This window comes from Lygodium microphyllum, chromosome 8, assembly GCF_053477565.2.
Source record: "Lygodium microphyllum isolate KBCC chromosome 8, Lygodium_microphyllum_v1.1.10, whole genome shotgun sequence".
In the NCBI taxonomy this organism is placed as follows: Eukaryota; Viridiplantae; Streptophyta; class Polypodiopsida; order Schizaeales; family Lygodiaceae; genus Lygodium; species Lygodium microphyllum.
This window is the reverse complement of record NC_141142.1, coordinates 8,570,477-8,714,655: the sequence shown is the minus strand read 5'-3', so window position 1 is coordinate 8,714,655 and position 144,179 is coordinate 8,570,477. Positions and strand designations below refer to the sequence as shown.

At 42.9% G+C, this 144,179-nt stretch overlaps 1 protein-coding gene and 1 pseudogene across 3 annotated transcripts; one reads left to right on the top strand and one right to left on the bottom strand.

Moving 5' to 3' along the window:
• Window positions 1–27,298: 27,298 nt before the first annotated feature.
• LOC148031949 (Glycine cleavage T-protein family) lies at window positions 27,299–118,339 on the bottom strand. Of its 3 annotated transcripts, XM_087682541.1 has the most exons (6): window positions 117,796–118,339; window positions 38,540–38,790; window positions 38,346–38,444; window positions 36,817–36,975; window positions 28,779–28,861; window positions 28,634–28,689 (listed from the first exon to the last, which is right to left on the bottom strand). In XM_087682541.1, the coding sequence occupies exons 1-5, from the start codon at window positions 118,287–118,289 to the stop codon at window positions 28,812–28,814; spliced, it is 1,053 nt and encodes a 350-aa protein (XP_087538667.1). In that variant the 5' UTR covers window positions 118,290–118,339; the 3' UTR covers window positions 28,634–28,689; window positions 28,779–28,811. The 3 variants fall into 3 exon arrangements, with proteins under 3 accessions (XP_087538665.1, XP_087538666.1, XP_087538667.1); XM_087682539.1 differs by lacking the exons at window positions 28,634–28,689; window positions 28,779–28,861 and adding an exon at window positions 27,299–28,478; XM_087682540.1 differs by lacking the exons at window positions 28,634–28,689; window positions 28,779–28,861 and adding an exon at window positions 27,299–28,478 and having other exon boundaries at window positions 38,621–38,790.
• Window positions 73,631–74,722, top strand: LOC148031950 (uncharacterized; annotated as a pseudogene).
• Window positions 118,340–144,179: the final 25,840 nt, after the last annotated feature.

The following is a 144,179-nucleotide window of genomic DNA, read 5'->3' as shown; positions in this document are numbered from 1 at the left end:
TCCAAATTCTTACGATTAACCCCTTCCTGCAGAAGAGCACTCTCAACATCAGATAATTTCAAGGTAGCAGTAGAGGCACATAATGCAGTGCAGAATACATCCCATGACTCATTAAGAGTACCAAGTAAGAAAAGAGGAGTGACATCCTCTGTAAAAGTGATGTCCTGCGAAGTCAAGTTCTTGAGTATAGCATGGAACTGGCTCAAGTGAGCAGACTGGAGCCCCAAGAGGAACACCAAGGAAAAGGGAATTCTCTTGCAAGAAAATCTATCTTGTAACATCAACAAGCTTGTTTATCATGTTTCATATGATCACAATGAAGAAAAGAACACCAGGCACAACAAATCTTCATACAACATCATGTAGATCTCCCACTGTTTTTAATAGAATCAACCATATTCTTCAATATCTTCATAAAATCCATCAATAGAACAAAGAAAGCAAAGGAATACACCATCTTTGAATGGAAATACATCACATAGTATTCATCTTCAATATCTTCATAGTCTTCTCTCTCAATCTCTCATATACAATCACTCTGTTTGAGTAGAATTGGCTATCTCTGACTTTCTCTCTCTCTCTCCATCAATAATACATCATATTCTCACTACAATCTCTCAAAAATCACTCTTAATAATCACTCTTAGGTCGTGGATACCCCTCCCAAGAGGTATGTCTGATATGAAGAGTCACCAGAGCCACTACAGTGTCTTTTCATAGCTCACTACTGTCACTTCACTCTAATCTTCACTTGAGTCTTCAGCAGCTACTTCTTCCACTTCCTTCAGCTCTTTTGCACTTGTATTCACCTCTTTCCAAGGCTAGAAAACTTTCCCAAAGTCACACATACATTCCACAGAACACTTACAGAAGCATACAGAACAGTCTATAGAACAGTACCAGAACAGCTACAGTACAGAACAGAACAGAACCCACCTCGCCACTGTCGTTGGTGGAAACTAGAAGATAAGAGATCAAGGCTGGAAGGGGGTTTTGAGGGGACAGAGGGTTGCGTCCACCTCATCAGAAGTGGTTGAAGAACGGCTATCAGAAGTAGCATCATAAGAAGTACAGTGCCGTGCCAATGAGGGAAAAGATCAAGTGACCATAATTGTCAAGATCCCCAAGGAGGGAAGTACTTCTTCAGGCGATATCCATTGATCAGAAAGGGATCATCAGAGGCATCAACGGTCTGTACTTGGACAGAGCCATTAGGGTTGACTGCAAGTACCTTATAGGGGCCCATCCACTGCTGTTGGAGCTTGCCAAGAAACTTGCCAAAGCGTGAATCATAGGCTAGAACCAAATCACCTTCTTTGAACTCCTTATGCTTGATGAAACTGTCATGGTAAGCCTTATGTCGAGCTTGCGTGGCTTCCATGCACTGTAGAGCCATCCTGCGAATTTCGTCCAAATATTCCAAGTGCAGGAGACGGCGTTGCAGTGAATCATCATCCCCCAAACGCTCTTTGATGGCCACTCTCAAAGAGGGTAATTCCAGTTCAACAGGAAAAACAGCTTCAGTACCATACACCAGCTGGAAGGGTGTCTGTCCTGTTGCTGCTTTATGGGAGGTTCTGTATGCCCAGAGGGCTTCTGTAAGTCGATCATCCCAATCACGACGATGTGCGGCAATTGTTCTTGTCAGAATCGAGCAGAGGATGCGATTGGTGACTTCGACTTGGCCGTTGGCTCTGGGGTAATAAGGAGTGGACTTGCGATGGCGGATCTTATACAACTCTGTTAACTCTTCCATGACTTTGTTGAGGAAATGAGTGCCTCTGTCACTTACCAGCTCTAAGGGACTACCAAAACGGGTAATGATATTCTCGTACATGAACAGGGCCACGCTGTTACCATCGTCCCGCTTGAGGGCTTTAGCTTCACACCACTTTGTAACATAATCCGTACATACGAGGATGTATCTGTTCTGTTTCCTTCTGGTAGAAGGATCGATTGGACCGACGAAGTCAATGCCCCACTTCTCAAACGGCTTTAAGGGAAGGATAGGTTGCAGTGGCATGGCACTTGTCTTGGTGGGTTTCCCCATTCTTTGACAAGCATCATATCTTTTACAGTAATCATAGGCATCCTTATGAATGGTAGGCCACCAATATCCTGCTAGCAGAGCCTTCCTGGCCGTAGCTTCTCCTGCAAAGTGACCTCCACATGGCTCGTCGTGGCAAGCCTTCAGAACAATCCCAATCTCTTCTCCTGCAACACATCTTCTAATCACTTCATCTTTGCCTTTCTTGTACAGTGCACCGCCTAACAGGGTGTAGGGGGCTGATTCTAGCATAAGCTTCTTCCTTTCCCGACTAGAAATGCCAGGAGGATACTGTTGGGTTGCCAGCAGATTGGCAATGTCTGCATACCAGGGAGTGACAGTTTCTACCAAGAACAGGGAAGCATCAGGGAGGTCTCGATCATCCTGCTCCTCATCTGCAGTTTGTGGGATACGTGACAGATGATCAGCCAGAACATGGGAACGACCAGGCTTAGTAATCACCTCAAAGTCGAACTCCTGAAATAGAAGGAGCCATCTCATCATTCGTCCTTTCACATCTGCTTTGTTCATCAAGAAGGACAGGGCCTCATGATCCACATAAAATTTAAAGTGGGTAGATAGGAGGTAATTACGAAACTTCTCTAGGGCAAACACCATTGCCAAGCACTCCAGCTCGGTCACTGTATAGTTCCATTCCCTATCAGTGACTTTTCGGCTTGCATAATAGATCGGTTGATCCAACTTCGAGGAGCCCTTTTGGCAGAGGATAGCACCTAAGCCTTCAATGGATGCATCCGTGTGTACATGGAACTCTTTCGTCCAATCAAGAGGTTGCAGAATGGGTGCCTCTATCAGACACTGCTTCAGAGTGTGGAAGGCTTTGTCACATTCTTCCGTCCAAGTAAACTCTGCATCTTTCCTCAGGAGCTTGTGCAAGGAGGTTGCCTTTGTTGCAAAGTGGGCTATGAACCTTCTGTAGTAACCCACATGGCCTAAGAATCCCCTCAACTGTTTGAGGTTGGTGGGTGCTGTCAGAGCTGCGATCTTTTCGATCTTTGCAGGGTCTGTTGATATCCCTTATGCAGAGACAATGTGGCCTAACAGAACTCCAGAAGAGACCCCAAAGATGCATTTGTCGGGGTTGAGGGAAATCCCATACTCCCGGCATCGGTCAAAGCATTGTTCCAGGTGTTCCCAGTGTTCACGGATCAAACTATAGACACAGAAGTCATCCAAATATACCTCAATAAAGTCGTGCAGATGATTCTGAAATGCAGCCATCATGACTCGTTGGAAAGTAGTAGGGGCATTGCAGAGTCCAAACGGCATCACTCGGTAAGCGTAGGTCCCCCATTCTGTGGTGAAGGTTGTTTTGGACTGGTCTTCTTCTGCGATTTGGACTTGATTGTATCCACTGAATCCATCCAAAAGAGAATAAAGCTCATGTCCTGCCACTGTGTCCAATAGTTGGTCTGTGAAAGGGATAGGAAAATGATCCTTCTTCGTCTTGGAATTAAGCTTTCGGAAATCCACACATATTCGTAATTTGCCATTCTTCTTGGGTACAACCATGATGGGTGAAACCCATTCACTATTTGCCACTGTATAGATGAACTCGGCTTCCAGAAGCTTCAACAGCTCTGCTTTCACCAATGTGGAATAATTCGGGTTCATTCGCCTCTGTCGTTGCCGTACTGGCTTGGCATCAGGCTCCAAGTCAATATGATGTTGACATATTGTGGGATCAATCCCCTTTAGGTCTTTGTAGGACCACGCAAACACGTCCAAATTTTCTTTCAACAAGTTATACAAGGTTGACAACTCCTCTTCTAGGAGGCTGCTACCCACCTTCAAGTGGCGTTCAGTGCCTTTAGCATTCACAAAGATTAACTGCCTTTCACCTTCTACTTCACGGATGAAGGTCCCGCGGATTGCTTCTGGGTAGAGATCCGACTCCTTCAAGGGAGTGGTGTCCTCTTCTGATGTCCCACTAGAACTAATTTCTTCTTTTGCTGGAGACTTAGGTTGCTCTTTGAGATGTTGGAATGGGATTAAAGCTGTTTCAGGTTTGGTTTCAAGAGTAATTACCTCTTGGCTTGAAGACTCATCTTCTGATGATACATCCAGGAACGTCACATAACAGGGACCCTCTGATGCCTGTTGGATTGGTGGGATTGGTGCTTGTTGGCATGGTGCATCATCATCATCTTTCTTTGGCAAGGATGGGGTAGGACGGCAGGAGCCACTCTTGAAAGACGGCTTGTTCTTCTTAATCCATCCCTTATAAAGGTTTTGCATATGAGAAGATCCATTTACTAGACTAAATGGTACCATCACCATTCTGTCCCGTAGCATGAGCTCATCGGCTTCTGATGCTTCTGGAACTTCTTCCTCAAATGTATCCTCTTCAGGTGGAATAGATTCTTCTGGATCACTTTCATCACCTTCTTCGTCCATATCAAACCCAACCTCTTCTGTGTCTGTCTCTGCTTCTGCTTCTGTTTCTGCTTCTGTTACTGCTTCTGCTTCTGTAGGAGCTCTGTAACAGAAGAATAGATTCTCTGTTTCCTCTCCTGTCTCTGTCTCTGTTTCTGCTATGGCCATGTAACAGGGAGAGCAGTACATCCATGCTTCTATCTCACTGTCAGAAGTGATTTCAGAAGTCATTCCTGGTTCAGGCAGGAAGTATTCACCCATTGATAATGGCTTTGCATCTTTTGGAAGTCGACTTACAGTATCCACTGTTAAGGAATGTGCCACTGTTTTCTTGGGAAGGATCTGTTTGACAGCATCTTCGTCTGTTGATGTTCCATCCGTAACCTCATTAGGGGAGTTAGAAGATAATTCCAAGGAGGTGGATCCATGTCCTTTTTGAGAACCATACAGTTTCAGCACCACTTTATTGGGTCCTCTGCCCAAGGTCAAGGTTCCTTTGAGCCAATCCGTCCTTGCTCTGGCTTCAAAAAGCCATGGTCTGCCCAGTAACAGAGGATAGGATGTACCATAAGAGTTTGGCTTCACCACCAGATATGTTAGCCAATAATCTTTTCCAGCCACTGTAGTCTTCACATATGGAAGAATGCCCAAAGGCTTGATTCTACTTTGATCCGCCAGTCTGATGAGCCATTGGGTTGGTTGCACACCTTGTAGGCCTAGATCCTTCATTGTCACATCCGTCATAATGTTCACTGACGAACCACCATCAATCAGTGCGTTTGAAATGAAGCAACCTTCTATCCATACGCCAGTCTCTGGAGTACCCGGATCTAGGAAAGCGTTAGCCACATCCACTTCTTTGACAGGCTCTGAAGCCTTGTTGGACTTTGTTGCTATTGAGGGAGCAATCCTTAAACCACGTCTTTTTGTCAGTATACTTTTGAATCTTTTCCGGCAACTGGGAGACAACATCAATAATTGTCGGAATGTAAGGTTTGGTTTAAAGGTATCTAGATCTCTGACCAGATCGTATTCCTTAATAGGCTCCACTGGCTTCTCTAACCGATTAGGGAATGGGGCAACACCCATTTTCATTTTCCCTCTTTCTTCCATCAGAGGAATCATGGGAACTTCTTCTGCCACCTGTGGCACTTCCTCCTCTTCTATATCCTGGACCTCTGGTCCTGCGTCTGTAACTGTCTCTGTAACTGTTTGTGGCACTGTAGGGCTCTGTATGGCACTGTTAGGCTCTGTTCTGTTCCGTTCTTCTGGTGGAAGACTGAACTTCACTGTTCTGGCAGGAGGGTTATTTTCTTTCTGGACAGGTGGTTCCTTTTTCTTTGCACGCGTGATGGCAGCAACTTCCAATTCCACTAAATTGGAGGTAGGTTCTTGGGCCTTGGCTGGACTATCAGTAGCACTGTTTTTCACTAGGGCTGGGCTTGGACAGTCTTTTGCAGTGTGGCCTTCTCCTTTGCATCGACTGCATAAGGGCTTGTAATCCACTGACCTTCGAGGATTTGGACAATTTGGTGAGATGTGTCCCTTTTCTCCGCATCTGTAACATTCCACTTCTGATCTCTGACCACCGCCAGACTGTCTTCCTCTGTAACTTTGGGAAGGAAATCTTCTGGGTCCGAAATTAGGACCAAACTCTCTAGGCTTGGGTCCAATATCCTGTGTTGTCATTTTGGATTCCAGCAGGTTGAATCTTGCGTCTTCTTCCTTCCTTCTCCTATCATGCATCTCCTTCAGAGAGCAAATGTCCTCTGTATGATTCTTCCGCAAACAGTAGGAACAGAAGGCTCCAGGGATGGTTGGTTTTCGTGTACATTCAATGGCTAAATGGCCTGCTTGATGACACTTACCACACCAAGTATTTGACCGCATCACATCTCTTCCTGCTCCTGCAACATTGGATATGCTAGCGGTATTCACCTTCAGCGTCTGTAGTTGCTCTGTGATCACATCCATCAACTCCTTTTTAATGTTTGCAACTGAGTTGGATAAATAATCCTTCAAGCTTTCTCCTCCGGACGTACTGGCAGGAGGGTTTTGAGGAGTCTCTGTAATCACTGCATAAACGGGTTGGGCTGGTACAGAGGGGTCTCTGTTCTGGTTCTGATTCAGGGCTCCTGTTTGAACTGTTGGCTGTTGGCTCCAGTTGGTAGGATTCCACTGTTGCTGCTGATTTGGCATTGAGGAAATTGGTTGGGACCATTGTTGTTGTGGTTGAGCCATCATTTGAGGCATGGATTGTGGCCACTGTGGATTTGGTGCACTGTACTGTGATATCGGGGGCATCTGTTGGTAGGGATAGGGAACAGTCCCTGGAACTGCATTTGGTGGGTACATCATTCCTGGCATCAGAGGAGGTAGGACTCCTCTTCCTGAATTCATCGCTAATCGAGCTTCCACTTCATCGTACAGTCTTGCACCTTCTGTTGCAGCTTGCAGGGTGGCTGGTCTTTGTAGCTCCACAAACTTACGAACTTCTGGTTGTAATCCTCTGAGAAACACCCCCTTCTGAATGCCATCATCTAGATTATGATTAGTCCATCTCTTTAGGATGGATTCCATTCGTGAGACATAGGCTTCTACTCTTTCTCCAGAGGACTGACTTAGGTTCATAAATTCCTCTCTCATCCGCTCTTCAAAACCTTCACGCCTGAATTTAGTGAGGAAGGCCAACTTCAGGTCGTCCCATGTGCCAAAAGTTCCTGCTGCTTGTCTCTCATACCACTGAAACGCCGCGCCCTTGAAAGTGGCGGGGAATATCGCTAACCAATGCTCAAGGGTTCTGGCATTGTTAGCCACACATGCTACCATAAATTCTGCTACATGAAGATCGGGGTCTTCATTGTACTCTCCCTTAAAAACCGGCAATGGGACTACATTCGCTGGCCTGTCATCAATATTTCCAGGACGGATCTGGCTTGGAAGTGGACCTCCAGCAGGAGGAGGAAGGGCTTGATGTACCATTGGGACTTCTGTAAAGAGTTCCGCAAGGGCGTCAAAGGCGGCTTTTGCTGCGAGCTCGTTCTCGGCTCTGATTTTTGCTTTCTCTCTTCTCACGTATCTCTGGACTCGTTCTAACGCTTGCCTCTTTATTGCGTCATTCATCAGGGGGTTGGCTCCACTAGGTTGTTAGTGCTCCACAGAGGGTTAACAGAAGGCTTCAGTCTCTGGAGGACTCTCTTGCCAACATTTCTTCTACTTCTTTCTTTTCAACGTCCCTGAATTCTGCTTTCATGCCACTGCACAGAGGAAGGTATTCGGTTCTGAAGGTGCCAAAATGCATACATCTGAGCATTGTGGTGGTGCCATCATCATAGTAATGCCAACTTCTGATGGTTTCAATAGTGTATGTTGTGAAAAACACTCTGTCTACCAACTTCCAGTGGGTTGCTAATTGAACAAACAGAAGATTATCAGTACACCAAGCATCCCATGTATCTTGCTGTTGAGCGTCCACGAACAAATTCCAACTCTTTTCCTTCTTGTCTTTGTGAATCTCTACAGACCAAGACTCCTGAAGCTTCTTCACAATCTCCCACTTGATGTTGTCTGGAAACTTCTCAATGAATGCCAAATCTTCCATGGATGTTCATTCTCTCTGTTTCTGCTCTTCAGTTTGTTCCCAAACAATTTGCTACCAAGATGCAAGTTTCTGCTGCTTCAATAGAAAGAGGAAACTGTCCACCACATAAAGCATGCATCATGATGGTGATGTGTTTCCGCCATTGTGGGATGAACTTCTTGTGGAAAGTGGCTTTGATTATGAGGAATTCCAAATCTTCAGTGGAAGAAGGAACTTTACAAACATCCATTGAATTCTTCTCTTCTTGGCAATGCCATTTCCTTCATTTTCAGCCTCTTCTAGTGCTTGTTGATGGTAAGTTTCCCCGGCTGCGCACCAAAAACATGGAGCCCCAAGAGGAACACCAAGGAAAAGGGAATTCTCTTGCAAGAAAATCTATCTTGTAACATCAACAAGCTTGTTTATCATGTTTCATATGATCACAATGAAGAAAAGAACACCAGGCACAACAAATCTTCATACAACATCATGTAGATCTCCCACGGTTTTTAATAGAATCAACCATATTCTTTAATATCTTCATAATATCCATCAATAGAACAAAGAAAGCAAAGGAATACACCATCTTTGAATGGAAATACATCACATAGTATTCATCTTCAATATCTTCATAGTCTTCTCTCTCAATCTCTCATATACAATCACTCTGTTTGAGTAGAATTGGCTATCTCTGACTTTCTCTCTCTCTCTCCATCAATAATACATCATATTCTCACTACAATCTCTCAAAAATCACTCTTAATAATCACTCTTAGGTCGTGGATACCCCTCCCAAGAGGTATGTCTGATATGAAGAGTCACCAGAGCCACTACAGTGTCTTTTCATAGCTCACTACTGTCACTTCACTCTAATCTTCACTTGAGTCTTCAGCAGCTACTTCTTCCACTTCCTTCAGCTCTTTTGCACTTGTATTCACCTCTTTCCAAGGCTAGAAAACTTTCCCAAAGTCACACATACATTCCACAGAACACTTACAGAAGCATACAGAACAGTACCAGAACAGCTACAGTACAAAACAGAACAGAAGCAGAAGCTCTACAGAAGACCTACAGAAGGTTACAGAAGGTTATCAAAACTACATAACTCATTCTCAAATCATTCCAAACTCTCACAAACCATTCAATAAGCTTTCACAATATCTCATTCTTCATCAATCAATACTCCATCCCTCTTCACAGAAGACAATCAGAACAAAACAGACCAAAACAGAAGGTATACAGAACCAATCAGAATCTATCAGAACATCACAAAACCACCAACAAACATCATGATCTTCCAAAACACAATCAATATCATCCAAAACACTTTCAAACCACTTCCAAATCAATCAATCATCTCATAAAATCAACCATTCAGCTCTCAAAAACAACAAAAATCAGCCAAAAAACAAGTCTTTTCAACACTCAACACAGACATAGTCACATTTTCCTTCATGAGCAGATCCATAAGCTGCTTCAGCCAATACATCTAACTCGTTGGACGTTTCTTGTCATAGAGATTCTTGATTTTATCCTACAACTACCATGCACTCTGTTCTTCCTCAAATACATTGTAATGAACCTATTCTGTGAGAGATAATACAATAGTGGACTTGCATAACTCATCAAGCTCAAGCCATTCCTCATCTGGCATAGTTGCAGGTGGATGCCCGCTCAACCTCAATGGTTTGATCTACAATTTCTGCACCAACACCTGCCAAATCTGGCTCTTTCAATAAGAGTAATTCGTACCATCAAGCTTAGTGATGTTGAAAATAGCATGATTAGTGGACGAACTCGCCATAATGCAGGTTGGAAGATTGTAGACAGTTCAAAACTACTTGTTGTTTACTGTAGAAAATGACTAAAAAATCACCAAAATCGAGAGAAAATGGCAAGAAAAGTATAATCAAAGCTGCTGCCCACCAAGTACTAGTGAAAGTACATCATTTTAGAATATTTCAGCATGAAAAATCCATGTCAGTTCGGAGTTATATGCTTGTTGTAATAAATGATAGCAGGGTACTGTGAGAGGCAATTGCTGACCAAAACACTGCACCAAGTCAAGAAATGACAGCCAAGACATGACCAGCCATAAATGGACATAAATCAACACCAAAAAGTCATCAAGACCTTGAGCAAACACCCAAACATGTCACCAAAGCATCCGTCATCAGTGAGTAGGCATACCCCCTGGACAATAGGGCAAAGTATACATGACATTGACAAGACCTGACACCAGTAGGTGTATGCTCACAAGAGTGCAAAGCCCAAGCTCAGGTCAAAAGAAACTCCAAGATATCAGTGCATGAACCATGCAACATTTAAGTGTAAGAGATCCCAAAGTCTCAAGTATCTGCAAAATGCTCAAAATAGCATAAGCCTCCTGCTCAATGTCGGTCAAGTATACAAGATGCTCCCACTGGCTCAAAAGGTAGATAAACGAGCTCAACAGCTCAAGCAAACCAAGTCAAAGTACCAAAGACAGGTAACCAAGACAATGTCTCAATAGCATCCAAGGTCGTAATGGAAAAAACCAAGCCGTAACAGAAAAATCCAAGTCAATGTCCAACTGCTCAAGGGAATACTCAAATGAATGTGAAGACGAGCTCAAACAACTGTCATCCACAGCCAAAGCAATCACCAAGACATCATAACCCGTACTGGGTAGCCTAGGCATAAACCATATCATAGATGAAATGCCAGCTGCAAAGAAGTGACGGTCAAACCCAAATCGAGCTCTAATCTCAGCTCAAAAGCATTCCAGAGCATAAAAAAGACATGTGGCATAGTCCAAATACATCATGACATCATACCAAGTAGCCGGGAGCACCCTGTGACCAAGAGGCATAACCCAACTGTAGCATAAATAGCTTCAGCCCTGAAGTTTCCAGCAGCGTATAACCTTTGTAAACTGAGCAAATCAATGCTCAATCTAAACTCAAATCCATAGGCATACATTCCCGTATGTATAGGCACCAACAGGGCATAATCGGGCATCAAATGCCAAGACCTGTAAGCATAAAATTGAAGTAACAGGTGGCTGCCCTATTTTGGACAGATTTGGGATTGTTCAAAACAGTCAATGGCTGAGCTAAATCAGCTCTAAATGCGTCTCACATAAGAGGCATAACATCCACAAGTGATCCGATATCAATAGACATAAGTAGAAGCATCCCATAAGCCATAAGCATACAAATACATGGTGTCTCAGACCTGAAATTTGTTGCAGAATATTTTGTCATGAGAATTTGGTAAATCCAACATCACTATCGCGTCCGGACCCCAACTTAGACTCTTACCTTGCCTGAATCAGGTTTCGAATGCCCGAGATATGACAAAAAGAGTGATTTTTGGGCCAGATTTTGAAACAGGCGCAAAAAAAAAGTGAGCTGGCTAGGGGGGTCTGTTGTCCCACGTGTCAAAAATGGGGCCCAAAGTGGGCACAAATGGGGGCCAAAGAAGGCCTACACCAAGCCTCAGCAAGCCTTGATAGGTTGAAAGCAAGATCCAGGTGAAGGAAGCTCCAAGAGGTGTGAGCTATGGCTGCCCACAACTTGTGAAAACCCTGTTTACGTAGACCTGTGGATTGAGATAAATCTCTAAAATAATGAAGCAATACCTCGATGTCAATGCCCTGATGGTGCCTCAATAGGCTGGGAAGAAGCTCGGGAAGCCGAAGAGTGATGGGAGCTCAAGAGAATGAGCTATGGCTACCGGGAGGGAGACCCAATGCGAGTGGGGAGTCGATGGGAAGCTGAGAATGCCACGAGCCAAGCTCAAGAGTCGGGAAGCCGTGCTCTGATACCAGTTGAAAGGTGAGAGGGATTGAAGCTTGCACTCGAGAGCTATGGCAGGAGAGCAAGAGCAAGAAAGAGAGAGACAAGAAATGGGAACTCCAACAGTCACAATGTGTGATTGGGCCTTCCTTTATTCAAACTGTCACTAAAAGAATAAAGAATAAAGTGATGGTGACGGGCGCCCGCCACCTGTAGTGTGCAGTGGTGGTGATTGTCAGTGTAGTAATACACGGGCGGCTAGGCGGAGGCGCCTTTACCCCCAACATGTAAAAAGAACACATTCAAATCCACAATCAAAGCATGTCTAGTTTCAAATCGAGGATTCCTAGGGTCCTCCCATGATCTATGCCATACATCTTGGATGCTCACAACAACAACAAGAGAGTCTAGAGGGTTCACAACATCATCTTCTAGAAATCCTTCTCACCGTATCATCTCCTTGTTTCATGTGTTTGTTGGCTCCCCCTACTTCCAACACAACATGCTCAATAGCCACATTCTAAGACTCTGTTAGAACTTTCTAGGAATCTAGCAAAAAATCTAGCATACCTAACTTTGGAACATGGTTGCCTGTATCTTGCACTATGCATAAGCCATTGCTACTACCACATTCATTGTCTCCAACGTGCAATCTTCTAATGTTGGGCTAAATGCTAATGGCCAATAGTTAGGTGGGCACCCCCTATATAAGTACATGTTGTACAATCATGTATAAGGGAAGATAACTAAGGATAGGGATACCATTCACTATACCCACACAAAACTCTCTTTTCTCCTCTCTCTCTCTCTCTCTCTCTCTCTCTCTCTCTCTCTCTCCCCCCTTTACAAGAGCCACTTCACCAGTTTCTTACCACTACTCCTATATCGAAGTTAGGGGCTCTCATCACTTGCATGTTATGCTTTCGGGAGAACCACGCTGCATAGATCGTTCTTTCACCGTAGCTACTCTTTCCTATCATGGGGAAGGATAATCATTGTATATGTGGAAAGGTCCCATGGGCCATAATTTGGCCTTCCGTGGACGATAATAAACTACTCTACTCTACTCTACTCTACCCTACTCTCTCCTCTTGCACTCCATATATTCTATCTTACATCCCACAATTGCTTTTCTCTTATCAAAGTAGTGTTCGTAGGAGCTTATGCTTGGAGCAAGGAGAGCGATGAGTAAATATTTGTCATAAAGATTGAGTATTCGGGTTTTTCTTGTGATATTCATGCTTGATGTCTACATCTTGAAAGAGGTACTTCTCTTATTCTACATCTAAGTCAAACATGTATTTTTCCTTGAGGGGAGATTGAGGCTCGATTTAGGGCTTTCATTGCTCATTTGTTCGCATTAAGATAGCCATTAATGGCTAGTTTTCAAGTCAAACAACTTAATTTTGGATGCTCAAAGAGATTGAAAGCATTGAAGCTTTCCAAGAGAAGAGGAATCGACATTCTCTTCTACTTTTCTTCACTCAAATATATGTACAAGAAAGAAGAAAGTGAGAACACCTTTGCAAGCCATTGTATCCATTTTGACTGAATAAAAAGTATCATGTAGAAGTCATGGATAGTTATGGTAGTTTGAAAGTACTTCAATATTTTGGCCATAACTTTTGCATTAAATATTGGATTGAGGCAACTTATAGCTGAAAACAAAGAGCATGATGAGAGCTAAAGATATATTCAGTTCTCTATTTTATGTAGAACAAAAGTGTTTTGGTTAGGATAACAATTTTAGATAGCAACTTGAAATTTGCTTGTTTGCAAATGGACCTAACCATTTGAGGTGATTAAGGTCGTGTTTGAAGCTAATTCAATAGGGAATAAGTAGATAAGGTGGTATTCTATCTTTATTATTATATTTAAGAAATTTATGGATGTATAAACAAACGATTTGCAGGATATATACAACATGTATGGAATGCATGCTCTTAGCTCTTATAGAGCAAATAAATTATAAATGGTGATGCTTTGGTAATTATGCTGTACGTACAATAGTAAAACAAGTGAGATTTTACATACTTGTTGGTTGCTTGATGTGCATTTGTCTTAGTCTTGGTCTATTGATGCTATTTTAGCCATTATTTTGGATGCTCAAAGAGATTGAAAGCATTGAAGCTTTCCAAGAGAAGAGGAATCGACATTCTCTTCTACTTTTCTTCACTCAAATATATGTACAAGAAAGAAGAAAGTGAGAACACCTTTGCAAGCCATTGTATCCATTTTGACTGAATAAAAAGTATCATGTAGAAGTCATGGATAGTTATGGTAGTTTGAAAGTACTTCAATATTTTGGCCATAACTTTTGCATTAAATATTGGATTGAGGCAACTTATAGCTGAAAACAAAGAGCATGATGAGAGCTAAAGATATATTCAGTTCTCTATTTTATGTAGAACAAAAGTGTTTTGGTTAGGATAACAATTTTAGATAGCAACTTGAAATTTGCTTGTTTGCAAATGGACCTAACCATTTGAGGTGATTAAGGTCGTGTTTGAAGCTAATTCAATAGGGAATAAGTAGATAAGGTGGTATTCTATCTTTATTATTATATTTAAGAAATTTATGGATGTATAAACAAACGATTTGTAGGATATATACAACATGTATGGAATGCATGCTCTTAGCTCTTATAGAGCAAATAAATTATAAATGGTGATGCTTTGGTAATTATGCTGTACGTACAATAGTAAAACAAGTGAGATTTTACATACTTGTTGGTTGCTTGATGTGCATTTGTCTTAGTCTTGGTCTATTGATGCTATTTTAGCCATTATTTGGCTTTGTGGGGTACTCAAATTTCAATAAGTTGTTTTGGTCTCTTTTGACTTAAGATGGAGCATGCTTTGGGTACTTTGGTGTGCATGATATATTTTAGCAACTATGGATTTTTCATCCACTTTTAAAAATTTAATATTAAATATTAAAAATTTGGATGGCACCAAATATCCTTACTAAAAGGAATAAAATTATAATTTATTGGTTCAAAAGAAGCAAGTAAAGGCAATTAAATGCAAGGGTGTTACATGTGAGGGCATGGATGTAGATGTATAGGAAGAAATGGATGAGTTGTGACATTCCACTATCATGCTAGTACTCTCAGAGTTCATGTATTTCAATATAAAAGACACGAAAGGACCCCTCTTCATGTTGTGCTAGTCTTGGATTCCCATAACTATTGAGGGGCATTCAAGACTCATGGGGGACCCTACTCACATTGTGGGGGTCCAAGACGTGCACAATGTGAGTAGGAGGGGGCCTTTTTGTGCAGCTCTAGGGCTACACAAGGTCCGCCCACAACATGAGAGAGCTCTTAATGAAAAAAAAGGGGCGATTGGGCCAACACACGAGAGGAGGGTGTTCAATGAGTTTGAATACTCTCCTCTTGCATTTTGCTGATATCAATCTGCACCATGTCATTAGCCACGATCCGCCATACATGTGCGAGAATTCATTGCACACATGTTTGTCATGTGTGCATGCATTGAGTATATAAAATTGTTTCTATCATCACAATGATCTTCCATTTTCACACACATGTGCGTGTGCACACACACACACACACACACACACACACACACACACACACACACACACACACACACACTCTCTCTCTCTCTCTCTCTCTCTCTCTCTCTCTCTCTCTCTCTCTCTCTCTCTCTCTCTTCCTTGATCTCCTCACTATCATGTTATGTGTCCGCAAATGCTCAATCTCCTCACTGTACCACTATTGTTCGCGCAATGTGTGCATCAAGGTATGAGATACCATAGTTGGCTTCTCCCCCCTCCCATGGCTAGCATTGTGCTAATCCTAGGCTAGCACAACATGCCTAGGGGGTGAGATCGTGTCAGCCTAAGGCTAGCACAACGCGGTGGGGTAGGGGGCTCGAGATTGTTTGGCCCACCCCTCATTGTGCTAATGCAAGGGGGCCTCATGGAGACTTTCGATAACCCTCCCTCATATTGTGCTAGCCCTAGTCTAAGGAACCTAGCTATATTGTGGTGTTCCTTTCCACTAGACTCATCCTAGACCAATATTGCACCATCAGGGGTCATATGACCACCCTAACCTTCTCATCAATGGTGTGTTGATGTGAATCCTAAATAGTTGTGCATGTTTATTTGCAGATGGATTCTATGGTGTAGGGAATGTAGGCTCAATAGCCTAGGGGTAATGAAGGTACTCATGATGACAATGTTATTAGATTTCCTTTCTCAAGTGAGACAATACCATCTCCATTGATAGGTATCTAATTGTTTTGTGACACAACCTCTATGGAGGAATGGATTATGGCTTTATGAAACTATGTTTAGAAGCATGAGACTACATTCTAGGGGTGCACGTCTATTGGAGAAGTGCATATAGAGGATGCTTGATACGTCCATATCAATGATATCTTCACTAAAAATTCCATAAGGAGGAAGCTCAATGAGGATGTGTTTCAAGTTCCAACCGACATGAAGAAAGCTGATGAAGTCTGAGAGATCTCCCAATCATTAGATTTAGCCTATGAGAGGGAGCAAAGTGCTCAAATAGATATTGATACTTTGACAAGGGAGAATATAGAGTGGGTTCGAATGATCAGCAATTAGTAGAGGAGAAAGATGTTGATGTTCCAAAGGCTGTGCACCACACCTTTCCAATTGGCAAAAGACAATATGTTCTTTTAACGAATATTCAAGCCCTTTATAAACATCAAGGAGACTATTGCCCAAACATCATTTCATAGAATCTTGAAGATGAAAGAAGAGAAGGATCGAAGCTTACACTCGAGAGCTATGGCGGGAGAGAAAGAGCAAGAAAGAGAGAGATAAGAAATGGGAACTCCAACAGTCACAATGTGGGCACTAGAAGAAGCTACAAGGATATAATCATCATCAACATCCTCAGGCTGCATAACATCGCTGAACCTCAATGGTTTGATCTGCGATTTCTACACCAATACCTGTCAAATCTGGCTCTTCCAATAAGAGTAATTCGTACCATCAAGCTTAGTGATGTTGAAAATAGAATGATCAGTGGACGAAATCGCCATAATGCAGGTTGGAAGACTATAGACAGTTCAAAACTGCTTGCTGTTTACTGTAGAAAATGACAAAAAAATCACCAAAATCGAGAGAAAATGGCGAGAAAAGTGTAACCAAAGCTGCTGCCCACCAAGTACTAGTGAAAGTACATCATTTCAGAATTATTTAGCATGAAAAATCCATGTCAGTCCGGAGTTATATGCTTGCTGTAATAAATGACAGCAGGGTACTGTGAGAGGCAATTGCTACCCAAATCACTGCACCAAGTCAAGAAATGACTGCCAAGACATGACCAGCCATAAAAGGGCATAAATCAACACCAAACAGTCATCAAGACCCTAAGGAAACACCCAAACATGTCATCAAAGCATCCGTCAGTGAGTAGGCATACCCCCTGGACAGTAGGGCAAAGTATACATAACACTGGCAAGACCTGACACCAGTAGGTGTATGCTCACTAGAGTGCAAAGCCCAAGCTCAGGTCAAAAGCAATTCCAAGATATCAGTGCATGAACCATGCAACATGTAAGTGTAAGAGATCCCAAAGTCTCAAGTATCTGCAGAATGCTCAAATAACATAAACCTCTTGCTCAATGTCGGTCAAGCATACAAGATGCTCCCACTGGCTCAAAAGGTAGATAAATGAGCTCAATAGCTCAAGCAAACCAAGTCAAAGTACCAAAGAAAGGTAACCAAGACAATGTCTCAATAGCATCCAAGGTCGTAATGGAAAAAGCCAAGTCGTAATGGAAAAATCTAGGTCAAAGTCCAACTACTCAAGGGAATACTCAAATGAATGTCGAGACGAGCTCAAACAACTGCCATCCACAACCAAAGCATAAAGCATTCACCAAGACATCATAACCCGTATTGGGTAGCCTAGGCATAAACCATGTCATAAATGAAATGCCAGCTGTAAAGAAGTGACAGTCAAACCCAAATCGAGCTCTAATATCAGCTCAAAAGCATTCTGGAGCATAAACAAGACATGTGGCATAGTCCAAATACATCATGATATCATATCGAGTAGCCGGGAGCACCCCCCAACTGTATCATAAATAACCTTAGCCTTGAAGTTTCCAGTAGCATATAACCTCTGTAAACTGAGCAAATCAGTGTTCAATCCAAGCTCAAATCCATAGGCAAACCATAGGCATACATTCCCATATGTATAAGCACCAACTGGGCATAATTGGGCATCAAATGCCAAGACCTGTAAGCATAAAATTGAAGTAACAGGTGACTGCCCTGTTTTGGACAGATCTAGGATTGTTCAAAAAAGTCAATGGCTGAGCTAAATCAGCTCCAAATGCGTCTCACATAAGAGGCATAACATCCACAAGTGATCCGGTATCAATAGACATCAGTAGAAGCATCACATAAGCCATAGGCATTCAAATACATGCTGTCTCAGACCTGAAATCTGTTGCAGAATATTTTGCCATCAGAATTTGGCAAATCCAACATCACCATCACGTTCGGAGCGTGCCAAAACCCCAACTTAGACTCTTGCCTTGTTTGAATCGGGTTCCGAATGCCCGAGATATGACAAAAAAGAGTGATTTTTGGGCCAGATTTTGAAACACGCGCAAAAAAAACGCGAGCTGGCTGGGGGGGCCTACTATCCCACGTGTCAACAATGGGGTCCAAAGGGGGCACAAATGGGGGCCAAAGAGGGCTTACACCAAGCCTCAGCAAGCCTTGATAGGTTGGAAGCAAGATCCAGGAGAAGGAAGCTCCAAGAGGTGTGAGCTATGGTTGCCCACAACCTGTGAAAACCCTGTTTACCTAGACCTATGGATTGAGATAAATCTCTGAAATAATGAAGCAATACCTTAATGTCAATGCCCTGATGGTGCCTCAATAGGCCGGGAAGAAGCTCGGGAAGCCGGGGAGTGATGGGAGCTCAAGAGAATGAACTATGGCTGCTGGGAAGGAGACCCAATGTGAGTGGGGAGTCGATGGGAAGTTGAGAATGTCACAAGCCAAGCTCAAGAGTCAGGAAGCCGTGCTCTGATACCAGTTGAAAGGAGAGAAGGATCGAAGCTTGCACTCGAGAGCTATGGTGGGAGAGCAAGAGAAAGAAAGAGAGAGACAAGAAATGGGAACTCCAACAGTCACAATGTGTGACCGGGCCTTCCTTTATTCAAACTATCACTAAAAGAATAAAGAATAAAGTGACGATGACGGGCGCCCACCACCTACAGTGTGCAGTGGCGGCGATAGTTAGTATAGTAATACACGGGCGGGATTTACGATGGACTCTGAAAAAACACAACTAGTTTGTGGATCCTTAGTAATTTCTCCCAAGCGGAGGTGCCTTTATCCCCAACAGAAGAAGATTCTAATTTTATTGTATTTAACTAAGATAATTATCTATTGGTGGATTCCAATATGGAAAAACTTGAACTCTATCGTATTGCATAAACATTGACTATGATTTACAAGTCAACTCTTTCCATGGAGGAACAATTTCAAGCAACATAGAAAAAATTAAATGCATCACTTGGAAAAATCACAAAAAAATTTGACTTTGAAATCTTTAGAGATTGGCCAATCGAGCATCAAATATGGAGTGAAGAGTTTCTTGTTTCCAATAAAAGTAAGAAGGTTTGTTTTAAGCCATGTTCATTTGGATAACATATGAAATTCATCATTTGCTATAATTAACTATGCTACTATTTTTAAGCTTTTTGAACATGACAATGGCTTTATTGCTTGTGCATCTTGCAAACACAAGGAGGTTTGGGCAAAGATTCTACCTTGGGAAAGTATATTAAAGACCTCACTTTTCCAAATTTTGTTATATATTATTACAAGTTCTTAAGACACATTGCATGGTTTACTCTTTTTGCACTGAAGACTCTATCAAGACATCTTGGAGGGTATACTATTAGATGGAAAACATAGAATTTGATATTCATGGAAAAGCAAGAAGCTCTACAAGCTTTTGATCAAGGCCTTGGTTGCCACACACTATGCAATCACTACCATATTGTGTATGTATCAAATGGGTTAATGTGTAGGATGAAGGATCCAAATTTGCTTTGAGAAAATGGAAAAGGATACCTACTTAGTTTTAGATCAATTCTAGTATTAGAGCAAAAATTATTACAAGTAGAGAATGAAGCTAGGCTATCTTCAAAGAGGTCATGATTAGAGGAGTAGAATACTATTATATTGTCAACTACTCAAAAATAATATTTTTCAAAATATAAAAAGTAATTTTGATATAAGGATCTCTACAAAAATTGACAATTTTTAGTGCTGCTTTCCTATTGGCTCTATGGACAAGCTTTTTGTAGATCCATTGGTTAATTCCTCCAAACTATTAACCCTCTCTTTCCTTCACCATGTGTTGTATGGATGCAATAATCTACATGATTTTGATAATAGGTTTCCTCTATTCCTTGAGTTGACTAGATTGACAAACTATAATATTCCTTGGCAAAGCAAGGAGTGTGATTATATATAATGTACTATCAAAGCATTTAAAAATGTGGTTTAGCAAAGCACTTATAATTAAATGATTGAACTTTATCAAACTATAAGAAGACAAAGCACCATCTAGTGGTTGGCTAATATGTTGATCTATCCATGCTCTAAGCATTACCTTTTTAAACTTGTCTAATACTATTTCAAAGGCTTGATAGTCATGCCTATTCCATACTTGCATGTCACATAACTTACAAGATTATATCTCAAGATTTCCAAACATGGTCATGCATGATCGTGCTTCACCATTATCTGCATGGTCTACATTTGCATTATGGATGCACTTTTGCTTGTTGTATTGATTCCTTTGAGTGAATTGTACTCCTTGTTGGAGATAAGGATTATTGTTTGATCTTGGGACTAGATAACAATCTTCATGCTTTCACATCTCCATGGAGAGCTTCTTGGCCATGTCTTGACCATTCTTTGATCTTTTCTCATCCTTTTCAATCTTCAATGCCTTCTCAAGTCCTATGATTGCATTGACTTGCAAGACTTAGTTTGTAGAGTCCAAGCAAAACATATCTACAAGGAAAGTAGTTTCTTAAAGATTCTGCACAAACAATGCATTATGTAGGGATGGACTCTTGACAATGGAATATCTAAACTTGCTCTAAAATTTGGATATTTTAGATGCATATTTGTTGCATTTTTTCAAATCTTCTTATCAAGTTCCTTTGCACATTGCATCAAAGCATTTTGGGTGTTTGACTCGTATGTTAGACATGGGGTTTGGGTTTGGATTTGTGGAAAGCAACTGGGAGGCAATGTTGCTCAGGCAAAAACTTAGGGATGTAGGTGCATGAGGATGAACAAAAAAAAGTCATTGGGCTATGAAGCTCACTATTCTCATATGGTGTGAAGAGATTTCATTTGATTATATAGAGTGAGACGTTGAACCTATATGATGGGTTCTTCTTTGGTACAACAATAAAAGGAAAATTGGGGGAGGTGTGGCCCTTGAGACCAACTATGCATGTATCTCAAGTATCAAAGATTCATGCATCAAGATTGCCAAGTGTAATCAATTATGGAAGTGTCATGGCAATTACAAGGTAGCAAGTATTAGCATCGTGCAAAAATTACTACCAGCCATACTCTACAGAGACTCAACACAAGGTGAAATAATATTGTGCAAACTTCATCAGGCTACATAGTGAGAGACAATGAACAATTTTATTGTAACTCAACTAGATACATTATTATAAAAATAAGAAAATAGAAGATACAACAAAGGAGAGGAGATCACTATTCATATACTTTATATGACTTGCTATTATGGAAGTCTTTAGGTAATAATGACTCAAATACAAATATGAAAACAACCATAAACCATCACACATAGGCATAACCCTCAAACTAGAAACATGTTAAAATTTGATCAAATTCTCTCCTTAATCTTATTCACAATGGATTATACAGCCAAGGAAAGGTGGGTTCGATTATGCTATTTGTGCTACAATATTACTACTAATATCCTCACTATATAAAACTTTCTCATTCCTTGATAGTTGGTGATTAGCAATCATCTTACTAATTAATGCTTTGTTTCACTTTGGTGACCTAGAAAAGGTCCAAAGTGAACATATAACATTAAAGCTAAAAGTGGTTTCTTCTAAATGGTAAAAGGTGAAGATCTCCCATTAAACAAGATCATAACATTAGGCACATAAACATGATGTCATGAAAGTCTATAAATGTCTATACTAATGAGGTGAACAAGCAACCATCATACATTGTTGGAGGTTGATGAAATTCCCATATGTAGGTTATGCGCTAATGCTCTAAATGTCCAAGGTTGTAAGGTCCCCAAATGAGGTTGGACTACCCACATGCGTTTATGACTAGTTAACCTCCAATACTATGATTAGATAGGTAGTGCAACCCTCCAACATATCACTACAATTTAACAATCATGCCTTCTAATTATCCTCCATCTAGTGTCACTCTATAAAACTTCAAATCTCATAGGAGTGCATAGTTAGACAACCACTAACCCATTAATATAGCTAGCTTAGAAGAACCGAATCACTATCTCTTGTACTTTTCATTGTTATTGTTGATCATATCATGCTTCTTTCTCGGTATTCATGTGGTAATCACTCCAACTAACAATGTTAGTGCAAATATAATCGGTTATTTTAGTAGTAAGGATTAAGAGTGATACTAGTCGACATGCCAAGGTAGTGGAGGAAGTAATGTGATTGCACCATTTCACACTGTAGATTTGTCCACCCACTTCATGAAAGGAAATACTGATGATACCAGTTATACATCGTGAAAGTCTAGAATCAAAGCTATTCTAAACTCATATGAGATATGTGTACAATTTCAGAGATTGATGGAGGAGAAGTAGGCCATCCATTGCACAACTAACCCCTTTTCTAAGGTTTCTTCACACCTCCAAACTTCAAGGTACATAGTTCTCTACATGCCAATAGGCTACCATTCATTGATCATCTCATTGATAGGACAATCATATTGTTGAGGAATTGTTTTATTTGTGTGGTTACTTATTCCTTTGTATCTTTTGCACATATGATCTACATATAGCTTGTGTGCACATGCACGAGAGAGAGAGAGAGAGAGAGAGAGAGAGGCAAGCTAGGTTGATTCTTCTTCATCAAAGAGCCTCCAAAATTGGATAATGGCTTGAGCAAGTTCATAGAGCTACACCACAATATGTGATTTGGAGGGACCTCCTCTTCAAAATACCATTTTATACATGGTATGCCTATGGGGATGAGCACATAAAAAATACATGAACAGACCTTATGCAAGCTAGGGTAAGGGTCAGTACCTTACTAGCCTCCAAAAGGTTTACAATTTCGGAAGACTAGCATTAGACTAGGAACATTGAAGGATGCCTCACACAATAATTAGAATACATGGATATGGCAAGCTAGCAAACATCTTAATGCTGTAAATGTTCTAATCAATGTGTGTTGAATGGGGAAGGAGGGGGGTTGTTTTGTTTCATAACCTCCCTTCTTTTGTCCTATTAAAAAGGCAAGATATAGACATCACATGCCCCAAATTAAACCAAAGTCGTGACTCAGGAGTAGCAACCTTGTCTAGCTACATGGAGCAACCTTGTCTAGCTACATGGCATTGTGTGTTTTGCTTAAAATTGAGTAAACCCTTTGGACCCTTTAAAAGCTACAAGGACTTCTTGTCTACGATTGGGAACTACATTCATTAATTTAATTGATTTCTAGACATCTTGACATTTCCATGCTTCCACATGAACCAAATTAGGATTGCCACAATCAAATTCAACATTCTAAGGGAATCCTCATCCAATAGGTCAAAATCCCTAATAAAGAAAATTTTATGTTCACTTTGTCAATAAATCATATCTCCTTTTTTAATAATTTTCCAAAGACATTTAATTTGAAGGCCTTCCCACATAAGACAAACAAGTGATTTCTATGCCTTCTTACACTAAGGGCATACAAAAGATATTTGCACCTTTCTAGCTAGCCTATCCTTAGTTGTGAACTTGTTCATAAGAACCTTCCAAAGGACTACATTAAGTTAATTAGATTGGGTGGCCTTCTACACATGAGTGATCCTAATTTTCCAAATCCTTAACCTTGAGGGTAGTTTCTTTCTAAAGGAGTCATGTTCTATCCAAAGAAAATCTTTAGAGCTAGGACTTTTGTGTATAATTGGCTTCCACAATGATTAGCTTGATAGTACCTGACCAATTTCTACACACGCACACACACACGCACACGCACACACGAAGTGACAAAGATCGATCTTACTAGATTTCAAATTCTAATGCAATCCTCATCTAATGGGCCAACACCCCAAATAAAGCAAGTGTGATATTCACTTTATCAATAAATCTAAATGCTTCATCCACTTTTTGGCCATTTCAAAAGAGGGTTTACCTTAGGGCATTCCCACAAGAGGTGAAGTGATTCTCTACCTATTTACACCAAGGGCATAAAGGAGAGATTTGAAATACTCTATTCACCGTATACTTGCAAAAGTATTTTATAAGTATATTCCAAAGTACTATTAATTTGATAAGATTTGGTGGTTGTCGACGTACACTTGACCCTAAATTTCCAAGTCTTCAATCTTGAATGAGGGTATCTACTTTTGCAAAAGGGCTATGTTCTATCAAACATTATGGTGGAGCCTTGTGAAAGTCATTCTTCTTCTTGGATCTCCATTGATTCTTCCTTGTTGGGGTGGTAAGGGTAAGGGGCCGATGTTTTGGCACCGAGACCAACACACAAGGAGTTGGTTAACCAAATACCACTTATATTGCACGACTATATTAAAGTAAAGAAAAGATTGACATCACCATGTAGGTAAGTGTGGCAGGAGATGCATTACTTCAAGGATTTCAAAAGCTTACTACCAAAACCTAGAAACTCATTGTTATTGGCAAGTTTCCTAAGCATGGTAGATGCATTAGCAAAAGCACTACTGCTGCTTCTGTTAGCTGAAAGACCTCCCTTCGAACAACCACCCAGATCTTCTTAGATACTTCGTTAGCAGACCCTACATACAGGCTACTTCTAGTCGACCATGGAATTGGGATGCGGGTTACCTTTTTCCAAAGAGCTTGAATTACTCGATCGATCTCGGCTTCACAGCTTCTGAGCCACGCCGCTTCTCCGCAGCAGCGGGTTCAATCCGCTCTGACGAAAGGATCTCCTCCTCCCCTCCAATCTTCCTTCTTCCGTGCCCTCCGCTGGCTTTGGAGGCCCCCGTCTCTGCTGTGCGGGAGCCCCAACTCCCTTCTCTTCTTCGTTGTTGAAGAAGCCATCACAATTTGATCTCCATGACGTCGGCAATCCTCAAATTGACTCAATCTATCTCGGGTTGGCAGCTTATGAGCCGCACTTCTCCACAGCAACAAGCTAAATCTGATGACAATCATCATTCTCCCCCTCGAATCTTCCTTCTTCCATGCCTTCGCTGGTTTTAGAAGCCATGATCTGCTGTTCGGGAGCCGTCTTTCTTCTTCGTTGCCAGTATTTGAAGAAACCATCATAATCTGATCTCCATGACGTTGGCAATCCTTCTTTGATTTTGAAGAGGAGCATTGGCAAGCCACTCTTCTTCCTCCTCATCGAACCCCCACCGCATTGCAATCTGATCAGTGGATAGGAGAGTACTTCACTCCGCATCATGGATACAATGACTGGTTCTCATTCCTTTCTCATGGATACGACTGGCGCATGCATTCTAGAATACAAGAATGAAATCAATGCCTGGTAGATTTTGCTACTGAAGGCTAGCTTCAAGCTATAACTTGATTAAGAGCAAGTCCCTTGAGACCATGCTAGCTAGCACAAAAGTGATGCTTGCATAAAGGGAGGGGCCAACAAATGTAAAAGCTCACTTTTGGAGGAGGGCTTCTTATTCTGACAATTTGGTTCTAAACCCATAAGCAACTAAGAAAAAAGACCATTCAGAATCCATAAAAAAGGACCCTTGGGGCTCAATGTACTAAGTTCTTTCGAAGCAACTTTGATCACAATCCATAGAAAAGTACCCTTGGGGCTCATCGATACAAGCCCACAAGACAATAGCTACTCCAACCAAAGAGACATTAGAAAACGGAAAGCCAATGGCCTTTGGTGTTGGATGGAAGAGCAAACAAAGGGTAAAGTATAGACGTTATAGGGGATAGCAAACATACAAGGAAACTTCAAATTTTCTTGGAAATTATCAAGCTTACAAGCATCATAAGCCATCACTAATGAACCATTGCTTAATAGTGGTAAAAATTTAGTTTCAAGTAGATGCTTTATTTTGTTACTAGCCTCTTGTCAACCCTTAGAAATTTCAAGAGTCTATCAAGTGATTCGTTGGACTAGAAGATTTGAGAATGATTGTCGAGAACCATTGCTAGAGTCCATGATAATAGGAAACATTAGAAGAACCAAAATGATGGATTATTTGAAGAGCAAGGATAAATGGCATGTTTTTGTATTATAAGTGCCCTATAACTACGATGGGTTTTTTTATTGAATCCTTTGAAGAGCAAGGGCAAATGCTATAGGTGCCATGTAATAACGTAAGATATCTTGCATCAACATGAAAAGCAAGAACATTGCATGGACGTAGAAGTTTTGCAAGCGCTCTACAATATTGGAAGAAGGCTACACTCAAGGTTCCACTTGCATGCCACTAGATTGTCAACACACAATCCATGATGATATGCATGTACATAACAATCATGTAGCATGAGACACATCAACCAACTTCATCATGAGTTTGCGTATGGGAGAGAAGATTGAGCACATTGCAAGTGACTATCCTTGTACGTATCGACCATCTTACTAGGGGTTTGCATGTGGGAGAGCAAACACTTAAATAGAAGTGGCAACTCTGCATATGGGAATTGTCTTACTAATACTGCTAGTATGGTCTTCACCCCCTCTCTTTTGTTCTTCACAATGTATTGCTCCTATTGTTTTGTTATTTTTAGGTAGCTTGTGACGCAAATATCCCATGTTCTCTTGGCCATTACTTGGTAAGTTGTGTGAACAAATTCTCTCGTTTTTTCCTTTGCTTTTCCAAGGTCTATAACATGCTAGTCCCTTTGCCATCCCCAAAAAAAAGGCAACAAAATGTGAAGACACTGTAAAATTAATGCAATTTGACTTGTATTAAATAAAGAAAGATAATTACATCAAATGCCTCAAGCTAGCACCTAACCTAAGCTTTAGGTAGCTTCTCATATAGTACTTCAAACACAAGGGCCTTGTTCGTAATCCTTGAGGATAAGGAGAGTAGATTCTACAAACTCAAAACCTTTCCTGCCTTGGAAAATAGTAGAGTTCCTATAATGTCAAATATATTTGATAGTCAAGGCCCTCATGTAATGCACCACTTTCATGGTAATGCCCCTTGCAACTTGAAATTGGAAGTTTTTATCTTTGGCACACCTAGATAAGTACACAGAAAAAGCAATTCAAAAAGGAAATGTGGCTTTAAAATTGATCTTTTATTGCAGGGTAAAATGGACTATGACAACATTATCAAGGAGAAAAACAGCTGACCGAAGGATTAGCAAACAAAGACAACCAGTCGCTTGAGGTTCTCAGTCAGAACTAAGTTGGAAATCGAATGTTATAGACATCCTCCTGATCCAATCCAGGATATGCAAACAAGTACGCCACACAGTCAGCTCATAGACGGGCTGGGAACTAACACTTCTTCTGAGTACAAAATGGACGCACTACCCTTTTTGGGTGTAATAAAATGATGCTCTGTTACTAGAATTTTTGGCATCTAGACACTACGTTTATACTCTGGAAGTGGGGCAGGCTTTCTTCTATCTAATATATTATCTCACTGTTTCCACTGGGCCGGCCAGCGGGGGGGGGGGGGAGGAGAAAAGCAGATGCGATATCTGATTTGACCTACTTCATATCAACATATCTTCTTTAGGTCCTGTTAATTGCAGTAACAATCCAATGTGTGCTGACATTTTTGAGAGAGAGAGAGCAAGATTAAGCACTTAACAGATAAAGATTGAGAGTGCTTAATAGTGCCTCACAACTTGCCACTCTGGAAAGTGCTTAATAGCCCCTGAAAAATGGCCACCAACCAAAAACATACAACATACTAGCTTCGGATGTGCATTTTGTATTTTGTAAATTTTTCTTGGTGTAGCACACCGTATGCTGTTGCGCATCCATGAAATGTTGCTGCAGCAGGAGACTGAATAATACGTGGTGCAGATTTATTCTCTCAAAGCTTTAGGTGGTACATGAGTAAAGCCAAAGTCTCTCGTCACAGATGATCAAACACATCTGACACCTGCGTGATCTTCAACAGTGTGCAGCATTTCATGCAGTAGTACCGATATTGCTAACAACTTTAGAATGGCTTCTCATTAAAAAAATCTGGAGATCATATTAGCCACTTCCTACACGTTGAATCTCTTCTGGACACCAGTCTGCTGGCCACCACTTAGGTCTATACAATTTCACATGAACCTCATTTGCATCCTGAATAATCAGATTTGAAAAATCCTGTTGTGCTGCCTCTAGACGAATCAAACCAAGACCACGGGATCCAAGAACTGTTGTCACATCACCTATCTTCCTTTCTAGAGTTGTGTCCATGATTTCAGCACCTGGAGAGAGAGTCTGTTGTACCTCTGCAGACAAAAGCAAATTGTTCAGAAACTTAACAAACTCGACATCACAAATAAAGAGAATTGTCAAAACACTAAAATACATTGTATGATATATCACCTATGAAGCACTAAACAGAAAACCTGGATGACACAGAATATCCTAAGAAAGGTTTAGATGGCATAAGCAGGCTAAGAACATCTCAACTTTTCCATGCCAGATGATAGAGAAAGCCTGGACCACAACAATACCCTAAAAAGGTTTAGATCAGTGGCTTTAAACTTCCATGCCAGATGATAGTGTCCTTACAGCTAGATACTTACATATCTCTTGCAGATATAGTAACGCTTTTAAAGTCATTTCCCAATGTGATTGAGAGCATCCCAAGTTATGCCAAATAACATCCCTGCAGGATCTCTTGGAAACTATATGTTAATGTGGAGCAGCTAGAAGTAACAATGATTCTAACATAAAAGGAAGGTGTATAACTCTCACCTCCTCACAAGCAGGTTTTAACTAAGACAACAGATTTGTTTCTTCTGTTACATCTAGGCCGCCAAGCACAATACCTTCTATCAAATTTTAATTCTCTTGCAGAATATTCTCGTGCACAATTACCTTTTCATTTGATTTTGTCAAGGTAATCATCATTAAAGAGTAGTCACTTACATGCCAAGCCTACATCCAATCTGAAGTAGCTCATCAGCTTTCAAAAGTGGGACTCCTACCCCCTCTCACAGGCCATCAGAGGCTCGTTACAAGATATCCACACCCCCCCACACCCACCCACAACCCCCCACCCTCCCCCTTTTTCCCTTTGTGCTCCCCTCAAATTACACACGAAGCCTGCACCTTATCTAAAGTAGCTCAAATACTGGTACAAACTTCCCAAAGTGGGACTTCTACCCCCTTTGACAAGCCATCGAAGGCTCAAATCTGTGTTGAGCTAGAAATGCATTCTAAACTTAATTAGCTCTTAATAATGGCCCCAACATTCAAATTTACCAAACTTTTATTAAAAAGAAATGCGATCCTAGAGAGTGCTTGTGTCCCATAAGCCAAACCCTAATTTGGGAGGACCCATCCATCTATACATAGATAGGTTGCCCACCGCTCAGCCCTAATCCTATTTTGAAGATTGCTGGCGCCTGTCTCTGCTGCCCACACCCTGTTCGCGGAGGATGTCTCACTTCGAGCTGCTGTTCCTTGCTGATCTTTACCTAGCCCCTGCTGCCCAACCTCTTCCATCTCCTCACGATTGATTTCGCCATCTGCCTGCTTGGCTGCATTTACTACTGTTCTTGCCTTTCCAGCCTGCTTTTGGACCTGCACAGCTGCTGTCAGCTACTGCTAGCGTCACCATCCCAACCTGCATTTAGCTGTTCTGCCCTGCCGCCATGTTATCATCCACTGCTGTGTTTTGGTGCTACAGCTGTCACCAGCACTTCTCCTGACAGAACCCCATTGTTTGTTGCTCACCTTTCATTGATCCAGCTCCCTACTACTACGTTTGCTGCTGCCATACATTCGCAGAGGCTGTCTATTGCATTTTGAGATCCGTAAGAGTACAACACACTCTCTAACTCATACTCTCCGACTTGGCCCTTGAAACACGGGAATTCGGAGGTCAGTATTTCACCTTTGTATAGTGTGTTTGTTGCTTTGAGCATCATGTATATTCAGCATTCATTGACTTCTTCAATGTTCATTTTACTCTAAGTTACCCTGACCCTAACTGTGTTATTTATCTTTCTCTCAAACCCGAGTGGCAAACTGTACCTAAGAAAAAATGGTGGTCAACATTGTCAAAAGGCTAGATGACAAGTGTTGATCAAAGGCAAGGATACAAGGCACAAAAGCAAAACCCAAGAATCAGAACCCCACCCCTTAGTCGAGTAACCCCCAATAGGGGGGAGGCAAGGTAGTGGCAACCAAAATCAGGGGCAGCGGAGGACTCAGACCCACATTGCCACCAATCAACCACCACAGTTAGTTTCATTCTCAACTCCAGAGGGCATGTTTGATGAGTCTGTTAGACCATAGGTCCACGTCCTCTCTATAGAGACATCAAAGGATGTGAGCTTAGTTCATATTCACAAGTTACCTCCTCATGAGGCAACCGTTGAGGCCCACTCTACTTGAGGGAGTGCATCTTCACCTATTTGGATTGTGGATAGTGGAGCCACCCACCATATGACCTGCATCCAAGACATTTTCGTCTCCCAAGCGCTTGCAACTGGGAATGTCTAGTGTGAGAACTCCTCCTTGGTCAAGATCCATGGTTTAAGTTGCGTCAAGTTTGATACTGACGAGGTTCGGGATCTCACTTCACTGGAGGTTGTGTACTATGTCCCCTAGCTTGGGGTGAACCTTTTATCTATTTAATAGCTTTGCCAATTGGGGTGAACAATTATCTTTACTATGACCACAGTAGAGGTTGCAAAGACTCAGATTGCCTTAGTGATTCCTTGCAACGGCGAGGCACAGCCTAGTGGCCTCTATATGATGCCTCAATTCCTCTCCCAGAGTCAGTTGCCGAAATCTCTTAGTTCCACAATTTCCAAACTTTATACATCACACGTCTTTACTACGACCACAGTCGAGGTTGTAGAGACTCAGATTGCCTTAGTGATTCCTTGCAGCGGCAAGGCACAACCTAGTGGCCTCTATATGATGCCTCAATTCCTCTCCCAGAGTCAATTGCCGAGAACTCTTAGTTCCACAATTTCCAGACTTTATACATCACACGAGAGCATACGTATAATGAGCGTATGGTGTGAGGGTCTTCCACATCTTAAAATTGTTCAAGGATGTTTGTAGAGCCTGTCAACTTGGGAATCTCTTAGCAAACCACATATAGAATTGAGGATCCCCTTAGATTGATTCACATTGATCTTTGTGGGCCAACATCCACTACTGTCCTTAATGGCATGTAGTACCTTTTTATTGTGGATGACTGTTCGAGATATGTGTGGGTATATTTCTTAAAGCATAAATCCAATGCCTTCACATACTTCTCTACACGAGCATGCCTTATGTAAATTAGGTAGGTCATCATATCAAAACCATAAGGAGTGATAGGGGTAGAGAGTTTAACTCCCACAAGTTTTCACAGTTCTTGTATGAGTACAACTCTTACCAGCTCACCTCTACCAACTTCCCCTCTCATAATGGAGTTAAAGAGCTTAGGAACCGGGATGTGACAAATATGGGGCACACTATGCTATTCACAGTAGAGCTCCCCAAGTGCCTTTGGACTAAGGCTGCTAATAAATCAATGTACATCCTTAACTGGTGCTCATCTGTGGCAATCCCTCGAAAGACCTCCTTGGAGGCATTCTTTGGCACTCAGCCTCTTATCTCCCACTTCAGAGTCTTTGAGTCTGCTGTCTAAAAGCACACGCTTGATAATAAGATAGGAGAGCTCGATCCCCAAGCTTATCTCCAAATCTTTGCAGGATACTCCTTCCAAGCAAAAGCCTATCGTTTGTTCGATCCTCAGACAAACAAGGCGATTACCTAGAGAGACGTAGTTTTGGGCGAGAGGAATATTCTATAGCCTATTGCATCAACCATCAAGCCAATTTCTTAACCTACTTTATTAGAGAGAGTGCCATTTGAGCCACATCTATCACATGCTCCTTACCCACCTATAGTCTTCCACACTGAAGCCTCCTCCCATGGACCCATTACCTCGCTGGTATTGGCAAACTATGCAAGATTTAGGGATTCTTCCTTTGGATTCCATCTTAGAGGGTTTGAAAAGATTTGCTAGTTTGCACCCATTGCCACATTTGTATTTGTCTTTACGACAAATTACGTAGCCCAACTTGAGCCAAAGAGTTGGCAAGAAGCTCTAAAGCATCTCCAATGGCATGTGGCCATGAAAAACGAGCTCAGAGCATTGATCGAAATGAAACCTGGACCTTGATGGATCATCAAAGTCACAAGAAGGTAATTGGGACTAAGTGGATCTTTAGGACCAAAATGAAAGCTAATGGGACTTTGGATAAATAGAAGGCTTGCCTTGTAGTGTAAGGTTTCCGACAAACACATGGCATAGGTAATGAGAAGACCTTTGCATCCATAGCATGGTTGACATCATTCCGCCTATTAGACGCACTAGCCCCTTACCATGGTTAGCCGATTTATCAAATGGATGTCAAAAGCACCTTTCTAAACTATTACCTAGATAAGAAAGTTTGTGTGAAGCAACCTCTTGGACTCCCTCTTGTAGATCATCAAGATAAGATCTTTTGTTTACAAAAAGCTCTTTATGGGTTGAAGCAAGCACCGTAATCATGGTTCCATAGAATGGACAAGTTCCTTCGAACTCATAGTTTCCATTCTATCCCTTATGACCCGAATCTATATATCAAATCTACTTCAAAGGGGATCAACTATATCTTACTATAGGTTGATGATTTACTTATCATAGGCTCAAATTCTCCTATCATTACAAATATTAAGGCCACCTTAGTTCTACAATTGAGATTATTGATCTTGGTCAGATGTCCTATTTTTTGGAGAATGAGAATAGTTAGACCTAGGGATTCCATTTTTGTTTCTCAACAAAAGTATACACTTCATTTAGTTGAACAATTTTGCACTAATCAAACACAACATGTGCCCATGCCTCTAGATCCCACTGTTAAAGTAGCTAAGTATTCCCATGGTCAGCCCTTCAATGAGCACACATATAAATATATTGCAAGGAAATTACTCTAATTAATTCACACTAGGCTAGATTTAGCTTACTCAATGTCTTTGCTTAGTCAATAATTTAATGCACCTAAAATGTCACATTGGATTGCTTGTTTGTATGTGTTGAGATACGTTCAATGTACCTATTCTTATAGGCTCACTTATGGTCATGGTTTGGATTTGTAGAGTTATACCAATTCCAACTACGCAAGAGCTCCTCACACTTAGCGTTCCATAGCAGCTACATCTACTCTTTGGGCACAACTCCCATTTCATGGTAAGTTGGAACTAGGAGATGGTGGCTACTTCCACCACTAAGACAAAGTATCGGACACTCGCACCACAGAGGTTGTGTACTAGCTTATTGACGGCACTTCCTTTTCCATGTGTGTCACCAATCGCCATTTTTTGTGATAACCAAAACGCCATCGCACTAGCTACTAACCCCATCATCAGTCCGCGGAAACATTGGAGTACATTATAATTTCACCACAGAGTAGATTAAGTTAGGCACCATCCAGCTGGGGTTTGTGCCATCGTCAGATAATTTTACACACATCTTGACCAAGCTGGGTCAAGAAATTGATTCTATGGTATCTTCTACTATGGATCGACACGGGTACTCCCTTTCCTTCTACTTCACATTGATGGGGAGAGGAGTTTTCCTCTGCTTTTTCCTTCCACTTTTTGAGAGGGGTTGGCCTTATTCTCTTGGTGGTAACAGGATTTTGATCACAAATTGCTTCATTAACATTATTATTTTGTATTACTGTATCATCATCCGCATCAAGATGACCATGATTATGAAAGGGCACTTGGGCAAGTGAATAATTCCTCAAAGAGGGCATTGTCCAAGTACCACTGTTGTAGCATTTTGCATGAGTATGACGATTTACATGAATCTTTGTATTATCCCATGCATTGGCATCCTATTCTTGTAAACATGCATTTGTGCACATTTATCCCTTTTCAATCAAAGATTGGTCGGCTTTGGATTCATAATATTTGCGGTAACTCCCATGGTAGTCTCCTTGCTTCCCTTCATTTACCACATACTCCCCCATAGTAGTCTTCTTCATTAGCATACAAGTGGTTGCAATAGCTTTATCCATTTTGTGATCTGCTAGGTCTAATTATCCCTTTTATTCTTTCCTAGGGGCACAGATTACTCAATAGGACGATAACTATAATTAAACACACTCCTCTCTGAGAGAGAGAGAGAGAGAGAGAGAGAGAGAGAGAGAGAGAGAGAGAGAGAGAGTCCATTGTGGTTCCATCCGTTTGTGCAGGCCTTGCAGGCTCCTAGTGTTATATCCTTGGACATCCAGATGGATGCTAGTAGTATTGGTCACACTGATCATGAAGTGACTTAGTGCAAATGCACTAAGGCACTTCGGGATTAGGGAAATCAAGTCATATTTATGGGACTCAAGTCCCTATTGTACACATTCATTATGTGATCACCACTCTTGGACTTTTAGCCTATCGATTGACATATCCATACATCAAGATGGTGTGGTTTTGTGGTATGGGACGTTGACCCTTGAGATCTAGTCGTGACCTGGAGCGCTACTAGCTCTCAAGCTTGGAGGTAACCCCATTTGGCTCTACAACTACGAGATGAGTCTAATATCTAGTTCCTTTGTTCGTGAATGTAGCTTGCATTGTATCTCGTGTGCAAGTTAGATCCTAGGGAACCTTTCATTGGTATCAAAGCATCAACTTGCAATTTGAGGCGAGATCCAATGACATGTACAAAACCACTTTCACTCATGAACCATGGTGATTCATGCCTAACAGGTACGCTTTTACATCATTTAGGGTGGTATGGAACACTAGTAGCAAAAGGGCATGCATGGGGGACAAGTATTATGGGTGGAGGGTACAACAAGGCATGTTTCTTATTTGGTACTCATGCTTAGGTTTTTGTATTGGGATGATACATGTGCATAGGGGTTTTTAGTAGTACTCATGATTGGAGCTCAAGGAGTTGCCAATCCCACAAACCGTCATCAATGGCTAAAACCTTGACTTGCATGGGCATCAAAGTTTCTATCTTGACAATTGATTAAACATTTGATGTTATTGTTAATGTTTATGTTAACATTGTTATTAATGGTCATTTAATGCCAAGTCTGAATAGAAGAAACATTCTAATGTCAAGTGGTGGGGGGGGGGAGAGAGAGAGAGAGAGAGAGAGAGAGAGAGAGAGAGAGAGAGAGATTAACATCTTCTGAGGCCAAAATCGGGCTATGAGACAAAATCATGTACAATGTTGATCATCACTGGACATCAAAACATGACGCGCTAGAAGTGATATATTCTAAAAGAAGCCAAGGTGGTGTACAATACCAAATACTGCTCGTATAGGGATACAATGGGAGGATGAGATAGTGCATGTCTAACCGTGTTGGCTAAATGATACTTGTATATCTAGTTTCACCCAATCAGGATCTATGGGTAGAGTATGTCATACATCCCAAATGAAATAGTATGAAAAGGGGGGGGGGGGGGGGTGTGCAAAAGGAGAATTATTGTGTTAGGGAGAGAGACGACAATGCGTGTGGAGTGAGAGAGAAAGAGGATATTGATGCCTGCAGGGCAAGCCCATGTCTTAACCAAGGCGGGCAGCCTATCCTTCAGTCTGAGTGGCTACGGTGAGACGGTGCATTCATAATCAGCTGGATGCTGGGATAGTTGGGGTGCAGGGGGCGGGGGGTGGGGCCATGTTTACTACATGCAACACTAGCAAATTGACATCACTAACCCTCTGACGGGCTGTGTGGCAGAAAATACCTATGTGCAGTCGAGTAGCTTTATTCTTTTTTTTTTTGAGATGCATGTAGTCCACATGAATAAGGGAAGAGTTGACAGTTTAGGACGATTCCCTCTTATATATAATCTTTTTATTCTCCATTTCAAGGTTTCAGTTTAAACCTTTGATTTTAGGCAAAAGCAAGCCCCCTAAGCTGTCCCCCTGCTTAAAAACCACACCCAAAAGAAAAAGAACAGATTTGCATTAAATGCACTTTGTTTACAGTCCTGTCCTTACCAGCATCAAGTCTCTCTCTCAACTCTAATCTGCTCATACTCATGCATTGAATCTTTTTCTCTTAATCTTTTGTTCTCTTCGTCTATTCCTTCTCTCTCACCACCATGCTGCCATTCCCCAACACCAAAGAAAGAAAGAGAAGGTGACCTGATTGCTGAAGCATCCCCCTCAAGAGCTTGCCATACCTTGATTTCACACTACGGGATGGTACACACTAGCGGTGCTACACACTCATACCTTGGCTGCTTTCCCCCATCCCCCCAAACCACCTGGAGAGGTCTTGTTCAGATGTAGCACTACCAATGCTGTTGAGCCCATGTACTCTGTTTATTTTGAGTTACAATCAGCCACACTCTACTTTCTAAAGAAAATGGAAGCTCCCATGATAATGTTTAAATGGATGGATGGATGGGCACACGCATATATTCAAGTAGGCAGGCAGTTCCATAGATAAACAGACACCATTGAACAAACGACGTACAAAAATTCAGCACATTTGCCTACACATGCAAAAGAAAACTATATGACACCTACAGAACATAGATCAGTCAATATTAAATAAATATAATGATCTGTTGAAATCTTGGAGTACAGGTTTTATTCACCTTCACCAGCTTTGTTGACAAAGTTGATTGGCATAATCCGCTTTCGAATCACACCACGATACTGAGTTCGAGCAACAAGTTCTTGTCCCACATAACAACCCTTCTCAAAGCTAATTGCATTCAACCATGCTAAATTGTACTCCAAAGTTATTGCTTTTTCTACATACAACAAGTCCCCGAAACCCACATAAGACAACAAATAAACAAAGACAACCATGCTGTGAGATAAGGCAAAACCAGTGCCACAAAAGAGTTGAAGACACTTTGACATAAACACATCTAAATCAACAATATTATGATATTTGCCTACACAATGAATGTGAAAAACAAAACATAATACGAAACAGTTACAGAGCAACAGGGTTACATGAAACATCCAAACAGCAATTCAGCACTGAACCTGAATGTCTTAACCACTTTCGAGGTGAAAAATAATGGTGAAATAAAGGCAATGAAAAACTCAGCATTTGCACCCATGGTGCAACACACACGTGAAATGGATGTCAAAGAATTCACGCATTGAGTGGAGAGGACCATACACAAACTACTGCATATGAGAGTAAGTGCTGAGAGCCCAGCAGCCAACGAGTTGGTTATAATCATAGGCGCAAACACCAGTAGACAAAACAAACTGTTGCCAAAATATAAACACTATTCTAACTGCACAGTAAACCTTTCCTTGATTACCAGTGTAAGCAGCAAAGCTAACTATGTGAATCAGTACATAGAGAACGGTGATCATGTACATTAACAGCCAGAACTCTAACTCAGCTATAGTTTAGAATGAAAATGAGATTAAGAAAGCAACCAACTTTCAAGAACACTCACATAAGAGAGATTCACCTTTATCCATCTAAAAACACAGTTCACACAAAGATCAATACAATTAGAAGCAACTAGAAAAGGCCTCCTATAGTAGAGTGTAAAAAAGTATGTATACATTTTCACAGAAGAAGGGGTTAATATCCCAGCAAGCTTGATGAGGTGAAAAATGCAAATAATGTCATGACAGGAAGAGGGACTGGTCCGAACTAAGAGAAACAAATCAAATGAAAGATGGCTGACCTCAAAGGCTTCTAAGCCTGGTGTCAACAATGTCACCCTTGTTAATACTTGCACTTTTGCATCATGCCGCCTCCACATAGGTTTATTTTGGTTTATTTTTCTTCAGACATACTACTCAAGAAAAGAGTAGGACAATGACATCCACAGCTGTAGTATTGGTCCAAAATAAGAACCAAACAAAGGCTGTCTGCCCCCAAAAACTTGTTAGCCCATCATCAACAGCTGTGACCCTTGTAACATTTACAGTTTGTGACCCCTCCAGATTGGTTTGCTTTATTTAAACACATTACTGAAGAGCAGAGAGATTATATTTACAATCATGTCATGCCGAAGCATGTCCAGTGATATCAAGGACGGTAAAACTGGTTAGTTCCAGATTATAATACTGCCAAGACATTCCATTTATGAACACTAACACAGACGAGCCTTTCTAAATCATAACTTTCTAAAATTTTAAAGCACACCTTTTGGGATCTCATTGCACCCCTCTGGGACTCCTTGCTCAAGCCTCCACAAAGTATAATAAACTTCCTCAACCTCTTTACCTGCTTCCACCAAAGGAGCTGCACAGAGATACCACCATCTGTCAAGACCCAATCAATCCAAAACACAACTTGTGCATCCATAAGAAAGCTTGAAGTTGGCAAAATATAATTACGGATCATATCAGATGGAAAAATTCCTCGCAGACCAAGTGACTTTAGCCTTGGGTCCCTGAACCAACGGAAATTCATGTTACCCTCAGTGGACTCTTGTGCTGCTGGATCAGAACCAGCACCCCAGCCAAGGTATTGTATCTCAGAATCTTCATTTACTGATTCCCCCCCCCTCAAAGAGCCACCATACTGTTGCCAGACTGACAACTCTTTTGACACATCCTCAAACTCCACTTTTGCTCTGAGTTTATGCCTGCAATCAAAACAAAATATAACGCAAAGGAAACATACAGAACTAGAACCAAAAAAACTCATAAGAAATATGCAAAGTTGCAAAAAACTGCAAATGCAGTTGCGAAAAATCACTCACTCTTGATAGATCATGGATGTCTCGAGCAAGAGTCTCAAAAAGTCAAATCATCCAGGATACTAATGAACAGAACTAGTTTGGATTGAGCAACATTAAGATTTTGGAAACACTTATAGCTCCTCTTTTCAAGAAAAAAGATTTTTCTTTTGGTTAAAATGCCAAGATGGCTGACTGAAAAATGGAATTCAGCTCCATGCTAGCCCCTCTAGTAGGTTGCAACCTTGTGATGCTATGTGCACTCATCATCAATCCTAGGAAACGAACAAATGGCTCCCTGCCCATCGTGACGCGACTGCTGCCCCCGCCCCTGCCTGTACCCTCGTGCCAACCTCCGCCTGGCGCCCGCCCCACGGCTCCTGCCCGTAGCCCGCCTGTACCCTTGTGCCAACCTCTGCTCGGCACCCACCCCGCCTGCTCCTGCCCGTAGTCCACCTGCGCCCACCCTGCCTGCAGCAACTTTCCCCCCTCAAGTACCACTGCAACGTGATTGGTAGTTTTCCCAGAAGGGACGCGCAATGGAAACCTTTGGTCAGACGCCAGCGCACTCAGCGAGTGCCCCTCAGTCAAACACCTTGTGTGTCGTCCTCTCTGAGGAGCAGCTCTTAGCCATCAGAGCTAAGGAGCTGGAGCTAAAGGAAACAGCAATTTATGATCAGGTAGTAGGACATTCCCCAGCCAGGGCCCAGCTTTGGGATTGGCTTCACTCCACGCTGCGCATAGGCACAGCGCATATCGTGGAGGCAGTCCTAATGGCCAAGGGATTTTCATGGTCAGGCTCAGTTCGGCAAACACAGCTCGTGAGTTGCTTGCCAGTTAACCATATGTGTCCACGAAGGGGGTCATACACATCGTCCCTTTGTGCAATGGCTTTACTGTGAAGGCATTTGCACTCCACGACAGGTTTCTTTGGCACCCGATCACCCTTCTTTTCCCCGGCCTGGCGATAGAGTATTGCCAGTTGGTGGAAGACTTTGGACGGCTCTTCGGCACTATCCTTCCCGTGTCCTTCGCAGATGCAGTGACTACTGTAGGAGTCCCACAGGTACGGGTGGCAGTGAAAGAGGTCAAGAATATCCCACAGTTCCTAGAGATTGAGGCGGGCGGGCACTCCTTTAGGCAGCAGATCATTGTGACGGGGCAGCTAGGGCAGTGCCTGCGCTGCCACGACTTTGGGCATCAGGCAGCAGGTTGCACCCCAATTCCAAGGCCACCAAAACCCCCCCACACCCGCCATGTACCTCCGTCCATCCCACCATCCCTCGATCATCCTCCCCCCCACCACCCCTCGTACCGAGCACCCCCCCTGATCTGCACTTGGTTCAGGTGATCCCCCCCCCTAGACCCTCCCCCCCTCCTCCCATAGGAGGTGATGAGCCACACACTCCTCGCACGAGCAGTCCTCCCCCTCCCATACAACCACCAACTCCCCCACCCTTGCCGCCTGTCACACTTTCCCGAGACAGGCACACCTATTGCCACAGGAGTTCTTCCGCAGTGGCCCGTGGTCCTACTTGAGAGTTGCGGAGCGCAAAGAGTTCCCACTACCTCTAGAGGTGGGGATCTTCGTGGTTCATAAGTCAAGGAGGGGCAAGGTTCATCTACTAGCCCACCGGATGCACCAAACTATGCATTTTTTCTTCAATCCTCTCACTCAGGGGAGTGGACAACGACACAGATAGAGGAAGAGTTGAAGAGTCAGGTGGCGGACCACACCTCCCGGTGGATTGGAGAAGAAGGACTAGCATGATTTGCACAGCAATGGCCTGGTTGCATGATGGATATTAACTAGTGGGCTGGTGCCAATGTCCCTCACCTGAACATTATCTTTCGAGCCCCTTCACAATGGAGAGCTCCGAGGGATGTGATCGAGTGGCACCTAGCACAAGCGGCCCATTTCTACCAGTGCACAGAGTCCCAACTCTCAGCATGGCTGATAGATGTATTGATAGTACCACCTGGAACATCTATCACCCCTATGGTTCGGCCGAGGGCCACCATGGGGGATTGGAGTTCACGGTCCACACCAGCGGCAAACCGTACTTGCATGCCTCATAGCTTCTCCTCTTCAACAGCAGTCTCCACACCGAACACATGCCTGTTCGGTCAGTCACAGGTTTCCCCATGAGCTTATACCTTGCATCTTGGAATGTGAATAGCCTCCACTACAGTGGGGAACGTGGTTCCAGGAAATTGATTGTTTGGCAAGAGCTGCAGCCTGCCCTTGCCGGACGGATCAACATCATACTTCCACAGGAGTATAACCTCATCCCCACCCAGCCCCAACGGGTAGCGAAGGTACTCCCAGGCAGCATGCACACTTACTGGGAGCACGCCATAGGTGCCCACTGCAAGAGTGGAGGCATATGCATCTCTATTGGTCCGAGTCTTACCGTTTGTGTATGAAACCACGGGATGATAGTGGCAAGGAGGGTGCTATGGATCAGATTGGATATTGGGGACTCCTGCCTTGGAGTTCTTAATCTCTATGACCCCACGAAGGTTAGGGCACGCAGCAGGTTCTGGGTGGATATCGCGGAAGGACTCCCAGAGGTGGACTCCTGGATTATTGGAGGAGACTTCAACAACCTGGAGGCTTTGGAGGACGAGCAGGGCAGAGGGAGAAACTACCAGGGCATGGCCGGGGAGGAGCAGGAGGCATGGGAGGTCTTTCTACTCGCAATAGGAGCACACGATGCCTAGAGAGACCTTGCCTTCCACAGGAGGGACAGGTCGTTAGACTTCTCCTAGGGATACAGGCGGCTAGGTGGAGTCCTGCTGACGGTTGGATAGGTTTTACGTGGGAGAGTGGGGAGGTTCTCTGGGAGGCCAGCTTGAGCAGTTGGCGGCCACGTTGTCCGATCATTGCCTGGTTCTCCTGACACTAGATCACCCAGCATCTACCCTAAATACATGATCTTGTTAGATCCTTGACTCGATCTACAAGAGGAAGGAGGTGACGAGACAAATAGAGCAGATTTGGACCAAAGAGTGTGGCAAGAGGGACCAGATCGCAGAGAAGGTTGCAAATGTCCTAGCTGAGTCGAGCAGAATCTGCCAAGAGGCAGCCATACAGGCCAGGCAACAGAGCTGGGAGGAGGAGAGAGCACTCCAGCGGGACCTTGCAACCACGCAAAGATTATTACAAAAGACACTAGGGGATCCCACTCTCCATGCACAGGAGGTGCGCACGCGAGTAGCCATTGCTGGCCTAGAGGACAGGCGCTCAGAGTTCTCTTTTTGCACCTCAGCTTTCTGGGCGTGGAAGGGGGACACGATGTGCAAAGAGTTTTTCCAGGTGCACCAGCCTCACACCTCAGGAGAGCAAATACACAGCCTCCAAGATCAGTATGGGAGGACCCGTTCTAGCCCAGACGAGGTGATGGAGATTGCCACCAACTACTATTATCGCCTCTCCAGGAGACAGCTTCGACTAGAGGACATCGATGCAGACAACAGGTCTAGGATAACATCGTGTCCCTTGTCACAGAGGAGATGGGACGCTCCCTCCTAGCCCCCTTCACAGAGAAGGAACTAGAGGAGGCATTCCATACATGGAACGGGCAAAAATGCCCGAGAGAGGATGGCCTCTCTAAGGCTTTCTTCACTACCTTCTGGGAAGTGGTAAAGGACCCCTACTGATGGCCTTTCACGAGATTTTCACTTCAGGACAGATACCAGGGAGTCTTTCGGCAAGCCTTATCAGTCTTCTCCCCAAAGGGGAAGACCAGTTGGAGCTTTCCCAGTGGAGACCGATCACCTTATTGTCTATGGCCTATACGGCAATGGCAAAGATGATTGGTAGGCGACTATGCCCCATGCTTCCAGACATCATCCATGACACACAGACATGCTTCGTCCTGGATAGGAGCATCCTGGACAATGTATTCACCTTCTTTGAGGCGACAGAGTGGGCCTGCACAGTGGGCAGAGACTGGCCGTACTACTCTTGGATTTTGAGAAAGCCTATGATAGGGTGGACTGGGATTTCCTAGAGGGCACCATGGTGAGGTTGGGTTTCCCCCAGGCTTGGATTTGCAGAGTCTCCGCACTTTACAGATCGGCCACTAGCAGGGTTCTCGTAGGAGGTAGGCGAGGGGAGGAGTTTCGACTGGAGAGATCGGTTTGACAGGGCTGCCCCTTGGCCCCGTACCTCTTCGTTCTCTTTGCAGAGGCGATGTCTCACTTCCTTAGGTCACGTGTGAGCGGATTGCGTGGCCTCCGACTTGCAGTAAGAGAGGAGACCGAGTTGTTAGACTCAGAGTATATAGATGATACAACACTCTATACAGAGGACGACGAGTTGATGCTAGAGAGAGTGAGGCTAGCTCTCAAGGTGTTCTGTTCTGCAACACGAGCAAAAATCAACTAGCGAAAGTCGGTTGGTCTCCTCACAAACCTGGACTCTAGCACAGAGTGGGGAGTCCACTTGGGATTTAGATAGGTGAGCAGAGGACAGACCGTCCGGTACCTAGGGTTCCAGGTGGGACTCAACATCACTCCTGCCCAGCAGTTTCTTCCAGTCCTCGATCCTATTCAGAGGAAGCTGACCTACTGGAGCATGGCTCGCCTCTCACTAGCCGGCCAAGCCCTGGTGGTTAATCAGGTCCTCCTAGCGACAGCCTGGTACATCGCCTTGTGTTGGTGCTTCTCCTCTTCCTGCGTAATGCAGCTTCGCCACCTAGTGCGGAATTTCCTTTGGTCCGAGTCAGATGGCTCCAGGGACTCCAGGGCCAAAGTGGCGTGGGCGACCATCATACGACATCGGTCAGAGGAAGGGCTTGGGATCATAGACCTAGAGTATCAGAGTATGGCCCTCTTGGGCAAGCTAGTTGTCTGCGGCCTCGCACCGAAAGGGCAGACCTGGAAGGTCCTATTGTAGGAGGGTCTTCAGGACTGTAGACCGAGGCTTAGCGGTGAGTGGAGGCTGTCCCTAAGATGGATCTTCATGCCAGCCTAGGTCACCCCCTTCCAGATCACCCTTCCAACACAGCTTGCTCCGTGTGGCAGGGCCTCCGTAAGGCCCTAATCTAGAGCCTCCCAGGCTGCCAGGAGAAGATAGACTGTCAGCCGGTGATTTGGAACCCCCAGGTCAGAGACCGGGAAGGGGCACAAATTGGCGAGCGCCCCCATATCCAGTGGGCTGGTTGAGAGGCTGGCCTGGCTCGTACCATCAGGACATGGTGGGAGGTGTACAGGATGGCGAACGAGGAGGTGCTGCAACAAGTATCACGTTGCTAGCGAGGAGTGGAGCTGAGGAGAAGGGGGATAGACGCAGTAATACCTAAGGAGTGGCTTGCTCCCCTGATACGAGAGCCGATAGAGCCCGGGCGGTATGGGCCGCTAGGTTTTCACCAATAGGCATCCCCCTATAGGTGGCAAGAAGAGTGGGTGACGCTCCACCTGGGACCTTTTTCACAGTGCAGGAGGGAATAGCTGTCCTTTCATGGAAGAGGATCCGGGTGATTGGCCTTTAGGGGAAGACATGGCGGTTGGACCCTTTGGTCTTTTGGCAGGAGCTCAAGGAGTGGCGTCTCTGGATCTGGGAAGGACGGCCACTTGATGAGCTCGAGTGGGATTCGCGAGAGTGGCTTTGGCCGGCCATTGTGGTCACCAAGAAGCCACCGAGGTTCCTGGAGTACACCACCAGGATTGGCAGACACCTACTGATGCAGGAGGATATGGATTGGGCGCCATCACGTAGCAGGCGGAGCACAGCATCACGAAGCCATTCCAACGGACCTTGTGGCGCCGCCTATGGGATAGTTGGAGGCCGAGGAGGGTATCGTATTTTTTATGGCCAGTGGCATATGGAGGCTTGGCGATGGGAAGCTAGCTTGCCCAGATGCAGAAGGAGGGAGTTTGTAAGCACTGCACACAGCAGTCTATGGAAACCCCAAAGCACTGCCTTTGGTTGTATGAGGCGGCACAGCTCGTGGGGAGAGGAGTATGCCGCATCTTTCGCTGCATAGCACCCAGCCTTGGATGTATCTCTTGGGGAGCTTTCTGCTAGCAAGTGGTCAGCCAAGGCCGTCACCTTCTGTATGAGGCCGGGATACAGGATACGATATTCATTATCGAGGAACGGTCGTGCGCAGTGGTCGGCTTAGAGGCTCTACACATCCGCCAGGTATTGAGCTCACAGCAAACTACTCTGAGGTATGGAATATCATAGGAAGTCTTACTGGTTGGCATATCTGGAAGGCGCGGTGTCAGATGGCTCTCGGCGGAGAGAGACTTTCAGTACAAATGACCTTAGTAGAGCTCTGGACCTGCATCATCCACTCCCTTCAAGGCCGATGGGATCAGGTGCAGGGCGAGTCCAGGGCCCGTCAAGAGCTCTGATGTCATTTCGTGCGCACTTGGGGCGGCCAGGACCTGTTCTTCATGATGCAGGCAGACAAGCAGTCCCAGATGGCGATACACTCCATGATACTCCATGAAGTGAACATACACATGTTAACAATGCTTTTGGGGTTCCTTTAGGGACACACTCACAGTGAGTCCTCTTCCACTTGCACTTGCCAACTCTCAGAGTCTCATACATATGCAGGTTTTATAACAGAAACCTTGGCACTGTGCACATTGATTTGCTCCTCATCACTCTCTTGTTTGGTGCTTCATATTGGCCCTAGCTGTTGTGAGTGTACTTTGTCTCTTACTTTGGGGTGGCATGTTTAATTTGCTTCGCATAGTCCTCGTTGTTCTTGTTTATGTTTTACTTTGTTGTGTTTCTAACTGAATCCAAGATGTTGCAGTGATGTAAACACACATTGACTAAATTATTGCCATTCACTCTTGTTCTTGCTTCCAACTTATTGTGAGTGTACTTTGCGGCTCATTTTGGAGTAACTCATGTCTGTTACTCTTGTTTATGCCTTGCATAGTCTTGTTACTAATCGAGTGCATAATCCTGAGGTAATGTAAACATATGCACTCCTCTTTGGGAACCCACCACACTTCCAACATCTATTAAAGTCCCTCATATTTTAACCTTAAAGTCAATCGCAAATTATGAGCTAATTTCTTTGGCTTTCATACAACTCCAAGACAAAATCCTAGATAAATTAGTAAAAAGACAAGACTTGAGAATCTTGGTAGGACCACTAGTTCAAGAAGTTCAATAAAAGGGATATATTTAGCCTTAACGTCAATCTCAAATTACGAGCTGATTTCCTTGTCTCTCATACAGGTCCAAGACAAAATCCTAGATAATTTCTTTGATTCTCATACAGATCACCAGCACCCGCTACGACAGCTCGTGGCCCCACAACATTTCGCCCCCCATCGGCAGCCGGCCACGGCAGTTCACCCGCTACAACAGCTCGCACCCCCCACGACAGCCCGCCCCACCTATCCGTCCTTCCCCCCGCACCCAACGGACTCCGCTGCTAGTCTCCGCCCGCAAACCGCCATTCCACCGCTCCAACGGACTCAGCTGTCCAATCTCCGTCCGCAACTCAGCCGCCCAGGCTCAATTCGGCAGACGCAGCTCGCGAGTTGCTTGCCAGTTCACCATATGCGTCCACGAAGAGGGTCATATACATGGTCCCTTGGTATAGTGGCTTTACTGTGGAGGCATTTGCACTCCACAACAGGTTTCTTCAGCACCCGGTCACCCTTCTTTTCCCCGGCCTGGCGATAGAGTATCGCCAGTTGGTGGAAGAATTTGGACGGCTCTTCGGCACTATCCTTCCCGCGTCCTTCACAGATGCAGTGACAGCTGCAGCAGTCCCAAAGGTACGGGTGGCAATGAAAGAGGTCAAGAATATCCCACAGTTCCTAGAGATTGAGATAGGCGGGCACTCCTTTAGGTAGTAGGTCATTGTGACGGGGCAGCCAGGGCAGTGCCTGCGCTGCCACGACTTTGAACATCAAGCAGCAGTTTGCACGTGTTTCGAAGCCAAGGTGGCTCCGCCGCCAGGCCTGCAGGTGGACGTTGACGGCTTCACACGAGTCCAGAGACGACAAAGAGGGAGACGGTAGGGGGGAGCAACGAGCGTCTCAAACCCAGCCTCGACAGCAGGGAGTAGGTGGGCGAGCAACACCCCCTCGGCAGAGCACTCCACAACCCCCCCTCCCCCTTGCCCACCCCACCCGGCAGGACCACAGCCCCCCACATCCACCACCCACGCCAAACACTACCTCTCCTGAGTCCCCACAACCCCCACACCCACCTCCCCCCACATCCCATGTCCCCCGCCCCACTAACCCTGGCCCACAGCCCCCCATTTCCAGGGCCACCAGCCCCCCCCCCAACACCCACCATATACCTCCGTCCATCCGACCATCCCTCGATCATCCTCCCCCCCACCACCCCCTGTACCGAGCAAACCCCCCCTGATCCACACCCGGTTCAGGTGATCCCCTCCAGGACCCCCCCCCACAAGAGGTGATGAGCCACACACACCTACATCCTCCCTGCACCAGCAGTCCTTCACCTCCCATACAACCACCAGCTCATCCACCCTTATCGCCCGTCACACTTTCCCAAGACAGGCACACCTGTTGCCACAAGAGTTCTTCCGCAGTGGCCCATGGTCCTACTTGAGAGTTGCGGAGCGCGGAGAGTTCCCACTACCTCTAGAGGTGAGGATCTTCATGGTTTGAAAGTCAAGGAGGGGCAAGGTCCATCTACTAGCACCACCGGATGGACCAAACAACACCTTTTTTCTTCAGTCCTCTCACTCAGGGGAGTGGACGACGACACAAATAGAGGAACAGTTTAAGAGTCACGTGGCGGACCACACCTCCCAGTGGATGGGAGAAGAAAGACTAGCACTGTTTGCACAACAGTGGCCTGGTTGCATGATAGATATTAATTGATGGGCTGGTGCCGAGGTCCCTCACCTGAAAAATAATCTTTCGAGCCCCTCGACAGTGGAGAGCTTCGAGGGATGTGATCGAGTGGCCCCTAGCACAGGCGGCCCGTTTCTACCAATGCACAGAGTCTTGACTCCCAACATGGCTGATAGATGCATTGATAGTACCACCTGGAACATCTATCACCCCTATGGTCCAGCCGAGGGCCACCATGGGGGATTGGAGTTCGCCGTCTAGACTGGCGGCAAAGCGTACTTGCATGCCTCATAGCTTCTCCTCTTCATCAGCAGCCTCCACACCGAACAGATGCCTGTTCGGTCAATCACAGGTTTCCCCATGAGCTTACACCTTGCATCCTGGAATGTGAATAGCCTCCACTACAATGGGGGATGTGGTTCCAGGAAATTGATTATTCGACAGGAGCTGCAGCCTGCCCTTGCCGGACGGATCGACATCTTACTTCTACAAGAGCACAAGCTCACCCCCACCTACGCCCATCGGGTAGGGAAGGTACTCCCAGGCAGCTTGCACACTTACTAGGAGCACGCCATAGGCACCCACGGCAGGAGTGGAGGCGTATGCATCTCTATTGATCCGAGTCTTACTGCTTGTGTATGAGACCACGGGACGATCAAGGTAGGGAGGGTTCTATGGATCAGATTTGATATTGGGGACTCGTGCCTTGGAGTCCTTAATGTCTATGCCCCTACGGAGGTTAGGGCACACAACAGGTTCTAGGTGGAGATTGTGGATGGACTCGCAAAGGTGGACTCCTGGATTGTTGGAGGAGACTTCAACAACCTGGAGGCTTTGGAGGACGAGCACGACAAAGGGAGAAACTACCAGGGCATGGCCAGGGAGGAGCAAGAGGCATGGGAGGTCTTTCTACTGGCAGTAGGAGCACGTGATGCCTAGAGAGACCCTCCCTTCCACAGGAGGGAGAGGTCGTTGGACTTCTCTTGGGGATACACACGGCTATGTGCAGTCTTGCTGGAGTGGTTGGAGGGATTTGATGTGGGAGAGTGGGGAGGTTCTCAGGAAGGCCAGATTGGGCAGTTGGCGGGCACCACGTTGTCCGATCGTTGCACGGTTCTCCTAACACTAGATCCCCCAACATCTGCCCTAGATACACGATCTTGTCGAATCCCTGACTCGATCTATAGGAGGGAGGAGGTGACGAGACAGATAAGAGCAGATTTGGACCAGAGAGTGGGGTAGGAGGGACCACATCGCAGAGGAGGTTGCAGAGATCCTAGCTGAGTCGAGAAGAATCTGCCAAGAGGCAACCATACAGGCCAGGCACAGAGCTGGGAGGAGAGAGCACTCCGGCGTGACCTTGCAGCCATGCAGAGATTATTACACGAGGCACCAGGGGATCCCACTCTCCACGCACAAGAGGTGTGCGCACGAGCAACCATTGCTGGCCTAGAGAACAGCCGCTCAAAGTTCTCTTTCCGCACCTCAGCATCTTTTTGGACGCGAAAGGGGAACACGATGTGCAGAGAGTTTTTCCAGGTACACCAGCCTCGCAACTTAGGAGAGCAGATACACAGCCTCCGAGATCAATATGAAAGGACCCGTTCTAGCCTAGATGAGATGATGGAGATTACCACCGACTACTACAGTCGCCTCTTCCAGCAGGAGACAGCCTCAACTAGAGGACAGCGATGTAAACAACAAGTCTGAGATAACATCGCATCCCTCGTCACAAAGGAGATGGGACGCTCCCTCCTAGTTCCCTTCACAGAGAAGAAACTAGAGGAGGCTTTCCATACACAGGACGGGCAGAAATGCCCGGGAGAGGATGGCCTCTCTTAAGGCTTTCTTCACTACCTTCTGGGAAGTGGTGAAGGACCCCCTACTGATGGCATTTCAAGAGATTTTCACTTCAGGAGAGATGCCAAGGAGTCTTTCGGCAGGCCTTATCAATCTTCTCGCCAAAGGGGGAGACCGGTTGGAGCTTTCCCAGTGGAGACCAATCACCTTATTGTCAGTGGCCTATAAGGCGCTGGCAAAGATGATTGGTAGGCGCCTGCGCCCCGTGCTTCCAAACATCATCCATGACACACAAACAAGCTTTGTCTAGGATAGGAGCATCCTACACAATGTATTCACCTTCTTTGAGGCGACAGAGTGGGCCCAGCACAGTGAGCAGAGACTGGCCGTACTACTCTTGGATTTCAAGAAAGCTTATGACAGGGTGGACCGGGATTTCCTAGAGGGCACCGTGGTGAGGTTGGGTTTTCCTCGGGCTTGAATTTGCGAGGTCTCCGCACTTTACAGATCGGCCACCAGCAGGGTTCTCATAGGTGGTAGGCGAAGGGAGGAGTTTCGGCTGGAGAGATCGGTCTGACAGGGCTGCCCCCTGGCCCCGTACCTCTTCCTTCTCTTTGCAGAGGCGATGTCTCACTTCCTCAGGTCACATGTGAGCAGATTACATGGCCTCCGACTTCCAGTAAGAGAGCAGACCGAGTTGTTAGACTCAAAGTATGCAGATGATACAACGCTCTACATAGAGGACAACGAGTTGATGCTGGAGAGAGTGAGGCTTGCTCTTGAGGTGCTCTGTTTTGCAACGGGAGCAAAAATCAACTGGCGAAAGTCAGTTGGTTTCCTCACAAACCCAGACTCTAGCACGGAGTGGGGCGTCCACCTAGGATTTAGATGGGTGAGCAGAGGACAGGCCGTTCGGTACCTAGGGTTCCAAGTGGGACTCAACATCACTCCCGCCTAGCAGTTTCTTCCAGTCCTCGATTCTATTCAGAGGAAGCTGACCTACTGGAGCATGGCTTGCCTCTCACTAGCCGGTCGAGCCCTGGTGGTTAACCAAGTCCTCCTAGCGACGGCCTGGTACATCGCCTCATGTTGGTGCTTCTCCTCTTCCTGCGTAATGCAGCTTTGCCACCTAGTGTAGAATTTTTTTTTGTTCGGGTTAGACGGCTCCAGGGATTCCAAAGCCAAGGTGGCGTAGGCGACCATCATACGACATCGGTCAGAGGGAGGGCTTGGGATCATAGACCCAAAGTATCAGAGGATGGCCCTCTTGGGCAAGCAAGTTGTCCGCGGCCTCACACCGGGAGGGCAAACCTGGAAGGTCTTATTGCAGGAGGGTCTTTAGGATTGTAGACCGAGGCTTGGCGGTGAGTGGAGGCCATCCCTGAGATGGATTTTGACGTCAGTCCAAATCACCCTTTCTACCAAGCTTGCTCCGCGTATGGCAAGGCCTCCGTAAGGCCCTAATCTAGAGCCCCCCAGGCTGCCAGGAGGAGATAGACCATTTGCCGGTGATTTGGAACCCTAAGGTCAGGGACCGAGAAGGGGCACAGATTGGCGAGTGCCCCCACATCCAGTGGGCTAGTTGGGAGGCTGGCCCGGCTCATACCATTAAGACATGGCGGGAGGTGTATAGGATGGCGGAGGAGAAGATGCTGCAGCAAGTATCAAACTACCAGCAAGGAGTGGAGCTGAGGAGAAGGGAGATAGACGCAGCAATACCTCAAGAGTGGCTTCCTCCCCTGATATGAGAGCCGATAGAGCTCGGGGAGATATGGACCGCTAGATTTTCACCAGCAGGCATCCCCCTATAGGTGGTAGGAAGAGTGGGTGATGCTCCACCTGGGACCTTTTTCGCAGTGCAGGAGGGGGGGTATCTGGTTGTTGATAGAGGGCAGTAGGATGAGGGGATAGTTGTCCTTTCACGGAAGAGGATCCGAGTGATTGGCCTTCAAGGAAAGACATGGTGGCTAGACCCTTTGGTCTTTTGGCAGGAGCTCAGGGAGTGGTGCCTCTGGATCTAGGAAGGAAGGCCACTTGATGAGCGGGAGTAGGATCCGGGAGAGTGGCTTTGGCCAGCCACTATGGTCGCCAAGAAGCCACCGAGGTTCCTGGTATACACCAACAGGATTGGCAGACACGTACTGATGCAGGAGGATATGGATTCGGCACCATCACGTAGCAGGCACCGGGCGGTGCACAACATCACGGAGCCGTTCCGACGGACCTTCTAGCGCCGCCTATGGGACAGCTGGAGGCCGAGGAGGGTATCGTATTTTTTATGGCTGGTGGCACATGGAGGCTTGGCGGTGGGAAGTTGGCTTGCCCAGATGCCCAGATGCAAAAGGAGTGAGTTTGTAAGCGTTGCACACAGCAGTCTATGGAAACCCCAAAGCATTGCCTCTAGTCGTGTGAGGCAGCATAGCTCGTGTGGAGAGGAGTATGCCGCATCCTTCACCGCATAGCACCCAGCCTTGGATGTATCTCTTGGGGAGCTTTTTGCTGGCATGTAGTCAGCCAGGGCCGCCACCTTCTGAATGAGGCCGGGATGCAGGATACAATATTCATTATCAAGGCACAGTCGTGCGCAGTGGTCAGTTTAGAGGCTCTACCCATCCGCCAAGTACTGGAGCCCACAGCAAACCACTCTGAGGTATGGGAAATCATAGGGACTCTTACTGGTTGGCATATTTGGAAGGTGCAGTGTCAAGTGGCTTTCGGCAGAGAGAGACTTTCAGTACAGGCAACCTTAGCAGAGCTTTGGACCTCCATCATCCACTCCCTTTGAGGCCGATGGGATCAGGAGAAGGGTGAGTCCAGGGCGAGTCAAGAGCTCCGATGTCATTTCATGCGCATTTGTGGCGGCCACGACCTGTTCTTCGTGATGCAGGCAGGCAGCCCTAGATGGCGATACACCCCCCCCCCCCCTTCCTTGGCTTCTTGCCCCCATCCCCCCCCAGACCACCTTGAGAGGCTTGTATATATGATGTATTTGTGACTTTCATCAGCTCCAGCTTGTCTGTTGAGCATGAGTACTCTGTTGTAATCAGTTTTTTTGGGTAATATAATCAGCCACATTTTACTTGCAAAAAAATTTTTCAGCATTTCCCAACCTAGGCTACTTAGTCAAACATTGTCTTGTCCCCTTGACTTTATTCCCACGTCAGCAGTATTTTTCCTGAATTTTTAAATGCTGCTGAGATGCAGTCAACCAGCTGGCAGCTGGTAGGCCAGCATCCAGTTGGCCAGTTTTGGTCCTTTTCTGCTATTTATAGCAGGCTGACTAGCTGGGGCAGATCACTTCTTTTGCAGGCTGCTCCTCCGACTACAAGCACGCTCCTCTGTCTCCAGTGCTGCTGCTGCCATCATCATTTCAGGCCAAATCTGGTTCCCTCACTGACACCTCAGGCTGCATCCAGGAGAACTGATCAGTCCATCTATTTGTATTCAGCATTTATTTCAGTCAATGCAGATTTCTTTCTACCTTCATCTTCCTACTATCTTCTTTCTCTATGTTCGAGTTCTTTCTTCCGCTGCATACGCTCACATGGTATCATCGCCAAACAAGAAATCACTGAGGAGTTTTTTTTTATCATGAAGACCACCCCAAACTGACTGGAAACCTTCACCAAATTTATGTTTGCTACTGCAAACACAGCCTTCCAAACACTAGGCCACTGCTCTCCCCTGCTTCCAGTCTTCTCTGCTGCCCAGGCGACATCATTTGACTGCAAAACAGAAATTTTGCCACCTTTCTGCTGTCTGTTTGCCCTTGGTGACAGTTCCTAACTGTAGACAACAGCTTTTTGGGCACAAACAACACCATCTAGATGCAGGCTCACCATCTAGGTGCAGGCAACAACTGATTTCTCCTGTTTTTCTGTCATCTACTCCTCAAATGCAATTTTTAGGGTGATTTTAGGTTCTTGAGAATGTCTCAACACCAGTTTTTTGGCTTTACTGACTCAGAGGATGAGGTCTCTCATCATTCTTCTGAGGTTTCTTATGTTTCATCGCGAGCACCTACAACATAGTAATTAAATTGTTTAATCATATATAATGGGAATCAATGGAATAATGGCAAATTATTCTAGTGGACTGTAAGTCATGATGAATTAAAAGAGTTTGTGTCAACACAAGGCGAGATTATCGAAGGTCTGAGTCCCCTATGCGAACTCCCCATTCGGAGCACCCCTCTCCTCCCCCCTCCCTCCATGTTTCTCATAAGACAGTCTATCGGCCTGAAGATGCCTTACATGGCACCCGCTGTATAAGTGCCTATGCTTCCTTCTTTGCCCAAAGAAGATAAGTTGGATGGTTCCAATTATTCTCTATGGTCGTGTAAGGTGGAGTATATTCTTGATACCTTCAAACTTTTGGAGTTTCTCTCCCCCTATTCCGCGGCCTGTGGAGGACCCTTCCCCCTTGGGTCATCGATAGATCGTGTAGCCCTTTGGGATTGGCTCAACTCCCAAGCCCAATCCTTCCTCTTTATGAGTTTACAAGATTCTGTCTTGGTTCATGTTTGCAGATCGAAGACTGCAACCAAGGTGTGGAAGAAGCTTGCATCTCTTTATCATCAGAAGACGTTTGCCCACATGATCGTCTTGGAGAAAAAGCTTCGGGTGCTTAGTGTTGATGACTCTCCTTCCATGAAGGATCACATCAACAACCTAGAAGATATGCGGGATGAGCTTGTGTCCCTCAGGGGGAGGATATCTTAGAAGGATATGGCTACGACTATAAAAACTCAGCTACCATCTCCTAAGTATGATGTCTTCTATAACAACCTTCTGACTTGAAGGACCGAGATACTCTTCTTTGGGAGGAGCTTTCACTGCTTGACTTGGAGCATGATGAGCAACTCAGAGAGGTGGGGACTAGTGGATTCGGCTCCATGAAAGCTTTTACTATAGGTATTGTGGGCAAGAAGCAGCAAAGAAAGCCATAGGCTAAGAAACAAGAGGACAAAAGGGATTATTTCAAGGATGAGAAAAAGAAGTAGCCTAAGTGCCCACATCGTGGGAAGGACACTCATCCTTAGGAGAAATGTTAGCAGAAGTACCCCATTTGAATCCTAAAGAGGGGTCCAAGGATTCAAAGGCTACACCCACTACCACTGAGTCTATCTTCGTACTCTTGTTTGAGGTGGAAGATACGGCTCTTGCTTCTTCTTCTTCTTCTTCTTCTAAGGAGAACCCTTAGCTCATGGATACTGGGGTCTCTTCCCACATGACTTACCAACAAGATTGGCTTCACGATATGAGATCCAGAGGGGGATCCATCACCATTGGTGTCAATTCTTCCCTCCCTGTCCATGAAGTGGGGACCATTCCTTTGTTGGCTGATCAGGATTCTTCTTCGGCCAAACTCATCTATACACTAGATTTGGGATTTATCCTTCTATTTGTTTATGGCCTTATACAGCTAGGTACCCGAGTCATCTTTACCCAAGATGCAGTTACGATGGAGGATGCATCTTCTAACGGTGCTCTTTGGATGTACACAGGAAGGTGGACTCTACACGCTATCAACCCTTGTTGCGCGATCTTCACACGAGCTCAGACTACTTTGGCATGCTCAATATGGGCATTTGAATGTTGATGCTATTCGGCGGGCTTCGAGGAGGAAGATGGTTGAGGGATTTCCCAATTTTCTTCCCATTCACATACTATGCCCCAGCTGCTTGAGAGGCGCAAGCAACAGAGGCAACCTCATCTACAGGTTGCTACTCAAAGGGCTTCTACTCCACTCAAGTTGGTTCCCGCCGACCTTTGTGAACCTATGGGCACGGCCTTCCTTGAAAAGGCCAAGTACCTTATGCTGATTATTGATGACTTTAGTCATTATGTGTGGCCCTATTTCTTTGAGTACAACAACAAGGCGTACTCCTATTTCTACAAGTGGAAGATGTTTGCAGAGAAGTAAACCTCCTTCAAAGTTCATAGTGTTTGAGCTAATCACAACAATTGAGTTTCTTCTTACCTATTTTCTCAGTTTTGCAAGGATCAGGGTATTCGGGTGAAATATTCCCATCCAAACACACCATGTGAAAATGGTGTGGTGGAGCATGTCAATCGAACCATGCTTGAGATGGCCCACTTGATGTTGGAGCACATGGGTCTTCCCCATTCTTTGTGGGATGAGGCCGTGGCTATTGCGGTTCATATCCGCAATATGTCACCTACTTTGGCATTGCAGGATACGACTCCCTATCAAGCTTACTTTGGGGAGAAGCCTTATGTTTTCCACTTTCACATCTTTGGATGTGAGGCATATAACCATGCGGACAAGAAGAAAAGGCAGAGCAAACTTGATTCCAAGTCAAAGGCTTATCTTTATTGGCTACAGCATGACCAGGAAGGGCTATTGGCTCTATGACCCCATAACACACAAGATCAAGGTGAGCAAGGATGTGATCTTCGACGAGGCTTTGGCCTCCGAGGATTCTATTGATGGTTCCTCCATTATAAGTGGTTCTTCGTCTTCAACTGACCCCCCTCCCCGAACCATCAGCCCCTTCCCTTCCTTCCAAGTTACCCCTTAGTACACCTTCTTCGTCTACAACGACGACTTCTCCCACCCCTTCCACCCTTGATGGCTCCTTCATCAACTACTTTATTATTGAGTATTCCTACCCCTTCCCCATCTCCTCAAGTTTCCTTTGGGGATGCGCCATCAAAGCGGGAGCTCTCTTCATCAGGTGAGGAGGATCCACCCTCCCTTAGTGAGGGGAGTCCCTTCCACAGACACTTCTTTCATGAAGGCTCCTGCTTAGGATCACTGGAGAGCTGCCTTTTGCACGTTCTGCACTACCTTCAAGGGACTCGATCCTATGGGATCATGCATGGAGAGAGGGCTACTCTTTCAAGATGGAGTGACTCTAATTGAGCAGGTGATGTGGACTCAAGGCAATCCACTACTACTTACACCTCCCTTGGATCAAGAGCTCTATCTCTTGGAGCAGTAAGAAGCAACCTATTGTGGCTCTTTCATCTACAGAGGTTGAATATTGTGCCCTTTGTTCTACAACTATGGAGGTAGTTTTGCACTATCGTTTGTTGGTGGAGATTGGCTTTCCACATATAGAACCTATGGAGCTGCGTGTGGACAACCAAAGTACCCTTGCTCTAGCTAAGAACCCCATGTTTCATGCTCGCACAAAGCACATTGAGGTTCAGTATCACTATGTTTGAGAGCGGATTGTACACTCCGAGTTAGCAATGGCCTACTATCCTACTGTGGACAATGCAGCAGATCTCTTCACGAAGCCTTTGCCCAAGGCTTCTATGCTTCATCACACGAGATTGTTAGGTCTTCAAACATACTCCCGAGATCTAAGAGGGGGTGTTAGCTTGTCACTTCTAGTGTTGTTAGTCTATCATCTCCTAGTTGTGAGCTCCTGTCTGAGTCTAATGGAGACATGGGAGCTCTAGCATTGTAGTGTGCATTTCCCGAGTTCTGTGAGAATTTTCAACATCTCCCAGCCTAGGCCACTCAGTCAAACATTGTCATGTCCCCAACTTTATTGCCATGTCAGCTGTATTTTCCCTGCATTTTTTAATGCTGCAGACTGCATCGGACTGCATCAGGTCGGCCAGTTTTGGTCCTTTTCTGCTACTTATAGCTGGCTGGCTGGCTGGGGCAGACCACTTCTTTTGCACGCTGCTGCTCCAACTGCGAGCACACTCCTCCATCTCTGGTGCTGCTGTTGTCATCATTGCAGGCCTAGATCTGATGCCCTTGCTGATGCCTTGGGCTGCGTGCATGGACTGATCAGTCCATGTGTTTGTATTCAGCATTTATTTCAGTCGGTGCAGATTTCTTTCTTCCTTCATCTTCCTGTTGTCTTCTTTCTCTGTGTTCCAGTTCCTTCTTCCATTGCGCACTCTCACAAAATCATCCCCTGTTATTTTCATCAGCATCCATTGCCCCTGCCATCATTATCAACCCACTGTGTTATGCTGTTCAGCCACATCAGCACCAGCCTTTTCACCTCATCATCATCAAATGTTGCCTGGTGATCTGCTATAGGTACAGATACCATCTCCAGCACAGAGACATCTTTCAGCTTGTTCGCAACAGACCCAGTACTTGTGTTTTTAGCTGTTGCCCTGCCACATAACCTTCTAGCTTCCTGAACAGCCTCCTAACTCCTAGCAGTGGCATTTTGCACACCGCTGGTTGTCTGCACCTTGAGACCGCATTTTTGCTCCCGCCTGCTCCATCATCAGGAAGCTGTTGCACTTTGCTGCTCCCGTGGACTCCTCAACCTAAGAGACATCAATGCGCTCTCAAACTATTGTGCTTGGTAGTTCAACATCAAGCTTGCTGGTGCAACACATTGCCGAACCATAGGGGTAAGACATACTCCTCCAACCTCCCTCACTTCACACTGAAACTAGGCTATGGGAACCTGAAGGGCAATAAACCCTAATTGAGTACATACAAATCACAGGAAAACGGTAAATTCAGCAGCTTTGCAATACTCACAGAGGGAGCTAGAATGCTCCTAATCGGCATGATGACACCTGTTGCCCCCAAGCTTGGCTTGATAGTCACATGGAACGAAAACAGATGGAACAAAACTCCTCAAAATAGGAACAAGAGGAGTAGATATGTTTTGGGAAAGCCAAGTCACAACAATATATTCACAAGATTTGCAGCATAAGATTATACACAAGAAACATCTATTAAAGATACCAAGAAATGTAGCTACTTGCACAAATCCACCAACAAATGTAAAGTCTTATTTTGGAAGCTCTAGAAAAATAACAAACATAGAACAAAAGAGACCAAGAGACCACGCACTGATAACATTGAAGAAAGTAGGATCAGCAATTCATCTAGAGCTGATGAGTTTGATGAGGGAAAAAGTATTCCATATATTCAAGGTTGGCAATTTATCTCATGCAACAAATGTCTCGATACAATCAGTGCTAGAAGCAAGTGGTGTCCAATCTTCTTATGTAGGATAAAGTTTGTGCCAAGCAAGGCTGAGGGAAAGCATTGGAAAGCTCCACTACATTTGGCCCAAAATATATAACTATTTCAATGTAGCATTGCACAAAACTCATACAGTTAAGACACAAGGCGCATCATAGTCAAAGTTATGATGGATATCATTATTACTAGGCATAAACAATTTCCCTTGACCACAAGTAAACTACTCTCAATGGAATACTTATCCACTCCCTCTTCATAGAGAACACACAAGTTTCTAGAGCACCATTGCTTTCTAGGATACTTGTTCCGCCTTTGACTTCTTTCCAAGACAATCAAGATCATCATTAATGAGAAATCATTGACCTAAGAAATGCTACTAATGCAGCTCTTACACTTGAGTTTCCCAAAATTTAACTCTAGATCTTAAGTCCACAAAGATTCAGCGATCTTAATAAACTTCCAAATAAAATGGCTATGTTCCAATTCTAGCACAAATTCAAACCTCTTTCAACATCAATTCTAGTATATCATCAATCAAAATGGTATGACCTAGATTTCATAGCTCCATACAAAAGAGCTCACATAGTAGGAGTGTTGGGTCAACCCAAAAGGTAAAACCATAAAGTAAGAGAGTCCAAATTTGAGAGGTATTTGGGACTCCAAAAAAATCAACCTATATTAGAGAGTATCCATGTACGTTGCTCAACCTCTTGGAGACTGAGATGAAGATGAAGTGGCCCATGTGACATCGATGGGTTAAAATGGAATGCCACAGAATAATGCTCCAAGTGCCACAACTATCACATGTGTTTCCCTTGTGCCAAGGGCATAAAGCTCTAAGAACCCAAGATGACTATCAAGCATGGGACTTATCTTGAAGCCGGATCATGTCCATGGATGGGTGAAACTAGCTTTCCTTTTTACAAAATGGTGGTGGAACCCTAAATTGTTGAGCTAAAAATGCAGTCTAAACTTAATTAACAGCCCCAAAACTCAAAACTACCAAACTTTTATTAAAAAGAAATGTGATCCTAGAGAGTGTCAGTATCCCATAAGCAAAACTCTAATTTGGGAGGACCCATCCATTTATAAATAGACAGGCTGGCCACCACTCAACCTTAATCTCATTTCTATAGATTGCACGTGCCTCATCTTTGCTATCCACACCCCATTCCTAGAGGATATCACAATTCGAGCTGTTGTCCATCATCAGGTGCCTACTATCCAGCCTCTCCCTGCTGTTGATGATTGTTTCCAGCCTGCTGCTCATTGCAGATCTGCTGTGTTTACTCCTATTCATCCATCTTCTCTGCTGCTTTTGACTATCTTCAGCCTGTCGTCAACTGCCGCATGGCAAGTAGCACCTTCATTTTGTTGTTCCCGCTGCAGGCAGAACAGCCTGCCACATCAGCCTGCAGGCTGCATATTGCTGCTGCGGCCTGTTGCCCAGCAGCCATGTCACCTTCTACTGCTGTGTTTTGCAGGTTTCTGCACTGTTACAACCTCTGACACTAATTCAGCCACTCTGTGGACTGCATTTGCTGCTGTCGAACATATCTTCAGGCTGTCTCTTGCAATGCAAGATCCATCAGAGTATGACACTCTCTCCAACTCACACTCTTTGCCTCAATCCTTGAGACAAGTTTGAGGGTTAGTATTTCACCTTTGCATGGTATGTTTGCTGCATTGAGCATCGTATATATTCAGCATTTGTTATTCATTCATTATCTACTTCAGTATTCATTGACTCTAAGTTACCCTGAAACCAGCCTTCCTTCTTGGATAGGGTGGTTTAACCTGATTAAGCACTTAATTACAGCAATTAGCAAAAGAACATAAACTGAAATGCTCACTTTACCTTCATAAACCTGGACAATGGACACCCTGTTGGCCCCAAAACTGGCGCCCCTTTCAGTATTTCTTTAATTTCAATTGCTAATGGATAAATTACAAGCCAAGATTTCACGATCTCCTTGGCTGATTCAAAAGCCCCTTGCTGTTCCAATAATCAGCAAAGCATTTGGGCAAATTGCCCCTTGGTTTTCACCCACGACTTGCTCTAATGGAACCCCAACTGGTCAAATGCTGCCCCAAATTCACAATAGATGGGCTGGCATCTGAAATCCTCACAATTCCACGAATTTCCAGTGCTGATTTCAGTGTACAATGCCTTTGACTGATTACACGGGTCCCAAGGTGGCTGCTAAACCCTAATTACTGCTGTAATTTAGGGTTTACAGCAGTAAACTCTCTGCTGTCCACCAAATTTGGCTGTACTCCGCTACCCATGGCTGAGAATTGTTGAGAATACTTGAGCATAGACTGGAGGAGATGAGAGAATGCTGTAGAAAGAGCTGAAATGTATCTTTTGATTCGTAGCTCTGATGACAAATGTGATGGCACCAACAGCTTCAAAAGGGGAGTAAAACACCAACTCGGCTGGCAAGCCCTCCTCTCCCACCGCCGCCTCAAGAGAGGTGGAAGAGAAAAAACTGCTGCCCCCTGTCCTGTCACGGCGCGCGATCAATCGTCGTCAGCTCTCAGAGCCAAATCTGATCACCTTCTCTCCCTCCACCAAGCTCTGAATGGCTGCCATTCAGCTTCCACCACCCTCCAACAGCCTTCTCCCTAGTTGCATGGGAAAGTTTATTCTGGACCTTCATCGGCTTCTTCTCGGCCTGCATTAGAGCCCCCTTGACATTGCCAAGTGCCTTCGAGGGCTGAAGCAGATCCCCCAGCCCCCAGAAACAGCCATCACAATTTTCGGCACATTTTTAGGGGGCTGGACTGATCTGATCCCCGGCATTTTTCTGCTCCTCCTCAGCTTCCCGGCACTCTTGGCAACCTTCCTAAGCACTGCTTGACTCTCCGGCATTGGTGCTTCACTCCCGGTGCCGCCTTCCTAATGCATTTTCAGCCATTAATTTAATTTTTCAGAATTAATTAATTCTGAAAATTAATTTCAGCCCTTTTGACCCTGCCCAAAATTAAACATGCCCATCTATAATGAAATTGGCTAGGCCATTTGCAATTTGGAGTGGTTCCCAACCTCTGTTGACCCTTAAACTAGCATAACTTAATGGCCAAATAATTGTCATAGGGTCCAACCTGGCACCAACTAACCACCAAAACCTAGTTGGCATAACTTAACACAACTTTTGCCTTTAACACCCACTGCATCCTCGGAGTCCTTGGCCCGTTCCCATGAAATAACTGCCATGTGCATCACATGTGCTAAACAGCCTTGCACATTTGATTAGTAACTTAATCAAATGTTACTAGCAAGATTAAAGCATCTAAAAATGTCACGTCTCCGTGACATACCCTCCCCCTTGAAAACCTTGCAATCGTCCTCTATTGCACTGCATTGGGCCAAATCAAAAGTATATTGCACTGGAATTTCAATTTGGCATGATAGTCACCACAACATTGGCCACTGTTGTCGAACCGTTGCATATGCGCAAAACTTATTGAAATTTTCTAGCCAGCAAAACATAATAGAAAACTGAAAAACAGTCCAAAAACTGTTGTTAGAAACCATTGGATGCATCCATAACTCATGTTTCTCAACCGTTCTGACTTCAAAACCACAGTAAAGAATATTCTCAGCATAAACCATGGCTGAAACTTTCAATGACATTCGTTTACATGCGGCTGTCCATGGAATCAGCTATAAACCATTAAAAACTGAGCATGGCCTGATCATAAACTGATCATGGACTGATATGAGAACTGATCACAAATGGCTGCAAATGTGACTCCAAACTGATCACAAGCTGATGGTAAAAAAACTGATCAGAAATTGATGCAAAAGCTGATGCAAAACTGATCCAAAGTGATCATAAACGGTTCTCAAACTAATCAAAAACTGAGCTGAAACTAATCAGAAACTGATCTCAAAATTGAGGCAAAAACTCATGCCAAACTAGTCCAAAAACTCATGCATAAGTATAGTCTCAGAGCCGCGGTGACAACCATACTCATGTACATGTATCTCATGCTTAACTTCAGATACAACCTCTCTCTTTCTTTCATCTTTTTCAGCCTTGCCTTTTCGAAACGCAGCAATACATAATCGCCCTCTGCAAACTGCAAAGCACGCCTATGGCAATCAGCTGCCCGCTTTTGCTTGTCCTATGATCTCTGAAGTGCATACTTTATCTTTGCATAGGCTGCATCCAAGCTTTCCACAAAGCGATCAGCCTCAAAGATCTTATCCTTAGTGTGCAAAATAGGTGGAACCTTCTTGCCACCTTCAACCACCTCAAATGGAGCCTTGCCAGTGGAACTATACACCGTATTATTGTATGCAAACTCAACCAATGGCAAATACTGCTCCCACTGTGTCTTGTGGTCTGAAACATAGCACCTCAAAAGATCCAACACTGTGGAATTTGCTTCCTCAGACTGACCATCTATCTGCGGATGGAAGGATGATGAGAATTTCAGCATGGTACCCATATTCTTAAACAACCCCTTCCAGAATAGACTGGTCATCTGAGGGTCTCGATCACTGATGATCGACTCAGGCATACCATGATACTTGAAAATGTGTTGCATAAATAATCGTACCATATGATCAGCCTTTATCTTCTTCCTCACCGGAATGAAATGGGCTTATTTGCTAAACCTGCAAATAATAGTCCATATCCCATCATTCCTTGTAGGTGTCCTAGGAAGCTCAAAGATAAAGTCCATAGTAATGCTCTACCAAGGCCTATCTGGAATAGGCAAGGGCTGCAACAAGCCCGACATCTTTTGCCTATCATGCTTTACCTTCTGACATATGATGCATGCCCTAACATACTGCTCTATATCATGCCTCAAAGCTAGACAATAAAAGAAATGCTCCACTGGCCTGACTGTGGCATCAATACCTCTATGTCTTGCATACGGAGGGGCGTGACTTTCAATGATCACTGTAGGCCTCAACTGCTTTGTGACACACAATCGTCCATGCATCAACAGAAATCCATCTCTTAGCATAAAATGCTCATGCCTTTGGCCATTGCAAAGCTGATCATAAACATTAGCAAAGTCCGAATCAGCAGCATATTGCTCTTTCATGGCATTCAACTCAGTGTGATAAACCATAGTGACGGCTGAAATTTATGGCTTACGTGACAGTGCATCAGCCATAACATTCTTTTTACCATCAATGTGTACAATCTGAAAATGAAACATAGAGAGGAAATTTGCCCATCTCATATGCTTCTCTGACAACTTTGTTTGCATCAAAAAGTACCTCAAAGTCTCATGGTCTGTCTGCACTGTAAAATCAGCCCTCAACAAATAATGTTTCCACGTAGACAGTGCATGAATTACAGCCAAGAGCTCTTTCTCATAAACCTATAAATTCCTCTTTGTACCGTGGAGATTTCGGCTCTCATAAGCCACAACTCGGTCATCTTGCATAAGGACAACCCCAATGATACTACCACATGCATCACACTGAACCACAAATGACTTTCTTAGATCAAGCAGCACAAGCACAGGATCTCAAGTCATTTTTTCCTTCAACTTTTCAAATGCTGAAATTTCCCCTGCTGTATATCTAAATGGCACATCTTTCTTTTGCAAAGCATGCAAAAGAGATGCAATTTCAGCAAACCCATGTACATACTTCCTATAGTAAGAACATAAACCCAAGAAGTTGCGGATCTCATGAACATTCTTCAAAGTTGGCCATGAAGGTATTGCTTTAACCTTAGCAGGGTCCATACGAATACCATCAGCCGATACAATATGCCCCAAGAAGTGGATTTCATGCAAAAAGAATTCACTCTTCTTGTCATTGATAACCAGCCTATGCTTACGTAGCTCATTGAAAACAATGTCCAAGTGCTTTCTATGCTCCGTCTCATTCTTTGAATAGACAATTATATCATCAAAGAAAGTACCCACAAATGCTGTATGTGACCGAAAGATGCGATTCATCATCTGATTAAAAGTGACAAAAGCATTCGTAAGTCCAAAAGGCATGACAAGAAATTCATATAACACAAAAGATGTCCTGAAAGCTGTCTTAGGCACATTCTCCGGTCTAATGCGTATCTGATGATACCCACTTTTCAAATCTATACGGCTGAATATTGCTGCCCCCTGCAATCTATCCATAACATCATCGATCCAAGGGATCAAAAAGCGGTTCTTTATCGTGATCTTGTTCAAAGCATGATATCAATGCACATACGCCATGAACCATCCTTTTTCTGCACCAAAAGCACTGGAGAACAGAAAGGAGATGAGCTGGGCTGAATCAGCCCTTTTTCTAACAGCTCATTTACCTGACTCATAATCTCCTCCTGTTGTGCTGCACTGACTCTATAGGGTGGTTTATTAGGAGGGCTACTTCCAGGGATAAGATCTATGCCATGATCTTTGGGTCTTTCAGGTGGTAGTTGCCCTGGAAGTGACTGAGAGAATCAATCAACATACATTTTCAGAAATGACATGCGATTCTTCTCTAATTTAGACATATTTCCAACATTCTTACTATCATCCTTATCCTTAGCAAAAACTAAATATGCTGAAAGATGATTTTTCATTACTTTAGAAATAGCAGCTGCAGATACAATAGGGACAGATTTCCCTTTCAACTTTACATCAAGTGTGAGTGTCTTTCCCTTATGTTGAATAGTGATCTCTTTTACATATGAATCAATCGGCATGCATACGGTGGCACCATCGCATACCAAGCAACACATCACAACCCTCAAGTGGAGAATGAAGAACTCTTCGCTGTCCACATATCCCTGTATGTGCAACCGAAGCTTTCCAATGAGTGGTGTGACAGGTTATGCATGACCCTTACATGCCATTCCAACTTCCCCCATGGCTCCCATCTCATCCTCTTTGATGCCTAGACGGGCTGCTATGTCAGTAGAGATGAAGTTGGCTCGTGCACCATTATCAAAGAAGATCAATGCATGCTGATCCCTAATTTTGCCCCATGCTCTGCACAACTCAGTAGCATCATCATTGGGCTGATCACTAACAACATCGAGCACCAATCCCACTGATGTTTTGGGACTTTTATCCTTAGGATCTCCCTGATTTCCTGATTTTGTAGCTTGCTGCCTATTGGAACAGTTCTTTGCAATATGACCCTCTTGTTTACAAATAAAGCATTTATTTGCAGCCATCGATTCCCTACGTTGTGCAAACATTTTCGAGCCCTTTCTTTGCTGTTTTGGCCTCTTTTCAGGCTGATTTTCAGATATGTCCCTTTTCTCAGCCTTAAACAACTTTTTATTCGACTTCTCCCCGCTCTCTTGGAAGCCCGAATCCTTTCCACACAGCAAAGCATCGGCTGTAGCAGCAGTCTCTATGAGCTAAGACATACTAGACATGGTGGATTTTATGCAAAAATCCCTGATTCCTTTGGGCAGCCCACATATATATTTTTCCACTTCCTCATGAAGGGGTACAGCACGATAAGAAGTGACGGGCAGCAATGCATCCCAAAACTTCTTATTGTATTGCTCTAAATTCTTGCATTCCTTAGCATCAAGCTTGTTCCAAGCTGTCATGATGTCCACCTCAAAGGTACTAGTCAACCAATTCGATGCAAACATTTGCTTGAATTGTACCCATGTTGACGGTGCTCTACCTTGCATCAAGAGCGTGGACCACCACTGCAATGCATTCCCCTTCGAGAAAGTGGCTGCCTTTCGAATCTTAGAGGATTCAGTGAAGTTTCCCCCTGAATAGGCTGCATCAAACTGCTGAATGAAGGTCAAAGCTTTCAGCCTATCTTGTGCACCACTGAAGGACTCAAACTTCACTGCTTTTCCATCCTCATCATAGTCTTTTGCTTCCCCTTTGGGAGTCAAGTTGTCATACACTGGCTGCTGCAAAAAGGGTACATTTGCTGTATTTACATCATGGCCAAGCCCAAACGAAGCATTTGGATGACTAGCAGTCATTCCTTGAGCCCCATAAGCATTCGGGGGTGCTGATGCATTGCCAAACATTCCACTTTGTGACCCAAGCATCGAGCCAATGCTACCATACATAGGGTTTTGCACATTTCCAGCCATACCCGAAAACAATGGGCCTTGCACACTATGCATTGGCTGCTGCATACCATAGGGATTTGTGCCATGCATTCCCGTATGCGGCCCTTGGCCAACCATTGCATGAAAAATCGTGCTACTACCAAAGTATCCTAGTTGCCCCATCATAGCATGCATGCCCGACTGTCCAAAATCCATTGGATTGGCACTTCCATAATGGCCTTGCATTTGCATTCCTTGACCCTTAGGTACCAATTGTTTAGCTTCATTGGCCTCTTTAGGAGCTTCAAGTGAAGGATTTGGCACTACCTTCGGTGCATCTTGCTGTCCCGAAGGTGTAGAAGTTGACTTCTTCTTGCCCTTGCTGTCCTTCTTTGGAGCATTCAAAAATCAGGTGAACTGAGGATCCTTTGCCAATTCAGCAAAGAGATTTGCTACTGTCCTCATCCGATTCTTGAACTGGTCATCAAATTCCTCTTCACTCTGCTGGTCATCTACCTCATGACAGGTTGAAGGCCCCAACAACAATATTTTCAGCTTGTTGTCCATCATGAGAGCCTTGTGCAAGATTAGGCATTGCCTTTCCTTCATTCCCATGAGAATGTCCATACTGAGAGGTATCATCACTGCTTGATTCCATCTCACTATATGAAGACATGTTGCTGTAATTTATCAGCTGAGCACAAAAATCAGCACTAGCACAAAGCTTTGGCTTGCAATCAGGTGCCTCAGGCTCACCCAATCAAGAGATTGAGTGATTATCCCAGCAAAGGAACCATGAAACCAGCCTTCCTTCTCGGATAGGGTGGTTTAGCCTGATTAAGCACTTAATTACAGCAATTAACAAATGAACATAAACTGAAATGCTCACTTTACCTTCATAAACTTGGACAGTGGACACCCTGTTGGCCCCAAAACTGGCGCCCCTTTCGGTATTTCTTTAATTTCAATTGCTGATGGATAAATTACAAGCCAAGATTTCATGATCTCCTTGGCTGATTCAAAAGCCCCTTGCTGTTCCAATAATCAGCAAAGCATTTGGGCAAATTGCCCCTTGATTTTCACCCAGGACTTGCTCTAATGGAACCCCAACTGGTCAAATGCTGCCCCAAATTCACAATAGATGGGCTGGCATCTGAAATCCTCACAATTCCACGGATTTCCAGTGCTGATTTCAGTGTACAATGCCTTTGACTGATTACACGGGTCCCAAGGTGGCTGCTAAACCCTAATTACTGCTGTAATTTAGGGTTTACAGCAGTAACCTCTCTGTTGTCCACCAAATTTGGCTGTACTCTGCTACCCATGGCTGAGAATTGCTAAGAATACTTGAGCATAGACTGAAGGAGATGAGAGAATGTTGTAGAAAGACAGAAAATCAGCTGAAATGTACCTTTTGATTCGTAGCTCTGATGACAAATCTGATGGCACCAACAGCTTCAAAAGAGGGGTAAAACACTAGCTCTGCTAGCGAGCCCTCCTCTCCTACCGCCACCTCAACAGAGGCGGAAGAGAAAAAACTACTGCCCCCTATCCTATCGCGGCGCGCAATCAGTCGTCGTCACCTCTCAGAGCCAAATCTGATCACCTCCTCTCCCTCCTCCAAGCTCTGAATGGCTGCCATTCAGCTTCCACCACCCTCCAACCTCCTTCTTCCTAGTTGCATGGGAAAGTTTAGCCAAGTGGCAGTCTTCCTAATGCATTTTCAGCCATTAATTTAATTTTTCAAAATTAATTAATTCTAAAAAATAATTTCAGCCCTTTTGACTCTGCCCAAAATTAAACATGCCCATCTATAATGAAATTGGCTAGGCCATTTGCAATTTGGAGTGGTTCCCAACCTCTGTTGACCCTTAAACTAGCATTAATTAATGCTAGTCCCTAGTGTCACCACCGACACTTAATGGCCAAACAATTGTCCTAGGGTCCAACCTGGCACCAACTGACCACCAAAACCCAATTGGCATAACTTAACACAACTTTTGCCTTTAACACCCACTGCATCCTAGGGGTCCTTGGCCCGTTCCCATGAAATAACTGCCATGTGCAGCACATGTGCTAAACAACCTTGCACATTTGATTACTAACTTAATCAAATGTTACTAGCAAGATTAAAGCATCTAAAAATGTCACGTCCCCGTGACATACCCTAACCCTAATTGTGCTCTTTATCAGTCTATGCTTTGTCGTACAATAGTGTTTATTATCTTTAGACAAGTATTTCTTTACATGGTATCAAAGCTAGGTACTCTCTGAAGAAACCTAGGCCCTTGATCGGAAAGCATGTAATAAAAAACAAGTTCACAGAGGAAAAGATGAATTCAAACACTTCCACACCACTTCAGCCTCCAATATGTACTACGCCAAGAACCAAGCAAGAGTGAGCTTCACAGCTTTCCCAGCACTAGTGGAGAGACATCTAACTATCATGGTGTCTTTAGACCCTATGAGATCTCACAAGACGAGTCTAATCTTCTCTTCACTCAATTTAAGTCAAAGTCCTAAAGAGGACAAATACTTTTATGTATAAACAAGAAGAGGTCTATAAAAGAAAAACTCAAAATTTTCTTCTTTAAGCTTTGTTTCTCACAGTCAAAATGATGTTGGTGCATCATCATTTCAACCATCATCATCTAGTTTTCAATTTTCTAAAAATTAATTTCCAATCACTTCTATTCCATTTGAACTACAATTTCTAATCCCACCACATTCACATTTGCACTATAGTTTCCCAACTTGGCAAAAGACCAGCTAAAACCATGAGGTGTGGAGTAGGTAGGGTAAGATGGATGTGGGGGATAAGATTGTGAAGTGTAAGATGGTGGAGATGGATGTGTTTGATAAGGAGGAGGAGGGGGAAAAGATGGGTAGGCAGAAGTAGGTTGTGAGTGTTCAATGAGTGCTGATTGAGGTGGAGACACTCGACCATGAATGTTTCCATAAGGTGCCGGTGTATGTGAAGGCACTGGGACATGGAAGCCCTATCCAAAGTGAGGCTGGGGCACAACAGTATGACCAGAAGGTCCACTAGGAAAAGCCATGGAGGCAAACTGTGGAGTCAACTAATCCGCACTCGGCAGAGACTAGGGGGGATACCCAGGCTGCATTGATCCCGAAAGTGTGTGGGAAGTAGGTGGAACACCACCCGGCAGAGGTAAGGATGAGGTCCTAAAGGATGTGCCTATGTTTCCATAACCCCCGGTGTGATGTGCGGTGCGACATAAGGTGTCTGAAATGGAAAAGTGAATGGTGTGAATGAAAGTGGAGAAGCAGCGGATGAATGTGGTGAGATGGATGGGTTTTGAAAATGAGGTGTATGAGGTGCAGATGCATTTTGTTTATTTTTATCATTTAATGATTGGAAATGAAAATGTGAAGATGATGATGCACCATGCAATGAAGGAAAAGGAACACCAAATTCATTATGATTTTGTGAAGTAGACTGAACAGAAGGAAGGTTAGAAAAAGAGGTACCTGGATTTTTCTTATAATCCCCATAATGTGTGTTAACATACAAGAATTAGTCCTCAAGAGGACCTTTTCTGTAGTCAACAGACTGTACTCTTTCTTCCATGTGATCTTTACCAGAATATTGCAAAGCAGAAGAAGTAAAAGAAGAAGGCACAAAAGATGAATCTAACGTACCTTGCATTAGAGTGGATGGAAGTGGATGAAATAAATGAACATACTCCGAGTTTTGTTTTCCAATAGGGGAGAGGAGACCCATCCCTGATGGAGGTCTCGACGGCCCTGCAACATCATCAGACTTATGCGCAAAATCTGAAGAGAGAAATTCATGCATACCTTCATTTAGGAGATTTTCTTGAAGGGAAATCCTTTGATTGAGCTCCTCAATCTTCTTTCGTCTATAATCTATGATCAATTTATATTCTTCAGAGGTTAGCTTGCCTAGCTGTTCTTCCACGTAATCAGAAGTGTCATCCACCATGTCAGAACTTTGTGGAGCAAGCTGATCGGCCCACTCTCTCTCGGTTCTCGGCATAGTTGATTCTGGAGACTGAATCGGTGTTGTGTTCGAAATAATTTGAATCTACTATTGTTCTTACTTCTTGTATAGAGCTTTCAGATCAAAGGCCTAGGTTTCTCAGAGAGTACTAGGCTCTAATACCATGTTAAGAAATACCCTAACATAGAAACATAAACAGAAACCGTACGACAAAGCAGAGACTAATAAAAAAACACAATTAGGGTTTGATGGGCCATCCTGCACCTTTTTGTCATGTGGACCATCCAAAAGTTAATCACCTCCTTTGGGACACAACTTGAGAGTCACCATGCCAAGCACTTCAATGCCTTGTGTAGCACCTAGTTACCCACCTTTCTATCCTATGCCACCCACCTACCCTCCTCCTCAAGCCATCCATCTAGCTCCATCAACCAAGCATGTGTTTACGGATAAGACTCGTTTCAACGGATCTAACTTTACCACTTGGTCGAATTTCATGCAACATGCCTCGAATTCTCAAGGCTTGTGAGAACTTGTTCAGGACCAAGAACTCCAACTTGACCCCCACTAGTTCTCATATGAGAAAAAATATCATAGCCATAGTCCAGTTGTTGATGCAAGGCCTTATGCCCAAATTTCACTCTCAACTCCAATATTTTGACCTTGCATCTGAGCATTGGTTACATCCAGCTAATCCCTATGCAGCTCATGATCATATCGAACGAATCAACATTGATCATGAGCTCCAAGAGTTCAAAATCCCTAAGAGGGATGATTTGACTATCAAGTTGGCTGAGTATTAGCGATTGTTCACTACTAAATTCGCCACCATTAGCTTGCCCAAGTCAACTGATGATCAAGTCACTTTGTTCATGAACAAATTGCCACAAAAATATTTCAATTTCATCCAACAAGTCATATCACAATCCCCATCATCCAACTTCTATGAGTTTCAATGTTAGCTATTGTGTTACGCTCAACTATTCGATCCATTTCATAAGAAACCTCAGTATTCAAATGGGCCTTGACTTCTTAGAAGGTCAAGCAAGGTGGTATAGAGAACAACACCAAGACTAAGTTAAGTAGTAAGGAATAAACCACCTCCCCTCAAGTGAAAATGGGTTGGCAAAATGTCCCCAAAAAGAATAGGTACTATCAACAACAGTGTGGGTCTAGCCTCGCCACTATCCCTAATTTTGGTTTCCACCACCCTACCTCCCTTGCTAGGAGTGACCCGACTAAGGCGCGAGTGTTTGAGTCTTTTGTTTAGGATATGTACCTCTCGCCTTTGAGTGACACTCCTCATCAAAATGGCTAGCCTTCTAACAATATTGACAATACTGTTTTTTCTTTGATACATTCTATCACTCCAGTTCAAGGATGAGTAGGAGTTTTCTTGTATCTCACTAGCTTGGTCTTGGATTTGAGAGTGATTTAAGTTTTTGTTTTAATTTATTCTTGATCGTCTTTGGTTTTGATTTTGATTTTTCTTGCATTAACCCTGATTTTGGTTTCCACTACCCTACCTCCCTTGCTAGGAGTTACCCAACTAAGACACGAGTGTTTGAATCTTTTGTTTGGGATATGTCTCTTGCCTTTGAGCGACAGTCCTCGTCAAAATGGCTAGCCTTCTAACAGTATTGGCAATACCATTTTTTCTTTGGTACATTCTATCACTCGAGTTTCAAGGATGACTAGGAGTTTTGATTTTTCTTGCCTTGTCCCTGATTTTGATTTCCACCACCCTACCTCCCTTGCGAAGAGTCACCTGACTAAGGTGCGAGCGTTTGAGAATCTTGTTTCAAATATGTGCCTCTTGCCTTTAAGCAACACTCCTCGTCGAAATGGCTAGCCTTCTAACAATATTGACAATACCATTTTTTCTTTGGTACATTCTATCACTCAGGTTTCAAGGATTACTGAGAGTTTTCTCGTGTCTCACTAGCTTGACCTTGGTTTTGAGAGTAATTTGAGTTTTTGTTTTAATTTTTTCTTGATCGTCTTTGGTTTTGATTTTGATTTTTCTTGCCTTGTCCTTGCTGCTCCCTCTGAAAGGACACAACAAGAGCCCCCCCTATTGAGGAAGCACCATGAAACTGATCAAACAGCCAAGCATAACACAATAGCAAAAACTCAAATCCATAGAATGTAGGCATGGTGCGCTGTGAGATTACCTACTACACAACATGGAAGCATTTTCTAGGTAGCTTATTGAGAAAGAATGTGACCTGGAAATCAGGGGACTTCGGAGCCCCTCTAGTGGAGAATTTGGTAAGAAGTCACCGACACTTGGTTAACTTGACCTTAAGATCATCCTAATCAGTGATTTTGAAATTTTGAAGCTCATGGTCAAGATTTATACGAAAGGTCTTATCCTAAGCCACATAGCGGTCAGTTAAGTGTTCCCACCACTCTGATGCTAGGTCAAAATGCTATAGCTATGAGCGGAATTCAAGTAAAACCTTGCAATAGCTTGACAATAGTGGAGACATTTTTAACCTTCCATGAGTGGACAACCTTTGATAGAACCATAGCAGCATGGAACGAACGGAACGGGAGCTAGGAACGCCGGAACATCATCCCATGACAGAGGGAAACGGAAAATGTGGTTCAACAACAAGAGACGTTCCTAGGAGTCTGCATCACAACGTTCCTTGAGTTGGAATGTTTCAACCAAGCATTCCATGTCGAGAAAGTTGCATTCCAACAAGCCATGAAATGTCACTTGCATTGTCATATTCCCTTGGATGGAACGTTTCCGCCTGCTCTTCCATGTCAAGAACGTGACATTCCCCTTTGACCCTATGGCCCATTTTTTGGTCACGGTTCCAAGACAATGCAATTGTTCCTTTTTCGTCTTGTCTCCGCTCTCTCCCCTACTTCCATTTTGGTCTTGAACTGTCCGACTCCCCCACCTAGTCATTGATCTACGTGGCACACCCGCATGCTACTCGCCAGTGGACAGGGCCGCAAGCTGAGCAGTGAATCACCATGAGTAGACAATCACACTTGCCCCAAACACAGACTCTCTCTCTTTCTCTCTCTCTCACCTTTTCTATGCGAGAGGCAACAGACACTAGACTGACTCGCAGATGTACATCACTAGATGGTTTGGAGAGGATGTGCTCACAGGTGCAATTCCAAGAACCCCGCACCAAGCTATGGCTCTTCAATACACTGATCACATCCACACTACTTTATGGAGTACAGATATGGGGGCCCAGTCTTGACCACCGTAGCAGATCAGGGCGCACTTATGACAGATGGAGGTCGATGGAGAAACCCCTAGTGTCCATGATATCCAGGATGAGAGCTCCTCACCCGATCGGTCGCATACATACATAGCCTATGGGACTTAGCTAGACATAGATATGCATGGTTGGCCCTTGAGTCCTCCAGGCAGCTTGCTAGAGAGGGTGATACTTCATGTTGGTATACACAAATGTCCACCTGGTTTGAGCTGCATGGCTTTAGCATGGACAAGTTACTCCCCTTCCAGTACTCCCTTGATGCACCATCTCTTGATCTAAGCAGGTTAGAGATCCGCAAGATCATCGGGATGGATCTTACCCAATTGGATATCAAGCGGACATGGTTGATGCCAGGGCAAGAGCTAGGGACAAAGATGGCTTTCTACCGCGAGCATTTCCTTCATACTACAGATGATGGATTTATTGTTTGCCCGAGATACATGGACACCCACCTTTTCCATGGGATCAAATGTACTATTAGCCAATTGCGCACCTCCTCACATCAGCTAGAGATTGAGACTGGCAGATATAGATCCATCCCACCAGAGAAGCGCATATGCCAGATATGCCAATTAGAGCTAGAGACGGAGGAGCATTATATTTGTCGCTGCCCAGCGTATTATGAGGTCGGTGGTCGTTTCCACTATCTCTTTAGAGACGGATTTGGACCACTATCTAGAGTCATGGATTTTACCGATCAGCGATACCTTGGCCTCTTTCTTCTTGAGATACGACGGCTTCGTGACATGCGCCTCAGGAGTACAGCTGCTCCAGGACATCGAGGCCCTTCACAAAGGCAGCTCATTGACTTCTTTGCAAAGGAGACTCAGAAGACTTCAATATAGTTACAGCCACAGTCCACACGCGAGCCTCTCTCACTACCATAGTCCACACATAGACAAGGAGTACTGATTGATCAAGCCGTTCAACTTAGCCGATCTAGACGTCCTAGGCCTCGACACAAACACCGACGACACCTTCATAGGCGGATACAGGGGATTATTGCTCGGGCTAGAGCTAAGTCCTCCATACCCACATGAGATTGTACCATTCGGAGCTCATTGCTACTAGATACAGCTCTTATGTTTTACACATAGCCATAGTTAGTTTCCTTTCTTATTTTGCTTTGTGCTACATACATATTTTGCCCAAACAGTTGTACCATCATACACATGATTGTAACTCATGGTCTCATAGGTCATTTTGGCCTTTTGTAGACGTTAATATATCATTTCATCTCTCTCTCTCTCTCTCATATATATATATATATATATATATATAGATGTATGTATGTACATACATATGTATGTATGTATGTACATACATATATATATCTATATATATGTATATACATACATACATATGTATGTATATATATACATATATATGTATATATATATATATATATATATATATATATATTTGCAAACCTGTACAGCTGTGCCATCAACCCATCTGCCCATTTGACCCAAGTTGTGCCTCAAAAAATGGTTGTTGCTGGAACTTCCTCCCATGTGTGAACTAGGCGTCAAGCTCCTAGAGATTAGTCATGGTGAGATAAAGTGGATGTTGAACGCCCAGCTCGTGGTGGAGAAGCACGTCGATGGAAATGCATGCTATATCCTTATGGGCACACAAGTGGGGTTGATAAGATGCACACTCATTTCTTAGGAGAGGAAGGAAAAGAGATACACTTTTGCATACGAATGACATCTAAGAAGAGGCCACAGCTCGAGAAGCGTGCGACAGATCAGGATGCTTTGGCTTGATCAAGGTGACACGTGGCTATTGATCCTGCCACACGCATTCCACAAGCAACATCAATTGTACCCTCTCTGATATCAACTACAACTATACCCTTATCCTCCCATGCCCAAAGTGTATTTGAGGTTGGGGCATCTACTTTTGATGTATCTGACATACAATGACAAAGTACCCTTGAGGCATCATGGGATCCGTAGGAGGAGAAGGAGACCGATGTTGCTGTCGCTTGCTTTTTCTATGCAGATCACATCGCCTTTCATACTGTGAGGTAAAATTTCAAATTTGTAAAATAATAAATGTTTGTTGTTTATTTGTTAAATATGTAATAAAATTTTACTTTTTAATGACAAATCTTGATTTTAATCTTTGAAATTTGTATCCAATACTATATGTGTGAAATCTGAAATCATAATGTGTATTGTGTTTAATAGTCAATGAGGTCAGAGTTCTTCAAGGGAATGTTAAAGAAGGTTACCGAATACAGCCCCACTTATACGCCACCATCATCAGAGCACTTGCATACTACTCTCTTGGAGAGGGAGAGATACAAGATTAAGCAGGATACGAAGATGCTTTGGGCATGCCATGGTGTGACACTCATTGTAAATGGATGGAGTGATAGCCGTAGTATAGATCCATTCATGGGCTAGTAGCATGTTCTTGTGGTGAGATGTACTTTATTTCATCTCATGATGCTTCAGGCACAGATAAGAGTTTTGATGCACTTGCCCATGAATGGATACATAGCATTGAGATGGCTGTGCCACAAAATATTGTGGCATTCATGGTAGATGGTGAGCCAACAAATAGAGCAGCGCCATAGTTGAGAGCTACTATCCCCACATTACAATTTGTTTTTGCATGGTTCACTATTTAAACAATCTTCTCAAGAATATTGGTAAGCTTTCATGGATTGAGCCGACCATTACTAAAGCTGCTAAGATGGTGACCTTTATGCTCAACCATCAATATATTTGCCATGAATTTTCAAAGAAGTCTAAAAAGATTCTCCTTAAGTACTCACTCGTTTGCTTACTTCTTCTTGATGCTGGGTTGTTTGAGGAAGTGCAGTGGTGCATTGAGACAGGTATTCATCAATGATGAATTTAGGAGCTCCCTTTGGCTTCTACTCCTACAGGCATGTCATGCATAGATACAACTAAGGACATGGGATTTTGGGATGAGGTGAAGAGGATTGATGCCATGGTTCAGCCAATTATACACTTATTGTGCCTCGTAGATGTGATGCAACCATGTATTGGTGAGGTCTACAAGGCTACGGACAGGATGATTGAGCACTTAGAGAAGTTGGTGCTAGATGAGGATCAATATGATGAGATCCCCACCTTATGTGTGACACATTGGAATGCATATGTGTCTCCTTTGCATTCAACAGCATACATGTTGGACCCAAAGTTTTAGGGTCGTGGGCAGGAGAGTGACAAGGAGGTTGTTGATGATTTGAGGCGCATCTTGGAGCGCATGGTTCGTGATATTAAGGCGAGGTGCATACTAAAGAATCAACTTGCACTCTACAGGAATTTGCATGGTTCATATGGTTGTGGTGATGCAAAGGTGGGCATGTTCAATAGAGGCAATCCTCTGTGGTGGGAGGATTATGGATATGATGGCCCTGAGCTTCAGCGCCTAGCAATTTGCATTTTGAGCCAAGTTGTTAGCTCCTCTTGTTTGGAGCAATTGCGGAGGTCTTATAACCACATTGCATCCAAGAAAAGGAGCAGCCTTGGTGTGCAAAAGGCCAACAATCTTATCTTCATCAGTGCAAACTTACGTATGCTTTGCAACAGTGTGACTGCAAAGGCCAATCCCTTTACTAAGTGAGAAATGAAGTAGTAGGATAAAAGAGCAAGGTAGGTCCCAAACTCAAGAGAGATTAAGGAGGCAGCACAGAAAGTAGCAGAGAATGTTGATGATATGGCCGATGAGCCTTGAGGTCCTGGAGACATGTATGATGTATGATCATTGATGATAGATGTATCTTTTTGATAGTTTATTGAGTACTCACTGCTTAGTATTTATAAATTATGGCTCTTGACTCTTGAGTCTTTAACTCTTTGATTCTAAAGTTTAATCATTAGAGTTTTAATTTTTGTTAAATTGTGTGCACACTATACTTTAGTCTTTGTAATATATGTTTAATTCTTATTTGAATTTTTCAAATTTGCAACATCGATTGGTCTTAATAATACATTATACCTTGCACGCAGCTACCAGCACCATTCATGGCAAATGCAATAATCAATATGATGTTAAAGTATTCTTTTAGACTCTAGAGTGTTTTTGAATACTTGCGAAGTTGTCTAATGTAGAATCATTTTTTAACTGCCCATTTTCTCCATTCCCAGAATAAAGCCTCCCCGTTCCAATTGCATTCCTGTTCCCCCCATTCTTGGAATGAGCCTCCCCCATTCCAACTGATTTTCAGTTTCCATTACCATTCCCCATTCCATGTGGCTATGGATAGAACAAGTCACGAGTCTTGTTGAGGTTCCTCACTAGAAAAGATCCCACAAGTTCTGTGAGCCAAGAACATGCCTCGTCAAGTTCGACCAAGTGATATAATTAGAGCCAATTAAACGGGTCTTGTCTATAAAAGTGTGCTTGACAAATGAGGATGAAGAACTCTTAGGTATCAAAGTGCAAGGAAAATTATAAGAATAGAACGGAGAATATGGTGGATAGGGAGGGGGTTATAAGGAATGGAGGGATAGGCAAAAAAATTTCAAGAGGAACTCACAAGTACCTGTGAAGCAGGCATATGGACTCTCAAACTTTGCACAATTGTGGCTCAAACATATACCCGGATGACCCACTAGGAATTGCTATGGAGGCAAACTATGGTATCAACTGGTCGACACTTGGGTGGACAAAGGTAGGGGCCCCATGTTGGGTGTAAACCAAAGGTGTGTAAGGTGGAGGTTGAGCCTTCCCCAAAGGTGCATGAGCACCATCCAAAATAGAAGGTGTAGACATCCTAAAGGTTGCCCCTATGTTTGAAGAGCCCCCCGTATGGTGTTTGCAATTGCATGAGGTGTCTCATAGGGAAAGTTAAATGGTGTAAAAGATAATAGTGATGCAGCCGAAGAAGTAGATGGGATGGGTGGATTCTCGAAGTGTGATGTGAATGATGATGATGATGCATTAAATTGATTTTTATTAATAGATGGAAATTGAAATTATGATGAGAATGGGAAACGCATAAAAAAGGAAACACGACCCTCTAGTTTCATCTTGATCTTTACCAAAAAGTTGCAAAGGCGGTGAAGTACAAGAAGAAGAAGGGATAAAAGTAAGAACTCGTCTACCTTGCACTAAAACAGAAGAGATGGGCTAAAAGTAAGAAACATACTCTGAATCTCTTTCTCCAAGAGGGGGGTCCATCCCTAATGGAGGCTTCGACGGCCCTACAACATCATCAGATTTATGCATAACATTTGACAAGAAAGAATCAATTATATCTTCTTCGAGCAACTTTTGTTTAAAGACTTGTCTTCTAAGCTCTTCAGACTTCTTGGCTCTGTGAGCCATGATCAACTACAATTCCTCATCTATTATAAAATAATGACACATATCTCCAACATAATCAGAAGGAGCTACAACCGTATTGGAACCTTAACTACAATTCCTCATCTATTATAAAATAATGACACATATCTCCAACGTAATCAGAAGGAGCTACAACTGTGTTGGAACCTTGTGGAGTTGGCAACAGCTACCACTCCTGCACAGTTCTCGCCATAGATTCCTTTGGGGATTGAGTAGGTGTTAAAAGTGTTTGATGTCATTTTCCATTCTATAGTTCCCACTTCTAAGATGAGATTTTCGATTAAGGGCCTAGGTTCCTTCAATAAGTGCCTAGCTCTAATACCATGTAAAGAAATACTCTACCACAAAAAAACAACACAATAGTATGGCAAATGCACAGACTGATAAAGAAAAATAGTTAAGGTCAAGGTAACTCAAAGACAATGAACATAGTGAAAGATAATGAATGAATACTGAATAGAATACAATGCCCAATGAAGCAAACATACTATGCAATGAAAAATGCTGATCCCCAAACTCCCATGTCTCAAGGACCAGGGCAGAGAGTATGAGCAAGAGTGTGTCATAATCTGATGGATCTTGAAACACAGCAAGGCAGCCTCCAACTATGTCTGGTAGCAAATGCAGCAATAGGATGCTAGATCAATGACACATGGGCTGAAAACTGCAAACACAACAGGGAGATGATGATGTGGTAGTTGGCGATGATTAAGTTAAAAAAAATGCAACGTCTAGAGGTTGCAAACAAGCTAGGTGGCAGCAGTATGCATAAAACGCAGCACTCCATGTGGTCGCCAGCTGCAAGCAGTGGCGGAAACATAATATCTTGGGAAGCATACAGCAGCAAATGCAGATTTCTGGGATAAACAGCAGTCACCTTGATGACCAGCAATGAAGAGATGGCTGGAAATAGTCCAATTCTGTGATGGATGGATGAAAAACAGGCACCTGATGTGGTAGATGACAATGGTGGACAGCTCCAGCTGAGATACCCTTCGCGAATTAGGTGTGGACAACAAAGTTCTAGTACCTACAAGCTGCAAAAACGAGATTAAGGTTGGATGGAGGGCAGCATGCCTATTTATAGAAAGTTCAAGTCCTCCCAATAGGGTTTGTGCTTATGGGACATAGACACTCTCCAAGAACACATTTCTTTTTTTAAAAACATTGAGTTCATTAATTAATCATGTTTTGGGGCTGTTACAATGAAGCTAATGTACTTTTAGCTCAACACCCTCAAGTTCCCAACTTCCTCTATTGACCAAACCGATTCTCTTACAACATCTGAAATATATTCTTGTTCTCTGTGACCGGCAATCATTTCCCAAGTTCCTCTATTGACCGAGCCAATTCTCTTGCAACATCTGAAATATCTTGTTGTTCTCTGTAATAATCAGCAATCATTTAACCATCAAGGAAGCTCAAATTGAATCCTTTTCGATTGCATGTAAATCAGACCTCCAAAATCTCACCCATTCTACTATCCATCAAATTTACATCAAGAACCTTCCTCAATCATTGAGGCATGCATGTACACACCACAACGCAACCAAGGAAACCCTAAACCTTGCCACTTTCTAAATGAGGTCAACAAATCCCCATTTTAATAACACATTAAATTCAAATCCAACACTCAAATCTCCAATTTCTATCACCACATAGAACATGCATCTGATCAAGATATGTGAGAGAATGAACGAGAGAGAGAAATCTTTCATTTTCAGACCTATAGCAATGACCAGCATCAATTTCAAACCTAAAATAGTGAGCAAAACCATTAATCCTCAATTTGCCCCTTCTAGGAGACCACAACAACAGCCAAGGAGCCGCAAAGCTTCTTGGCCTACACAACTAGGATTAGCAACATGTTCCGATGCAAGAGGATATGGACTAGGTGCCCACATGTAGCAAACATTCAACAAAGTACAACATCACAGATGCTTTTCATTGGACCTTCTTGCAACATCGATGGGATAGCTAAAGGCCGAGGAGAGTATCCTATATTATTTGGCTTCTCACACATGGGGGCTTGGTAGTAGGGAGTTGGTTGGTCCAAATGCAGCACAATGGAATCAACAACCAAGCATTGCCCAAAGTAGTGCTTGGAAACTCCAAAACATTGCCTTTGGTCATCCGAGGCAGCCCAACTAGTGTGGAGAGATGTCTGCCATCTTCTTCGTCGAGTTGCGTCAAGCCTAGAATGTATATCCTAGGGGACCTTCTGCTAGCAGCCAATCAACCAAGCCACCACCTACTATATGAGGATGAGATGCATGATGCAATCTTCATCATAGAGGCAAGCTCTTGCATTGTGGTCAGCCTAAATGCATTGTCCACCCGCTAGGCATTGGAGCTCACATCATTGCTCAAAGGTGTGGGAGATTACAAAGAGCCTCACAAGGTGGCACATTTGGAAGACATGCTATTGGATCATTTTTCATGGCGAGAACCTCTTGGTATATGTGACCTTGGCAACACTCTAGACATCCATTAGCAACTCACTCCATGGCCATTGGGACTATTTGCAAGGGGAGTCTCGTCAAAAGCTTTGACAACAATTCTTGCTCACTTGGGGTGGCCATAGCCTATTTTTCATGTCCATGGCTTCTTTTCCCCCATATGTCAAAAGATGACATACCAACGAGACAGTAGGGTTTGCGGGGAGGAACACGGAGTGAACTCAGCAAACATGAAGAAGAGAAGAGAAGAGAGAAGAAACTCTGATGAATGGAAAGATGAAGTGAAAGATGATTCGGGCCACACAGAGAGAAAACGATGAACAAAATCCTGAGCACGAGTGACTATTCTCCTCCCAACCACGCCTAGATCAGTGCTAGCACCTCTCTCCTCGTTTCCTCTGCTAGCCGTCAACTTTTCTTGAGTCCTACTATTCTTGGACTCTCTTACTCTCTAGGCTCCCCTTAACCCCGTTCGGGCGCCCAAGAGCCCGGACGGTCATTCTCGTGCTTGTTCCCCTAGATTTACCTTAATGTCACATTAAATGTCACTTTAATGTCACATTCCATATTTATGACCTTAACGTGACATTAAATGTCACTTTTAATGTCACATTTCCTTCCCCTTAAGAATCGGTTTCGTCCTCGAAAACGATACTTGGAAGGTCTAACTGTAAATCAGGAAACCTTTTCTTTAAAGTACTTACTCGCTCCCATGTTGAGCTTTCTTCTGAACAATCTTTCCACTTAACCAAACATTCTTGATAAATAGTATTCCTCGTTCGTCTATTACGAACATTTAATATTTTTTCTGGTTCATGTGGATTAGATTGGTCATAGAATAACTCCTCAATATCATCATTTAAGATTAGATTATCCAAATCACCCAGCTTCTTCCTTAATTTACTTACATGAAAAACTAGATGTATTTTACTACCAGCATGTAGTTGGAGCTTGTAAGCCAATTCTCCCACCCTTTTAAGTATTATGAAAGGACCACAATACCTTGGTGAAAGCTTTGGACATTGTCCATTTTTCATAGTTTTAGTTTATTCAAGCACCTTAAGATAGACCAATTCTCCTTCTTCAAAGGAGGTGTCTCTTCGGTGAGAATCTGCATATGCTCTAGCTCGATTTTGAGCTTTTTTAATATTTTCTTGAGCAAATTTTAACATACTATTCATATCCTCCAAAAAATCTTTAGCTGCCTGAACCTTTTCCTTATGCAGTCCTACTGCAAAAGGAGCTCTGGGCTGAAACCCATACATTAACATAAATGGACTATATCCAGTGGAAGAGTGCTTGGCACTGTTATATGCAAACTCTGCTATCGGTAAATACTCTTCCCAATTAGTTTGCCTTTTATTTACATATGCCCTAAGCATATCTTCAAGAATTTGGTTAACCCATTCAGTTTGCCCATCTGTTTGCGGGTGATCCGCCATACTCATGCTAAGTTTAGTATCCAATTTCCTAAATACCGCACGCCAAAAATGGCTATCAAATTTTCTATCCCGATCAGAAACTATATTTGCCGGAAGGCCATACAATCGGTACATGTTCTCTACGAACAATCTAGCCAATTCTGGTGTTTTAACATCAGTTGAAGTTGGAATGAACCTAGCCATTTTGGTTAACCTATCCACAATCACCCACACAAAGTCGTGCCCCCTCTGTGTTCTAGGTAAAGCAACAATAAAGTCCATGGAGATACTCTCCTATTTCCCCGAAGGAATTTCTAATGGATGGAGAAGTCCTCCCATTTTTAATCTTTCAGCTTTATTAACCTGGCATTTATTACATTTGACCACATAGTCAAGGACGTCCTTATTCATTCCAGGCCAATAGAACTGCCTTTTAATAAGACTATAAGTCTTATTAACTCCTGGATGTCCCGCACTAGGGGTATCATGACACTCAAAGAGTATCTGGCGCCTTAATTCTATATCTTTCGGGACACATACCCTACCCTTGTAGAGTAAATAACCATTATCAATGGTAAAATTCTTCCACTTGAATCCACTTTGAGCAACCCCTGATGCTCTATTTCCTTGTTGAACATCCTCAGATATTCCTTCCTCAGTAGAAGCACTTTCATTTGGATCCCCATTTTTTATGGCTTCCCATATATTGGAATATGCCGGATCAACCTGGCATTTCCCTTTTAAAGATTCAAGCAAGTGGGAAGTAAACAGAGTAAAACTCAATTCATTAATGATGGGCATTCTGCTGAGTGCATCAGCTACAATATTATATTTTCATTTTCTATATCTTATCTCATAGTCGAACTCTTGGAGGAGTTCGGCCCATCTGGCTTTACGCCCGTGTAAATCCGGTTGATCATTAAGCCACTAAATGCTTTCATGATCCGATAAAATTAAAAGTTTGGCACCATACAAATAGTGCCTCCATTTCTTCATTGCATGTACTATTGCATACAGCTCCCTCTCATAAACAGAGTAGTTCTGTTTTGCACGATCTAATTTCTTGCTTTCAAAAGCAACTGGTCGACCTTCTTGTAATAAGACCGCGCCTATCGCCTTATCACTGGCATCAGCTTCAACCACAAATGGTTTATTGGGATCCACTATTAATAATACTGGAGCTGTAGCAATAGCTACCTTAAGTTTTTGAAAACTTTCATTTTGATCTGTTCCCCAATTAAAACTTTTCCCTTTCCCTTTAAGTTGGTCTGTCATTGAAACAGCTATTTTGGCATAATCTCGAATGAATCTACGATAAAATCCAGATAAACCTAGGAAGATCTGCAGCTCTTCCAAGTTCCTTGGAGGTGGCCATTCAATAATTGCCCTTACTTTTTCTGGATCCATGTTGATTCCCTCTTTCGAGATAATATGCCCCAGATATTTGACCTCTTGTGCAAAGAATTCACATTTAGTTTTCTTCGCATAAAGGGAATGTGTTCTTAACAGTTGGAATACTAATTGTAAGTGTTCCAAATGTTCTTCTCTTGATTTACTAAAGATCAAGATATCATCCAAGAAGACTACTACAAAATGTCCTAGATAGGGCCGTAAAACACTATTCATCAGCTTCATAAAGGTAGCTGGTGCATTAGTGAGGCCAAAAGGCATCACCAAAAAATCATAATGCCCATATCTAGTACGAAATGCTGTCTTAGAAACATCTTGTGCCTTAATTCTTACTTGGTGATAACCTGATCTTAAATCTATCTTTGTGAAGAATTTTGCCCCTTGTAATTTATCAAAAAGATCTTCCATTCTGGGCATAGGAAATTTACTCTTCACCGTTATTTTATTAAGTGCTATATAGTCATCACAAAGTCGCATAGAACCATCTTTTTTCTTTACCAATAAAATTGGTGAAGCCCAAGGTGAATTACTGGGTTGAATAAACCCTTTATCCAGGTAATCCTTAATTTGTCTTTCAACTTCTTGATGATGTGTTTCACTTAACCTATACGGTGGTTTTGAAATTGGGTGTGTATCCTTATTTATATCAATTGGGTGATTTATATCACCCCTATCTGGTGGAAGGCCACTTGGTAAATCAGAAGGAAACACGTATTTAAAATCATCTAACAAACTATTCAATTCATTATTAACATTCAACTCACAAACATAAGAAAAATGTTGCTTTATATTACAGAAAGTAAAAGTATTCTGTACAGGAAGAGACCATAGCATATATACCTCACAAACTTCCTTCTTTATCAGCTTCTGAACTTCAGTAGAACACAGCAAAGGATTATCAGATACTTCATGTTCACCTTGAATGACAAAAGTCTTACCATCCCTTTCAAATTCCAGTGTATTATGGTGATAGCTACGTTTTAAGGATGGTTCCAATCCCCATAGCCACTCCCTCCCTAGAGCAATATTAGCTCTTTCCATGTTCATTATTTGGAAGTCAAGCTTATCTTTATATCCTTGAATCTCAATTTTCAAATTGGATACCATTGTATCCCATATTTTATTGTCTTGGCCTTGCATCATACGAACAACATATTGATGCTCACTGTTTTGTTGGGGAAGTTTCAATTTTTTGACAAGTACATAATTTATAAAATTATGTGTGCCAGAGTCATCAATCATGACTCTAACCCGTTTTCCAGCTATCAATCCATGTACTCTAAGTAAATCATGTGGTCCAAAAGTAGGCTGCCACATAGAAGTTGACATACAACACTTATGTTGTACATCCATGTGCAAGACCTCTAAAGATTTATACTTTTCATGGCCCTTTAATTCTAAGGTCTGCACTACATGGATTTGTTTTTCTTTTCCCTTGCCCTTGTCCTTATCCTTTCCTTTGTCTTCCCCCTTTTTCTTTTGAGGGCAATTCCAAGCAGCATGGTTAGGGGATAGACAATTAAAACACAACTTTTCTTTTTTGGCCTTATCAAAGTCACCAGGACTTAACTTTGGCCTCATATATGGTTTCTTTTCAAAAGGTTGTTTTTTACCCTTTAAAAATTGCATTTTTCTTTTAAATTTGCCCACAAATTTTGAGGTTTCCAATTCCTTAGACTTGGGCTCCGTATCAGTGAGACTAGTGAGTGTACCTGGACGCATACTATCTTCATAAATTAATGCAAATTTAATTGCCTCTTCCAGCGTCTTAGGTAAACTCCGTTTTACTTCCTTTTTACAGGCTTTATCCAGTCCCCTAATGAATCCTCTTGTTTTTTGGAATTCATCTATTCCTTCCAGTTTGAGGATTATCTCACGATATTCCTCCAGATATGTCAGCAGGGGTCTTCCCTTTTGTCTGACATAATCCCAATCTTCCCAATTTCTTTCCATTTCATTTTCAGGAAGAAATTCTTTCAAAAAGACGGATTCAAATTGAGCCCAAGTTTCAGGTATTTTATTCGCCTCCTTTAAAGTTCGCCACCACTTATATACTTTGGGCCCCAAAGTTAAACTAGCCTCCAGTGCTTGGAGATGTGGTGGGGTATTTTTTAATTTATGTAAATCTTCCCATTTTTGGAGGAAATTAAAGATTGTGTCTTTATTCCTATCTGTGACATTAATGTGACATTAAAAGTGACATTTAATCTCACGTTAAGGTCATAAATATGGAATGTGACATTAAAGTGACATTTAATGTGACATTAAGGTAAATCTAGGGGAACAAGCACGAGAATGACCGTCCAGGCTCTTGGGCGCCCGAACGGGGTTAAGGGGAGCCTAGAGAGTAAGAGAGTCCAAGAATAGTAGGACTCAAGAAAAGTTTACGGCTGGCAGAGGAAACGAGGAGAGAGGTGCCAGCACTGATCTAGGCGTGGTTGGGAGGAGAATAGTCACTCGTGCTCAGGATTTTGTTCATCGTTTTCTCTCTGTGTGGCCCGAATCATCTTTCATTGGTACATTAATATGGAATGTGACATTAAAGTGACATTTAATGTAACATTAAGGTAAATCTAGGGGAACAAGCACGAGAATGACCATCCGGGCTCTTGGGCGCCCGAACGGGGTTAAGGGGAGCCTAGAGAGTAGGAGAGTCCAAGAATAGTAGGACTCAAGAAAAGTTGACGGCTGGCAAAGGAAACGAGGAGAGAGGTGCCAGCACTTATCTAGGCATGGTTGGGAGAAGAATAGTCACTCGTGCTCAGGATTTTGTTCATCGTTTTCTCTCTGTGTGGCCCGAATCATCTTTCATTGTACCTCCTACTCTCTAGGCTCCCCTTAACCCCGTTCAGGCGCCCAAGAGCCCGGACGGTCATTCTCGTGCTTGTTCCCCTAGATTTACCTTAATGTCACATTAAATGTCACTTTAATGTCACATTCCATATTTATGACCTTAACGTGACATTAAATGTCACTTCTAATGTCACATGAAGTTCTGAATCATGGAGTGAATGTGATACAAAGGACCAAGGGTGCCGTAGCACAAGGAAGATGATAAAGATAGCCACGAACCACGAACTGCAATGTCCTCCTGAAGGGGTGTAAGGGTAGTGGAGAGGTTAGAGAGAAGAGGTGACGGACTAAATGAATCAGCTGTAAGGAATGAATGAGAGAGTGGTCTATAAATAGGCATAATCAGTCTAGGATGGTGCCCCTTTTTGGGGCTGCAAACCCGAAACGCAAACCCTAAACACAAAACGCAGAAATGCAAAAACGCAAACTGTGGGTGAAGGGTGAAGGGTTTCTCAACACCCGCTCTCAGGCCCAAAAAGGGGAACAAGAGAATAGTAAGGTGGAGATGCAATGCTACATATTGAAGAATGCTCATGCAGCAGGTGCCACTTGGATAGTGTCCCTCGTGGGGAAATTGTTCACTTGCCCAAGTGCCCTAGTACAAAGATGATGAAAACTTGACAGGCTGCCCTGAGGATTCTTCAATATTTGAGGGGGACTTCTACCTTAGGGATTTCGTATCCCGTAGGTACAGATGCTTCAGATCTTGCTCTTGCAAGTTGGAGCGACTCGGATTAGGCTAGCAATGCAGACCACCGGTGGTCTACTACAAGCTACTGTTTTATCTTGGGTACAGATGTTATCTCTTGGAGTAGCAAGAAGCAGTCCACGGTAGCCCTTTCTTCTACTGAGGCGGAGTATCGGGCCGCATCTTCCACCACATGTGAGGTTGTGTGACTTCGGAGATTGTTGGAGGAGCCTGGCTGCCCCTAGACTCGTCCTACTCTTCTACGGTGCAACAATGAGTTGCATTGCCTTGGTACAGAATCCTGTATTCCATGCCCGAACGAAGCACATTGAGATCCAATATCACTTCATTTGGGAGAAGCTTCTGGATGGGACCATTGATGTGGAGTACTGCAAGACAGAGGATAATCTTGCAGATTTGTTCACGAAGGTGCTTCCCCAGGCTCTTCTTTTGAGACATGCGAGATCCCTCAATCTTTTGACCTATCCAAGATCTGAGAGGGGGTGTTAGAGAGTCATTTCTTGGACAGCAACGTGCCACATCGGCAGTATGAACAGCGCAGAGAAGCCACGTCAGCAGGCAGTACAGTCGGACAGGTGCCACATCAGCACACTCGGACAAGGACAGGAGCAGTCAGACTGTTTTATGCAGTTGACCTGTTTTTTATCATTTTCGTGGCATTTTTCCACTGCTGTTTATAGCAGACTGGTCCAGCACTTGATCATCTTGGATCTTGAGATCTGACAAAGACAGCCTGCTGTGACTAACGGCACGCGGGCTTATGGAGATTGAGGTCCTGAAGGCAGAGACATGCAAATATTTTCTCTGCACTCGTGTATATTTGTGCACTCCTATACAGCATGCTACACTACAAATTTTCTATGTTTCACTATCTCCTCTCTCTCTCTTCTCTCTGTGTTCACTCTCTCTCAGTCTTTGTCCTACGCTTCCGCATCGCTATAGTCTGACATTGATTTCTCTTGGGCATCCCATCAATATAGGGCGTTTTGGCCATTGGCCACCCTTAAATAACAAGATGAACATTTAATCATATCTTGAAATACTTAAATAATAAAAATCGCCTTTCAAAGTACATGAGTATCGAATTGATTTGGAATCATTGAGCTAATATCCCTTGGTAATAATTGATATTCAAAAGGTTTGTTATAAGTTTTCTACTTTTACTGCTAGTTTTCTCTATTTCTAGCATGGCACAACCATAGCGAAGGGCACATTTTGGAGCCACACACACACATTGTCAACGATTATGGAGGTAGCAGTGGCTCAAAGCAATGGGAATACAACTATTGCTATATCATACGCATGGGGAGCATTACACGAGTGAAGGATCATCTTGCTGGTGTTAGTGGTAAGAATATTGATAATTGCCCTAATGTGCATGGTAGTGCCCCAAAGAGAGGCAGGGTGTGCATAGATGTTGGTGCTTCTAGTAGTGCCAACACATCTATGGATATGGATGTACAGGCGACTCAAGAAAATGGAGGTACATCTATGGAGGGTCTAATTGCTTCAAAGACCCCTTTGCCACATCCTAGGGGTGGGCATGGTGATAGTAGCTTGTTACCAAGTCCATATACCAATGGGGCAACAAGGGGATCATTAAAAAGGGCAAATATTAAGAATCCTTTCAAAATCAAGCAAAGATAGAGGTTACTCATGACATCACGAGATTATTTATACAATGCACTATCCCTTTTCATGTTGCACACACAAAAAAGTGAACAAGGACCATCAAATCCATCGATCAAATTAGATAGTGAGTGGGAAGGCCCCACTTGTGAGGCTTTGAACACAAGTGAGCTTGTTAAAGAGAAACAAGTCATAGAGCTAGAGGTGCAACATTTAAAGACAACTTGGCAAAAATACAGCTACACTATCATATCTGATGGATGGATGGATAGATGTATCAAGAAATGTGTATAACATCTTACTGCCCTTTAGCAAAGTGACCATGTTCTTGTGAGCCATAAATGCATCGACAGCAAGGATAGTGATTTCAACTAATTATAATTACAGACACATCAAGGCTGCTATTTTGGAGATTAGTGTACAATTGTAATGCAAGGTAACACTGACAATGACAATAATTGTGTGGCATGGGTACTTTGTTAGAGAGAGAGTTCTCTAAGATTATATGGACTCCATGCGCATCACATTACTTGAATCTACTCGTGGAGGATCTCGAAAAGATTGAATGGATAAGTGACCTCTCAAAAGAGGCAAAAGCATGGTAAAATTCATCAAAGCCCTAGATAGTAGAGTGCATGCTATATTTGGGGCAAACAGTGATTTAGCTCTTTTGAAGCCATCAACCACCAGTTTTTCTTACATATCCATTGTGATGGAGAGGCTTATTAGAGTCCACCAAGGCCTCATGAGGACGGTTGTCTCTAGGGAGTTGACTACACGGAATGAGAGGGGTCAACCAAAGGCATTGACATTTATTAGAAATGTCATGGATGAGACTTATTGAAATGACGCAACTGCATTGGTGAAATCTTTGACTCCGATTTACACAATGTTGAGGATCACTAATATGGAGAGTGGCACTCTAGGCCTCTTATACAAATATATGGATAAGATTAAAGAGACGCTAGATAGAAACTTCTTCATGAAATCTTTGACTCCGATTTACACAATGTTGAGGATTACTAATATGGAGAGTGGCACTCTAGGCCTCTTATACAAATATATGGATAAGATTAAAGAGACGCTAGATAGAAACTTCTTCTTCTCTCAAGACAAGTAAGTGTTTCAATGATCATTCATTCTAGTTTCTCTTTTTTTATCATATCTATGATCTGTCATAATTTATATCAATCAATATGTGGGTTAACTTTCAAAAATGTTATAGGGTGCAAGACATTCGTGAGATGTGGAACAAGAGATGGGCTTGGTTTCACAAACCGATCCATGCTATTGCACATTGCTTGCATCCCCTTTGCCATAGGGCAAATTAGCATGTAAATGAGGAGGTTGAAAAGGGGCAACAAGATTACTTTAATAAGTGGGCCGATGGAGATATTTCCATCATTGTGTGTGTTAAGGATGATCTCCTTAAGTTTCATAATCATGCTCTCTCATTTGCATGCCCCACTGTAGAATTACGTGAGACAAATTCAACCTATACCTTGGTGAGAGAAGCATAGAAATTATACTCCAACTATGGTAAATAAACAATGAATATTAATAAGTATGAAGCAACTCGTCATCGTCACCTATTGTTGAGGCTGTGTTTTCAACTCACTCTACTGCATTTTAGTTGCACAAGTCTGTATTGACATTCTATTGCCCAGAGGACTATGTTTCTCTCCCTCTATTGCTGCCTATGCATCATCGTCCATAATAGACTGCAATTGTTGCATTTTGGGATCCATCTAGAGTACAATACACTCACATGTTTGTTCTCAATCTTTTCAACACCACTTGGAGCTTACCTACATCCTAATCCTTGCGATATCACTTAGAGCTCACCTCTACATCGCCTTGGATACGACACACTCACATAGTTGTTCTCAATATCTCTAATACCACTCAAAGCTCACCTCTATTCAAATCCTTGAGACATGGAGGTTTGAGGTGCCTCGACATCATTCATCATTTCTATACATATTCATCTTAATGAAGCATTCATTAGATAGTGTACATTCTGTACTGCTATCATGACATCATCTACACCCAGTGGGCCCCTACAGCATTTCAAGATCCATCTTGAGTACAACAACTTCAGAGTTGTATTTGGCATCTTCATCACCGCTCCCAAATCACCTCACCCTTGATCCTAGAGATAAAGGTTTGAGGCCCTTGTTGTATCATATGCATTCATGCTTCATCTAAGGCTTCTACAAATTGTATTCAATTATTGGCACATATTTTGTGTTTCTCTTTGTGTACCCTAGCATATCTTTACAACCTCCACGGTGGCAAAATGAGGCAGATTGGGGCCCAAATGTGTTGGCCCATAAAGAGAACATATCCACATCGACCGATGAGCACACGAACCACCACTCCCTATTTCTTATTCTCCATAATTCCTACAGAGCATGCTTCCATAAAACATTAAAAACCGTTCTCATCACCATACCCAATCGTGTAGTGCTGCCATGATCTTGGAGCGACAACTCCCAAACATAGTTGCTTGAAGTTTCAGAAACAGAGAAATAGAAATGCATTTCAGAGTCGTGGAAAAAAGTTTTGGTCCGAGGCCGAAATGGTAAAACGGGGAAACAGATTGCATGTTTATTGCTAGGAATATTTTGGGTAATACTATTTGCAACTTGAACCTCTATTCCAAAATACTTAAATTTGTCAACAATATAGAGTATATACATGTAACATTAGAAGGGATTTTACGAGTATACATGATTCTACCAAAGACAATAAATTAAAAATCCACGAGTTTCAAAAACTATCAAGATCAAATTTTAGAACTCAACATAAAAGACTACAGTATTCCCTGAATGATGATGTCAATAGTGAACAATCATTAACTCATATTATCACTCATGTCATATATACTCAAAAAAGAGAGTACCCAATAAACAATGACACAGAATAAAATGATCTTGATTTTCTGATGTATCTAGACATGATACATATACTATCATCTACAATCTAAAGAGAGTCACTCTACATCATCCAAAGGCATCTCCTTTGTCTCATCACCCTCATGGCTACTATCAATAACACTAGTACTACTAGTAGAGGAAGAGGAGGCATCATCATCATCATCATCCTCGTCAAACTGAGAAGCAACTCAAGTTGTAGAGCTACTAGGTGAGGCTGATAGAGAAGTAGAAGTTGCATGTTAAAGTCAAGCTCGTGTCTAATGTGCAAATGCAAACATTGTCAGAGTGCAGCGGATGTGGAATCGTATGACTAGACTGAAAGAAAATGAACACGAAAGAAGAGAAAGAGAGAGAAGAGACGGTGGAACGCCAAAATCTGCAGTAGATGAATGTTGAATGAAGAAGGCAAACTGTCGAAGTATCTCCTTGAGCCGATCTCTCTCTCCACCTGGAATGACAAGCAAAGAATGACCAAGGCAGGCTGCCTATAAATAGGAGTGAATAAATACAATAAAGTAATCAGGTCGGCCAGTAAAAAACTGACTGACTACTGCAAGTACAATCACTAAATAAAATAATGCTAAAATGCCATGCAATAAAAGTGAGCTGCCACATGGCATCCTATGTGGCTTGGGTAGCCTAGCTGATTGCTCGGAAATGCTGGTAATGACCTATAGACTGCATAGAACTGTCCAACCTAATAAATAGGAGATGCGTAACTATGTCCGAGAGTGCTAACTATACAACATTAACCTGCCAATGCATGTCTATGGGGTGAAATAAATTTCTAACACCCCCTCTCAGATCCTGGACAAGGTACAATGCTTAGGAACCTGGAGAGCTATCAAAGAACGGTCTTATCTTAGGAAGACCCTTCATAGCCAAATGTGTCAAGTTATGCTCCATCTTGCAATAGACCACAACAATGGTTTGAGGTCTCATCCAAGATCTTCTCCCGAATGAAATTGTACTATATCCCAATGCGCTTTGACCTAGCATGGAATACAGGATTCCATACCAAAGCAATGTAGCTCTCATTATCGCAATGCAATGTAGTAGGATCTGTCTAAGGACAGCCAAGCTCTCCTAACAATTGCTAAAGCCACACTGTCTCAAATGTGGTAGAAGACACCACTAGGTATTCCACCTCTGTAGATGATAGGGCAACAATGGATTGCTTCTTGCTACTCCAAGAGATAGCACCTATACCCAACATGAAAAGAATATCCTATGGTTGACCTCCTATGGTCAACGTCTCCAAACCAATATGAATCCATCCAACCCTGTAGAATGCCAATGAACAAGCTTGGGTTCACTCATGAACCCTACAAGCAAACCTACAAGAAAATACAAATCAATCCGAGTGTTAAGAAGCCATATCAACGGCCCAATTAGCTACCTGTAGTGGGTACATCTGCGTCTCGATGAATCTACATGGGCTATAGCCTTCCAATTGAGATTCATGGGAGTAGAAAGAGCCTTACACCCCTCCATCTAAAACATAGTCAAAAGCTCCAGCACATGCTATTGTTGGGAGATGAAGGTGTTGTGGAAATCCACCCCTAGCCACTATGCAAATCCCTTTGCAATGAGCTAAGCCTTGTGCTTATCCAAAGTGCCATCACTATAGCACTTGGTCTTAAAGACCCATTTGACTCCAATCCCCTTCCTAACATCCGAAGTGCCATTCGGCTAACATGAAGACAAAGAAAATTAACCATTCTTATTGAAAACAATTGCTTTATAAGAATTATTATGATGATGAAGATCATTCATGTCTGTTTACCGTATTTACCGCAGCACAGAGGAGCGGGAAAATGGAAAAAAGTAAAAAAAAGGAAATAGCGAAAAAGGCACAGGATAAAAGAAGGAAAAGGCGCCCTGGAAATTTAAATGCTCGGGCACGACCCCCGAAAAGTCTCAGTGTCGCCCCGAGACAGCAAGAGAGTAAAAAGCGCACCATTAAATGTGGAAGCGCTTCCGAATCCTTGTAAAAGAGCGCCAAGCTCGCTCCTATGTAAAGTGTACGCATTAGTTGGGAATTGGATAAATTAGAATGGTGGGAAATGGGAAAAAGGGCCTAGGCTACGGCCGACCATGTAAAAAAGGAAAAGGGGGATGACCGCCCAAAAAGGATTTAGGGCTTTGTATATAAAGTTGAAAAGTGAATGAGAAGCTCATTCTTTTGGTGTGTGGCAAAAAGAGTCTTCTTCTTCCTCTCTTCTTCTCTCCTTCTTGCTTGTGTGTGCTCTTGAGAGAGGGAGTGTGAGAGTGTGAGGGAGTGAGTGTGTGGGAGTGAGGGATCAAGAGGGTGAAGCTCTTCACCATCTCCCCTTCTCTTCTTCTCTTCTCTTCTTCTCTCCTCTTGCGCACACGGCTATGGAGGATGGAGCTTGGAGATGGAGGAGGATTGAGGATGCTTGAGCTAGCATCAAGAATCGTGGAGCTACCGAAGTGCAAGAGAGAGGAGGGTACTCGATCAAGCATCAAGGTAAGCTTACTACACTCGTAGGATTGACGGCGCGTCGGCTAGGTGAGATATAGCTATTAGAGCTCGCTTGAAACGCTTGAAACAATAAGCGGTCCGTGAGTCTTGGCAGTTGAGTGAAAGCTCCCACATTTTGGTTCCGTTGCCGGGACCAACGGATTCAAGCTTGAGCACTTGCGCGCCTCATATCGAGCATCGAAGTAGGGGATTCATCCCCGAAATGGAGCTTGTGGGATATTTTGGTTGTTTGATGATTGGAAAACATGGAGAAATTATTTCAGTTTTTTGCTTTCGATTTTTGTTGCATTTAGAGTAGGCTAGCATTAGGAAATCACACCCGAGAGGCACAGGGTTTACTGCTGTAAAACAGGGAGAAAATCGGGAAAAACAAGTGGAAAATGGAGGAAATGCTCATTTGAATGTGTAGGAATCGCAAGGAGAGTGATCGGTGACATCCGCGTAATGTCTAGCAGGGGTATAAGTTCTTGGAGGGCAAGGAAATCCTCATTTGCAACTAGTTGAGAGTGAGAGAGGGAGAAAGAGAGAGAGAGAGAGAGAGAGAGAGCTTGGGTGACCCATTTTGATCAATCAGTGCGAGGAGTTACGTTGCTATCGGCGATGCCCAGGTATATAGATCTCTTCCCCATCACTCCAGCATCATTCCTGTTGAATCTTGTAGCTTGTAATAATCGATACCGTAAGATTTTTGACAATTTTATGCTCGAAAGTGCGTTCGGGTTGGCAGAATCGGACACCCAATCCAGTGTCCGATTCTCAGAATCGGATGCTCGGACAACCTTCCGATCGGACCACTCGGACCAACCCATCCGAACGGACGCCTCGTCCGATCGAGGCAATCGGACCCACCCCGGTCCGATTCGTCGGACCCACCCCGGTCCGATTCGTCGGACCCACGGATTAGGACACGTCAGCAATCGGACCACCCACCTGGTCCAATCGGACCACCCACCTGGTCCAATCGGACCACTTTCCGATTTCCAAAAATTGGACACTTGATCCCTGTCCCATTCTGAGAATCGGACAGCTCAAACTCAGACCCACCTGGTCCGATTCCGAGAATCGGACCACTGGTAAATCGGACATCCGTTTCTCAGAATCGGACACACCCTTAGGCACAAAAAAAGAAAACATCAAAAATTAACCCCCACGACCGACTAGAAGCGCAACCCGCTCCAGGACAACATAGCGAACGCCTTGTAGGCAGTTCCGAACGTAGGAGTCACGACCAAGGGACAGGGGGATAGTGCTGGAGCACTCCCCAGCGACCTGACACGTTGAGAACGGAAATCCAATCGTAGGACCTGTGATCGACCCCCGAGTGAACAGCAAGAAGCAGCGCAGACCCTAGAACCCGCTAGAACGGCCAGGACTTGAGCAACGAAGCTTATCAGGCCCGAGACGAGACAAGAGGGCGTAAGCATATCGAGATTGATTGCCGCACTCACATTGAATTCCGCACTTGAAGTATACATAAGAGAGTTGAAAGCCTGATTGACCACAAGTGCACGAGAAACGACACACACTGAGTGATCATAAATTGAGGATTGTATTCAATAAGTCAAGGAACTCACTCAAATAAAACCACTCAAGAAACCCACCAGCAAGAGAGAACCAAGACATAGACAAACCATCAAAGCGCAGAATAGGACCAAGCAAGGAGTGCCAACGACGAGGATCTGTCAAGTCTATTCAACCTGATCGACAGCGTAGTGGAGCGCGAGAACTCGACCATGACGGAAGAGGGCTCAGACCATCGGTCTAATGAGGAGCTCGATTTGAACGTATTCCTAGACGCTATTCAGCAGTTGGTGAGCAGTTACGACGCGCACGCCCAGTACGAGTACCGCGGCAGGACAGCAGACGCAATCATCGCAGATCTAGAAGAGAAGAGAAGGCTAGCCCGCAAAGCATTGCAGGGCATAGCCGAGTAGAATAGGGATCAGTAGGCTAGGAGCCAAAGGCAAAGCATGGAGCTGCATAAGGTTTAGCGAGTGCTGAACTTGGCTGGCCGAAACCGAACGGACCATGAGAGAGATAGCACTAGAGGGAGACTTGACGTTGAGCGAGCTTCTCATGAAACGGCTGCTCAATAGTACAGCAGTAGAGCAGAGTGCCACCGCACTAGCGACGTCGCTACTCGCAGGATTAGGGGCGAACCAAGACTCAAAGAGCCAGGCCAAAATACCAATTGTTGCCAAGCAACTCGATAAGTACCAACCTCATGATGACCCATACAGCTTTGTTGAGCAGTTTGAGCAAGTCTGCGAAGCCAACGGTCTCAACGACCAAACTCTAACGCTCGCAAGCATTCGGGCTTTGCCTAGGCGACAAGGATAGGACGTGGTATACGAGCCTAGATGCTGTAGAGCGAGCCAATTTCAATGACCTCAAGGATCTCTTCGTCAAGAGATTCGCCAAGCCCGGATAGTCCGATAACCTGCTAGTACGCTTTTGAACATCAAGCAGAAAGAGAAGGAGGACATCTGCAACTACGTGACCCATGTGAGGAGCCTCTTCAGGAGAATCCCTCTAGGCGAGCGACCGACTGAAAGAGCAGTTTCGACTGTATTCATCAGCGGAATTCAAGACGAGGAGCTATATAAGGCTTTGGCGGGCAATTCAAGCTTACAGCGGGACGCGGTAGCTAGAGTGTTTGAGGAAGCCATCAGAGTCGATGATCAACTGAAAGAGCGGAGCTCCAGGAGCTCAAATCTAGAGGAGACCAACTCGCGAAGCTCAGAGAGAACGTCAACCTCTAGTGAGCGGTCAATCCCATCATCCCAAGATAAGGGGAAGGCCACCGAGACAGACCAAGGCTTGGCTGAGGTCAAGATGGAATTAGCCAAGTTGCAAGACATGTTGAGACGACCAACGCGCCCGCACGTCCAATGCGTGTATTGTGGCGGAAACCACTTGCCAGTCTTACCTAGCAAACAGGCCGCAGCCATTCTTCGGAAGGGGAGCCCCATTGGCTCTTCCCGCGCCTAACGATATGAAACCAGCCGTCCCTAGAATGGACATAAACCCTACAGGCATTCCTAGACCGCCTAGTCCTTACGTGACCCATCCACCGAGTGACGCTCCAGTCCACTACGTAGAGGAGCCGAATGAGGAAGAGACCTATATATGCCCTTACGTCTCGCACGACGACGAGGGCAACGCGGTCCTCATGGATTATCGACCTCTGCCGGTGGTGGCATTAGAAAGGGGACGAGGTAGGGGCCTAGGAGGGCAAACGCAGGATCCAGTCACCTGTTGGACTTGCGGTCACCTTGGCTATGTCTCATCACGTTGCCCTGAAAGAGAGCAGCAAAATAGGGACAAGGCTGACCAAAGATGCGCAGAGTGCGAAATCACCCATCTTTTCGTAGATTGCCCAAAGCGGAAGCCATCCTCTAGCTCAGCCAACGTGCCATCTGTCCCATTGGGGCTGTTTGGTGTCGAAAACCTCGATGGGGAGGCCACACTTATCCCATTGCGGGTCATGACCCGAGCCCAAACAAAGCAGGCCGGCATCTCTCTGCCAGGACCTAGCAATCTTGACGCAACCTCGATAGGGAAGAAAAGCCGCAGGCGGAAGAAAAAGAGATTGGAAGCTAAAGTCGCACTAAAAACCAAGAGTGCTACGACTCTGCCAGCGGAAAGAAGGTTTCAGACGCAGAGGCAGAGACTTCAGCCCCTAAGACGGCCGAAAAGGAAAGCGCTAAGGTAGGGGAATACCAGCATCCGAAGCGGCAGTTAGAGGCCATAGAAAAGGTGAAGGAATGGGTGAAGGAGGCTCAAGAGCATCTCAAGGACGCTCAGCCCATCGTAGAGGACGAGATTGATGACCTCTCGAGCATAAGCACGCCAATATCACCACTTCAACCTAAGTCGACAAAAGCAACTGCGCCACAAGCAGTGCCGCTAAGACCAAGCCTTGACGCGACAGAGCTGCAGGTCAGTCGCAGCCAGTGGCCTGAACAATCTCGGGTCGGGGAAGGGCGAATATCCAGCGATCTCCTGACCACACTAGTGACTACCCCTGTAACACTTAGCCTGGGAGATCTGCTTAGGCAGCATCCTACCCTATGGCAAGGTCTTAAGCAGTGGGTCGAAGGGTCACAAGAGCAGGTCGCGGCAGACCCTCAAGACCATGATGCAGAAACGCAATTACCAAGTTTGACGCTGCACTCCGTGCCTAAATCCTTGCACGTCAATGCCTTTTGGAAAGGCTATGAGATGCACGCGGTCTTACCGGTCCTAGCCCTAGTTGACACAACAAGAAAGGGAATCATAAACACGGGAGCTGGGGTTAGTGTGCTTAGCCACACAGTGCTCCGGACTTGGGGAAACCCGCATGTCGAAACTGCGAGGTTTAATGTCACGTTAGCAAACGGTATGAGAGCGAAGCCATTCGGGGTACTTAAGAATTGGCCAGTGAAGATCGCAGGTGTCAGTTCTCTGTTGACTTTATAGTCATGAAGGGAGTGGACTACGATATCCTATTAGACCGACCATGGATGCGCAACGCTAGAGTCATCGAAGATTGGGGTAACGACTTGATCTTCCTTGGCAATAAAACGGATGCTATAAGAATAGAGATGGACACTTGAAAGACCTCACCAATCGACCTAGACGCTATCTCTGCTATGCTCAAGGGGAACACTCAGGTCAAGAAGCCCTATGGGCCCTTGAGCAAGTATATCCCATGCCCAGAGGATGAGCAGGATTGGATGCACGTTCTCGCTACAATTGACCTGCCATTCTTAGATCACGAGGCGTATGAGCAAGCCATCAAAACGATCGACAAGTCTAACGAAGCACTCTCTACACCAGTCTGCATGATGGCAGGAAGCCTCCGTGGAAAGCCTAAGCCTATCACCTTCCACGTACCATCCAACAAAAGGGAACTCCAGGGGATACTGGAATACCTAACGGACAAGCTAGCTGGCAATCCAGCTGCAAACTTCAAACCACTCCAGGATCTCTTAGAAAAACCCAAGTGGCAATGGACCAGGGCGCACGATTTAAACCTCATGTATAACTGGGCTCTAGTTCCTGACCAATGACACGAGGCATACCAAACCCTAGGAGACCAACAATTGGATGACAAAGATTCTAGCGACGAATACGAAGACTGCCAATCCTTCAGTGATGAGAGCGAGGGTGAAGTAGATACCGTAGAATACGACACTGAAGGACAAGAAATTGAGCAGATACGAGCAGACGCCAAGCCACAGAAAAGGCAGACCTTTAGAGTAGAGCGAGGAGTCATGTGCATGGAATGGATCACGCTTGGTTGGAACGCGTAGGAGCCATCGACCTTGAGCAAGCAGGCCTAGCCCAACCAGGAACGACATTAATACTTAGGACTGAATCACCATCTGAACTACGGCTACCAAGGGAGACCACCTCTTCTAGCGAAGACGAAGGGTTTGACTCTGAATCGGAAGTTAGTTCGAATAGTGATCCAGAGATCCCTAGGCTGCCCACGACCAGACATACCAAGGGGAACCTACCCGTCCACCTGAGGCGCAGACGGTTAAGGCAGGAAAAGGCAAAGAAACCCCGGGATACACGAACAGAAGAACAGCGAAAGCCGCAGGACCTCCCTAAACGCTTCACGAAACTCAAAAAAGGGGATAGGGTAGTAGTTCTGCTAGGAGCCAAACGTCAAGGGCAGACGAGCGAACCAATCGAGGGACCAGCCAAAGTCAAGGAGGTAGACTTAGCCCAGGAAGGGAAAACACCCCGGCCTGTATTCATTGCTAATGACTTGACCAATGAAGAAGAAACGAGTCTTGTCACTCTCTTGCGAGAGTATATAGACGTATTTGCCTGGTCCTTAGAGGAGCTTCAGGGGGTAGATCTGAGTGTCGTGGCTCACAACATACCCATGACGCCGAACGCAACGCCGGTCAAGCAGCGACCGTACCCTATGAATCTAAAACACGCTCATGCTGTCAAAGAGGAAATCGACAAGCTAATGAGAGCTGGATTCATTTACGAAATTAAGCACACGGACTGGGTATCACCAATAGTCATTGTGATGAAGAAAAACAGTGCGTCAATTACAAGAAGGTGAACGCTGCTACGAAGAGAGACAACTATCCATTGCCGTACACCGAGCACATGCTTGAGAGGGTGGCAGGCAAGGAAGCCTACAGTTTTCTGGACGGCTTCTCAGGATACAACCAGGTGCAAGTGCATCCTGCGGACAGGCACAAGACCGCCTTTGCCACTGAGTGGGGCGTTTTTGCATACATAGTCATGCCCTTCGGGTTGACCAATGCCCCTGCCACTTTCCAACGTCTCATGTGCACCATCTTTAAGGACATGCTTCGCAAAGAGTTAGAGGTCTTTGTCGACGACCTGTGTGTCCATTCGACCTGGATCGAACACTTAGACAAACTCCGCGCAGTCTTTGAACGGTATCGCTTATATCGTCTCTCCTTGAATCCCTTGAAGTGCCAGTTTTGGGTAAAGCACGGATGCATCTTAGGACACGTGGTGTCGAAGAACGGCATTGCCACTGACTTCTCGAAGGTTAAGGTTATTGTTGACCTTCCACCCCCAATTAATTGCAAGGGAGTTCAATGCTTCTTAGGCCATACAGGATACTATCGGCGGTTTGTACTGAACTATGCGCTGATTGCTAGACCATTGTACAAGCTGCTGATTGTCTTTGAGTGAACCGAGGCATGCCAACGAGCATACGAAGAATTGAAAATGGCTCTAACAACAGCACCAATTCTACGAGCCCCAGATTGGACCATTACCTTCCACGTGCACATCGATGCTTCTAAGTTTGCCGTGGGGGTAGTGTTGTGCCAACCTGGTAAGCACAACTTAGATTATCCAGTGAGCTTTGCTAGTAGATAACTCACTGAGACGGAGATGAACTACTCGACAACAGAAAGAGAGGGATTAGCCATGGTGTTCGCTATGAAGAAATTCCGGCATTATCTATTGGCCACACCCTTCATCTTTTTTGTGGACCATCAAGCCCTGCTCTATTTAGTGAACAAACCTTGTGCTACAGGGCGTATAGCTCGATGGCTCCTCCTGCTTCTAGAGTTCAACTTCTCCGTGGTAGTACGGAAGGGAAAGCAGCATTACATGGCTGATCACATGTCACACATCCCCACGGAAAAAGCCCCTGGACAGGGCATCATTGATGAGTTACCCGACACCCACCTATTCCACCTGTCCAGCGCGAGAGATTTATTTAAGACTGATCTAATGCCATATTGGGTGGACGACATAGTCCAAGTGCTGAAGCACGGACTACCTGAGCGACCAATAGAAAAAGCCCGACTTAGGTGCTTGATCCTGAAAATCCAGCCCTACCAGCTGATTGCAGGCCAACTCTATAGGTTGGGGCAAGACGGATTGCTGCGTAGATGCATGTGTGAGCATGAGATGCACGATGTGCTCTCAGAGGCGCACAGCGGCATTGCGGGAGGACACTTTAGTGGAGACATGACAGCACGGAAGGTGCTGCAGTCTCAACTATGGTGGCCCACACTTTTCCGCGACGCCAAGCGATTCGTCAAGCATTGTGACGAGTGCCAATGGACAAAAGTCCCAATTCGTAAAGATCAAATGGAGTTAATCCCAATTACTGCTCGCCAACCCTTCGAAAAATGGAGAATCGACTTCATAGGGCCCATCAGTCCTGCGGCGCAGTACTCACAAGCCAAGTACATCATTGTGGCCACGGATTACCTCACAAAATGGACAGAGGCAAGAGCCACACGAAAAAACGACGCTAGGATGACTGCGAAGTTCTTATGGGAGCAAGTGATCTCGCGCTTCGGCTGCCCCATCGAACTGGTTAGTGACTAAGGCACACACTTCATCAACGAAGTGATAGCACATCTCATGTCCACCTTTCTCATTATCCATCGCAAATCCTCACCATACTACCCTCAGGCGAATGGCTAGGCAGAATCAACTAATAAGATTCTTATCAATGTCCTGACTAAAGTAGTCTCAGCCTCACGCAGCGACTGGGACAACAAGCTGATGGCAGCCTTATGGGCCTACCGCACAGCTTATAAAACAGATGTCGGCCAAACCCCCTTTAGGCTGACCTATGGAACTGAGGCAATTCTACCATTAGAATTCTTTGTTCCTAGCCTGAGAATAGCACTTCAAGAACGATGGGAAGGAAAGGAGGCATGGACGCAACGCCTGGTCGAGCTTGAACGCCTATCAAAGACTCGTCTTCTAGCCACCCATGCGCTTATCTGTGAGAAAGCCCGACGCAAGAGTTGGTTTGACAAGCATGTCAAGCGGCGCGAGTTTGAACAGGGTGACTTAGTGCTCCTTTACTCAATTAAGGAGCATAAGCAAAAAATGAAATTCAGAGGTCTCGGACCCTTCAAGGTTCGTGCAATCAGCCGAACCGGCAATGTCGAGCTTGAGACACTAGATAGTGAGGGAATAGGCTTCTTCAATGGCAGTCGTGTCAAGAAGTACTACCCTCCCACGCATCCTTTGCATGAGCCACCATTGTTAGAACCGCCAGTCAAAGTACGAGTAGCTACAATCACTGAAATCAACGAAGAGGATGAGGAAGCCGTAGAACCCGCTTACCTCCGTATCACGGTCACTGCCAAGCAAACATGCGCTTTCAACGCCTTGATCGACGAGGGAGCAGATTTCAATGTCTTAATCCACAGTCATTGGATCCAACTTGGCAAACCACTACTTCAACCCACAACTGCCAAATTAAACCCATATGGGACCCACTCATACGCACTTCTCGGCAAGTGCAGAGTCGCCATTTCTATTGAGTCTGAGACTGTTCCAATGCTTTTTTACGTATTGCCAAGAGCTACAGACGCAAGTACGGAGTCACTGCTGGGGCGAACCTTCAAAAAGCACTCACTGCAATGTTGATTATGAGTCGCAGCGCATCCACCTAGCAATAGGCAACGTGCGCATTGTCACAGCTTTCAGCAAGGGCTACGCGACACCATCACCGTCCGCAAAGCCACCAGTAGAAACATCCGTAGGCAAGACTAAGGAGGGGGGTAGTGCGCGGCTGCCACTCCCTGACTTCCATAAACCGCAACACGCAGCAGCCAAAGTTAAGGCCCAACAGCCTCGCCTTCAATGGGTGCCTAAACAGCCGCAACAACCGCCTAGGAATTGACGCTCCTATCCTTAGGAGACCCAGAACTCTAAACCTAGGAGGCCAAGACGCAATCACAGGAAGCGCCGCGTGATCAAGCAAAGATGGGTCCCTAAAGCCCTCTTGCATGCGCAAGGCTACTACGAGGGAAATACCTGGCTATGGATCCCTAAGGCCCCCACGGCCAAAGGCACTATTCATACGCCACCCTCAAGCTTAATCAGCCCACGTCCCATAACACCTCAAAACCATAAGCCGCAGTGCTCTCCAAAGCCCCAGCCATCCGACTCATCTACGCTTTGGCCCAACAGAGTCGCACAAGCCTATCGGCCCAAGCAACAGCCACGTCACAAGAGGCATCATCCGACCAAGTCAATCCGACTCCCCAAAGCAAACCTGAATGCAGCAGTCCATCTATTGTGGCTGACCCTAATCCACCCATATTCCAAACAGCCCAACTGCAGGCTCAAGGAAACTCCCAACCGCAACTTTGTATTGTCAAGGCCTCTAGTTCTAGCAAACCTCGACCACCCGTCGGCCTTACGCCCTCCTATGAACGAAAATCCTTTCTAGCGCTAGCCGCTGACCTCGCTGAGGACACTAGAGATGACGTGGTGGAATGCATTAAACGACTCGATGCCACCTTCGTGTCGCTAGCCCTCAGCTACGACCATTTGGACTTAGGTCTATTAGAAGAGCCCTTTGCAACGGAAGTGCGCAATATGCCTTGCTCTTGGGAGACTTTTGAATTTACATTTGCAAAAGCTTCTCGCTCTGCTGCTGAGTTGCTCAACAGCGAGATCTCCAAAGAGCAAGCCATTAAACAACATCTCATCACATCCTACGATCAGCGAACCACTTCTGCTATCACTAATCAGGAAATCACCGAGTTATCCAAGCTCGTTGATACTGACTCCACGTTTTTGAAGCATTGGTACACTCTTAGGCTGCAATGGGAAGTTGAGGGGTGCCGCATAATGACCAATGCTGAGCAGCGCTGCGCAATCAAAACAGTAGAGTACGACCCCACCTACATCGCGCCAACCTTGTATCGAGTATTAACCACTCTTCGTGGCCGACCCATGGAAGAGCACATCAAGGGGCATCCCTACCTTGACTGCCTCTTAACAGAGAAAGAACTCCACATTGCAAGTCGGGTCGACTCTGGCGATCTCCTAACCGATGTTCTGACATACATCACGCAGGTGGGTATCCGTCCATTCGAATTAGACCGTGAAGCTCAACTAGAGTACAACCCCAACTTCTATGCTTGGCTCCTGCGCAAATAGACCGACGCTCTTTATGCTGAACGCCCTTATCCTCTCAACCTCCAATCCTGGGACGGATTCTTCTCGTTCCAAAGGGGGAGGGGATAAGGTGGAATTTAAAAAGTGAACCAAGTATGAAATGTCAATAAAATTTGAAATACAATGGTAAAATGTAATGGTAAAACTCTGAAAAGAAAAGTTAAGGCTATACTCAAAATATTTCAGATCAATAAAATCTGCTACGCTTTTCTTCTTTCAGCAAGTTACTTGTCAAAAAGCACTAATAGTAGAAATGGCTGAACTTGCAGGCATCGATCATGGCAAGCCAGGACAGGCAAGCTCCCCTTCTTGGAGGAGGAGCAAGCGAAGTACGGCCTCACGGTGGAGACTAGAGCCTTTAACCAGTTGAAGTTCCGTCATATCTTCAACCTTGAAGACGTGGCCATCGAAGAGCCGGCAGTGCGCCAGATTATAGACCAGTGCCGTCTGCAGAAATACCTAGACGCAGTGGGCCAGAGAGTGGACTATACCCAGTGCGCCGACTTTTTACGCACCTTTAACAGAAACAAAAGCACCATCACGGTGCGCGAGAATGAAGCCACCCGACAAGTACAGATTGAGCTGACCCCGGAATTGGTGGAAAGGGCACTGGGGCTGCCAAATAAAGTGGAAAGAAAGCTGACGAGGGACGTCTACGCCATGTTGGGAATGGACAAGGTGAAGGTCCATACCAACGATGGAATTAGCTTGGCAGACATCCCAAACCCAGATATCAAGCTGCAAGCAAAAATGGTGCACACTTTGTTCTCGAGCCAGAGGTACAACAGCATAATGAGCCGGATCAACGTGCCTCTACTCGACAGCATTGCGGCACAATCACTGGACAAGGTAAACCTGAATGGGTTTGTGAGGAGAATCATAGAGGCTTCAGCTAAGGCTCTAGCAACGGGAGGAAGAGCCGTTGGAGGAGAATCCCCATCGTCTCGATCAACACGCAAGGCATCGTCCTCCAAAGCCTCAACCATAGGGTTTGGAGGCATCCTTACTGCCATAATCCAAGAAGCACTAAGGCAAGGACGGGAAAAAGAAGATAAGAAGGGAGGCAAAGAAGGAAGTGACAAATCATCGTCACAATCCCCACCTCACACAGAAGAACAGCATAAGTCTTCAGATGAAACAGAGACTGACGAAGACGAAGAGGGAGAGTCCCAGGGCAGCCCACAGAGGCACGCAGAACAAAGAACGAAAGCCCTGCATGGAAAGAGGGAAGAAGAGCGCAAGAAAAAAGAAAAAGAAGATCTGGAGAGGGCTCGGAGGGAGTCGCTCAGGGATGAGGAGGAGAGAAAAAAGAAGACTGAAGAGGAGTTGAGAAGAAAGGAAGAGGAAAAAATAGCGTTGGCCACCCGTCGCTCCATTGAGGAGTAGCACAAAAGAGACGAGGAAGGCGCAAAGAGCCCACACAGAACAGAAGCTCCCGGTTCCAGTACCAGTGTGCCGGAAATCGCACCCCCGCCCCCAGCAGAAGGAAAAGGCAAAGAACCAATGACGCCAACTCCCCCTCTCTTCGTACCTACCACACCAGCCACTCTCATCATGACAACGCCCACTATCACCGCCACCCAAGGCTCCACTCCAAAGGTCGATGAGAGCAATATGGTCACTTGGCTGCAGTTCCTGGTGGAAAGGGAGTTGACAAGAGAAGCGGACGTGGCCACCCCAGCGTCAGGAGTGAAGAGGGCAGCCACGGCTAATGTGGAGCTAAAGCCAAAGCTTAAAAGACAGAAAACAGAAGCCACCATCACCGCCGCCACCCTGTCCCATCCCCTACCTCCAACAGGCCAATACGATGAATACGTTAAGGAGCTGCTCTCGCAGCTAGAAAGGGCCAAGGAAGAAAAGAGAGCTGCCATGGAAGAGTTGGCAACAGAGCGAGAGTCAAGAGCCGCTCTCCAGCTAGAGAAAACTAAGCAGATCGCAAAGTACCAAAGGGAGATTGCTGTGCTAAAGGAAGAAGCCAGCAATAAAAATGCAGAAGAATTAAAAGCCCTGAAGGAACGTGATGCTGCTTGGGAGGGAAGACGAAAAATCTTAATGGATCGCCTCAACGAAGAGAGGGAGACCAATGCTCACCTGCGGCGCAAGAACGACCAGCTCACTGCAGTCAACCTGGAGGCACAAAACCAGCTTGAGAAGATCAGCCAGGAGATTGCAGAGCTAGACCAGCTAAGAGAAGGGCAGGTGCGAAGGATGTAGGTGAAGCTGGACCAGCTCAACGCACAGATCGCCAATGAACACCAGGAGCAGTCCCGCCTACACCGCGAGCTCGAGGACCAGGAGCGACGACTCATGGCTATGACCCTCCATCAGCGGGAGAGCCTAGAAGATATGAAAAAGAGATCAGAGTGTATGGGCTGACAACAACGAAAGGAGAGTACGAGACCTGGCACGCCGACTGGCCAAAGCAGAAGGAGATAGAGTGTTGGCTGAGAATCATGCAGAGACTGCCCAGCTCTCTATGATAGCCCAGCAGCACACCTTCCTCAACACGCTGCTCCACTCCACCAAAACGGAGGAAAACGAGGCCAATGATCAGCTGCAGAAGAAGCTAGCTATTGCATGCAGAGCCCTAACAGCAAGCCTGCACATACCACTACAGCTAGGAGGCCTGCGGCAGAGCCTCGAGGAGCAAAGAAGATATCTTACACAGGTAGGCCTGATGGTGCACGAAATCGACAAACTCGGCTTCACAAAAGAGAACGCGCAAGAAGACGTGCAAGCAGAAGAGGGTGAATCAGAGTTTAATCTGGGACGTCAAGAGAAGGACTATGTTCCACCACCCCCTCCTCCACGACAAGATGAAGTGCAACCCACTAACACATCCGCTGAGAGGAGAGCAGCCCTGGCTAAGCACAGAGGAGAAATGGTGGAGAAGGCAAGGAAGAAGCTGAACATTAGACCTGTCCCAAGACGACCTGCCCCTCTCCCACCGCGCCCTGAGGACCTCCCCGCTAGATTCCATGCAAAGCTGATCATTTGGGAACAACAAGAGTGTGCCCACAATCCCTTCGACTTAAGCTTTGAGCTTCCCACTACACTGAATAGAGTAATGCCCATTGAACTTGTAAACGATGTAATCGCTATGGATGCAAGGCTCAAGGACAAGTGGCTGGCGGAGCGAGAGGCCAACCCAACTGCTTGGGGAGCCGAGGACCGTGACTTTTGGCATGATAAAGTCCTCCAGGTGCTTAGATCGGTGGAGGGCTATAATTGCCAACCCACCTGGAGAAGACGCATTTTTTATGTCAACCTTGACGCTTGGATGGCGTTTTGTAACACCCTCCCTTCTGAGAGAAACAACCCCATTTTCATGCCGTATCCTCGAAGGGTAGGCGTGGATTTTAATCCGTCTATCCACGGCAGGTTCGACTGCCCCATCATCTATAACGCCAATAGCACCTCCTATAAGGATGCCCTTGTATTTACCCTCCCTAATTTGTACAGTTCTATAGATAGATTCCTTAGTGAGTTCATCTCTTGTCCTGACCCCGCCTTCATAACAACTTGTAATTATCTTAGACTAATTAGGGTCCTAGTCCACCAAGAGCCTGCACCTCAAGAACGCCACCTTCCACCCCTTTACTTCGACCCCAACGCCATAGATAGCAGCACCATGACTCGCCTCATGATGCGCGCTACTCTTTTGCCATCCTTTTGTGCTGCACTGCTCGAGGATATAAGCGATAGCAAATTCACACAGTGCAACCACCCTTTCCTTTCCACCACCACTCTCAAAACCCGCCTCAATCTCAAGGGCTACTTGCTGAGTTGCAGATTCCTTGACAAGGCCCCCCGCCCTCCACAATCCCTTACCCGCCATTCGGATGACGAGGATTAAACTCCCGTCATGCCCTTGTATCACATGCATCTATGTATAAGCCCCTTTATATTTTTATTTTTTATTTTTTAAAAGAAGAATTTTTTTTTTTTAAAAAGCCACAAGGCAACAAAAGAAAAGGGTGAACTGGAAAGAAGAGACAACAACACAGAATAGCAAAGCCAAGGGATGAATCTACTATTAAGCAAAGATAAGAGAGAGAACTTCGCAAGATGCACTTGCAACTCCCCTTCGCCTCGTCGTGCACCATAGTCACTGCACCTAGGGTTCTCCCTAGCTCCTTCCCCACTTCACGCTTAGGGCACATCAAGGGCAGGACTTTTAGACCTGTCACCCTAAGACTTGCACCGCACCTCCAACGAGACATGAATTGGGTTCTCAAGTGTGGGACATTACCAAGGGCTTGCCCAAGGTTAGACCCATCTCCCAGTTCCACTGCCACGGGCACCACGCGCTACACGGATAGGCAGACACATCCCTTAGGGAGTGCACAACTTTTCTTGCAAGTTATGTTCGAGTTTCAAGAACGGGCTGCTCAGCTGAAAAAAATCACCCACGGCATCCTTTAATGACCAAAACTTTTTTTATATGCCAGACATGATATCATTGCCACTGTTTCAGGAGCTTTTCTGTATTGGAGTGGACGGACCAACGTGCTTCATGTCGCCAACCATCTGCCTGCTGATGGCTACCATGATTGAACCAAATCAAGCAAAAGGAGTACTCAGTAATGGATCTGCCATTGGCACAGATCTTGGAACCTCATCTTCCAAAGATGCATACCTAACGCCTCAAGATCTACAGATCGCTTATTGATTCCACAAGCCTGAAGATTTTCAATGCAAGGTTGAAGATCTTCAACGCAGCTTTGAAGACCTTCAACTCAAAGACAAAGATCTTCAAATCAAAGACACTGATTTTCAATGCGAAGATAAAGCATATCTTTGTCAAGGCCCAGTTCGAGGAGACTTCTCCAGGATAAATCCCTCCAATACCAGCCTTCTAAGGGATTGCTTATTGATCAAGCGTTTCTGATGCTCAAGGGACGACCGGCTACATTATCCACCAGCCACCTGGAACCCCAATCAGCCGTCGCAGAATGGAAGCCACAACTGTGTGAGAAACGCCGAGCATCTTCATGAAGCTTAAAGCATGCCGGAATCTCTCCGGGTCATCGTCATTCAACTCCAGCATCTCTCATTCACAACCTCACCTTTGAATCTGTATCATCTACCCACCATGTCCGCTTAGCAGCGACCCAACTATCCCACTACTTCCCACTGCAGTGCCATGGGACTGGCACTTGGCTAGGAGGGGGATAATATTTACCGTATTTACCGCAGCACAGAGGAGCGGGAAAATGGAAAAAAGTAAAAAAAAAGGAAATAGCGAAAAAGGCGCATGATAAAAGAAGGAAAAGACGCCCTGGAAATTTAAATGCTCGGCCACGACCCCCAAAAAGTCTGAGTGTCGCCCCGAGACAGCAAAAGGGTAAAAGGCGCACCATTAAATGTGGAAGCGCTCCCGAATCCTTGTAAAAGAGCGCCACGCTCGCTCCTGTGCAAAGTGTACGCATTAGTTGGGAATAGGATAAATTAGAATGGTAGGAAATGGAAAAAAGGGCCTAGGCTACGGCCGGCCATGTAAAAAAGGGAAAAGGGGATGACCGCCCAAAAGGATTTGGGCTTTGTATATAAAGTTGAAAAGTGAATGAGAAGCTCATTCTTTTGGTGTGTGGCAAAAAGAGTCTTCTTCTTCCTCTCTTCTTCTCTCCTTCTTGCTTGTGTGTGCTCGAGAGAGGGAGTGTGAGAGTGTGAGGGAGTGAGTGTGTGGGAGTGAGGGATCAAGAGGGTGAAGCTCTTCACCATCTCCCCTTCTCTTCTTCTCTTCTCTTCTTCTCTCTTCTCTTGCGCGCACGGCTATGGAGGATGGAGCTTGGAGATGGAGAAGGATTGAGAATGCTTGAGCTAGCATCAAGAATCGTGGAGCTACCGGAGTGCAAGAGAGAGGAGGGTACTTGATCAAGCATCAAGGTAAGCTCACTACACTCGTAGGATTGACGACGCGTCGACTAGGTGAGAGATAGCCATTAGAGCTCGCTTAAAACACTTGAAACAATAAGCAGCCTGTGGGTCTTGGCGGTTGAGTGAAAGCTCCCACAATGTCCACTCGATCACATTCGATACACTAATTCCTCACTGATGTCCTAGCTATGACTCATCTTCCACTTAGATAAAAAGTCACTAACGCATACTTACTTGGATACCTTGTGGGGTTGAGTTACCATTAAAATGTACAACTTACAACAACTCATTGACGTTATAAGTTTAGAACCTTACCCAATCCAAAGGTGAACATCTTGACCTTCCTTGGTTTTCATCATTAAAAGCTTTTCTATTATTAATCGCATCCAACTCCTACTTCATAGGCTTCTTTCAATGATGTGACTACAAAGCCTCCTTCACGAAGGCGGGCTCTCTATCTTGCATGGCTCAAGACATCAAACAATAGTTAGTACAAACAAGCTCAATGGAGTGTGCTTGATTTCTTTGAGATCACCCCAGGCCATCTTGCAATTGCCACTTCTCAAGAACTCCCTCAATCCTTGCATCACAGAGTGTATCACATGCCCAATGACGAGGAAGCAAATACTCCCCTAACTGCTCTGCCTCTACTGAAGTCTCCGGAATATCCACCAAGGCCGGCTCAACGAGTCAATCTGGTAGTGAAGCAATCTCCTCCACTCATGGTAGAGCCTCAAGAGAGAGAAGCTCCAAAGGCACTGGATCAAGTGCCCAACTGTCACCTAGATCTCTAAGTACGGGATGCTCAACACCCCCCTCTATAGCTAGAAACTCCATAAACTAAACATCTCGACTCGTGTATACCTCTCGTGAAACAGGATCATAAAGTCTATATCCCTAGAACTACGTGCTATAACCCACAAACAACTATCGTTTGGAAGCTGGCTTAAACTTATCCCTATGTTTCTTCGAGATCGCACCCTGACACCTGAAATAAGACAAATTCAGCAACCAAAATAAGCCTCAAAAGGTGTCATACCAACCATGGCCGATGTAGGGGTGATTAAGGATATGGACAATAGTGGCCATTGCTTCGGCCAATAGACACTGAGATGTTTGCCAATGCTCCATAATAGTCCACGCTATCTCAATCACACAGCAATTCTTCTGCCCCAATATGCCATTCTCCTAAGGTGTGTTCGTGTAGGCAAACTCCTCGTGAATGCCACGATCTGCGAAAAATATGGCTAGCTTGTTGGAGACAAACTCCCCTAATGTCAGAACCCAAGGTCTTGAGTTTCCTATTAGACTTGTTCTCCTCAAAGATCAACCAATCCTTAGTGTGAGAGAGCTTCAAACTTCAACTCCAAGAAATACGCCCAAGTCATCTTGCTAAAATCATCAACAATTAGCCTAAAGTATAAACTCCCCTTAAGGTACTCCATCCGCATTGGTCCACATAAGTCCGTCAGCACAAGCTCCAAGGGATACTTTGCCCTACGCGACGCCTTGCTATGAATTGCATCTCTATGGTGCTTGCCACGAATGCAAGATATACATGGCTGGTGGCTCACCCCAATCTCTAGCAATCCTTGCACAACCTAACCACAAGAGACCTGATGAAGGTACTCATAGTTGAGGTGGCCGAATTGAGCATGCCATACCTCAATCCGAATTTGTGAAGAGAGAGAAAGAGAAGTAAAGGCTAATGAAGTCTACATATTGTAGACTCCATTCTCCTCATGACTTGCACAAAGAACCTATCGAGAAGCTCTATCAAGAACTCGGAAAGAGTACTTATGTCATGAGGACATGTATTTTTTAAAACCTCACTTAACATATGGATTAATTCTTAATCACATGATTAAGTAAATGTTGCACATGTGAGATGCAACTGGGGTTAGAGTAAATTTACGAGCCCAGGACTCGAGAAAATCACGGAATGTCAAAGGCAAAAGTTGCTATAAGTTATGCGCTTAGTGGTATCTAGTGCCAATTGTTGCCCTAGGTCATTCATTTGGCCATAAGTATCAGTTGATGACACTAGAGAAGTGACATTTAATGGTATCTAACGCCAATCCGATAGTCAAAGATGGTGCAGAGGCACTCGGGAATGGAAGTTACCTAACCAATTTAATTATTGGCCAGTCAAATTACTTTTCAGGGTATCGAAATAATTATTAGATTAATTTTCAGTATTTAAAGACTGAAAATTAATATTTAATTATGGCTAATGCTAGAAAAACCATTTGGGAAGGCTGCTACTTATCAAAAATGCCCATGCAAGATTGAAAAACGTCTTTAGAGGCTGAAGAGAGTCATTTTTAATGTATTCAGCCTACAAGAGAGAGGGAGGAGATGTTGCTAGTCTGATTTGCAGCCATTAGAGGACCTTTTGAAGCAGCCAGGGGCAAGAGAAGATCAATCAACAGCAAGTGACAGCATCTACAAGCTGTTGAGACAGGGCAACAGCAGTAAATGACTGATTTTCTTCAATTCTTTGCATCTACAAGCTGTTGTAGCAAGGCAACAACTGCATTTGATTGATTTTCAGTCATTCTTCGGCACAAAACTCTGAATTTTCTCCCTACAACTTTCTCTCTTATCTCCCAGCCATTTCACAGCCTTGCTCCAAAGATCTCAGCATTTGGACCCTTGGAGGCTAACATTCTACTGTAAATCCTAGTTTACTACAGAAATTAGGGTTTATTAGCAACCTCGAAAAGTGTGCCAAAATTTGAAAGCTCCAAGACTTGGATTTTTCAAGGCTAAAGGTGAATTTCAACTAAATTCAGGTGGAGGACTAGCGAGCCATTGAATTTGGGGTATTTCCATCGTCCATGAAGTGGGTGAAAGCAATTACGTGCCCGAATCAAGGGGCAAAATAGATTGAAAACTTGCTAGTCGCTTTGGACATCAAGGAGAGTTTGGATTGTGAAGGGGATCAAGAAAATCCCATTGTAAATCAACTTTTTTTTCAATAAAGCTAAAGAAATACCAAAAGGGGCACCAATTTTGGAGCCAATCGGGTATGCATTGTCCATGATCAATACGTAAATTTGTATTTTCAGATTTGCATTTATTGTTTGATGCTGTAATTAAGTTGTAATCAGGGATTTACCACCCATCCATGCAAGAAAGGCTAGTTTCACCTTATCAAACTCGACCATAAGACCAAGAGCAGAAATCTTGCTCACTGAAAAAAGAAGATATCATCCCAAACCCGCACAAAGAGAACTTTTGATGTATGGGCACCACCTTGCCCATCCGAAATCAATCGCATATCACCATCGCCTTTGATAGGAACAAAAGAGCTATCACCTATGAGAATTTGCTCATGCATTGGATGCATACGGGTAATACCATCTGAAGGAGAAGTCATGTAACACAAAGCACCACTATCCACGATCCATTCATGAGGTTGGGGAGCCAACATCGCTATATCAGAGGTGTCAGAGGAGCATCCTCAATCACCTCCAAATGGAGAAAGGTGGCCAATGAAGGAGCAGACATTGCTTCTGAGTCCTCCCTAGTTTTCTCCTCCTTGGTGTCTTCTTGTCGAGATAATCCTTCTTCCAATAGCCCATCTAGCCACAAATGTGCCAAGTGGACTCCTTCGCTTTATCTTGCTTGGACTTCTCATCCTCCTTCTTCATGTTGTTTTGCTTCCCCTTCTATTGAAAAAATGACATGTCAACGCTTCCGACTTGGGAGCATTCTCACCTTTAAGTTGTTCCTCCTGGTCCATGACCATCAAAACCACGTCCTCCCACTAAAGGGTATCTATCCGTCTTGAAGCAATCAAGCCGGAATAGAAAGCACTAAATCAAGGCGGTACTGCAAAAGAAGAGCTATTACCATGTCCTCTGAGTCATCTCCCCTACATTCTAGACCTGCATATTTGCAATTGCCAAAGCTTATTGGCATACTTTCACATGGAAGTAGACTTGGATGGATTCAACCTCCACATTTGTACCTCTAGAGACACCCGTTTCATAACAGTCATCCAATTGTACAATTAGTCTAATTCCAAACATATCTCCCGAGCAACTATCAAATGCTCAACGTGAGCTATGATGGCTCGAGTGCAAGAGAGAGAGGAAAGAGCTGATATGGGTATTTCAACCGATTCCCATGTGCCTATACCTTGAGCAACTTAGCTTTCTGATCAATAGAAAGCTTGGAGGCATCACAAGCTGTAGAACAATATATAGCCTCAATCATAAGCTCCACCAAATCATAGGACTCCAAGATGGCATGCATCGTTACCCACCAAATGCCGTAATTCTCCCCATTAAGCTTTTGATCAGAAGGAAGAACCGGTAATATGAGGGCCTTATGGTCCATGATAACCTAAAATCCCATGTTGATCTCGAAAGACATTGTCACTTGAATAGCTTGTACAAAAACAAGGGCAGTCCCCCTCTAACGCCACAAATGGTGCTTGCTAGGGCTTCGACCACTCATCCCGAACTTGTTTCAACCGCTAAAGGCGATGAAAACTCAAAATCTCCTCCAAAAAGCTGAAAGCGCTGCCTTTTCTCCTTCACGAACAGCTAAAACCTGCCAAAAAACAATAACTCCGCTCCTTTCCATGTTGATCTTAAAAGATGTTGTCACCCAAATAACCTACACAAAAACGAGGGCAGCCCCTCGACGCCACAAATGGTGCCTACTAAGGCTTTCTCCGCTCCTCCCAAACCTATTTCAACCACTGCTAGAGGTGATGAAAACTCAGATTTGCTCCAAAACGCTGAAAACACAACCTTTCCTCCTTCACAAACAGTAAAAACCTGTCAAAAACAGCAACTCCACTCCTTTCCCACACTGCACAGGTTCACCTCAGCCTTCTAACATTGAAAACACAAACTTTTGTGGCACTAAATTATCCCATTCAAGTCTGCCCACGATCAATCAGCCCTTCATCACTGCTATGATACGATGTCAAAGTGCAGCAAATGCAGGAGCATATGACCAGATGTAGCAAAGGGATTCTTGAAGCAACTAGACCCTCTACAAATGCATCTACACTTATCTTAGTTGCCTCTAAATACACATCCATAAGTGTTGACACTACTAGAAGAATCAACATCTATGCACACTCTACCCCTCTTTGGGCATACCACCTACAATAGGAGGTGGAACCACAGGACGTGCAGTGTGCTGCAGAGTATCATCCTAATTTGCCACACTGACCACAAGGCATTGCCACCTCCAATGCTCAAAATTAGTAAACACATCATCGGGCACATAAGGAAAATTATTCATATTCTTACCACTAAAACAAGCAAGATGATCCTTCACTCTTGTAACACTCCCTGTGCATATGACATGGAGGTAGTTGCATTCCCACCGCTTCGAGCCACTACTACCTCCATAGTTACTGACGATGTGCGTATAGCTCCAAAATGTGTCCTTCACCATGGTTGAACCTTGCTGGAAATAGAGAAAACCAGCAACAAAAGGGGGGGGAAAACCAGCTCTAATGAGCATAGTAGCCAAAAACATCAGAAATGTGTTTCGTAAGTTTCTTTCAAGATGAGGTAAAACAAGAAACACGAGTTTTTTTATAAACAGATTTTATACATCAAACTCTCAATTTAAAAGAAAAGGCCAATTGAGCACAAGGGTTAATACACAAGACTCAATTGAGAGTAACACGATGCACATCCACTATTGACTCCTGTCAAAGTTTAGTCTTTAGGTACGCTATACTATAATTGAGACTTCATGATCCATACATATCATACAAGGAAAATTGAAATAAATGTGTTACATAGCCCATGTGCAATGTGAAATGGGTCAAGCTACAACATTATGATTTAAATAAATGTCAAAATCCAAAATGAAACTTCATGCACTATACATAACTAGTAATCAACTCTCGAGACAAGAACACATACTAGAGCAACTTAGTCTAATAACTAAATAAAATGCCAAAAAAGTAACCCTCTCATCCAAAATCTTGAGCCCTCACGAGTTATTACTTAGAATCAATGTCGTCGTTGTCATCATCATCACCACCACCACAAGTGCTCCTCCTTGCTTAGAAGTCTAGTGGGCTAAGAAGAGGCTGCTCTCTGCGCACAATAGAGCAATTGGTTGCCACCCAACCCAAATCTATGACTCCTATCAAAATCACCCACCCCCCCCCCCCCCCGGGCCTATTTTCTAGAATAATCAGAAGTGCAAACTGCAATGCACTAAGCTAGGTGTCTGCATGAATGAACTAAGAATGACAATGGATGTAGATAGATCTGCTTGCAGTAAGGTGATAGGTGGACTAGCTTGGCATGCAGCATGACTAAACATAATCGAAGAATTTGCCCACATCAAAAATCCGGTAATAGTGTATCGAGAATGCCTCAAGGGCAAGGACATTAGTTTGCATTTTTGGCGTGCACTGAGTACCTCTCACAAGCTTAAAACAGAAAGATACACCGCTTTGATTCATAATTTATACTATGGTGAGCAACAAAAGATGCAGACAAAAAGGAAATACTATGGCGACCAACAAAAGATACAGACAACAAGGATCCTACTTTTCCAGATGTGCCAGCAGCTCGCCGACGGCAGATGCATCAACATCACAGAGGAGTGTAGGTTCGCCGTTGGTCCCGGGGCCAGCAGCACCACGGGCATCAAGCTTGTCATGCAGTCGGATTGGCCGGTGGAGGAAGAGGTCGAAGAGGAAACGTCCGTGGGCGTTAAGGAGGGCAGCGTACAGGGGTTGTGCAAGGGAGGCGGGCTGGTTGGGGGTAGGCAAGGAGGTAGGGGAAGGGGGGGGTTGCTGCTGAAGCCGGTTCACGTCGTTGGTGATCAAACCTTGCAGGTAGCGGAACGTGTCAGGCCCTTCCACACGCACCACACTGCGGCTGCTCAGCCTGGATGCATATGGCCCGCGCGCCTCGATACTCGACGCCCCACCTCCTCCTCCACTGTAGCGACGACACCAACAAGCAGCTCCAAGGCCAGCACGCCGTATGCTGTTTACCATTGTTGATGATGACCAGCGGCGCACTACTACGATAGCCATCTCTCTCTCTGTCTCGTGTTTTGCTCAGCACTACCGGCCACCGCAGATGAATGACGTGTCGCACACTTGTCAGCATGTTATGCTACGTGGCTGGACTTGGAAAATTCGTTAATTCTTGTGCTTTGTTAGGGTAACGGGACCAACGGTGAAACACAAATTTCCACATGCCCTCGGCCCCGCCCAAACTGATATATTGGGCCAACCTACCTCATAGTAGATGGGCCACATCACCCCAATCATGTACAAAAGGAAGCCAAGTGGCATTCAGCACAATAGGAGAACACAAGATTTGAGGTTAAACTAGGGAGTTGAGAACATCCGACTCCGAGTGGGGACTTGGAAAAGCAAGCATCCGTTCTATTATTTCTTGGCCTAGCCTGCATATAGGCCGTGGACAAGGGAGGACAAGTATGAGGGACATGCAACACACCCCAAGCAATAGAGGGTGTGAAACAATGGTGAAAAAGAGATGCAATCGTATGCAATGGTCAAAGATAAGGGATTTGTCTTGGGTATTAGAATCATACTTAGTGGAGAGTCCGTAGATCCCTACACCATTTATGCCCCAAATACATCACAATACAAGCTGCAAAGTGGAACTAACTGAGCTCGATGGGATTAGGGGAGATCACGATCTTGTTTAGTGATTGGACTATACAAATTCTACATGACTAGTGATGCAACGTGTTCAACACTCGATGATCACTCTTGACTTTGAAATGCCTACAATAAATGTATTGATGACACTTCTTAATGGTACGATGTATGGCTAACATTTCTTGCTTATAGACATGGAGTTCCCTTTCTTTGTCATCCAACTTCTTACTTTCATAGCGAATAACACCGTGTTTTTGGCATTGAATAGCCCCAGTACCATGACCATCAGCATTAGCATAGATGGTGAACTCTTTGGAAAAGTCATGACACACTAAAATATGTGTTGAAATAATAATAATTTTCATCTCATCAAAGCTCTTCATAGTTGTAGCTCTAATTTGATCTTTCCTCTCTCTCTCTCTCTCTCTCTCTCTCTCTCTCTCTCTCTCTCTCTCTCTCTCTCTCTCTCTCTCTCTCTCTCTCTCTCATTTTTCTTTTCCTCTCTCTTTTTATCTCTCAAGTTTTTTTATCTTACTCTTTTTTCTCTATCTATATTTTTCATTCTCTCTATTTCTCTCTATTTCTCTCTCTCTCTCTCTCTCTCTCTCTCTCTCTCTCTCTCTCTCTCTCTCTCTCTCATTTTTCTTTTCCTCTCTCTTTTTATCTCTCAAGTTTTTTTATCTTACTCTTTTTTCTCTATCTATATTTTTCATTCTCTCTATTTCTCTCTATTTCTCTCTCTCTCTCTCTCTCTCTCTCTCTCTCTCTCTCTCTCTCTCTCTCTCTCTCTCTCTCTCTCTCTCTCTCTCTCGTCAAAAACTATCAAAAAAGGTCTAATTTTAAAATTTATTTTCTCTTTCCTATTTTTCCCCCTCTCTCCATCTTTTCCTCTTTCTTCATCTTCATCTTTCTCTCTCTCTCTCTCTCATTTTCTTCTCTCCCCCTTCTCTCCCTACTTTTCTTCTATCTCTCTCTCTCTCTTTTAAATTTTATCTTTCCTCTCTGCAATTCTCCATGTATTCATATTCTCTCTCCTCTTTTTTCCTTTTTTCTTCTCTCTCTCTCTCTCTCTCTCAAAGTATGTAAAAAAATCTCCCTCTTTTAAATTTTATATTTCCTCTCTCTTTGTTCATATTCTCTCTTCTTCTTCTTCTTCTCTTCTCTCTCCCCTTTTTTTCTCCCTCATCCCTCCTCTCTCTCTCCTCTTTTTTTCTTTTTTCTTCTCTCTTTTAAATTTAATCTTTTCTCTCTCTTCCCCCTCTCTCTCTCTCCTCTTTTTTTATTTTTTCTTCTCTCTTTTAAATTTAATATTTTCTCTCTCTTCCTCCCCCTCTCTCTCTCTCTCTCTTCTTGCTCTCTGCCTCACTCTCTCTCAAAGTATGTAAAAAAGTATGTCAAAAAATGTTTAATTAAAAAAGGCTTTAAAAATATTTAATTAAAATAAAATATTTTTAATATTTTAACAGTTATTTAATTAAAAGAAAAAATAGAGAGAAAATTTTGATTCAAAAAGAAGTTTGATTTAATTGAGAGAGAGAGAGAGAGAGCCTACATGTGAGTGAGTGAGAGGGGGATTAATTAAAAAAGGGAAGGGGAAGAGAGGGGGAGAGATTACACATGAGAGAGAGGGGGGTTTAATTAAAAATAGGAGGTTTGGGAAGGGGGTAGGTTCAGAAAGCCCTTTGGAGGTTTGGGGCTTACTGAACCTACAACCAAAATAATATAGTATGGCTTATGATTGGGTAAGTTGGACCTTAATTTTGAAGGTCTTGAGAGTCGTGGGATATTTTCCAATGTTTTGCAACATGGTTGCCACATTATTTAGAAATGCAACTACAATGATTAATATTAATGGCCTCCTATCCAATGAATTTGAGCTTGCTAGTTCTATGCATCAAAGGGTGTTGCTTAGAAATTAACCCCTTGCTGTGCATGATTGATTATATGATACAATGACCTCTAAGAGGATTATCGTTTCCAAATGGCGCTTAATTTTGTGCACAATTATTTGCAAATGATAACTCCAATATCATGTCTGCAAAGACAAGTAACATGGATGCTCTTTAAGGAGTCTATGAAGATTTTGTAGCAATTTTAGGGTCAATGATTAGCAAGTCTAAAATAGAGTTGATCCCGTTAGCCATTGACATCAAGGATGATTGGTTGAAGCAATATGGATCCAAAATGATTGTCCCTAGTGTCCCCGTTTTGTTACTTTGGCTACTTTCTAGGGATGGGAGTTGCAAGTACCCAAAGATTCAAATGACTTTTGGACAAGCTCCAACAAAATCTCATAAATTTAAGAACTTGCCCATATATATGTTTGGTAAGCTAGTCATCTATGGTAGTACAATATCATTTGTGTCTACGGAATGCTTTTTCTCGAAAGCAAAATGAAGCTTGATCATCAAGGAGCTCAGTTAGACAATTTCTATTACAAAGCTTTGGAAATTCTCATTAGTGAAAGGCTACTTCATGGGGCACTTTGATAACACCAAAGGAGGAAGGAGGTGTTGGAATAGACAATTTGGAATCCAAAAGCAAGTGGCTTTCTCTATACTACCTCAAAAATATCCAAGAAGTCACTCATGGTGGCTATCCTACAAGGTTGGCTAAAGTGTGCATTTATATTAAGAGGCTACTAGAAGAACATTATGGGAAATGGCAAATTGATGGCTATTGAACTTGTGACTTATGTGCTTCTTCTACAAGAGAAAGCATGGAATATGTATCAACGAATGGGGAGTCTACAAGTGGAAAGCCAATTCATGGGGAAAAGGAGAATCCTACGAAAGGTAACATAATAAAAATAGTTGCATTTAGTAGCTATAGGCATGATCTTGTATACAGATAAATGATTTGTTGTTGACAACTTCCCACTTCTCACAAGTTGCATCTAAATGGAGATAAAAAAGATCATGTAAGCTATGGAAGGTCTCCTATTACAAGAGGAAAGACCTCTTCCTCGAAGCTAGAAACTCCATGAAGCAACAATGTTAAAGTGTGCTTCTTACTTACATAACCAAACCTTGGTTTTGTTGTTTCTAATTGGAAATTAGAATATGTGACCTTTCAATATAATAGAGTGATAGATGGCAATGCTAGAGATGATAGTTCGGACTACCCTTTGAGATCATTTATGGAGGTCAACAAGAAGAAGCATAATAAAGGTGATTCATTATTTTTTAGTGACAATGAATGGTGATTGTTTACTTACAGATGTTTGATTCTTTTGATCATGGCTACATGCTGTAGTGTTGATTTAAAGCAAGTGAGGAAAAGCTCAAGATTCACTAAGAAGAAGAACTCTACCATGTCATCCCACACTAGTGGACATGATGTTGCCTCCTAAAATTCTAGAAACCTAATTGTACCAGTAACAGTTTTATGCATTGTCACATCCTTTATTATGCTTGCACCACTTCTCTCTTAAATGAAAACTTGGGCCCTTGGTTATTTGCTATCGTGGATGTGAAATTTAGTGTATATAGCTCCACCTTGTATGACTCACACATTGCCAAGGAAACATGTTAGATTTTTGGGCTCTACAGATATTGAAGCAAATGACTCACACATTAGTGAGGTTTTGCACAATGTTGTAGATTGTACAAGGATGCATAGTGATTATGATAAGCATCGGAAGGATACAACACCAACACATGCCTCAAATGAAAAAGAAAATTTGGATGAGACATGCATTGGTGAGGTCATGTGGCATATGCAATGATGGGCTACATACAAAGCCTTTTATGGGTGTGAAGGTTTGTACCACAATTGATTAGGATAATAGAAGGCATAATGTCAATTAAATGCTAGATCTTGAGGGAGATTCAAGCACTCAAATCACTCATGACACTTTGCATGGCACAAGTGTCATGCATGTGGATATAATGTGTACTAGGTGGACTAGATAGTGAGAATCTTACTGTTGGTGTGGCTTGTGCCATGGATTGCATGGCAATGTGGTAGCATATGGAGGTAGATTTAGGGGTAGATCATTTGCATGTTATGGATGATCATAATAGTAGTACAACACATACTATTGATGGTTGTGTTATCTAGGCCACACCCATTGTTGGTGTAATAGTACTTGTGCCATCTCATGATTTTGATGTGCCTTGTATAGGGTTTGATGATGATGATAGCCATGGATCCCATGTCATGCAAGATGATGTCAACCATGTAAGAGATGCATGTTGAATGACTCAAACCATGGGGACCATGAAACACATGGTGTACAAGATCATGCCCAAGAAGGACTGCATATTTCAAAATCATTGCATCACAGCCATGGAAGTGATAATGTGCAAGATAGTGGTAGTAAAGGCATAAAAATTCATTGCATGGCAACTATAGCACACATGATGGGTAGGATCAAGACAAAAAAGGCATGCATGATTGTCATGATGTTGTTTTAACAAATTTGTTGTCATTGCATGGTTTGGATGCTCTAGATGTCATTGCTACTTGTGACAGTCACATGCACGTTGAGAAGGATCCTAGTAATGAGGAACAAATGCTATGAAAAATGCTCGTATAATGGATTTTTTGCCATCCCAAGGTTTGGAATGAGAGGGAACTAATGCTAGATGTAGGGTAAAAGCTATGGAGTTTAAGAGGGTTTTGTGTGTGTGTGTGTGTGTGTGAAGTGCAAGAGAGTTTGTTGTGGGTACAATGAAATGATATCCTTATTCTTTATTATCTTTACTTATACATGATCATACAGTGTGTATGCATATAAGGGGTGCCCGCCTAGCTATTGGCCATTGGCCTTTACCCCAAGAACCTTTGACTTAAAGGCTAATGTGCCTTTATGGGAGTATAAGAAGAAATTAAAGATACTATATAATGTCCATAAACAATATGTAGTGTGCAAAGTGCTTAGAAGGTAAACCCTTCGTGAGAGGGTTTGTAATGTTATCATCTACATGGACTTTGAAAAGCTTAATGCACTTGTTCTCGAACACCTTGTAATTGGGAACAAATAACACACAAAACATCATAAAATCCCATATCTACGACACTAGATAAAGACTACCAAAATTTAGAGAATAACTCATCACATCACATTGGTTTACTGAATGAATGTACAGAAAGCATTAAAAGACAATGAGACAATAACACCATTCACATTAACATTTCGATAATTGTGAACGAATCCATACATTAGAAGAATACATTGCGATTAAAGCCACATTGCCAATCGACAGATTCAGAGAGAGATGAGTATGGTTATATGACTAGTCATTGCATTGCAAGCATAGACCACCATCCAATGTTTAGCATTGAATACATGGTGGACTTGAATCCAACGAGGCTAGTCTTCTTCCAAGTCATCTGGAATAGGTTCATCTAAAGTGACCACTGCAATAAAGAAATGATATGAGTAGCACTAGGAATAGGTACTAGAGGAGCAAGAGAGTAGGATCTTGAACAAGAACCATCAAAACCTGATTAGGAGTTGTCGTAAGCCCAACACCAATAGGAGGCCAATTGCATATTGGAGGGGGCAATAGGAGTCAATACCTCGAGATTTGCAGCCTTCTTCAGGGGATTTTGGAGATTTCTTAGACTTATTATGCATCCACAAAATGATTCAAATCATGATTGACTAAATCTTAAATAGCTAGAGCCGCTCACAAAGTATGAGACAAACCCTTAACATAAATAAAATGTATCATTTTGCTAACAAGCTTATCATTGATGATCCATTGGAGCAAAATGCAAAACCAACCTATACAAGTTTGAACATCATGATCGCCTTTAAGCTCCACAGATGCTTCAATTTTTTAGGGCTTTCTAGGATCTTGTTGAAATTGACTTAAAAAAGTTGTCTTAGCATCTTCACATGTGCTACATCCTTGTTCCTCTGCTAACTATGCATCAATATTCTTTTCCACGGTGGTTTTGAACACCATGGCCGATTGGACATCATCCATATGAGCCAAATAATTGAGCCCATAAGACATATTGAACTATCAGATGTGAGCATCCATATCTTACTCCACAATACCATAATTTTTGGGAAAAGGAAACCATGCCATAGCCATTAGAGGGTTAGGAAGGGGAGGCAAGCATGCCATGTGGTGGGATATGCAAAAACACTATGGAAACAGAGGATGGAAATACTCAATGGCAAAGGATTAATAGTGTAGAAGGGCAATCGGCTATTCCAGATCCACCTTGCAAATAGAAGGTTGTGAATGTGATTAGAAAAGCCGTAACATCCTAGAAGAGCCATCAAAATCTGCAGTGTGATCATCGCTACTAGAAGAGCCCACATGTGTCACACTATAGGGATTGCGCATGTTGCCACCCATGTCTAGATCATTGAAACCACTGATGGAAGTAAGCAGTGGGGATGATGGACCTTGAGATTAGGGAAAGTTCATCATGGTCATCAAGTGTAATCAAGCACTAATAGTACCATAAATTACCACAAATTTCCATATCCATACCCAACATAGGATAAAGATTACCAAAACATAGTGAACATTTCATTACATCACATTACTTATTGAATGACGAACATGAATTATTGAAAAAAAGAATAAGATAAGAAAACCATTGCCATCATTGTTTTGATCATTGCAAATGAATCCATGCATCAAAAGAATACTTTAAGGCTAAAGCCGCATTGCCAATCGACAAATTCAGAGAGACATGACCATTCATATATGACTATTCATTATTTTACAACAATAGACCATCCATTCTAACAATCTAGTATCTAACACCTAACACATCTCCCCAAGATAAGCCATCTCAATGTGCTTTATCTTTATATGAAAGACAAGGTATTGAGCCAATTGAATGCGACTTTGACTATCATAGTGTAATGTAGGCACCTCTCCTACAATGTCGTGAGGTACCTGATTTATGAAGCAATTTTGTACCTATAGGAATGAAGATTACTTTGTGTTTAAGACACTTCAATCAACAAAGAAATCTCTTGCTCCTATAGGACATTATATTCTAGTTGTTCAAATGTTATCTTTTAATATTACATATTGTCTTGTTGTTAAAGGGATTTTGTTTTTGAGCTAGTTGTTAGCTTGTATGGTTGATCTAAAGGCATGTATTTTCATGATCTTAGCATAGACATTGTGGTTGCAATCAAGAGACCTAAGATATTGCACCACTTGTGAAGGTAAAGACAAAACCTATAGCAAACCTCCTAAAGTATACATTCATTGCAAAATTACACCTACATATTGATTCAAAGGCATGTATTTTCATGCTCTTCGAAAAGACATTGCAATTGCAATTGAGAGAACTAACTTACTACACCACTTGTGAAAGTAAACACAAAACTTGTAGCAAACCTCCTAAAGTATACACTCCCTACAAAAATAGCACATATGTATCTAAGAATAGATGCATCCCTCCTTCCAAAGCATATACACATACCTCCAGTGTTGTTCAAGTATCTCGTGATACTCTTCACCACCTCTCCCAATGCTTCTTGCAAAGGTTTTCCATATACTTGTTAACAACTTGCATTGCATAGGCAATGTCTGGATGTGTAACAACCACGGCATACATCAAGCTATCAACTATCGATACATAAGGAATCTTAGTAATTTTAGCCTTCTACTTGCTTGTTCTCTTGGCTAAACTTCAAATAGGGAGGCAATGAAGCACTAATTCTCTTCTCCCTCTGATGACAGGAGGCATATTCCACGGTGCATTCTGTGATTATATTTATTTGCCGAGGCTCGTACACAAGGTGGATTCCTTGTGCAAGAAGTTGATGGGAATGCCTGTCCTTTTCAGGCGTCAAATTAATTGAATGTGCACATGGATGATTCCACAGCGGGTGATTCCATAAAATACATGTTAAATTAATAGATGTTTATGAGTTTAGAGTGCGCACTCGAGTTAAATTAAGGTCAAGACAGAGTTCCAACCTATTTAATTATTTTTTAGCTAAAGACTGCTAGGTATTCAACTTTGTTGGGTTTATCTTGTTATTTTCTAAGAATTGTGAATACTTTAGTTGATGTGTAGAGCAGGCGGCAATGACATTAGGTAGCACTGGGTGGGCACACGTCTTATCGCTAAAGGTGTGGCACCCATATTTATTTAAGCTCACTTATTTACTGAAGCACTTGACAAAACATTTATTATCTTGTATGCACACAAGCGTTCGGTTAAATATTTCATTATTTGATATTTGTATCTGGGCACAGTCCACTTTTGGATGTCCAAACGCCTTACTCTATATTTGGGCAAAACCAAACACAAAAGCAAAGGCATGCTATTTGTAAAGTGGACTAATTTTTAGCTTAAAGATAAATAAATCTATAAATACATGCCTTGTGAAGCTCTCACACAAGGCATGGGGGGAGATTGCACCCCATTTGTCTTTTTGTCTCATATCGTGCAAATTCTCTTTTGCTTTTATGAAGGTTTTGTAGAGTTATTTGTTCTTAGGGACCTTTCGGCATTTACTACGTATGCATACAGCATCTGATCTGTGCACTAGTGGTATTAGAGTGAAGCTAAGATCAAGAGCTTCCAATTGCTTACCATCATGTGCGAAGGTGAAGCTCCTGGAACGAACGGGCTCTACAAGCTATCTTGCGACGAACTGACAACACATGCGTGTTCCTGGCAATGAAGAATCCCCTGCCCTAACCTTTGATCGTGAAGGACCTTTCCCAAGAGGCAGAGGACCACTTGAGAAGTCTCCTCTTCAAGTCATTTGTTCTCATAGATAAAGCAATTCATGATTAATGCAAAGCTAAGCTTAATGCTTAAGCTTAGAGAGCTTAAGCTCTAAGCTCGCCAAAACTTCATAAATTATAGCGGAAGCATGTACTCACGATCGTCGATTCCATCAAGAACGTGCCATCATCCTATCGTCATTGATCCCACGAATTACTTAAGCCTTTTGTTTAAAGCTTTAAGTTATTAAGATTAACTAAAGCTTAAAGTTTAACTATCAAACTCTTACCTAGAAGATGTTCATACCATGGTACTCTCAAACCGGTTTTGAAGTTCCAGCAAGCCCCTGTTCCCACCTGCAACTTGGCTGAGCGGATTTACAGCAAGTAGGTTGCCATGCGCAGTCTATGCGAAAGACTATTTTTCTTAGAAGAAGACTATTATCAATTGTCGTACCTGAGAAAAGCAATATCATAAAAGAAAAGGCATCCTAATAACCAAAGCAAGTTCTTGGTGAGCTTCTTCACACGTGACTAGAAGACGAGTAACGAATCTTCATCAAATCCTAGATGTCGGATCATAATACGTATGACTTTAAGGGCAAAGGCGATTTGCCAGAGCTGACTATGAAGCAGTAATTGGATCCAATCATGATGCAACTTCAAGAAGAGCAAACAACACATCAAAACTTACAAGCACAATCGGCTACACTTCAACAATCCATTGTCGATCAAGACAGAGCGCAACCTGAAGATGTTATTCGACGTACTATTGATGCGACACTCGATGCACATGCTCTTAAGGAAAGAGGCCAAGATAAGTAAAAGAAACTTCAAATTTTGTACTTTTAATGGGGAACGTGATGGCAAAATTATTCTTGCTTTAATTAGTCAGTTTGACAACTATTTTCATGAAGAGCAATATGCTGAAAAAGACAAACTTAAATGCGTCACTAACCATCTAGCAAACAAAGTATCACTATGGTGGAATGTTGTCTGCAAGAGTGTTGATTGTTCCTCTACTTGGGAAGCCTTTCAAAAGAAAATTTTGTAGAATTTCCTTCCAGCTCAATTCCATGATAAAGCTATCAAACAGTGGGATCTCCTGCAACAAAGAGATCGTGAATCCATCCCGTAATACACTGAGCGTTTCTGGAGTGCCTTACTTCAACTTCGAATGCTTGAAGATGTTCGTGAGGCGACCCACAAGTACATGCCCAGTTTGCTTGGTCACTTCTATGCATAAGTGAATATGTTCAAGCCAAAGACTTTGGAGGATGTGATTTCTTTAGTGCATGATGCAGAGGATAAAATTCGTGGACGAGAAAAGCGACCCCAATAATTTTCGATTAATGGTAACTTTGGTACAAAACAATTCAATTCTAACTTCCGAAGCTTCAATCAAAATCACTTTGCTCTTTCTTCTTTTCGTAAACCTTGGACTCGACCTCCTGCTTTACCATCAACTACTAATTCAAACCCTAAGCCTTCTCTCCAGCCAAATCCCAATATACCCAAACTTCTAGCCCTTACCAACAATGTCTCCAAACCAAAGCATGTGGTTTGTTACAAGTGTCATCAGCCTGAACACACAACGAATTGTCAGTCCAAGAAGCAAGCTGTTCAAATCAATCACTTGGGAGCAACTGATGATGAGGACCATGAAGATTTTCCAGACTTCACTGAAGATGATGATGATATCGGCGATGTTTTAGATACTTTACCAGGTATGCCAAATCCTCATTCGTTATTAATGATGAAATGTTTTGTGCATGGTCAAGAAAAGATTGTTTTACATTATGATGGAAGATGTATGATTTTATTTCTGCAAAGTTGGTAAAAGAATTAAATTTATCTACTGTTCCAACTCATTATCGCATAAAGGTTGCATTCTTAGGCACTAGATACAATGGTACACAAGAAGTGCATGTATTAGATATTAAAATCGACGATTATGTTGAGCACAAAAATTTCTTGGTTGTGCCTTTGCAAGCTAGTGATATTATTTTAAGAATGCCTTAGTGTCACAAATATAACCTTGATATAGATTATTCCACACATTCCATGAAAATTCATTTTAACGAAAACCAAATCACATTACATGGATTTCACATCTTTGATAATTTTCCACTGCTTAGTCACACACAGGCTAAACGTGTATTGAGAAAATGTAGTAAATTATATTTAGTATGGGTAAATGAAATTGAAGCTAAGGATAATCAGATGCGTCCTAGGCATGCACAATTTCTTTCACAATTTAAAGATTGTTTTGCTGCTGATTTACCACCCACACGTCCTGAAGGCCATAAAATAGATTTAATCTAGGGTTCTCAACCACCATGTAAAGCACCCTATAGACACAATCAGATTGAACAAAAAGAAATCCAAACACAAGTTGAGCAACTGTTGAACTGAGGACTCATTAGGCCCAGTAGTTCTCAATTTGGTGCACATATCCTATTAGTTAAGAAGAAAAATAATACCTATAGGATGTGCATTAACTATTGTGCCCTAAATAAAATCACTGTTAAGAATAGATATCCGATCCCTAGGGTAGACGACCTCATGGATAAACTACAAGGGGCCACTATTTTTAGCAAGATAGATCTCAAATCTGGATATCATCAAGTACGCTTGGATACACTTGACATTTTTAAGACTGCATTTAGAACTCAGTTTGGTCATTATGAATATCTTGTTATACCTTTCGATTTGACCAATGCACCAACTACATTCAATCGTATGATGAATCATATATTTTTGAAGTATCAGAATTGTGTGATTGTTTTCTTTGATCATATTTTGGTTTTCAGTAAGGATGAGAATGAGCATTGTGAACATCTATCTTTAGTTTTCAAATTTTTGAAATAGAATCAGTTGTATGCTAACCTTGACAATAGTGAATTTTTCCAAACCTAGATTGAATACTTAGGTCACATTGTCTCTTCTGATGGTATTCGCGTTGATCCTAAAAAGATAGAGGCAATTTTGAATAGTCCAATCCCTAAAAATGTGAATGAGTTACGTTCTTTCTTAGGCCTTGCTAGTTTTTATAAAAAATTTGTGTGAGAATTTTCATTGCTTGCATTGCCTTTGACGAAATTGTTGAAGAAAGATGTTGTGTATCATTGGCGTGAATACTAGCAAAAGTCTTTTGATTTGTTGAAACATGCTTTAACACATGCACTTGTCTTGCAATTACCTGATTTTAATCGACCATTCTTTCTAGTAGTCACTGATGCTAGCGGATCAAGAATAGGAGCTGTTCTCATGCAAAATTCACATCCCATAGCCTATTCTAGTTGCAAACTTAAACCTTATGAGTTTAAGTATTCCACCTATGATAAAGAATTGCTAGCTCTAATTCAAGCCTTACATCAATGGAAACACTATCTAATGGGATCTAAATTTATGATTAAAATTGATCGGCAAAGTATCAAACATCTCCTTCGTCAGCCACAAATTTTAGACCATCATATTAAATGGGCTGCTTTCATTCAAAGTTTTCATCCACTTATCCAATATCAGCCATGAAGAGAAAATGTTGTTGCCAATGCCTTGAGTAGAAGACCAAGTATCCATAATATTTCCGTTCTATCCTTTGATTCCCTTACTCCTATGAAGAATACCTATGACCATGACCCCAGTTTTCATTCTAATTGGAACAAATTAGTTGCTAATAACTAGATTCCAATTGATTCTTTCTCTTATTTTGATGGATTTATATTTTATGAGAAAAGATTGTGTGTCACTGTTCGATTTAGATCATTTGTGTTGCATGAAATTCATAGTCCTCCATATCAAGGACATAGAGGTATTATTACCACTTTAAGAACATTGGTTGAAGATTTTTACTAGCCACAAATGGAATCTGATGTTTCTAACTTTGTTTTTGAGTGTTTAATTTGCTAAAGAGTCAAGTGACACCATGGTAAGCCATATGGTTTGTTAATGCCTTTACCAATTGCTGACCATCCATGGGAACATATTTCAATGGATTTTATAACTAGTTTGCCTAATACACAAGCTAATCTTGATATGATTTGGACTCTAAAAGATCAATTTAGTAAAAAATATATTTTCTACCATGCGAGAAAACATTAACTGCATCTCAAGCTACATAATTGTTTTTTAAGACTGTTTTCACTAATCATGGTTTGCCAATAGTTATTATTTCTGATCATGCTTTAAGATTTTATAATAATTTTTGGACTACTTTGTTTGCTAATTTAGGTACTAAGATTGATTTCTCATCTATATTCCATCCTGAAACCAATGCGCAAATAGAAGCTACTAATAGTACAATTCTAGATCTTTTGTGTGCATACACAATTTCGAAACCACAAACATGGGACACACATTTACATCTACTTCAATTTGCATACAATAATATACCACACAAAGCTACGCATAAAGCGTATTTTGAAATCATTTATGGATATAGATTGCTTACACCTGTTACATCATTGTTGAATAAAGTTAAAGATGTTAATGATATTGCCAATACACATGCTACTGTTTCTACTCAAGTTAAAGATATGATTGCGAAAGCCCATCAATCATACACTAAACAAGCTAATAAGAAAAGACAAGCCATGAGTTTCAATGTTGGTGATTATGTATGGTTACACATTTGAAAAGAGAAGATTGCAAAGTGTTGAGAAACACCCTATTGTCAAATTAGCACCTAGGTTTTATGGACCTTTCAAAATAATTCACAAGATCAATGACAATGCATTTAAATTAGAACTACCTAAACATTGGAAGACCCATAATGCTTTTCATATTAGTTTGCTATGACCTTTTAGAGGCCAATTACCTGTCCACCCTGTCTATGAAAACCCTCAATTGTTATAAGAAGAAACTGAAATCCTTGAACCTGAAACTATTCTAGACATTGACTTTATGACCACTAGGACTAGTCATAGATATTCTAGATATTTGGTTAAGTTTAAAAACCATCCTGTTGAAGAGGCCCAATGGATGCACGCTCGCGACCTAAGTGCTTACCCCTCATTGCTCACTCCACATTGAGCTAATAGCAATTGAGGACCATTGCTATCCCACCCCATGGGTATGATGCCAGGAGGCATATTCCACGGTGGATTGCGTGATTAAATTTATTTGTCGGGGCTCATACACAAGGTGGATTTCTTGTGCGAGAAGTTGACAAGGACGCCTGTTCTTTTCGAGCATCAGATTAATTAAATGTGCACATGGGTGATTCTATAAAATACATATTAAATTAATAGATGTTTACAAGTTTAGAGTGTGCACTCGAATTAAGCTGGTTAAGATAGAGTTTCAGCCTATTTAATTATTTTTTAGCTGAAGATTACTAGGTATTCACTTTTGTTGGGTTTATCTTTTTATTTTCTAACAATTGTGAATGCTTCAGTTGATGTGTAGAGCAGGCGGCGATGACGTTAGGTAGCACCGGGCGATGACATGAATCCAAATGCCAAGAAGAATTACTATTTTTTATGGGCACACGTCTTATCATTAAAGACGTGGTGCCAATATTTATTTAAGCACACTTATTTATTAAAGCACTTGACAAACATTTGTTATCTTGTATGCGCATAGACGCTCGGTTAAATATTTCATTATTTGATATTTATATTTAGACACAACCCGACTTTTGGATGCCCAAACGCCTTACTCTATATTTGGGCAAAAGAAAACGCAAAAGCAAAAGCATGTTATTTGTAAAGTGGGCTATTTTTAAGCTTAAAAAGATAAATAAATCTATAAATACATGCCTTGTGAAGACTCACACAAGGCATGGGGGGAGATTGCACCCAATTTGTCTTTTTATCTCATGTTGTGCAAATTCTCTTTGGCTTTTATGAAGGTTTTGTAGAGTTCTTTGTTCTTGGGGACCTTCCGACAGTCACTACGCATGCATACAGCATCCGATCTGTGCACCACCCTCTCCATATTGAATACTCCAATATCTTTTCAATGTATTCTTTTTGAGATAAATAAAGTATCATTTTGTCTCTATCCTGCATAATACGCATGCCACAAATGTGATCATAATTCCTCAAGTCTTTCATGTCAAGGGTTTCATGCAACCTTTTCTTCTTTACATCCAAACCAAGATTGTTTTCCTACAAATTAGCATGTCATCTACATAGAGAGCCAAAATCTTATATAAGGCTACCATCTCTAGTCTTCCTAATGTATATGCAATATTAATCTCACTTTTAATGTACCAATGAGACCACATAAGGTACCACATAAAGGTATTGAACTTATGATACTATTCCCATGGAACTTGTTTCAAATTATATAAGTTATTATGTACCTTGCATACCAACTATTCCTTGCCTTACACAACAAACCCTTCATGTTATTGCATGTAAATGTCCTCATGCAAATTGTCATTCAAGAAAGCTATCTTTACATCCATTTGAAATAACTAAAGATCTCATCAAAGTCAGTCCACTAGCATCAGATGGAGATATCTCTTAGTTGTAAGCCCACTAGCATCCTAGTGCATGCTTGCCCTTAGGCGAAGAAACTAACGGCCACACAAGTACCATTTTCCACTAAAGAATCTATCTTTAACTACATAGCCCTCTCCCACTTATGATAGTCATCCGTAGTCATAACAACATAATAAGAAGGCTCACCATAGTTCGTAATCATGACATAATCAAGAGATAGAGTGTATTTATTTGGCAATCTAGAGACCCTCATAGATTGTCACAAAATTGGCTCAACATGAGCCTTTGGCTATCCCACCTATCTATTCTATAAAACATGAGGTTATCCACCTACTTGTGTTACTCCCACCTTAAGGTTACCTATCTATCCAAGCCCCACATCATGTGAAACATGCCATATATACTAATGTACTGGCGATCCATCCTCTTGGAGCACTATCGTATAAATCTCAATTGTTTTAATGCAGGTTGCCTACACATCTTATCCTCATTAAAATTAAAAGTGACATCATGGTTATATACTACCTTCTTAGGCTCAAAGTTGCATTAGTGATAGTCCATTTCTCCTAACTTCCCTTATCCAAGAAAGATACATTTCTTGGATTTAGGATTAAGCTTACTCTGCTTACATCTAGGTACATGCATAAATGTCTCATAGCTAAAGACACGTAACTTATCATAACTAGGCCTCTTTTTAGACCATAACTCCTCTAAAATTCTACCATCCAATGGCTTGTTAGTAGACTATTGGTCAAAGGAACTACTATCTTTACATCTTCAGCCCAAAATCCATTAGTGAGACTAGCAATAAAGAGCATACTACAAACCCTTTCTTGAGCGGTTCTATTCATCTTCTTAACCATACCATTTTGAGCAAGATTCTTTGGAGTTGTCAACTCTCTCTTTATAGCATGGGTATCATAAAGGTTCTTGAATACATGAGAGGCATATTAACCACTATTATTAGTCATCCTTAAGCACTTAAGCTTCTTACCTAACTAATTTTCAATGTATGCTAAGAACTTTTGAAAAGCATCAAGTATATCACTCTTCTTACAAAGAGGATAGGCCCAATCTTTCGTAACGACATCATCAATAAATGTAATAAAGTATGACGTTCCATCTATAGAAGCATTAGGCATAAGTCCTCATAAATCACTATGCACCCATTTTGATTCTGACTTTTAGTACTAATCCTCTTATGAGACAACTTAGCTTGTTTCCCAAATAGACAACATTCATAAAAACCATTAGAGAAGTTCAAACATGGAAGATAACTCAAATGGCACAAAGCTTTATTCTAGTGATGTGTCCCAAATGACAATGCCATAAAGAAACTAATGGTTATTTAGTGACATCTATAATATGGTCTTTAACCCTAGAAACATGCAAAGAATTCTGAGTAGTAGCTTTAGGCCCTTTGGCAACAACAAGAGTCCCTTTGCAAATTTTCCATACATGATCTCCAAATATTACCTTGTAACTAGATTCATCATGCTATCTTTTACTAATTAGAATCTTACTCAAGTTTGGAATATACCGTACATCTCACAAGACAAAGGAAGATCCATTAGGTAGTAATAAATCCATATTCCTAGTCATGAAAATGATGCATGCATAGTTATTGCCAAGACAGACACATCTTTATTTTCTAGCATTATAAATACTAAACCACTCTCTATGCAAAGTGACATGAAATGATGCTCTAGAATCCAAAGGCAAATTTTATGACATGTCCATTATACATGGCAACCAAGAAGGATACATACAAAAATCTCCATCATCACTGCTAGATGTATTAATCTCCTTTAGCTTTGTCTTGCCACCCTCCTCTTTCTTTTTGCTATCATCTTCAGTTTGCTTTTTTACCTTTTGATTGTTCTTCTACTTTTAGAAATCCTTTCCTATATGCCGTTGTGTCAGCCCTAACTCTTGGACCTAATTTTTCCCATTTTTCATCATTTGTCATGGTTAGAGTTCTTATCTAGTCATCTATTTGTTACTACATATGGATTGCACAAAGTAAACTGGTAGAATGATGTAGTCAAGACATCCATACTAAGTGCAAGAAGTCCTCTTCTAGAAAGAGTATACATGCATGGCAGCAGCTGATTGCTCAATGTAGGAAGTACAAGCAACACAACAATGTACTCAAAGAGCTAAAGAGGATCATAGATCACATCCACTCTGCCATCCCCAAGCTTCCATTCACAAGTAAAGAAGATGTGTGAACAAAACAACCTAGAGTATCACTGATAGGCTTTGGCACTAGGTACCTATAAGAGGTAGCCAAGGACTTAATGGTGGAATTTTTCTACGATGCATACATATTGGTTGCCCATTCCCACGAAGTCACAATAATGCCTAGGGACTTCATGTCCCTCGAGTTGTTGAGATTTAGATACAACAAGCTCCCAAGCCTTGAGGACATTACTAATAGGAAGATGAAGGGGATTTTGGAGATTTCGCCCCTTTGATCTAAAACAAAGGTCATTGACATGGCTAAGGAAGCCACCCACTCTTGCATAATAAGATTGAATGTACAGAAGATGGGCCAAGATGTTTTGAGGCATGAGGTAAAGAGGACTATTCATGAGAGACCTTGACTTGGACAAGAATTTTGAAATTATTGAATTGCTAAGTTCTAGTTTTATTGTTTTTTTGCCTTTAGGAAGGCAGTTGCCACATGTATACATTTTAGCAAGGAGGACATCTTGGTCCTCAAAAATCTTCACAAGGATCTAGATGAATGACTGAGTTATGAATGCTTTTGAAGGTATTGTTAAGTCTTAATACTTTAAATAATATGCATGTTTCTCATTGTAACAAGTGATTTGACACTTGGTATTTGTTTTTTTAGCTTGATTGTTGTAAATCTACCATCTGATCAACAGAACAAGGTGTATGTAATGGACTCTCTTCTTTCCAACTACATGCACTTTTGATCAATAGAACAAGGACAGTGGATTGTCTTTTGTCCATAGTCCTAGTATAAGAAGGTGCATCATACGTGGATGTGTGCCCTTAGTGTGTGATTGTGATATGGATGTTGTAAAATTTCTAGTAATGGCATATAATGAAAGGTGAGGGACTCTTTGATATGTTTTTTTAAAGTTATTTCAAGTTTATTTTTTAGATGTGTACATTTGTCGTATTCCTTGCCATGTAGATCCCACTCAAGTCTCATTTTGTAGTATCTGTACCAAAACGGTACTAACTAGTGGATTCAATAGAAGGCTACCATGACAATGTGAAGTACAAACTATATATCTTGAAAGATTTTTCAAGGGCCATAAGATCATAGCCCAAGAACATATGTTGGAGAAGACTCTGACTGTTAGTTGTAAAGTGCCAAAGTAACATGATGACAATAATTGCCAATGTAGAGTTTGTGATAATGCAAACCTATTCCTCAATCATATGTTGGAGCTACACATAGGTGATGTAAGTTTGATTTTTTAATAATTAACCTAGCATAAGCATTAAAGACTTGATAGTCAACCTCATTTTGCATGCTCTTATACACGATGAGAATTTTTGTCACTTAGAGCTGAGATGGTACAGAATGTCATGAATTGCACTTCAAATGGAGAAGCTCAATACTATCCACTTATGTGCCCCTAACACCACACCCACCATGAAGAAATGCAAGTTATGCATCCATTTGTATACCATTTAACACAAAACCTTATAGTTTTAGATAGTGGAGTGCAAATTGTTCTTGCAAAGAATGAAGACATTAGGATAGACAACTAGCCGAATTTATCATAGCTAGGGGCAAGCTCAATCACATGTATGGTAGCCATAATTTTGTATTCAAATTATAGATTTCCCCCATGTATATAAAACATACTTTTGTAATCGAATTGAGATCTTTTTAGTAAGTGTACATATTGGACCAAGTTGCAAATCAAATATATGACAATAATATACTCACTTTTGTATTTATTTTTTATGTGTTTACCACTAGTGCATAGATATCATTGACATAGAAGCTCAGTTTCATATTGTCATAATTACTTTCATATAGGTTGTGGTAGGAGAAAATCTTATTTTGTGACAATATCTCCATATGAAATATTTTTTCTTTTCTTTCGAGTACCTTCACATAAATTTCACAATAATTAACATTCATAACAATGCTTGCATAATTAATCTAATACGATTTTGGATTACATATTTTGCTTATCTTGCAACCATTGCACTTGAGTAGATAAGTAGTAGGGATATTTAGGTCCTTCTCATTTTGATTGACAAGCTTTCTCTCTCTAAATGTAAAAGACCCAATGTGAATCAAAGTTTCCCCTAGTGAGGGTAGTCAATTAGACAAGTAGGGAAACTTATGAACCAAGTAAAAGAAGTGGACATCATATCTTACATGAAAGCCTTAATCAAGATGAAAAAAAATTAATTTTCAGAGTGATATTGCATGGTTTGACTCATTTCTCAATGTTGGAGGCCCTCTTGACATAAGCTAGCTTGCATCCCATTAGTCATTGGTGAGTTAAAGCCTTGAGCAAGCATTATCTTAAGCGCTTGAATTGACTACCAAGCATCTTGAGTTGATAAACATCAAGTTTTAGATCCAAGTTGACCATTTGGTGCTTTGATTATGCGCATAGTCAAACTTTCGTCTTGGCTCGCTAGATTACCTAGAAGAACACAATCTTCAACATAGAGTATTTCCAAGCCCTATTAGATCTAGAAAAGCTAACCTTGAGCAAAAACGTCCCTAATTTGAAGCTTTATTTATCATTTTGACCCAAATTTTAATCTACAAACCATCAATATACTCAAAGGTTACCAATGTGCTTAAGGCAACCTCACAAACCTAGGCAATAAGTTAGAGTGATTAAACTTAGAAGCACATCCTTCTAGAGCTTAACTACCCAAAGGAAGCTAAAAATCGATGAGTCTCAAGTCTTCATCTCCAAGCCTCTATTTTTAGAGCCTGGATCCCAAGCATGAATAATCACAGAATCACATTTTGCAAGATGAAGCATTCACCAGAATTGTTAGATCTCATTTTGAGGGGAAGGGCAAAGAGCAAGTTTTTTTTAGGGGGCTTTAGAACAAGTTTTCTTTTGTGACCCCTCTATTCTTTTTTCCACATAGTTCACTTCTTCCACCTTTAGTTTCAACTATGTCCGCCTCCACTTGTACTACCAACACTACCCTTGCCACTTCCTCCACCACCACCTCCTTCATTGCTACCACCTCCTCCTCCTCCACTACTACCTTCTTCTCCTCCTCCACCATTATCATATTCTCCTTCTCCTCCTCTTTCTCTCCCCTTGACTTTGTCATTTTCCAATTCTCATCCTTCTACACACATACACACACACTCTCTCAAAAATAATTGCCTCTATCTCTCATATACACCTCTTTGACTAAAAAAATACTTGTATATATATACATGATACAAATAAAAGAAAGTTTAATTCACATTACTCATAATTGGTGCCTAGACATATGAAGTCCACACTTCATCATGGACTTTTCTTTGAGACTAGGAGACAAATGTAGTGTATGCCCACACAAATGCAAAGAGGGCTAATATTGCATCAAAGAAGATATCAATAATGTGAATTTTCATTTTTTGTTTGGAATGTATTGCATGGATCAATAAGAAGTAGTAGGCAATTGCTTTCTTTAGGACAATGTGATCCTAGAGCTATTTCTCTAGAGCCTCAACTTCCTATCAACATTGACTCTAAATTTTGGAAACTCCTTCACAACACACTTAATTTTGTAAGATAAAATTTTTCCATTCTAGCACAACGGCATGCAAGATAATTTTTTTCCATTCTAGCACAATGGCATGCTCTTGGAGAAGTTCTAGAGCTAGATTATAAGAAGTCTTGCTAGGTGCATCCACAACTACACCTTGGATTTGTAGACTAGTCAAGGGAGGTTCATCATTGCTATTGAAAGGCATTGTCTCTAGATCCATATTCCTTTTAAGATTTTATACCTCAAGCAAGGTTTTGGCCTAGGCAAGGTAGCAAAGAAACCAATCTAGATAGACTATTGTTCTCTCTTAATCTAAAGAGGCACCAAGTTGCAAAAGGGCTAGTCAAGTAGAAGAATAAGAAGTGAAACATTCCAATAACTACTAGTGCCAAAATTAAGTTGGAAAGTGATGTAGTTTTTTTATTTTCATTATACTATTTTAATCAATACAAGTCCACAAGGTGGATGTTTAATTCCTCGCATCTATTTCTTATAGATTTAAATCATATGTATTTTTGCAAAAAGAAAGTGAGATCCAACCTCATTCTTGTGCAAATTTAAAAAATTTCCCATACTTAAATTAGAAACCTAAAACAATTCTAGATATTGTAACAAAGCTTATGTGTTCTTAGACAAATTGTGCCCACAAGTACCATGGATAGACCGTAAGCCCAAAGTGGAATGTAAAATTGTGCCCACAAGTACCATGGATAGACCGTAAGCCCAACATTGAATATAAAATAGAGAAGGACTCATCATAAGTGGAAATAGGTAGAAGTGCCTAATTCTAAAAGAGAACCCTACTTGTATAATTAATTAAAATGAATAGAGCTCTCATCCTTGTATGTACACTTTTTGAGCCTCTTCTTCTCTCTTTTTCTAAGCTTACAACCTCCATAAATTGAGAGTGGGGCCTAGAACGAGAGTGAGAATGAGAGTGGGAGAGATAGTGAGGGACTAGTGAGGGTGAAGCTCTATCTTCACTTCTTTCTTCTATCTCTTCTCCCCCTCTTGTTTCCTAGGCTTGAGAGAGTAAGAGATTGAGTGTGTGTGTGTGTGTGTGTGTGTGTGTGTGTGATGGAGGAAGGAGGGAGGGGGGAAGGAGGGGGAGAGTGAGAGAGTGAGTCATGCAATGGTGGGGAGAAGCTCTTCTCCATCTTCTTTATTTTCTATATTCTCTTCTCTTGTCTTAGAATGGTGGCGGTTTGCAATTTCAAGAGGGGGAATGATGGCGTCTTTAGGTGCATTACTTGAATCATGAGGCCACTAACACCTTCTCCTCCAATCATACTACAATGGTATAGAGATAGGTTAAGTGAGTCTAATACACCTCATGAAACATCTTGCTTTCTTTCATACATGGATTCAAGTAGAGATAGAGCACAGACAGTTTGAAGCTAGAGTACAAGTTGGCTATGTGAGAGTTAGCTTGATCTAAAGGAGGCTAATTAAACTCTTGAAAGATAGTTTGTAGAGTATAAAATAGCTATGTGAGAGTTGGCTCAAGCCAAAGGTCGGGTTGAACTCTTGAAAGATAAGCCTCCATCAATGTCATGTGATTATGCATATCTCACAACATTTTGGTTTCATTATTGAGATATAGATTGAGCTAACTCAGCCAAAGCTGCTCATATTCTTAGCTTGTGGTAAAATAAGAGGCATTGAGTGCTTGAGAGAGATGTATATGACTAGATAAGAGGCCAAAATGAATGGCAACTAGTTTGGGGAAAGAAGGTAGCATAGGGCAAAGAGTTGACTAGTTTAGATTCAAATGTAGCAAATGGGTAAGAAAATTTCCTAAAAATATCTCATCCTCAATCTTATTTACGCTTAGATTTATAACTTTGATCAGAGATATCTTGCATAGGTTGGGGGAAAGGCAAGAAGCAAGTTTTTTTAATGGCAACCCCTCTATTCTCGTTCCACATAGTTCACTTATTCCAACCTTAGATGTATTCACCGCCACTACCACTTCTACCACCACCATCGCCATCGCCATCACCATCGCTACCATCACCTCTAGCTCTACCACCACGATGGCCATTACTACTTCGCCACCACCACCTTCACACACACACACACACACTCTCTCTCTCTCTCTCTCTCTCTCTCTCTCTCTCTTTTGCAATACAAGTATTTGTGTGAGTACTCTAGGTTTGATAGAACTTGTTTTATATTCGATCATGACGTGTCAAAACAAATAGTTTGCTCTTTACTTGTAAATAGCTCTCTCTCTCTCTCTCTCTCTCTCTCTCTCTCTCTCTCTCTCTCTCTCTCTCTCTTGCAATACACGTATTTGTGTGAGTACTCTACGTTTGATAGAACTTGTTTTATATTCAATCATGATGTGTCAGAACAAATAGTTTGCTCTTTACTTGTAAATAGTTCTCTCTCTCTCTCTCTCTCTCTCTCTCTCTCAATACAAAACAATTTCTCCAAGCAATCGGATCTAGATTTGTATTACATTGACCTCTTGTAAGTTACTTTTGTTTCACAAACCGACAAACAATAATAGTAAAAGATAATCGTAAATTTGATCATAGCTAACCAGGGTGAGGTACATCTGTATTTTCTCAACAAAATAAAATGTATTCACTCTAAGAATTAGCAGAGTCTTTGCTTTGCTAGTCACATTATGGGTGATGGAAAAGTTTTTATCTTTCCAAATATGAGACCCAAGTTCTCTTTGGTAAGCATGGGTTGGTGTATAAACATGTCTACAATTGCATCCATTCCAAATACTCGCTGAATATTTTTATTTTATACATGGCTCTAGCAATCTCATTACATATTGGTTAAAAAATAAAATTCATCATTAAATATTGATTATTTGTAGATTATTTGTTATGGTGGAAAAAAAAAATATTTATTAGTGAAAATAAGTATAAATTCAATGCTCAATCAATATGCTTAATGTGTGTGTGTGTGTGTGTGTGTGTGTGTGTGTGATCACCATCTTGATCTCTCATTGTGCATGTCTTTTCTAACTTGACATCATGTTGTTGCAATATTAATATTCATAGGCTATAAAATATAGTTACTTATCATATGTGTATACATGTGTGTGTGAGTGTGTTAAGACTTCCAATATACACACATAAATACATGCACACATACATATGTATATATATTCATGAGAGAAAGGGAGAGAGAGATTTTTAATGACAATAGTTTTTGAATAAGAGAGAGATATAAAAACAAGTTCTTAATGAGACACACACAAGTGCAAGCATGCACATACACATACACATACACTGAACAATCAAGGTAGGTTTGTCTACTGTATATTACAAAACTAAAGACATAGCTTTAGCTTTAAAGATTATTGCTCATACAAACTCTAATCCGCCTTGATTAAGTAATTCATCAATGGTTTGGCTAGTCTTTAAAATAAAAATATATTCTAGATACTTTAAATGTAAGAAATTTCAATTGGAAGGGTTTAGAACCCAATGGAGAAGAGAGGGAGGAGAGAGAGATAAAAATAACTTTTGGATGAGTGAGAGAAAGAGAAAGGGGAGATAAAAACAATTATTGATGAGAGAGACAAGAAAGATGTGTCTTTTTAAATATCATTGATAAGAGAAAATAGAAAGAAATGTGAAAAGTAGTTTGGATAGAGAGGTACCTTTTTCAAATTAATGTAGGAGAGGCCCAAAAATAGTATTATAGTATTATAGGAGCAAGTCCTAGAAATTTTTTAAGCCAAAGAAAGACACACACACACACACACTCTCTCTCTCTCTCTCTCTCTCTCTCTCTCTCATATCAAATTTCTTTATTTAATAGTTTTTGACCCAAGTACAATTAGACTAAAAAGTTACATTTTATTATAGTTTCAATAGTATAAAACTTTTTACATCTTTGATAATGTCTTTATTTTTCCAAATACATAATGCAAAAGACAATAGCTATTATCCATTATGTTAATGATTAGTTTTCTATGTTAGGATAAAAAAATTTCCAAAAGAGAGGGCTTTTTTTTGTTCATAAGATCCAAACATTTCAATACAGTTCATTCAAAAAGTCTCAATTTACTATGTCTCACATTAAAACATATCATAAATACACACATAATTTGATCTTCCTAGCTAGTAATTATTTTTTTTCTTCTCTCTCATCAAACATTATTTTAAAACTTTCCTTTCCTCTTCTCTCTTATCAAAAAATTGTGTGTGTGTGTGTGTGTGTGTCTGTGTGTATGTATGTATGTATGTATGTATGTATGTATGTATGTATGTATGTCTATTCAGTCCTAATGACTCTAGAAGAGAGAGAGAAACACATAAAGTTGCAAGAGATACACATAGTAAGCAATGAAGATAATTGTTATACACAAACACACATATACACACACACATACACATATAGAGAGAGAGCTGCATACACACATGCATTACTTAATTTATTGCTTATTTAATAACTTAATTATTAATTTT

Coding starts and splice junctions, on each gene's coding strand:
- LOC148031949 (XM_087682539.1), bottom strand. CDS start 118,289: ATGGCTATCGTAGTAGTGCGCCGCTGGTCATCATCAACAATGGTAAAC. Junction 38,445..38,539: donor TTTTCCATCTGATATGATCC/GTAATTATATTT, acceptor ATCTCTGTGCAG/CTCCTTTGGTGGAAGCAGGT. Junction 36,976..38,345: donor GTGCAATGAGATCCCAAAAG/GTGTGCTTTAAA, acceptor TGTTGTATGTAG/AAAAAGCAATAACTTTGGAG.